A 118,090-nucleotide genomic window follows, 5' to 3' on the forward strand; every position below is an offset into this window, starting at 1 on the left:
GTTGTCATATCTAATTATTGTCCTGTTGCTGTTATGTCATTTGACAGTCAGTGACTTCATGTTTCTCTGACACAGTACTGTATGTGCAGTATGTGTCTATAGTTCAGCTTCCTGATTCTACTGCGGTGACATTTTTTTCAGTGTTGTCTTAATCGTGTTTGCATGTCTGTCAGGTGTGAAGCATGTGTCTCTGAATGTCAAACATCTCCTGGGCAGAGACGAAGGACATCTTTGTCTCTACCTGCAGGTTGATTGCCACTTCTACCAGGGTTGAGCTCAGTTGATGTGTTGCTCGATCACATAACGGTTCCTCCCAAAAGCAGAATAATCTTGTAAACCATCCAAAAACACTTGTGTGCTTGTCGTACTGTATTAGTGTCTTATTCTTCTGTCACAGCATGTGGACTGTCAAAATGCTCTTATCAGTCTGTAAACTAACACCAATTTCAACCAACTGCTTCCTTTTGGCCCTTTGGTTCCTTTTTCCACAGAAACATATTTGGCATAACAAGTTCTGTGTTAGGTTACTTCCTACTTGGTCCAGAGGTGGTGAGGACGTGTGTACAAGCTTTATTTACTGCTGAATTTCTGGTTGTATCACATGACTGGCAGTACAAGCAAGATAAAATGAAACTAAGTTGGAAGGAGGACGTGAGGATCTTCATCAACATCTCACATTTCATGTTTTCTTTGATCTTTAGATGGGTGACAGTATTTTGTTGCACACGTGCAGCAACTTTTTAAAACCAGATCTTTCGAAGTTTGAACTTTGCCTTATAGATGTAGAGGTGAAGCCCTTTGTGATATTTTTCATCTAATCTGTCTGTCACGGTCGATTTGTGCACAAGTCATGCGTGATCTGACTCCGCCTCTTTCCGGTGATACCAGGAGATGAGAAAGCAAACAAAGTATGAACGTCTCTTTGAATATCTTAACAATGTCTGCCTGGGGTGACCTACAGTAATGTGTATGCGCAATTCAATGTAAATGGATCATACATACAGTGCTGCTTCAAAACACGGTGCCTGTGATTGTGGCCAAATAATTCAATTTTGGACTCATCTGTCCAGAGAATGGACTTCTAGAAGGCCTCTGGTTTGTCTACTGTAGGTGCTCAATGGCAAAGTTTAAACGGGCAACTTTGTTCTCTCGAAAAAATAGGCTTCCTTCTAGAAACTCTCCCCTGCATGCCATGTCTGTTCATTTTTCGCTTGGTTGTGCTCTACATTTATCCCAGACGCAGCCAGAGAGGTCTGCAACTCTGGAGATGATGTTTGGGTTGATCTTTACCTGGTTTATTATTCTCCTGGTGCTTCTTGGTGAAGGATGTCCACTTTTTGTCTAGAGATCTTACAAAACCTTTACTAAGAATGTTTCATTTGATTGGTCTAGCCTACTTAATTGATCACGTGAGCATCTATTTGCACATACTCTGATTCTATGTTTCTCGCAGTCTGCTGGCTACTCACAAGTACAACAATGGACATTTCATATATAAAAACTGGCAACATTTTTTTTCAGCACTGCACATATTTTATTGTAATAGAGTATTTTCTCCTGAAAAATATGCAGGTCTGATCGATGATTCTAATTTCAATTTAGTATTTTCACCATTTAAAATCCAAACTGTGTACCAAGATTAGAATCATTTCTTATATACTGTATGCTGCTGATATATGATGAAAATTATTCTCACAGATCACCTTAGACAAGACCAAGACAAACTGATGTCAGCATGCCTACAGTGTAAAAGACAAAAGCGTGTGTTGATGAGGTGCCCTTTAACTTCCTGTAAAGTCGACTACATTGAAAAGCAAAAAATGTACTTTTCTCGCGACATGAAGCTCGATGGAGGAGTGACAATTACACCTCCAGAAATGTATAGCCAGCCTTTCAACTTGAACCTTGTATGGCTGTCCTTTGTCTTTTACGTATGTCTGTGTAGGAGGTGGACCTATAGTTGACATACATTCTTAATGACTTATGAACACACCTCAGATGCTCATCCTGTCACATGAACATCAGTCTGTCAGTATACTGCATGCTGTTGACCAGATTGTGTCTTTATAGTGCTATTCTATGAGTCCAATACAATGTCTCATCTTTTTCATTCTAATATTTTTGTTAGATCAGTTACAACTTCCTCCATTACATGTGACTTCCATGTCACAATGGTGTTACTGTGTCAACTGAGTATGTGCAGCTTTCCATTGTATCACTAACAGCCATAGTCAGTACTCAGTAGTAATCACAAACTATCCTCAAGCTTCTCATGACAGACTTTATGAAGTTAGACAGGATGTCTAATCCCTAAGGCATGTTTTGGTTTGCCTTGCGTCATGCAAGGCGAACCAGGAAGTATGTGCAAAGGTGTTATGATCAGAAGCTGGTGTGTGTCCAAAACCCATATTGGGTAGCAGATGGAAGGAGGAGATGTTGTGTTGTCCTGTTTGGTCATGTCGTCACTAATCCTGTGAAATAACGCAGGTTCAGGAAATTTCTTGATTTAAAAGCAAGAATTTGAAAATGAGTCAGACACGGGACACAAGTTTGACAACAGATATAGATCACTGAGCAAAGCACAGAGTCATGTTGCAATAGCTAGGCAATGTGCAATACATAAGTACCAGTCACACCAGAGTAAACAAAAACAATGTGGCAACATTTTTATCATCTATATATCTTTTAAAAAAAACGATATTATATAATATTGATATAATAATAACCAATAATATCAAGGGAGATTAACAGACAATGTTACTGGCATTGTTATCAGTGGATCTGGCTTACCTGACTTAAAAGTATAAAATGAACCCAAACATTTAGAGGTTAGGCTATAGGTTTAAATCTTGATCACAACTGAGCTGTTAGTAGGCTGCCATTCAAAACTATTTATTTTGTATGTATTGTATTCCATTGTATTAGTTTTGTGAGGCCACATCTGAATTATAAAATTTGAAATTTAGCAGCAGCATGGAAATTAATATGTAGTATTGACGAACAAACTTGTTCCATTGTCAACATGGACAGAACAACCGCCATGTTCAGAATTTGGCCATACTGAAACACTGCATAAGTGGGCACAGAGATGAGGAGAGAAACAAAACACTGAAACATTGTTTGACAATTACTCAACGCTGAGCTGCTGCTTGCTATACAGGCATGTCAGTTTGTCTTGTCCCAACTAGCCTCCCTGTACTTCCATCCCCCACTGTCTGGAGAACACACCCACTGTTTTTCAGAATAATAGTCCTCAAGTAAGGGTGTGTGCGCATATGAGTGCACGTATGTGTTATTGTGTGCGTGTGTGTTTTAATTTGTATGTTGCCAATCAAATCAAAACCATATTCAGCTTTTTCTACATTCATTTAACTTGTCTTTGCATATTTTATGTTTATGTGATTCCTAATTTGGCGACCTCTAGGCATGATAGGTGCCTACATATGAATCAGTGGTTCACTTAAGCATATAATTAGCACTCTCCTTGTGAAATGTGAAGTTACTACAGGGCTAATTCGTGTGAGCGTGACTGTGTATTTGACTAAGCCAGTTCAAAGATAAAGCAGAAGGGAGGAGAAGCTGATTTTATGTGTGTGTGTGTGGGGGGAAAAAAAGAAGCAGGCAGGTATTCACAGGTCTCAGTTTTCTTCCTCTTCCCCCCCGTGCCTTTAGTGGCAGATTCCCTCAGTGAAAGAGGAACTTCAGTTTCTTTTTCAAGGACCCGGAGACCTGAGCAGTGGACGAGCACAGAGGAGAAACTTAAAGTTGGTATATTTTGGGACACCACAGCTTCATTCTTCGCTTTTGTGAGTAAATCTGTTTTCGTTTTGTTGTATTTTCCTCTTTGACGCCCTCAAGCCAGTGTTGAATACAACCTTCTTGTGTTGGTGGGAAACCTGACTGACGAGATGCTTTGAGAGGCAGATTGACTTCAACACCACTGCTCTTATCAGTTAACTACTATGCTGGAGAGCTTTCTATAATGGTCAGTCTTGTCTCTTAAATCTTTGAAATGTGTTTCTTTTCCCACACATCTAAATGTAACGTACAGGCGGCTGTGATGCAACACTTGGTTTCTGAAGTCTAGTTAGTGGCTCAGAATAGAGATGACTAAAAGTATGTCAATGATAGCAAAGGAATGTATTGTCCTACTTTGTATTCTATGTAAGATCACTGTTAAATAGATAAGGCTACTGTTTCATTCAGCGATCTATCTGGGGTTAAGTCGAATCATACTGAGAGTTTGTTAGCTCATTTTATAAGGTCAATGTTTGTTTAACAGGAGCTGATGTCTAGCAGCTCTGGCTCAGGCTGAGTCAGTGATCCTGTTCACTTTCTAAAATACCCTGGAAAATTTTATAAAACAAGAAATCCATGGAGATATAAAACTACAACCTGATTTATCATGTGGAAAGAACAACTGCAAAAAAACACACATTTTAGGGCAAATTGTCTCTGACATAGTGGAACAAACCACAAATTGCCAGTAGTTTGGCAAATATTGCACTCGCAATAGCCTACCCTACAGAACAGAAAAAACATGAACAACATAAACATGAGCATTGTTTTTTTGTTGTTGTTTTGTACCCATATGAGATAAATTACAGCTCCTGCAATTTGGATATTACACTTGGCCCCATTGTTAAAATTTTATTTTAGATCAATTGTCCAGGGTTAGTCTCTTAAACTATTGTGTGCTGTTGGGCAGGTTGCCATGTTTTTTGTATTGGTTATTTGTTTGTGGTGATTTAAAAGTAAAATATATTTGAGGGCGGGCCACCGTCCAACAAGGAACCTCACAGTTCTGTTTGTGTGTGCAATGAAGTTTCCTTGTAAAAATACACCAAAGCTGCCCTGCAAAGTATAGTTTGTTTTTGTCGTTGTTTTAATAGCTTAGGAATAGAAACATAAAAACAAGACTTAGTTGTATTAAATCGTTTTTTATCATTAGTAACACAAAGCACACATTTTACATGTATCTGAACTGGATCCATTTGGATTCTAAGTGCAGAACCATTATATCCCATCAGCCTGTGAGGCATACCTACCTGCCATGTGTTTGTTCTTTCTTCATTTCTAGAAGGGGCCTGAAGGCAGCATATTGCGATGTACATTAATAAATTGATGTTGCCAAAGAGGGACGAAGAGAGTCATGGAATATGATTTATTTTGCACAGAGAAGTTATTGCTACGTAGCCAGCTTCAAACTTAAAGGAGACATATCATGCCCCTTTTCCACAAATTAAAAAATAGTTCCCTGGTGTCTTAAAGACATGTCTTTGATGTGCATTGGTCAAAATACCCCAAGGATCAAACATCACAGCTCTTTTTTCATCCTCTCAAAACAGCCCTGTTCAGAACAGCTGGTTTAAGTGCCTGTCCCTTTAAATGCAAATGACCACTGCTTGCCCCGGCCCACCCCTTCTACTGGTATCAGGTAGGAGTGGTGTTGTCCAAATTCGAAAACTATACGTAGTTACATCGTTGCCAGACAACGGAGGGAACAGCTCAAACCACATGGATTTCAACCTAAGGAGCCTGCAAATTACAGATTTTTTTTGTCAATTCTCACATTTTGGGGGCCGCAAGGCAAGACAAACACCTAAATATATGTTAAAGAGCCTTCAAAAAGTGATATTTCCATAATATGTCCCCTTTAAACTTATATACCAACAGTGGATGTCACAGGTGGAAAGCAAAATCAAGCTTAACTGTAAATCTCTCATCCTCCTCTGAGGTTAGCATGCTAACCAGCTAGCCCTGGCCTGTGTCTTTACAATAGTGGCTCATTGTTGTATCCAATGTGACCTAAAGCAATCTAGTCCAGTAAGTCAGACTAGAGTGAGAGTTCTTTGTTTTTTATCCCTTTGTATCTATTGTGCTCCAGGGTGTGTCTCATCCATCCATTCATCTCACTCCTCTCCAATTCTCCCTTCCACTACCTGAATCTACCAGTTGCTTCCTTTATTTCCTCCTTCAGGCCCACTTCCTGTGATGTCAACCCCCGGCCTTCCCCAACCGAGAGGCATCGACTACAACCTGCCGACCTGCGGGGACCTTCAGTGCAACAGCCATGGCGCCTGTGTCGTACCTATGGGAGGTGGCGGCGACCTGGTGTGCGAATGTAATCTGGGATACCGTGGCGAGTTCTGCGACGATACGGTCAACGGGGCGTTGAGTCTGCCGCTGACCCTGAGCGTGGTGGTCGTCATCATCGGGCTGCTGATCCTGGCTTTCATATTTGCCAAGTTGCGACAGAGGCAAAAGAAGAATCACAGGTAACGTTATTCACATCAGTGTCATGAACAGGACATGGCCTCCCTGTGGGACTTCCTGTTGTATTTCTGCTGGATTTGTTGGTCTTGAGGGAGTTGTTTTTAGCTTGTTTGCTTTCTTTTCAAGCTGAGACTGAAGAATGATATTAATGTAATTTCTTTGCATTAAACCCAAAAGGACACAGTTAACCTAGCTGTAAGTGTGGCTCCGTCTCTTTTTACTTTTTAAACACACACTAAAATTATGGAGCGCAAGCATGTAGTTGACGCGTGTCTTCTGCCACAAAAACTCCACAGTTCTTCTTTCTCACGAGGGTTTATTGAAACCTTTCTTCAAGTTACAACAAAAAATAAAAACTGTGTAGCAATCCAAAATCAGGCAATAATCATTAGCACAATTAGCACAACAGCACGGTCAAAAACTAGTGCGCTCTCCCCGCCTCCACAATCACAACTGAACCAAATTACGCATACATCACATTACGCACGTCTCAGCCAATAAGAAGAGAGCAGCTGTTATTAAATAATAGGCATTCTTATAACCTCAAATACGGTATATAAAGGATAAATCCAACAAATCTAAATTATGTATCACCTTATGTGTCATATACAAAATGGCTCTAACATAACCTGCCCCTAATTGTTAGGTTAACAACATATCAATTACCAAACACAAACACATAGAGCCATTGTCTAACAATAAATCCTGTCCACGTTTTCTTTTTTTTTTTTTTTACATATGATTCAAGGTCAATAAATGTCTTTATTCAAAACAAATAAATGTCCTTGTCTTATTCAGTCTCTTTTATTCTTCATGATGCCTCCTCCAAGAGACATATCTTGGTGATGGGTCTCTCTAACGTGCTTGTCTTCGTCTGAACACAGACGCTGCGGACCGTCCCCTTTGAGTCCGGCATGATCTTGACAATTTTTCCTATCAGCCAGGAATTCCGTGGCGCGGAGGAGTCCACAATGAGGACAACGTCTCCCAGGCTGAAATTCCTCCTTGTTGTGCTCCATTTTTGTCTTTCTTGTAAAAGAGGTAGGTACTCTTGTGTCCACCTGCGCCAGAATAAATCCGCCATATATTGAATTTGCCTCCAGCGGCGACGCGCATAGAGATCATCCTTGGAGAAGACACCTGGAGGAATATTTGGCTGTGTTCTCATCACCAGCAAATGATTTGGGGTCAAAGCCTCCAGATCATTGGGGTCGTTCGAGGTTGTTGTTATGGGTCTGTCGTTGATGATACTCTCCACTTCACACAAGAGTGTCTGTAGACCCTCATCATCCAACGTCTGTTGTTTCAACAGGGAACTTAGGACTTTCCTTACTGTTCTTATTTGGCGTTCCCAGACACCTCCGTGGTGGGACGCGGCAGGCGTGTTAAATATCCACTTAACTCCTCTTATCAGCATCGATTCTCGGATCTTAGGCTGGTCCAGGTCTTTTAAAGACTCCTTCAACTCTCTCTCAGCACCGACAAAATTAGTGCCGTTGTCAGACCGGAGAACAGACACTTGTCCTCTTCTGCTTAGAAAGCGACGTAGTGCATTAATACATGAGCTGGTGTCAAGGGAGTGTGCTACCTCTATGTGAACTGCTCTACTGGTTAAACATGTGAAAAGCACACCATATCTCTTCACCTTGCTGCGACCTCTACTGACCTCAAATGGGCCGAAGAAATCCACGCCGGTGTTTGTGAAGGGTGGCTTATCTGGCAACAACCGATCTTCTGGCAAATTTGCCATTTTTTGTTCACCTGCCCTAGCATGTAGTCTTCTACATGTGTTACACTCTGAAATCATTTTTTGTATCGCTGAGCAGGCCTTAGGTATCCAGAACTTCTGTCTCAGTCTGGCAAGAATGTAGTTTCTCCCTGAGTGTCCTGTCACTTCATGTATGTGACGGAGGATGAGTTTGGCGATCCAATCATCTTTGTGCAGGATAGCCGGGTGTCTGGCATCCAACGGCATCGCAGATCGGCCTAGCCGTCCTCCTACTCTTAGCACTCCATCTTTTAAATAGGGATCCAACTTAAAGATATGACTATCTTTTCTGACATGATCCTTTCCATCCAGCAGGGCTTTAAGCTCCTCTGCATATTTTCCTCTCTGACATAGGCGAATTAACTCCGTCTCCGCCGTGGCGAGATCTTCAGTGGTGAGCACTTGTTTTTCAAAACTTTGCTTGTATTTGAGCATCTCTTGCTGGAGCAAAGACTCTGCTTTAGATGTGTCGTTTTCATGTTTCCGTATTGTTTCTTGGAGCTCTTTTCTTTTCTGCTTCATGTTGTGCAGGATCTCTTTTAGGCGCATCAGCCAAGCTGTCGCTTTCTTGAGTTTATACCAGCTTGAGAAGTGATGTACAAACTGAACCATTGTATCCAATTTTTCATCTGTTTGTACCAGAGACACTTGAGCTGACCTTTTGACCTCTGCATCTTCTTCTTCTAAGTGAATAGGCTGGTCTGGGCGTTTAGGCCATTCTTCCTCAGGTCTTAGCAGGAACTCTGGCCCCTGTATCCAGTCCTTGCTCTGCAGCAGACTCTCAGCACTTAACCCTCTCGAAGCCTGATCTGCAGGGTTGTCTGCTGTGCTCACGTACTTCCACTGAGATGGCTTTGTAGCTTCTTTAATGAATGAGACTCTGTTAGCTACGAATGTTTTGTAGCGTGCAGCATCATTTTCAATATACTTAAGTACTGTCACACTGTCTGTCCAGAATCTTGACTCATTCAGCTGTAGCTGCAGCTCACACTGAAGCATCTTATCCATCTTCACAGCTATAACAGCCGCTGTCAACTCCATCCTGGGAATGGTGACCAGTTTGAGCGGTGCCACTCTTGACTTCCCGATCATGAATGAGGTGAGCTTCTGGTCCTTTTCGTTAGTCAGCAGGAGATAAGATACTGTACCATAGCCGTCGTTGCTGGCGTCAGAAAAGTGGTGCAGTTGTGCTGTTTTGATGACGCCGAATCCTGCAGGTTTGATGCACCTACTCACACAAAAAGATGACAACTTTTGTAAATCTGACAGCCACTTTTTCCATTTCTTTGTTTGTTCTTCTGACACTTCGTCGTCCCATGCTTTTTTCTCTTTGCAGAGTTCCCTCAGAAGCAGCTTGGCGGGAAGGACGAAAGGTGCCAGGAATCCCAGAGGATCGAAAGCTGAGCCCACGACTGACAAGATTCCTCTTCTAGTACATGGTTTTTGCTGTACTTCGATCTTGAACTTAAACATGTCAGAGTTTGTGCACCATTGGACGCCTAGCGCCCTCTCTGTGGGTAGCTGGTCATTATCCAGATCAAGATCTTTAATTCCTGAAGCTCTGTCTTCTTCTGGAATCGACATTAGCAGAGCTCTGGAGTTGCTTGTCCACTTGCTCAAGTGAAATCCTCCACTGAGACATAGTGTTCTCAAGTTCTTAGCGAGCGCAACAGCGTGCTCATCTGATGACACTGAGCTCAGACAATCGTCCACGTAAAAATTGTTTAAGATTGTCTCAACTGCTTCAGGCGCTGCCCATGGCTTTCCATCTTCAGCTGTCCTCCTTAGTGCATATGAGGCGCAACTGGGTGAGGATGCTGCTCCGAACAGGTGCACACACATTCTGTAATCTGCTGCCTCTGAGCTCAGGTCGCCGTCCGGCCACCATAAGAAACGCAGCAGATCTGAATCCTCCTTAGGTACCTTCACCTGGTAAAACATGGAGTCAATGTCTGCCATCATGCCCACCGTATCCTTCCTGAACCTTGTCAGAACACCTACAAGAGTGTTCGTGAGGTCAGGGCCTTGAAGGAGTTTGTTGTTCAGTGATACTCCCTGATATGATGCAGTACAATCGAAGACAATTCTTAATTTCCTCTTTTTGGGATGGTAAACTCCGTGATGAGGAATGAACCAAAGTCTCCCATCATCACGGTGTAGTTCCTCTTCTGGGACTTTGGTGGCGTATCCCTTGTTTACCAACTCTGTCATAAATCGGTTGTACTCCTCGTAGAAGTCAGGATTCCTGTGCAACTTCCTCTTGAGGCTTGTGAGGCGCTGCTCGGCTAGAGATCTGTTGTCTGGCATTTTTATTTCTTTGTCTTTCAGTGGTAATCCGATACAGTAGTGACCATCGACTAGCTGTGTGGATCCTTTGACTGAGTCGAGGAACTGATGATCTTCTTGTGACATCTCTGACTTGTCGTCATATCCTCTCTCTGGGAAGTCTGCATTGTACAGCTGAGTCAGTAGGTTTTCCACATTGGACACAGAAATGCGATTGACTGAGTGACTCACAACGTCTTGGTTAGCCGCAGCAGTGCCTCTGAGTGGGCCGTTGATAACCCATCCAAGGGATGTCCTTACCGCATAGGGCCCGTCACCTCTACTGTTTATTATCTGCCGAGGCTCCATGGCTTTATAGACATCAGTGCCAATAAGCAGGCCAACTTCTGCTTCAATGTGCAAGAGGCGAACTTCATGCAGGTAAGGCCACTGATCCACGTCTCTCTGCAGAGGAATGTTGTCTTTTTTCACTGGTATACTTGGTTGAGTGAATACCTGTGGAAGGTCTATGTAATTCTCCTCTTCCAAGCCACACACTTCCATCTCTGACAGGACATGAGTGTTTACTTTCTTCTCAGCTCCCATAGTAGTGAGTAAAAGCTCTGCTTTTCTTCCTCGGAGGTTAAGCTGCTGCATAACTTCATCAGTGCAGAAGGTTGCCGTGCTTCCTTGGTCTAAAAATGCATAGACCTGCATTACCTTGTCACTTCTTTTGGACTTTATCTTCACTGGTACTATAGGGAGAATAGCTTCTTTATTACCTGCCCCAGTATGTCCTCTGCTTTCATGCTCTGCTTCTACAAAAGCACTGGTTACCTCCCCAGTAACTTCTGTGTTCCTATTTTCATCCCTCTCTTGCAGGGCTGGAGCATCCTTTGTGACGTGCAAAATGCTTGGGTGTTTTCCTGGACATTCATTGCATTGCATCCTTTTACGACAACTCTTACTCAGGTGACCTTGTGTGAGGCAGCCAAAGCAGAGTCCTTTTGTGGCTAGGAATCTGATTCTGTCTTTAGGAGCTTGTTCTTTTATTTTCTCGCAGACCTCCAATGCGTGATTCTTTTTACAGTACATGCAAGGACCTTGAAAAGCATCGGCTGATTTGACTGGACCATGCTCCTTCTGTTGTAGCTGTTGAGCACCACTCTGTCCTCCAGCTGGAGAGACAGTTGTAGCAAAGCTGCTCTTGGGGTTACTTTTCTTAATGTTTATCTTGGGCTTCCCCTTTTCTTCTATGCTGAGGTCCAAGATGTCTCCAAACAGCGGGTCGTTGATAACCTCTGCCTGCCAGTTGATAAAATCCACTACATCAGAGAACCTGGCTCTTCTTCTTGATCTTGTTTGGATCTCATATGCTTGATTCCTCCACCGCTCTTTCAGCTTAAAGGGTAGCTTTGAGATGACAGTCTTCATATTGCTGGGGTTATCCATCTCAACCATGAACTCCACGTCACTCATTGTGTTTCTACACCCTATTAGGAACAAAGCATATGCATGTAGAGCTTTCCTGTCTTCTGTTTTTATCTGTGGCCATTGAAGAGCTTTCTTCATGAAAGCTGTGGCTATTCTCAGCTCGTCCCCGTAGTGCTGTTGGAGTAGCCTCCTTGCTTCGTTGTAACCGTCATCTGGTCTCATATGTTCACAGCTAAGAACAAGGTCACGAGGTTCTCCACTTGTAAACTGCTGCAGGTAAAGCAACCTGTCCTGTTGATTAGCAGTCTTCCTCTCTATCACTTGTTCAAACGCTCTTATGAATGAGTGATAGCCGAGCGGGTCTCCGTAGAATATTGGAACATCTCTCCTTGGAAGTTGTGACATGCGCTGATGCTTCACCAACATCTCTGTTATCTCATTTTGACGCTGCATTATTTTACAGATGCCATCAGATGTGACTGCTTGCTGCGATTGACCTATAGGTGCTGCTGAACTGGCTGCTCCATGAGTTGAAGCCCTGGCACGAACATTAGCAGTCCAGGCTGGTCTCTGTGTGGCTATAGGTGCATGTGCTGAAGCCGTATGATGAACATTAGCAGGCTGAGATGACTGGAGCGCAACCATAGGTGCAGTGTAACTCACTCGTGTACGTGTCTCCTCATCTTCATCTTTAACTTGACAAGCGTCCTTTGGTGCTGCCTTGTGCCTGCGCTCTGATTCATAATATTCATTCATTCCGTCTTGGCCATCTTCATAATCTGCATAAACCTTTATCTTTGCATTTGATGCAGCGATCTTGGCGTCTATATCCAACTGTTCCTTGCGTGCCTTTAAGCGTACCTCCTCCATCTCAATATCTTGTTTTTTATTTAAGAAGGCAGCTCGTGCTCGCAGTTCTTCACGTTCTGCTTCCAACTTTAGGCGAGCAGAACTTGTGGTGGACACCTGTGATGAGCGACTTGCCACTGAGCCATTTTTTCTCCCTTTGGATGCACGACTGATAACCTCAGAGATGCTGTCACTTGGCTGTATATCATCGTCGCTGTCATTAACATAACTGTTCTTTTCTTCTTCAGGATAATTCTCTATCCTATCGATCCAATCCTCTGTTTCTTGAACAAAGTTCTCAATTTCCACACATTTGGGCATAAACCAGTTCACCTGGTCCTCTTTCAAATCTTCATCCTCAAGAAGAGGTAATAACGCAGTATTAATCTCTTTAAATTGTCCATAGAACTTGCCAAAAATAAACAGTGCTTCTTCTTTAATGATTTCCACATTAGCTCTGTCTTTCTTTAGGACATCAATATCATTCCTTTTGCGAGTAATCTGAGACAACTTGCCTTTTCTTTCACTCTTAAGCCTGTTCAATTTTTCTTGTACAGCCTTTGCCGTGGGCTTTGGCGTCCTCTTCTGGCCGTCCGCCGCAACTTCCATTATTTACGGATGCACTCTTAATTAACTTTAATGCACACAAACTGTCCTCTTTCTTGCTTGACGACAGCTTCTCACTCTTCTACAATATTTCCGCGGAAAGGTTCCAAGAGTTTTAACTTCAAGTGTGCTCTAAGAGTTAGCCACCGCGGCTCAATTGCGTGACGGCTTCAGGCTCACCTGCCGCCGGCTCCCGTTCGGCTGCTGTACCGTGATCTCCGTTACCCACTCCGTGGCTTATCCACATCCAGAACGTGCACCTGGCTTGTTCTATCTTCTTTTTTATTCCTCTTCTTTTCCTGTAGAGGTATCCGTCCGTATGCGTCGTTATCTCAACGAGCCTAGTTTTTGACTAATGTAAGTGTGGCTCCGTCTCTTTTTACTTTTTAAACACACACTAAAATTATGGAGCGCAAGCATGTAGTTGACGCGTGTCTTCTGCCACAAAAACTCCACAGTTCTTCTTTCTCACGAGGGTTTATTGAAACCTTTCTTCAAGTTACAACAAAAAATAAAAACTGTGTAGCAATCCAAAATCAGGCAATAATCATTAGCACAATTAGCACAACAGCACGGTCAAAAACTAGTGCGCTCTCCCCGCCTCCACAATCACAACTGAACCAAATTACGCATACATCACATTACGCACGTCTCAGCCAATAAGAAGAGAGCAGCTGTTATTAAATAATAGGCATTCTTATAACCTCAAATACGGTATATAAAGGATAAATCCAACAAATCTAAATTATGTATCACCTTATGTGTCATATACAAAATGGCTCTAACACTAGCTTTGCATGATAATTGAGCAGGGTCCATGCCTATGTTCCCACAGCCCTATGTTCCCACAGTTCTAAGATTTTTCTCAAAATTAGGCCCTATGTTCCCTCAGCCCTATGTTCCCACTGGACTCTCTCTACCTATCTGGACTCTATCTATCTGGCCTGTCTAGCCTCTACCGGGTCTTTTTACTAAACTTAACCAACTCTTTTCTTCATTGCCTAAACCCAACCAATGGTGGGACCAAAGGGCTGTGGGAACATAGGGCCTAATTTTCAGTGACAACAAAAGTTAGAAATTTGGGAACATAGGGAACACAGGAATGACCCCATTGAAAAGGCAGGACCTGTACTACACACATACATGTACACCCACTACACACAAAAACAGTGTCCATGGTGTCCATGGTGTCCATGGTGCGGTGACACTTGACCCCTTAATAGTGTGGCCAAAACTCACTGGTTGCGTGACTTGCGTCATTGCCTAACCTGATGACTGACGTCTGTCAATTGCTTTCTTCCCCCTCTTTTGTTTTTTCTCTGATTGAAATGCATCCAAAACAGGTGATCTATGAGTAACTTGAAAGAGAAATAAAACACAGACAGACCACAAATAAAATTACTCACGGTTTATTTACAGATTTTGATTGACAGAGGAGGTCAGAGCCGATCAAATAGGTAGCAACCAGTTCTGATTTGCGGGTCAAATTAAGCCCTGCTCCCAGTGGGTGCTCAACCTTTTCAGTGGATGCTCGAGCAGGAACCCACTGGATCGGCGCTTGCTTATTCTTTAGGCATTAAAGTGTAATGCCTATACTATAACATTTATACTTTAGTAACAGCTCATTTAAAAGGGGCTTTTGGGTGACTCCCATGAGGAGGTTTATAATTGTATAGCTCCGAATCATAACACACATTAGCTATCTCAAGGTATCTTCACTTTAATCAGTGCTATGTGGACATAATTTAAAAAAGGGGAACTGACCATATCATGCAACTCATGTTTTTTTTTTTTTAATTGTTGTGCTACAGAACTTTAACCTAGTTTCTCTGACAGTCTTTGTACTAAGTCCTATGCTCTCATTCCAGAGCGGCACAAGAAACAGCACTGATATCAGTCCTGATATCTCACCTTTGCCTAGAAGGCAAATAAGCATGCTTTCTGAAATGTATAATGTTTAATGCTCCTTGTCTGGAAACACTTTCCTGCCCACTTGACATTGTAGGCTACTGTTGCTTTGTGTTGTCATGTGATAGTGCTCACCTGTTTTGCTTTCACCTGGTTGCACCACCACCAGTTGCATCAAAATGAGATGAGAAAGGTAATTGTGTGTTTTTGCCTGTTGTCAACAGGAGACACGAGGCAGAGAAACAGGGCTATAACATTGCTGTGTAATGAGAAGACAGCTCCATTTTCTCTGAGGTAAGAAAACGGCTGAAAATGTTCGAGTATTGTTTTACATTTGAGGAAAGAGTGCGAGAATAGATTGTTTACCTGTTTAAGTGAGATTTGCAAAATTTCTGTAATTCATTTACCATAGCTAATATTTTGGCATTTTAGTGCTGCCAACTATGAGACCAACTATGTAATAATATTTTTGTGCATAATACCAATATAGAAAATAATTATGTGTTGGACTCTCAACATGGCTTTATGGTACTAGTGGTCAAAACTTCCACCAGCTACCTTAAATCACAAAATGCATGCGTCTTTAATATGTGTGTGTCTAAATGTGATGCATGTAAAAAATGTAAAATCTGCGAAAGTTCAGAAACTGCATTAACTCACTAAAAATCTAAGAAGATAACAGTTACTTACTTTCTCATTCTCATCCAGGTCGACCATGACACCATGACTATTGAGCTTCTGTAAGCTTTTCTCTGCAGTAATCTTACAGTTTAAGTGTGAATCTTATTGAATAAGATCTATTTGTTTTTACCATACCTGACTTTGATTGACCATTGTATGAGGAATGCTGCCGTGCACCAGAAACTCTATAATACTGAAGTGACAAAATGAACTTTTATTCCACAAAGAGACTAAGCTGATCGTTCAGACTGTTCTGTCCCACTATTGACGACACCCTGATTTACACTTACTGTCCAAATACTGCACACTTGCCAGTCCATTGTGATTTACCAAAGAAGAAAAAACATTTATAATGGTGATGCAACTTCACTGCAGTATGTTTTCCATACTTAGCATTGTTGCATTTAAATACTACTGTAGCCTATAGATAAATGACATGTACGTATATGAACTACAAACGTCTCCAGAGCAGTTCACATAGACAGGTAACAGATGACTGGTGTACAGGTTTACAATCATGTGTTAACAGCAGCATTTTATTGAGGTGGATTTTGAACCTTGAACTGATGGAAAGTTATAAAAAGTAATTTTTCCTAAAAACAATTGACATCTGAAAGAAACAGTTTTGGTAAGTGGTTTTGTCACTGCCATTTGCTTATTGGAGCAATAATATGTTTTTAGATTTCCACTTTTGTATTATATGGAAAAAACAAGTTCAAAACTTCCAGTTCATTTATTTCTGTGCGTATACTTAGTGTTATTTATAGAATTGTTACTATGATTATTTACTGCTAATGTCTATGAGTAAGAATAAACAAAAAATCAACAAAAAACCTATTTTAGTGTTGTGGGCAAACACCGCCTCCTAGAAATGACGCCTCTGCCTTGTACAACGAATGTGCAAAAACAGTTATATTTTCTACAAAATGTAATTCCGATAGGATTTCATTTTCTGTCAACAAGAGAATGATTATGTCTATATTTTGAAAGTGCACAAATACATTGATACTGGACATATTGTTTAAATATTCACAGGCACCAGTAAAATATCTAATCTTGCAAAACACTATTCACATGTAACCCATGGCTACAGCATTATTTCACTTTTTATGGTTATGTTAGGTAAAGATTGCAGTCTGCTTTAATACAGAATGAAGTAATTTGTAGCCGCCTCCTACTAAACTTGTTAATTTACATTAAACCAAAGCCATCATCTTTACCTAAAAAACATCATGGTTTCTTTTTTTCCTTTTTTGCCAGAAACAAACCAGGATGCTCTTTGGTCCAGTGCTGTTTATAAATGTAGTAGGCCTACTGTATGTTACCACTTTGTATGTACCGTAGTATGTTACCACTTTTATAGATGTAGTATGTTACTACTTTCCATGATCCAGCCAGAGATTAGACTTTCTACATTCTACATTAATATGAGACTCTTTTATAATCAAAAGCAAACTCATCGGGGTCTCTTTAACATTGGTAATCTTATGCAACATCACTTACCCAGTGTTGTGCTTCTTTTTTTTTTCTTTTTTTACTGTATTGTTTCTTTTTTTGTACGCTACTGACTGAAATGCTGCTTTGTGTGCCATTTGGAACTATCTAGAACCACAGCCATTAGCAAGATGCACAAGTTGATGTTAATGAGTTATGTAAATATACCTGCTTATATTTATTTGACATAATGACAAGTAAAGTAAACACTTTAGTTAATCAAACTCCCAGTGAACAATGGAAACAATGACTTGCTGATTATCATTATGATTTGTTAGTCTTAGTCTAATCTGGCTCTGAATTCTGTAGGTGCAGCATTGCATTGACCAAGAGAAAGAGACAGTGCTATTTTAAGCTCTACCCGAAACCACTGTGTTGTGAGCACCTCCTCTGATCCTGTTTTGCTTCATTTTAAAATTCCTTTACAGACATAGATGTTCTGCACATGTCTAAAATGTAGGACAGACTGTTGTAATTACATGTCTTTCTATTTTTTTTTATCAACAGCCATTTTTACTTTTTTCGCTTTTTTCATGTGTCATACAGTAATCCTGTCAAGATGATGAGTTTTTCATTGTCAGCTATATAGCTCTTTGAGAAGCAGGAACAAGTCTGGTGAAAACTGTCGGTGACAAAATTGGCTCATTGTGCTGTTTACCGAGTCTTAAACACTTTCATTAAGTCCATTTGTGCATCTGTGCTAAATTTCTTATGCATATGATCATCATACATTTGTATTATCTCTAGCTTTCACCACAACACCACATTTGGTTGTAAATAAAGTCAGTTACTGACATAACCTTGTGCTTGATTTCTTTTAGTCTGTTTTCTGAGGTTAGATTTTCCAGGGTTTTACCAGAACAGAAAAAAAAACTTTTCTAATGTCATAAGTAATTTGGTTTAACTGTGTTTGATTTTACATGAGATGCAAGAACTATTTGATCAATATTTAGTATCAGTTCGTTTTACAGCTCAGTTCATAATTGTCTCATCAAACTGTCAATCAATTTGTTGGTGACTTCATTTGCCACAGGTTCAGCATTTTGCCTTACAAGCAAAAGTTATCATGGAGTTTAGTATCAACATTAGACACATTGATCAGAACAGTTGTTTCTTTTTTGTCAAATATATATATAATAACGATCCAAAGTAACTGTTTTGTCGCTCTCTTCTTATTAAGTTGTTAAAGCGTTCCTCCAAGCTGCTGTGAGGTGTCAAAGTGTGTGTCACCGTGAAAACAAACAACTGTAACTCTTGTGTGTATTTTTCACACAAACACAGACTGCTGCCTGTCTGCACTCTGCCTGGGATCCAGTAACAGCATGAACTTCAGTGTTTCCTAAACTCAACAGGGCATCATGCAAACTGCCCGAGCTCAACGGTGTCTGCTTGTTATATGAGAAAATATGTATCCGTTTCAACAAGGACCTGGAAGGACCTGCCATGAGGGTGATGACGCCATGTTAACACCTGCTTTAAAGAGCGGATTTTGCATGTTCAATGTTTGTTTTGCAGAAAGAGGAGCATGTCAGTGCCGTGGGGGGGTTGGTGCATGAGGTAAAGTCAGCTGATTTGTCACCTTTGTAATAAAAAGATGCTTTAAACTGCCTATGGAGCTTTGCCCATATTTGTAATTAGAAAGATTTAACGTTTCAGTTTACTTGCCAACTTTAAAACACTAGTAAGAAAATGTATCCTGGATCATCGTTAAAACACAACTGGTTGGAATGTCACACTGAAACAGTCACAATAGGATGGCAAATTGGCTGTTTCACTAAATAATCTGTTTGCTTGAAATCAGAAAGTAAAAAAAACAACAAAAACACATTTTTAGTAACACCTTTTCCTGCTGGAGCTGATCCACTCACATGTCAGTGTCAGTGCTTTGCTCCAGAGTCTGTGTCGGCCTTATTCTCACTCAGCTGTCATTAGCTACGGCATGTAACAGGTCCTGCAGGGAGAACAGCATTATGATTTCCTGGGGGGGAGAGGGTGGCAATTTAACTACGAAGCCTCACAGGGAGCCAAGCAGGGACAATAAGTTCACAACAGTGTCGCCTTGTTTGAGATGTTGAGCCAGTTTAAACAGAAGAGGAAATGCTGTTGGACCAGTAATGAGACCAGCCTATCAAACCGGTCGGTCTACATTGTCTGTTCGGTTTTAAACCGAGCAGAGTGGATGGCAAAGACGGAAAACATCCCTGTACAGTGCCGTATATTTGTAGCCTATGTGTGTTATATGAATCTATCTGGTTGTGGCAGCACAGGAGTTGTCACATAATAGATAAAATATTATATTTAGTTGGATGATAAAATATTTGCCTGCTTCTCTTAAACATGAAATGTTTAGATTCCCACACTGAAGGCAGACTTTGAACCTCTCTTTGCCCTTATGAATGATGTTTACATCAGTATTAATAAGACAGTTGATCCATTTGGAAGAAAGTCCTAAGACAGATGTAAGTCAACATGTATTTGAATTGGTGTTTTCTTGTTATTCCTGCCTTTTTCAATTATGAGATTTCTTTTTTTAATTGTATTTTCTTTACTACTTAGCCTGCTTACTTTACCCTTAAGCTACTTTTCACCTCGTCTCCACATAAAAAAAACAAATTAAAGAGTTATGTCAATGAAAAAGACTAACAGTCATCTGTTATTCAGAAAAACAGTGCACATTTAATCAAACAGCACTTAGATCACATACTGTAGCAAGAACAATGTTGATGTTGTCAGCAGGTGGCCGGCAAGGTCTGCCATAATTGTAAAGTGCATAAGGGTAGGTTACAGTATTTACAATAAAAAATCAGGGGGGGTTCATGCATTAGCCAAATGAAGCAGACATATGGAAAAGCGTCCTTAAAGACGAAGACTATTTACAAAAGGAGTTCAGCATTATCTGCAGAATTTTAAAGACAGCCATCACTTTATCTCAGGTTTACTCAGCAGTGCAGCTTCTCTCTCCATAACAACCTGTTGAACTGACACAGAGTCCTTCACTTCCCTGACTTGACACAGCTTGAGGCACGCATCTGTCATACTATCATTTTACAATTAATCATGGCCAAGCTAAGCCCATCTTGAGTCTCATCTGTGGCCACAGCCATGGCCCTGTCCTTCATTAGTCTACACATTAGATGCATGCCTTCAAGAATCCATCATAGTTTTCAATGAAGGTTTTTAAAGAGATTCTGCTATACTTAATAAAGACAATTTACACCTATTTCATAATAGAATATTTGATCGCTTGATACTGAATAATTAATTTAATTTCTCACAGTCAACTATGGGTGTATGGAATGATTTTATGGTGTTAGTTTAACAATCTATTCCAGAATTCACTGTGATCATGCAGCCTATACAGGCAGGCCTAATACATAGGCTAGTTGTAATTACCACAGTTCCCTCTCTCAGTTCCGTTTTCTAATAGACATGTCCATCCTCCAGTTGTTTTTCCTTTTGCTATGGGTGTTAGTGCGCCTCCAGATGTGGCAGATGTGCTTCTCATAGGTCAGCATCATAAGGTCTGGCGGAGACGGAGGTGTTGACCGACCGAGCGGGGCTCTTGGCCCGGGGGAAGGAGACATCATCATCCATGGAGTCCCTCGCGTACGGGACGCTGCTGGCGTTGCTCCTGGCCCGGTCCAGGGACGGCACGGTGATGGTTCTCGTCGGCTTGGGCTGGCGCTGCTGGCGTCTGAGCTCGTCCACCCGCACCTCTCCTCGGTTCTTTCCTCCACAGCAGCGGCAGATCCCGATGAACATGACGAAGCCGCCCAGGATTTCAAATATCCCGCCGATGTATCCCAGGATGATGCAGTAGCCCACCTGCACATTCACCAGCGGGGTCACCGATGGGATCTCAGTCAGGACGTGAGTGTACCAGGCGATGGGGATGATGGTCATGACGCCCGAGAGGAAGATCAGCAGCCCGCCCAGGCCTGCCACAACCCAGTTCGGCCGGTCTTTCCAGCAGCGCACCCCGGGGATGGCCACGGCCAGCCCGATGAGAGTCACGATGAGCGAGGCCACCATCAGCCCCTGAGCGGGCCGGATCACCTCGTGTGCGAAGTAGGTCGTGTCCTGGAGCTCGCAGTCCTGCCTTTGGGAGGTCGTGCTGCCCCTGCAGATTTCCCAGATGCCCTGTTGGATGAACTCGTTGGGCGGGAGGGTGGTTGGCTGCAGGGTCCTCCAGTTCGGTGCCACCGTGGCGGTCAGGTCCAGGATCCAGCCGCAGGGAGCCAGGACCATCCCGAAGATCAGGATGCCCGGGGTCCGCAGGGACAACCTGATCCACTCCTGTGTTGATCGTCTCGGCATGATTGCTGCTGCTGCTGCTGCTGCTGCTGCTGCTGCTGCTTGTTGATGCGTGCGCTCCTTAGTTGCAAACTGTGCGTAGTATTTTGGACAGTGTGTTTTGACAGCCGAAACATCTGGTCTTAAAAACAAGTCGGACTGAAACCTGCCGGTGGGCGTGGCCTCAGCCTCACCTGTCAGCCTCAGTAGGTGTGGCGCGCCATGTGCGGCCGGAGCGAGAAGCTTTCTCATCAGTTAAAGGTGGGGAGAGGGCAGTTTCGACGGGGCGACTATCATGCAAATCTGTGATGCTCCATGATAAACGACAAGAAAAAGATCAGTGGTCTACTGAAACCATGGATTGTATCGTCAGCTCTCTCCAACCCTTGTTAACTCAACCAAGTTGTTTTACTTTTGCTTTAATTATAGGCTACTATGGGCCTAACTTAGTCAAAAATATATCTGAAAATCATAAACAAGTCTATTCAAATGAAATGGATAGGCTACCACTACAGAAAGCAAAATCAAACCAACACATCCCATAGCCATTCACCCTTAGGCTATATTTATCATTAAATGTAGCTAATAGCTGTATTTAATGGCACACAACAACATATTTGGATTTCCACCCTTTTGTTTATTAAGAAAATTTCAAATTCTATGAATGACAGAGAACAGCTTGTAGAGAAAGATGGTGAGGATTGTGGCAGTTCATCTTTTCATAACACGTCTACAAAACCAGAATGACACTTGTATGGAAAAGAACATAAGCATAATGTGGGTGGATATAAATTCTATAATCCCCTACTGAAAAATATCTTGCTTGAGCCCTACAAAATGTGTAATATTCTCATAGAGATTTAATTGCTTTCCTATTTGGCTAAGTTTGTTACAACTTAGTAGTCCTGCTCTGACATTTGAGAAAAAAAAAAACTGAGGCTGTGTGGGAACAGTTTTTGATAAGAATGTAGTTCTGCAGGAACCATCAGCTCAAATACCTTTCTGTCACTTTGTCTCCCCTCCCTCATCTCTATCTGCAGATTTGTCTGGTTTTATCTTCTGTTTATTTCGCTTTTTCTGCCTCCTTCACCACAGCCCTCCCCCTCCTCCTCTCCCCGAGGTCAGATAAACCCCTGAGAGTAGACCATTCACAAATGCTAATTAAAAGTCTCTTTAGAGAGTAACCTTCACGGTGCTCAGCAGCGATGTTCAAAAACCCTACTCATGGGCAAGTCTCATGACATCATCAAGCGCACACCCCTGAAAGCAATGTCAACGAGTGAGACTCACTCAGCAGTAGAGATGTCACGTTTCTAGCTGCTGGTGACTTTCTTTAGAGATCTACTGTTTAAAATGACCTTTTCCCAGTTTCACGTGTTCATCATCTATCAACACCACATTAGATTGTTACCCCAATAAGTAGCTACTTGTATTGGGGAGAACTGGTTTTGCAATGGAAAATGATGAGTCATTGACCTTAAGCCATTTGTGTGCTGTATGGTGGAAACTATATCTGCACTTTGGTGACCAGCAACCTCATTAACCAATGAGAGCTTATATTATTATTATATTATAGTTATTATAGTGTATTTTTTGCTTGTTAAAGTTAAGGATATACAAACGATTTCTTCCGCTGACTTGTCTCAGAGTTGCTGCATCATTCATCTTGTTTTGTCTGTAAATAGTTTTCTGGCCAGTGTTGAGCTTTGACACACAAATGACAATTTGAAGAAGCATGACAGGCATGTCGACTAACCGACCTGACAGAACTTTGCGTTCTTATCCGCTGATGCCACAGCCTTGTTTTATTCCCTCTACATGCTGAGTCACTGTTGCAACAGATATACTGCCTGTAGTGTGATCAACTGTTCAGTTTATGGCCTATTTGCATAGACTTCTAGAGCACAGGATCAGCTATGAGAGTTGAACAGTTTTACATTTAATTGTAATTTTGGGTCTGATACACTGCCCAGTTCCATCACCCCATCCACAGCAGCATAGACCAGCTGCTATGCTGAGATCTACGTGCAATGGTCTCTTAGTTGTTCCTGAGGCAAAGACAAAATCATAGTCGGAGCCCAGAGACTCTGGATGGAACAAGCTGAAACAGAAGAATCAGTGACCTTTTTAAATCACTTCTTAAAATGTACTTTTATCATGCAGCTCTTCCTGATTTTACTTAATCCTGATCACCCAAGGCAATCTGTCGCTCCATATTGATATTGGGTTTGTACTTGTGAACTCTGTCTTCTTGTGGTTTTATTGATTTTTACTGATTGTCATCTTGGCGGTGACACAGTTATTCGTCCCAAATACTAAGACACTTAAAATTATTATTTATGATTTTTTGACCTACTTTCCTATTTGTCTACCTATCTGTGTATCCATCAGTCTATCATGATTACATGACACATTATCTCCAAATGATGACTAATGTTGTCAAAATGTCCTTGTGTTTCCTCGTACCTTTACTATGAAAGAAAGCGAGTCCCGCACATAACTTAGTGAAGGTTTAGATAAACTGAAAAATAACAGTTGTGGTTGGCGTGGTTGCTGCTTATGAAATGATTGTTTATTATAGTAGACTGTTTATAAAAATCAGTTTGCCCATCGTACGGTAAGTATATTGTCCGATACAGCATCTTAACAGGATATTGTTGTCTTGTTTGCACTGTTTGTATATTGTTGTATCAATGCTTTATTCTTGGTCGTGCTTGAAAAAGAAAATTCGGATCTCATTGAAACTTTACAAGTTCTTCTCAGTGATGCAGCTCACACACCAGAAACATCACTCTCAGTCCACATTCCTCACGCACATTCAAACTTCTCAGTACACTAACCACATAGCCTACCTCACAACTCAGGACATTTTGTTTATACCTTAATAACAGTCCTCAGTCACATTGATTACAGTACTTTTTTTTTTTACTTTTTCTAATGCAGGTTTTTCAGCAAAATATCAAAACATGTCGTAGTAACTGTGACACCTGAACAAGATTTTGATTGATTCAGAGACTTTGCACAGTTGATTTGGTGTTATGAGAAATGCATTGACTGTTCTGAGTTGTAAGATTGAAGTTCTGATGTGCAAATTTGAATCAAATTTGTAATTATCTGTGTTCTAGGCCTAGGGGTATTGTATTGTGTTTCACTGCACGTAATTAAATACACTGTTTGTGTAATAAGTTTGGATTTACAGAGGCATGCTCATGCTGATGGTTGTGGAAACTGCACACATTGTAATCACATTGGTTACAGTAGGGGGCACATCTCTTTCATTCAGAGACACTGGGCACTACAGGTTTTGTCAGGGTTTAATCAAGTTTGTTCAGGATGTTGTTTAAAAACTTGGACTGCTGGCCTTGCACCACACACACACACATACAGACACACATATACACACACCACACTCCTTGGCTTCCTAACTATACAGCTGACGCATGCCACTTATAAAAATAATAATAAGAAATCATTTTTAGGAAGTAATAAGATTGGTGCTGTTTTGTGAGGCTGTAAGTACCTGCCCAACTCTAAACTGTCTTACAACAGTTATTCAAAGCTCTGTACAAAGCATTTATTTTGATGTGTGTCTATCTCATTTTTGAGAAGGTCCTTGGCTCTAACCCTAGCCATCTGTATGTTGCTGTCATCATGTTTGTGTAGGTGTCGATCTGGGTGCTCAGGTTTCCCTCTAGAGTCCAAAAATGTGCAGCTCAGGTGAATCATACACTCAGACATTTGCCTGTGAATTTGAATGTGTTTATCAATCCAAAACGGGTGTTCTGTTCATACTGTAGCTATTTCTGCAATAGGTAGGTGGACAAAATACTCTGAGATATTAAGTTTCTGGATAGATAATCACAGCTTGGATTCCAACTGAAGGCAGAAAAAAAAAAGTAAACAGGATACAGCTTTAGTGGAATAATCAAGTCTGACAAAACTATAACATGCTAACTCACATGACAAAATGTCATAGACTGCGACATCTCTCAACCACTCAAACACACCATTCTTTAAACATTTACAAAGTTTAATTTAGTCTATTGTGTAAATTAAATAAAATAAAATAAATAGTAGCCTAGGCTAATGTATAGTATGGGCCTATGTTTGCTAACCATTACTGTAAAATCAGCTGAATTGACCACTGATCATTGTAAAATGTTTAACTTTAACTGCAGAAGGAGAGAATTGTTGATTTTAATTCATATCTTTTAAAAACAATATCATAATATAAGTTAAAGTAAAGTAAAATATGCCTTAATTATCCCACAGTGGGGAAATTCACAGGATAACAGCAGCAGTAGGCTACATACATACAATTACATTCACACATGCAGTGCACACTGTGGTGGACTGGTAAAAAATAAAATAAAATATAGGATAAACAAGATACAGAGAGATGCTATTAGAGGTGCATATTGTCTCTCAGTTGTACTATACTAATTGTCTGCCATACACCTGTTGTATAAGGTAGGCTATAAAATCTCTGCTACAATGCCTTTTGTCATTTGAGTAAAAAAGATGGTGTATTGTATGAATTAGCCTTCATTCCATACATTTTTGTCTATCAGTTGTCACAGTCCCTGTTTTCTGTATGAGAAGGAACTTTCGTCATTACCAGTGGTCTCCACTAGATGGCCACCTTGTTTCCATCCAGTCCTGCTGACACATCAAATAGGATTGGCTAAAATTACTCCTTTTCACATATTAATATTCATGCTCCTTTTCAGCACTTCATCCTGATTAGTCAGTTTTGATGCATTTAAATGACAACTAAAATGCTATTTAAACCTATAGCCTATGCATTTGATATAACGGCTGAAAAATGCACAGTTTATGTGCCCCATACAAAATATTATCATTTTGTACCTTACAAAATTAATCCCACTAGCATCATCAGCTCGGTAGTAGAAGTAGGCTAAAGGTAAGTTTGATAATTAGAGAGAAGCATGTTTTATTTTGTAAAGGTGAGTTACACTACAATATTTTTCACTAGCTTTGCTAGCCTACTAACTAATTAAAATAAAAAGTAAAAACACGTATATGTCAAGTAAAAATAGTGTTAAAACGAGTTTTTAGAGTAATTCTCTACATTTCTGTAATATTAGGCGTAAAGTGTATGTGACTGAATGTGTCCTGTTATCCTGTGCAGTCTTTCTGAACCCCCCGGAGATGCAATCCAGTCTGTTGTCCAACACTAATCCCTGTAAACCCGAGCGGAAGTTTGGTTTTCCCAGGCAGGAAATTGTCAGCAGTGTTTTTGTTGCTAGTAGGGACTGTTGTGTTGTGAAAATGGCGACGCCTCGTCGCTCCTCTCAGCAGCAGCAGCCGAGCAGCCTCCTGTCCTCCCCGCCCCGCGGCTCCTCTGTCCCCGCCAGCCCTCCCGGCTCTCCGCCGGCACCCACCGACGATGCCGCACCGCTTTCCCGCGGAGACGCGATGGAGGACGCTCCTGACGGCGAGGCTGCCCCGGCCTCTCCCAGCAGCAGCAGCAGCTCTCCGGCTCCGGCCCTCTCCAGCAGCACCAGCAGCAGCAGCAACAGCAGTAGCAGTAGCAGCTCCAGCAGCAGCGCTAGCTCCCCGACCACCACCGAAGGCAGCGGGACCAGCCCGGGCTCTACCCCCGACTCGGGGAGCGGTAACCCGGGCAGCAGCAGCAGCGGCGGCGGCGTCGGCGGCGGTGGTGGTGGTGGCGGTAGCGGCAGCGGTGGAGGTGGCGGTGCTAACGGGGCTTTCAGGGAGTTGTTTGAAGCCTGTCGAAACGGGGATGTCTCCAGGGTGAAGAAACTGGTGGACACGGTGAATGTGAACGCCAAAGACATGGCAGGACGAAAGTCGACACCCCTGCATTTCGCTGCAGGTAACCATCACGAAAATCACATCCTAAACAAACCACATGCCTCAGTTTCACACTGTTTGTTCAGCTGCAGCCAGGGGATGGGACTGGGAGTAACCAGAGGGAAGCTCATAAACACCGGTCACAGGCAGAGGCAGCATTAAATCAACTGAAACATATCTGAAACTAACATTTAATGTAATAGGCTATCACACTTATTCCATTCCTCATCTCTCCCAGGAACAAATCACCCGATGTGGCAAGTAAAGTAAAGTAAAGGACTGGAACTAGTTGACTTGCATTTAATTTAGTGAAAGCTTGGAAATTATCTTAAAATTTGTCATTAGCCTAGACAGTCATCATAGATGGTGGATTGATTTATAGGTGAAGTGATTGACGTAAGGTCCACAATGTAGGCTAATGTTTCATCAAACTGTACAGATATTGTTTTTAAAATAAAGCACTGCAGGAGGCCCAGTGGCATCTGAGCTCACTGTCTCTTTAATGTTTACAAGTAGAATTCAGACATTGTTAAAAAAACACACAACCGTCAGTATATTCAATGAGATGTTTTGTGTAGACACATGGCCTGTTGTGAGTGTGCAGCAGGTGAATGAACATGATCATCAGCCTGTAACAAGTTCAACTTATCCTAACATAACATATTTAAACATTGCCTTTGACATGGCTTCCATCAAAATTGAGTGCAAAAAAAAAAAAATAGAGAAAAACTCAAATCAAAGTAAAAATGATCAGGATAGTCATTAAAAGCACTTATGCTCGTTTCATCTCTTCTGTTCCAGATGTGACTGCTTTTATTTCTGTCATCAGTGCAGACAAAAAAAAAAAAAGATGAAAAAGAAAAAGCACACACAGCTGTTTCACATCTCAGGTTTTCCTAATCCTCAGCAGCTTGAGCAAGAGCAGATTCTCCGCAGTCCCACGACACATTTGTATTGAAGACATAACAAGCTTCACATTCACGTAGGACAGCACTTTCCCCAAACAGCTGCTACAAACACTTTACAAATAAACCAGAACTGTAAAAAAGAAAAACAAGCCCAAAAGAGAAATTATTTTGAACAACAAATTAATTAAGACGTAGGAGAGGAAATGACTTTTAATGACTTTTATTTTGAAGGTTAATTATTACAGCTTCTTCATCTCTCTCTGCCTTTGTCCAAGGTTTTGGCCGGAGAGACGTGGTGGACCACCTGCTTCAGATGGGTGCCAACGTGCACGCCCGGGACGACGGGGGTTTGATCCCTCTGCACAACGCCTGCTCGTTCGGTCACTCTGAGGTGAGACACTCGACATGATGTGCCGTGATTGTTTGCGGATCTGCTCGTCTTGTATGTTCAGGACGGGGGATTATTTTGTCGCTGTTAAAAAGAGATTACATTACAACTGCTGTGGTCGTCTGTCGGCCATGATGATGTTGATGATGCACAGTCAGCCTGAGAGATCACACAGAGGGGAAAAAAAAAACGGACATTTACTTGTGTCTGTGCTTTAATATCCTGCTGGTCCCTGTGTGTCTGATGATGATGATGATGATGATGATGCTCTGGATTATCTGTGACAGATGTGCTAAAGCTTTTTTGCCCCCCCCCCCCCCCTGACCATTAACCATGGTGATCAATCTAGTGTTTACAGTTTGAGATGTTTTTTTTTTTTCCAAGGCTTTTAGAGCTTTGTTGGAGAGCACTTTGCAGCATTGTCAAAAAAAGGCTGTTCTGACGCAGCTGTATAATCACAGCGATGATTAGCATTGTGATGAGAATAAAAAACACCGTCCGAGCTGAATCCAGCCTTTCAGACCGCACAGCTGAACCTCTGATAGTGGTCTCTCTGCCTTGCTTTCAGGTTTTTTTTTCTTTTTCTTTTTCCCTTTTGTTTGGTTTAAGTGCGATTTGAACACTTGAACCAAAAGCGTGGTGGGGTGGTGGTGGTGTAAAGTCAGATCTCTCAACTGCAGAAAGTCTCTGCTGCAAAATGGACGATTGAACCCTTCAAGCTGGGAATGAGCTGCTGCCTGAAGGAAAAAAAAAAAAAAAGGCATTCTGGGTAAAGATTGGTGTGAGATTGTCAGGCACATTGATGTGGTATTGGTTCAGGCACTGTGCTCTATTGTTGGCAATACTTTTTGAGTGCTCACTGAAATGTGTCCAGAGCACAGTCTATGGTCCAGAGTGTGGAATAACAAAGAGTTAAAAAAAGGAGTTTGTGCTAGTTTGACTCTTCCTCTCTAACCAAATATGTCAGCCTTTAAATGCGGAATCCGAAGGTTTTCCACCATACATGGTCAAGATGTTGTGTCACGGCAACATTAAACACTTAACATTGGTTTTGTGGGAAAAGAGAGCTTATATTTCTCAATTTAAAATGATAAAAAATATATAATTTTGGTGTCAACTGAATATTATTATTATTATTGAATATTGGCACTACGGTGGCCCTGAAATCTCAATGCTCTGCAATTTATGAAAACATCTTTATCAATTTAACACCATGTGCTGCAAAATGGCCCCATGACACATGCAGATAAACAAACACGCTGCAAATTCAGTCCTGCAACACAACAGAGGTGTTCCCAGGTGACACAAGAGTGGGAGTGGGGGGGGGGGGGGGGTTATTTTAAGTGAAGCTGTAATCCTAACTGCAGCGCCAGCAGCCTGTGTCCTCTTGTGCCATATTTTCAGGGCCGTTCATTTATTTGCAGTCTTTGCAACTCAACTCATGTGTTGTCAAAATGATGAAGATGTTTGATGTATTTGCAGCGGGTTTGTGTCTTTGTAAGTGTTTTCTTAAAGGGATAGTTCAACATTTTGGCAAATTCGACTATTGTCATAATCCCTATCGCAGGATTGCCATAATCCATAATAGGGATTATAGCAATAGGCAAATTTGCCAAAATGTTGAACTATCCCTTTAAGTGTGTTGAGCTCTCGAGGCCACCATATGGCACCGGCACCTGAACATTTCCAGTTAGCGTTATCTGAGCTTCTGGTGTCAGAACCCAAGAGGCTTCACAACAAGAGTGAAACTGTTCGTTACTTGGATTAAGGTTTAGCAGCCTGAACACACATACTGACAAAAAGAACCATGACTTTTTGATGGTTTGATGGTTAAATTTGTCAAACCCGAGTAAACACAGCGCGTTTGTCATTTTTTCAGGTGGTGTCCTTGCTGCTGTGTCAGGGGGCCGACCCCAACGCCCGAGACAACTGGAACTACACGCCGCTGCATGAAGCCGCCATCAAGGGCAAGATAGATGTCTGTATTGGTAAGTACGCAAAAGCTTGCACTACGAATATCATGTGTTTTGTATGTAGGGTTGTAAGAAAATATCGATACACTGAAATATGGCGATACTGTATCGACATTCTTTTTATTAACAACTTACTTGCAAACATTCACGGTGGTGGTTCATTTTTGTGTTGCATTTAAAAGTCTGACTGTTCATTGGCAGCGGCCATTCAGCCATTGACTCCTCCGCTCCAACGGAGCAATGAGATCTTGTGAGAGTAGAGGACAGGTCTGTGGCTCATCATGTGCTCAAGCATTAGCTAACTTAGCACTAGGGCTGGGCGATATGGCAAAAAACGTTATCACGATATGTTTTTCCATATTGATCGATTCTCGATATCGTCTCGATATGTATTTTTTGCTGACGCTGCCAGTTCAAGCAGCATCCTGACTGAATCCTGAAGAAACCAGAGAATGTGTTCAGTTTGGGAGGATGACATGAGTTCACTTTAATGTTCATTAAGGGTGGAACAGTTCAATAATCCACAGTTTGATTTGATTTACATTGTTGTTGTTGTTGTTGTTGTTTTCTGTTGTCTTTTTTCTACCATACATCAGCTCATTATGTTTCAATCATGAGGCTTTAGTCTTTCTAGTTATTTGAACAGGTTGTAGACAAATATTTAGCTATTTAGCTATTCTGACGACAGGCTTTATGCCGAGCCCCTTAAACAGGCTCTGATGAATCCAGGTGTGTCTGAGAGTCAGACACACCTGGATTCATCAGTTTGTCCAAAAATGTAAGACAGGAAGGAAAGGAGCCTGTTTGAGCTCAGGAAGTAGTGGAGCTGTGCATAAAGCCTATTTATTGATCTGACTCGGTAACCACGAGCGCAGTTCACGTCAACTCAAGTGATCTGCAGGTTGTTGTTTCACTTCACCGCTCCGACGCGACGCTCCGTGTGTGTGTGTGTGTGTGCGTGCGTGCGTGCGTGCGTGCGTGCGCGGGCGGGCGCGGCGCTGACAGAGAGAGAGGGAGGGAGGGAGAGAGACTGTCGGCGCATACTGTGAGTGGATTTGACTCCGCGCGCACTGTCCGCGGACTTTTGCGGTTTCATAGGCAGCATACAGTGTCACATTTGAAACAGATCGAGTCCGCGCGGTCATAAAAATTGAGCTTTGCGCGGAAGGGACTGGCGGACGCCCGCTTTGGGTCCTCGTCTGCCTCGAGTGCGCGCCGCGCGGATATCCGCGGAGTCAAATACACCGGAGTATGTGGGGGCCTGAGCCTCGCGCATGTTCTTCACACTGTACATGAGCAAACATGAGACATGTTACCGCAGAATAAACGTCACAAGCAGCTCCGTGTTTCCTCCACTTTGTGGCCGTGGTAGGCTATCATCAGGTCGCTCTGACTCCACACTGCCAGGCTTCTTTAGCCGGGACAGACGAACTGACGCGCCACACTTTCACCATCGCTTCAGCATCGGCTCCACCTCCACTCGTTTCCTCCCTCTTTTACAACTTTCACTTTATCACAGCTTGGGATCAATAAAGTATATCTATCTATCCATCTTATCCTTCCTCCCTTTAGATGCAGCAGCTCAAACAAACTCTGCATGCTCAGGACAGGAGGCGGAGTATCAGACGGAAGTGTGACCGGCTGCTGTCGCGCATATTTACTTTCATGTGATATCGAGGAATAGGGCCATAGCTTATTATCGAAATCGATCAAAGATTTATCGCGATCCCGTATCGAGATCGTTATATCGCCCAGCCCTACTTAGCACAGTGGAAAAAAAGGAAAAAAAATCGTGATACATCGCCTTTCCTATAGTATCGCAATGTATCGTCATACTGTATATCGTATCATTGCCCCATGTCATGGTTCACAGCTTCCTCCTGGACATTGCTGTATGTGTGTTTTAGTATCCGTGGTTGCAATGCTTTGTGACATATTCAGCTCTTAAGTCAGATGGTAAAGTCGAGTTTAGGTAACTTTGTTTTAGATGTTTACTCCTCTCAACTCCCCTCCTCAGCCGCAACCTGCAGTTCTTTATAATCACACAGTCATTTTTAGCAACTAGAACAACCACCCACCAACTCGCTGCTATTATTTTCCATTAAGCATAAAGCAGCAAATAACCTGTAAATTGCAATTACTGTCTTACTGCTTATTCCTAAACCCACACAGGGAGGGGACAGAGCAGCAATGATTTCTTTGTCTCACGATATGTATGAGCTGCCCTAATTAAAAAAAAAAAAAAAAAAAAAAAAAAAACTGAAACAACAGCAGAGGCTGAGTTGAGACAGAGCTCCGGCAGCAGCAGTTAATCTTTAAAGGTGAAGTGAAGAGTGGAGAGAGGCCGTACCACCGCTCCCCCCCGGGGGAAAGTCAAGAAGCAGACGAGATGCACCTCGGCATGAAAAGCGTCTGAGCAGTCAGTTGTGGGATAATCTTTATGATCGTAATGGAAAAGCATCGCTCTGTATGAGTGGTAATGACAAAAGACAGCGATGATGATAGCCGCCGTCACCTTGCTGCGAGCGCTGAGAGCAACAAGGACGAAAAGTTGCATCAGTGTATTGTTTTTTTTATTTTTTATTTTAATTTTGAAGTCCTGTGTTTTACCTGCTGCAGAACGTCAGGGGAACGACTGCAGAGCAGCAGGAGGCTCCGTGGCCCTCTGATGTTCACGCACCTTGGTCCCGTCGGAGCATTTATTGATTATCAGTGATAATGAACGACGCTCTAACAGCGGCATAATAACTTATCTTTGTTGTCGCGGTTGAGCGATGTGCATAAATTGATTTTTTTTGCCTTCATCTATCGACGCCTCGCTGTTGATTTTCTATCCGCTTGACATCAAAAAAGCGGCAGAGAGGGGAACACTTTAAGAAATACGATAGGAAATCTCGACGCATCACACGCTTAACTTTGTGCTCAGACGCAGCAGGACACAGAGCACACACAATACAAAGAGAGGATTTAACTGGGAATATATGATGACACGCTGCGTTACGGCCGCTCTCTGAAAACACTTCGAGGTTCATAAATTCATTCATGACGCCTGGATTTACCAGCCTGACTGCTGTGTGCCGAGCTAAACCTCCCAGTTGGTTTTGTTTTTCAGCTCCGCAACCAGCTTGTTTTAACCTCTCAGTGGATCTCGGGCAAGAACCACTTAGGCTGCTCAAAAAAAAAACTGATTGAGGAAGAATATCTGTGGCGTTCACCACCACTTCTCCCAAACGGATCAGATGTGAACTGAGCGGGACTCGCAAGTGGTTCAGACCCGTCATGTGCAGATGATGATCGTCTATTTTGCTTCACAGTGGATGAAAACAATCATTTACTTGACTTGAGAATTTTAATTTGAAGTGAACAAAAATAAACAATAGAAAAAAGGTACTGGTAGGTAAAAGAGTTCCTCCCAGAGAAAGGTGAGATTTAGGATAAGACGGGAAAAAGAAATGTTCCTGCAGGAATCCCATTGTCTTGGACTTACAAAGACCGGGCTTTAAAAAGAAGCATGGCCATGCAGGAGGATGTGTCCGCTGCCAACTTTTATCCAAACACTCCACTCCACTCCACTTTTAGTGAAGGTGTTGTGTTACAGTGAAGGTACACAGAAGATTCTCCTGTTTTGTTACGGGCTTCTCCGATTGGCCCAGGTCGTGAGGATGAGTGGATGCTGCAGAGCACGAGCACAAGCACTTCCAGAAAATATGGTTTAATAACATTTTGTGAAGCAGGAAAATGATAATAAGATGTTCCCCACTGGTTCAAAATACTATTATTTTCAGGTCGCGTTACCAAATTTGTAGGATAAACTGAAAAGCAGATGCTGTCACTCACGCCTAACCCTCAAGTCACGCTGTTGTTTGGCTTCCCTCTGGCACGAAGAGAGCCTTCAATACACTCCTCCACTTCAGGTCCTGGATGTGAACGTCCTTGACCTCAGCAACAAACACTCAGGAAGCTGACAAAATGTAGAACAGGCTTAAAGTCAGCTTTATTCCCCATTTCAAAATATGTAGTTCGAACAAGGCCTTCATGAATTAAAGGGACGGTTCATGTAGATTTAACCAGGGAACATAATCGACACAATGATTCGCCGAAGCTGAAGAAAGGCTGTGTTCTTAGGTTTGGTTTACAGTCCTGACTGCACAGATACGAGCAGAGCAGAGCAGAGCGTGTAAACAGAAGTGGGATGACCCCCGGCGGCCTGTGTGTGTTGGACAGAGTTTTGGTGGGCTGTCCTGCTGCCAGGTTGGATTAGATCTGGCAGCTGAATGAGAGTCAAATCAATGGCGATTCCACTGTAACTGCAGCTCTGCCCTCTTCCCTGGTGTTCAGACAACTTGAGTTAAAAAAAAAAAAAAAAAAAAAAAAACGAATCTCATTACCAGACCTGCTTCTCCTTCAAGCTTAAGGTCTGGAAGGAAATCTCATCAACAAACTTGGGATAAGAAGATCTTGAAAATCCTACAGCAGCTGCACGATTGGCTCCGAGTTAGAAAAAGCGCCTCCATAAATTACAGTTCGCCTCTGTCCTCGGTTCTCCTCAGTGTGATGTCACTGCTTATCAATTCGACCATAATATCCCACTGAGACGAGTCGACACCTCAAACCCTTCTCTGACATTTGTTCTTGGATTTTTTTCAGACATGAGTCAAGTTGATGAAGAGATGGAGTCAGGATTTGCTTTGATGTGTGTTATTAATCGCCCATTGTTTACCATTTGTTTTTTGATTAATCATCTGATCTACTCCATGAAATGTCAGAGGGAGAAAAAAAAATCCCTAAGCCCAAAACAAAATCTTTAAATATCTTTTTTTTGGGTACACCATAAGATATTCTGAATTATAAAAAAATAAATAATAATAAAGCAAAAACATTTGAGAAGCTTTTTTCCCTCTGTATAATCGACTTATGAATAAATGATGAACAGACAGAATAGTTTCGCTTATGAACACAGGTTTTTCTTAATCAGTTTTAGCCGTTTGATATAGCATCATGTGGTTGCAAACTGAACAAAGGCAACATGCTCTGCAGGTTTGAGCAACAGTGACAGCGCAGGAAAAGGAGTTCCTTATCTTTATTATGTAAGACGGAGGCTTGACTTTTGCCAAGCGAGCGGCCTGAAGCTGTTGCTGAAATGTTAACTTACGCAAAATGCCACCCCCCCACCCCCCCAAAAAAAAGAGAGAGAGAGAAAATGTAAATGTGGCCCACCTGTGAAGCAGCTGCAGGAAAGGTTAAGACTGCCAACGCTGCACCTGCCTGCTGTGTGACTGCTGTTGTCTGCCGCTGTCGCTCCGCAGCAGCTTTTTGTGTCACTTTTGTTCATCCCCAGTTTTATCATACACACTTAAAAACCCACAAGTCCGCAGTTCAGCGCATGCATTTTTAAAATTGTATTCAATTTTTTCTATTAAAATCGTTAACTCACTGGTCACACAGACATTTACAGACAGTCAGAAGATAAACGCCGCAAATCTGACATTGTCCTGAAAACTAATCCTGTCCAAAAAAGGGGATTTTAGGGTTTTTTTCTTTTTCAGAGAAGGCTTTTGCAGGTATTACACACAAGCTGTGTCCATTAGAGACAAAAGCCGAAATCACTAAATTAGAAGTTGACAGTTGCACATGAATCAGACGCAGGGGTTGCTACAATTTGAGCCGGTGCATGGACACAACATGCACAAGTTTGTGTAAGCATCTGTCATTTTTCTCTCTGCCTGAGTCTGGGTATATCTTTATTCTCCTGCTGTTTGGTATCACTGTCAGTGTGTGTGTGTGTGTGTGTGTGTGTGTGTATGTGGGGGGATTGGTGCAGAGCTAAATCATATTTTTGTTGAGGCGTGAGTGGGTGACTAAGGTCTGCGTCAGTGCTGGCAGAGAGACGCACGCACAACCACAAACACAACCACACACACATGCTCATACGTACTCACGCTCAGTTGTCTTCTGCTCTCTGCTGGGGTTTTCAGCAGGGTTGTTAGGAGTGTACACAAGTCAAAGGGCATGTGCACCGGGAGCTGCGCAGCAATCACAATGGAGGGAAGTGAGACGGAGAGGGAGGCAGAGAGAGAGTAGTGACATTAGTGCCCTCAGAAGAGCTCATTTACACACAAACACACAACACAGACGGTTTGTAATTCAGCTCATATCTGTGTGGTAGTCACAAGTCTCTCCTCTCCTCTCCTCTCCTCTCCTCTCCTCTCCTTCGATTTGTTACATTCATTTCATGCTCTCGTCTCTCCTCTTCTCTCCTCTATTTCTTTCCTCCCTTCTGTTTCTACTGCTCCCTGCTCTCCTCTCCTTTCCCTTCCTCTCCTCTCTTCTTCTCTATTTCTCTTTTCCCTTTTCATCTGTTTCTACTACTCTCTGCTCTCCTCTCCCCTCTTCTCCTCTATTTCTCTCCTCCCTTTTCTTCTGCTCCCTTCTCTCCTCTCCTTTCCTCTCCTCTTCTCTATCTCTCTCCTCCCCTCTCTTCTGTTTCTACTGCTCCCTGCTCTCCTCTCCTCTCTTCTCCTCTATTTCTCTCCTCCCCCCTCTTCTGTTTCTACTATTTTCTCCTCTCCTCTGTTTCTACTATTCTCTCCTCTCCTCTCTATTTCTCTCCTCCCCTCTCCTCTGTTTCTACTGCTCCCTGCTCTCCCTGCTCTCTCTCTCTTCCACACAAACACTGTTGTTTTGCTCTCCCTCCCCTCTTTTCGTCCTCTACCTCTCCCTTCCTCTCTGACTCTCACCTCCCCCCTCCCCCTCCCCCTCCACCACCATCCCGCTCTTCCCATCCCTCCTCTCCTCACTCATCTTGCTCTCCGCTGCATCGCTCAGTCAGTCGGAGAGGCGAGAGTCTCTCCACTCGCACTGCCTGCCCGCCTCGTCGCTGCTGCTGCTGCTTCTGCTCCTGCCTCCTGCCTCCTGCCTCCCGCCTCCCCGGATCTCGGCTCTAGCGCCTCGTTTTTATTTATTTCCTCGGCTCAGCCTCAGCCTCTTCCCTCCCCGCGTCCACGGAAGTGTGATGTGTTTTGTAGCCGGTCACGTATAGCCCTTCTGTAAGGTCCTCTGTTTTTCTGAGGCGGCGTGGGTCTAGCGCAGGCTGTGCCGCCGCTCTTGTTGTGACATGTCTGTTTACATCAGCAGCATGGCTCGCAGGGCAGGGGCAGCCAGGGGCAGCCGAGGGAGCAGCGCTAGCAACAGAGGAGGAGCAGCTGGAGGAGGAGGAGGAGGAGGAGGAGGAGGAGGAGGAGGAGGAGGAGAGAAATGTGAAGCAGGACTTGCAGAAGGGCTGCCAGGAGAGCCAGGAGAAAGACCCAGTGGAGGAGGAACAGGGGGGGTAGCGGAGGAGCAAGTGAGGGAGAAAGGTCCAGGAAGGGCAGTTTACGGAGCGGGATGTGGTTCAGTGGCAGCGGCAGCGGCAGGAGGAGGAGGAGCAGGAGCAGGAGCAGGAGCAGGAGCAGGAGCAGGAGCAGGAGCAGGAGCAGGAGCAGGAGCAGGAGCAGGAGCAGGAGCAGGAGCAGGAGCAGGAGCAGGACTGGGAGGAAGTGTGTGTCGGGGAGTTTGTATGTCAGTCCAGGAGCTCAGCTACTGTCTCTGTCTGCCCTGTTGTTGTACAGTGTTACTGCAGCATGGAGCCGACCCCAACATCCGCAACACCGACGGCAAGTCTGCCCTGGACCTGGCCGAACCCTCCGCCAAGGCCGTGCTCACAGGTCAGTGTCCCGACCCGTACACACACATACACACACCTCTCAGTGCGCAGTGTTTCTCTCTCTCTCTTTCACTACCTCTCACCTGCTGATTGCCTCTGTTTGTTTGTGTCTTTTCCATCCTCAGTTTTGATCTGTATGTTTTCCCTCCTCCTGTCTCTCCCTATCAGGCTGCACATCTCTTCCTTCAGCCTTTAATGATCACATTTTGTCCACAACTTTCAAACCGACATTCATTTCCTCATTTTGTCGAAGGCTGTGCGCAGTTTCACCTTTTTTTCTCTCTCTCTCTCCTCTTTCTCTGTCCATCAGCCTCTTAAATTGCAAGGCTATGCTGCTCATGTGCTCACCACGTTTGTGATTCAGTCTTCCCGTCCAAGGCTGTACACACATTGGTCACTACATCCCATTTTCCTCCGTTCCGCTCCTCTGCCTCTCTCCAAGGCTACAATCAGCGGTCAGAAGTGTTTCTGTCTCTCGCTTTCCTCTCTCTCTCTCTTTTTTTTCCCTCTCTGACTCCTCTTCTGGCTGAGGTTGCACTCATTGATCAGCTGCTCAGTAAACTAGCCCCTTCTGTGTTGGATTTTGGTTTTCTCGCCTTCATTGTCCTCCCTCGCTCTGTTTTTTTGTTTTTTTTTCTGTCACGTCCTGCCCATACATATGAGGGGGGGATAACCAAAGCAGTGACACAGCAGACCTTTACTCACCGGCGTGTTCTGTGACACGGTGCGATGCTGCCAAAATGACAAATTGAAAACATAATTAAATACAGCTTGAGACTTTAAGAGGCTCCCACCTCCCACCTCATCCATTAGGTTCAGCTGTGGCCTCGTGAGAGTCAGCGAAAGCCTTGATCATCATCATCATCATCATTATCATCGCTGTCCCACTTGGGTTTAACTGATGTGGGATTTCCAAGGCCAGTGCTGCTGGAATGAACATCGAAACCATATGGGTTGACTGAACGCATACATGTTCAGTGTTAACCTGCAATGTAATAGAAAAAAAAAATTACAAAGAAAGCACGGAAGCTACAAAAAGTCATCCTCAAACTCACAGAAGAGCTGCAGCAGCCGACATGGGACAGTAAAAGTTTGCAGTGAAAGAGACTAATTCACTGGTTCTGCAGTCGTTTAAATGCAGCAGGACTCATTACACCTTTTCAGTGGCAGAGGAACAGTCAGGACACAGTCCCAGCCTTTAAATGAGGAGCTAATTAAAAATAAATGTCCTTTTAAATAAATGATCTCTAGTATTTTATTTTATTCCTCCTTAATTAGACAGCTGAACGTACAGGCACGGAGAAACTTTTATTTTTTTTTCTTTCTTTCCAGGTTTTCGTGACTGATTTTTGTCTCATATTTTACATCTTTCTTCGTTGCAAATCAGCACTTCTCGTCTTCACACTGTGGATGAACTCGCAAAAAACTTGTGTGTGCGAGCGTGTTTGCCGGCTGATCAGCTGTGACTCCCTCACTGGTTAGATGGGAAAGGTTTAAAGAAGTGGCTCGTATTAAACCAAATTGGTCTTGTTTTTGTTTGCGGTAGTGGATGAGTAAAGAGAATTTTAAATTCAAAAAAATCCCTCCCTGTGTTCACCGTCTCCCACTCTCTCTCTCTCTCTCTCTGGGAATCGACACTGGCTCTAAATCAGTTTTCGCAGCACCACTTCTGTGTTTACACTGGGTTACATCATCAATTCCCCTTGTTTGGCCTCGGTGGTAAATGAGATAAACCTCAAGATACCACTGCGCGGAGCTGTGCCGTGTCAAAACATAAGGGGGGAATTTCACCGCGGCAAACCCCCGGTGAAAAATTATTGTCCTTGCCAGCCAGAGCTAAAATGAGGTTGTTCTGTGTCAGGATTATTGAACATATCCGCATGTGCTGCAGTTAGCCTCTTCACCCCGTCTCGGCATCAGCCACGCTACAAGTTTTACAGTGGAGTTGAAAAGTGCGATTTATGAGCAGTAAAACTAAAGGATTTAGCACAGGAGAGATTTAACTGCTAGGGAGAAATCAAATGTGATGGAAAATCAAATGTTGTACATTAAATCAAATGTGCATGTGCACATAGTATGTGATGACTCGAGGCGTCTAATATTGTGAAAAAACAAAAACAACAAACTGAGACAGCCTGGAAATGCAGTGCTGCTTACACTTTGAAGGAAACTCAGTGCAGCTTTGATGCCCAGGCGGAGGTCGTCATGGGGGTGGAGGTCGTGGACATTGAGACAAAGATGCAACATGAGCGCCAGGAATTTATAAGACTGTAGTTTTTGCACACAGGTTGTAACAAACAGCTTATGTAGGATATGAAGGGAGTGATGGGATGTTTTCTGTAACTGATGTCATTGATTCTGCAAATCGACAAGAAACTTTATCCTTTCCTTTAACTATTCATGATTAGTTTTCTCTGTGGATTGTGGAAAGAAGGTACGTCTACGTGCACACATGTTTTATTCATGTTATATATAACTGGGTTGTTAAGCAACTAGTTGGCTTCAGAGAAGATTTACTGTTTTCATTTTGATTAGGTTTTCAGGCACTCGTGCAGACTATCTTATGAACAACATTAGTGGGATTTAAGTCCATGTTGGAAATAAACAGGTTTCAGCGCATGGCTTGTTTCCATGCTTACTTTGAATAGAACATTTTACAGCGTTACAACCAGCACTGTTGTCACCTGTCTTTGTAAAACGAAGCCATGCTTTGGTCTAGAGGTGTCAGATGGCAGTGTGGACTCCGTCTTCAACTCTTTGTATCTTCAGCATAAACTGTGATGCTCATGTTGCTATAATTAGCATTTATAATCATAGTTGACTGCTACGTCCACCACTGATGTCTGAATCCAAAAGAGTTGAGGCCGAGTTGTGCTTTTTGAAATTCGAGACCCCATCGTGCACCAGCTGTGCAAAGCTCCAGACAATAAAATGAGCTGTTGTTTTGAAGAGAGGTTGTGTGAGAAGATCTGACGGTATTCATTTATTTGATTCTGATATGAAACAATGCAAAGACGGCTTCATGGCGTGGAACTGATCTTTATAGTGGTTCAAAAACACTGCTGCGGGTTGGGCCTGTCACAATTATTTACATAATTGCCTGATCGCAATCATTTGAGCTGACCACAATTATTTTTGCATAATTGTTAAAATTGTTTCCATTCATCTGTATAAAAACAGCTGGATGAAACCAACAGAAATGTCACATTCCATCTCTATTTCCATGTCGTTTTCCACTGTTTGAGGTTTGACTGGTCCTCTTTGAATGACGTTATCACCTCACACCCCCTTCTTCTGCTATGTTCTGCTCCAAACTGTTTATCTCGAGGTGCTTCATTTTGAATATTCGAAGGCCCCATTTTGATGAGCATCTATTGACATTAGCATCATGGATTTAGATACAAAGCCTAAAGCCTAAACAGAAATGTTTTTTTTAATTTGTGTCCCAATGCTTAATGCCAATAGATGGCTCTTCTTCTTCATGAGGTGTGTGTATGTGCATTATTAAACTATCTTTAGACTTATACTATAATAGTAGCCTAAAATGATCAGAAAAAGTCAATTAAATCGTTAATCGCAATTATTTGTACGACAATTAATCGTCAACTAAAATTTCATGATTGTGGCAGTGAATTACCTTGACCACCTCTAATGCAGTGGGGAATGGTAAATGCATATATATGCGTGAAACAACAGACTATTAACGTAGGCCCTTCTTTGTAGTAAAAACTGAACCATTTGTGTGGCCATGCAAGCAGAGCAAAGTCCACATCTGTCTGTGGATTAGGAGGCAGAAAGTGCCATTAGACCGGCTCCCGTGGCGTGCAGCAGAGCTGAAATGCGGTCTCATTTTTATCTTCCACAATAAAAAAAATGGCGCTAAGGAGATTGACAAGAGCCATGCTGTTTGGAAAATGTGCCATGCCAAATTCAAACACTCGGTGAACAATGAATTAAAGAGCACACAGAGCAGCAAACGGCTTCTTTTAGTATCAGAGATGTACATCCACGCAAAGAGGAACCGTTAAGAGCTAATTTGGCGTACTTTTCATGGTGCCGGTTTTCTAAACTATGAATGAATATCTGTTTTAACACAGACTACAGATGTTCACAGTTTTGTCTTAGTGGACCTTCAATGTGAAACTTTATTAACCCAGTTTTAGACTAATCACACAGTCACACAAGTGTGGCTGGTGTGTGAAAAACTATAATGACTGTAATTCAAACCAGCAACTAGTCATATACTGTAATGCGCATCCATATGTCGTTTAGTAACTGTAATATATCTAAACTAGTGGGAAGCCACTAAAATCAGTTTCAGTCTGCAGCTCACATTACAGTCAGTGATGAGACGGGGGCTTTTCCTGCACTGACCCACTGAACCATGATTTATTTTTCAAATGGAAAATAAATTTCAATCAGCAGCTCACTCTAAGAATCTCATCCCTGTTTAATAGGTGGAGGTGATTTGGTCTGGAAGTGTGTTTTAGTTTCCATAAAGCAGCCGCCGGAATAGACGCTTTCACTCGTCGCAGCGGGGTGGAAAGCACAGGTGTAAGTAAAAGGCATTCATAACGGTCCACTTCCATTTGGGGCGATCCATTAAGTCGTGTCAGCGAGCCAGCATGCAAAATGGTACTGACTGAGAATAGAGCTCCAGACACCCAAAATGTGCCTGGATACTTGTCATCTCACTTGGTTCTAAAGAAATCACGACCCAGACAGAGTGGTTACAGCGGCGTGGTTCAGTGCTTCCAGAAACCATGAGCACTCTGCAACGTGTGTGTTGTTTTTAGAGATCCTGTCGGTGTCAAAGTACATTACAGCTTTCATATTCATGTGTTCGTTTATTCTTGTGAAGAGGTTTTCCCGTGCCGTTGTGTTTTGTAACTGTATAACAGAACTGAGCATCTACAGTACGCAGCACTGACAGAACTTTTAGAGGATGCACTGTATGTTTGGCTTGTGTTGTCGGCACATTTCTATTTTTTTCCCCAGTTTCTGCTAGAATCTGAATCTACTGGTGTAAATGCCTTTTATGCTACAACGCATTTTAGATCAAGTTACAGGGAAGATGAACATTTTGACAATAAGGGGGTGGGTGTATCTAGGTAAATGGGTTAAAAAACACACACTGTGAATGTTTAACAGTAGTTGACCTGGTGCTCCTTTTTTAAGCTTAAGTTTTTTTTAATGAGAACCACCTGTCGTCTTGTAGTCTGGTAAAGAGCAGCTGATGGAGACGAGCGGCAGCAGGTGGAGAGGAGGAGCTGATACTGACCCATGTTCTTCTTTCTGTCTAAACTTCAGCCAGTATTTTGATGTCAGGGATATCTATCTATCTATCTATCTATCTATCTATCTATCTATCTATCTATCTATCTATCTATCTATCTATCTATCTATCTATCTATCTATCTATCTATCTATCTATCTATCTATCTATCTATCTATCTATCTATCTATCTATCTATCTATCAATCAACCAATCAATCGTCATTTTAGATTATGCAGAACCATGTACTGAATGGCTGAATTTATTTGTTTTACAGGATGGCAAAATACATATTTTTTGATCAAGGTCTTTTTATTCAGTTTTAACAATTTACAGTTTACAATTTAACATAGGTCCAACAAAACACCCCTTCCCAAATACCAGAGTTACAGCACCAGCAGTTTAAGACACAGAGTTCAAAATACAGAATTCACATAGCTAGACATAAAGAAGAAATGAGAGAAGAAAAAAAGAAAAGGGAAATAAATGACAGAGGTCAGCAGCAGAGATTTACAGTACTATATTATCTGCCTCCATATCTTCCACAAACATTAAGAAAGGCTGCCAAATATTATAAAAATTCCTAGTAGACCCTGATTGTGTATCTGATCTTCTCTAACTTGATGTGGTACACGATTTCCTTAATCCAATGACTGTATGTTCGAGGTGTTGGGTCTTTCCATTTCAATAATATCAGTCTCCTAGCTAGCAGAGAGCAGAAAGCCAACACAGTTCTTTCCCACATCTCAAGATGGGAGTCCAAAATACATCTATTTTGATGTAAAAACACTCAAATAATATTTTTCTCACTTTGTGGGACACATGGATAATTTACATATGGATGATCTGGATGCAGGGTTAAAGCTGATTTTTCATATCATGGGGTCTTTATTCTCGCAGATTACAAACTGTTGGGTTTTTTGATTTACACTCACAGGCATTTTACACATGTGACACAGAGTCTGTTGTCTCCTTGAAAGGTTTCGGATGTTCTATACAGTGGTAGGATGAATCAGATCTCACTCTAAATGCTCGTCAGGGTTTGTACAGATGGGTGTGTTCAGAATTTTTTTTCATACAAAAAAAATACAAGAATGTCACATTAAAAAGAATAAGACAAAATGCCCTCCTCTTTGCTCTAGGCCTCAGCTCCAGCCGATGCATTCAGGTGCATATAAGCGCTTAGCAGAGAAACTAGTTGATCCATAACACCAGCCCTCTCCAGCCTCTCCACTCCATCATCAGCTCCTTTCTCCTGCGGTGGTTGCTCTGTGCTCTGACTGTGGATCAGATCTAAAAAAAAAAAAAAAATACTGCATCTTGTTAGCAACATGAATTATGCTTTGACCGACACCAATTACCTAAACAATTTATCGCCCTGTTACATTGTCTGCTCACCTAGTGCCAGCCTAGAGTGATCCTATTGTAATTACTGTTGCCAGTGATTCACTAAATGCAGTGCTCTTTATTGATGGTTTTATTATCACCTGTAGGTTTTGTCAGAGTTTTATCAAGGCCTTTAAATTGTCTTTCTAGGAAAAAAACGCTCTAAGCATAAATGCGAGCACATTTTATTACATATATGTGTACGTTTGTGTCCTCTATACTGTTCTACAGACACACCGTGGAGCTTTTTCTTCCCTGGCCTATATGTTCTGTGTCTACGATTTAGAGGTTCTGCTCCATTCCTCATCTCTGCCGCAGGCCGGCACAGCTTCCAGCTTCAGTCTAGGATGATGGAAGTTTATATTGACCCATAAATTAGCTCCACCGCTCCCCCACATCCAACAAACTGCTCTCAGAAATGACTCTCTTCCCTGTTAGCAGGGGATGTGACAAGGAAAGATGGAAAAAATCGCCCTTTTTCAAACCTTGCTTCTGACAGCAGTCACACTGATCTCATATATGAGCTCTGGTGGTTGTTAGTCATACTGTTTGCTGTTCTCATCATGGTAATTGTATATACAGAAACAGAAATTGGACGGAGCTGTGCTGATTGGAGGTCTTTGTTCAGATTACTGTACTCACCTTACTTACATGCTTCCCAGATCCGTCTCTTGACACACACACATGCACGAACAGATTGTTTCTCTACTCTATCGCACACACGAGACACCACTATTCACACCGCACCAGGGGGCACACTTCCTTGCACAACTGTACTTCCCACGCAGTGGATGTGATGACAAAAGCCTGGGCGATATGTGCTTCTCGACACTGTTTGCAGAGGCACAATGAGCTAGTTAGGACGGATGCTATATATAGCATTATTGGTCGGGTGTGTGTTCAGAGAGATTATGCTTCGGACAGGATGACAGGCTTCGTCTCCTACGGCCCATCCAAACAGGAATGTATAGGATTACCCGTCAGAATCTGCCTTTGCGGGATCCGTCGCACAACATCCGAGCACTTACGTCTGATAGAAACGCTAATTCATCAAAAGCTGAAATAAAAACCCAGGTGGTAAAACTCTTCCCCATTGTACCTTGTGGTGTAAAAGTGTAGAGAGTTGCAGTTAATTATATTGTTCCTTATCAAGTTACAAAGGAGGCCATGGACAGATTTGCTGTGAGATTAGCCTATCACTTAATGGTCAGTCGCCCCCAGGGCTATATTTGGACGGTCTTTGGTACACAATCAGATGGCGGAGCGAGGCTGGTACGTTAAAGCCTGATTTATAGTCCTGCGTCAACGGGGTGAGGAACCGTAGACAAATTAGCATTTGTGATCAAGCAAAGTCATTTTCAGCACAGCCCGGAGGCCCTGCTCTCCATCACAAACCGAATGAGAATGTAAATTTCGGGTAGCCTGTGTGATCAATTATACACTACCAGCTCATTTTACAGGTAGTGTTTTGATGGACAGAGTGTTTCACAGGATTCCTTTTTAAAGCCAGTGAACAGGAGACTATGGCAATTAACAGGGTGATAGTGGATGTTTAAATAAGGTAGCAAAATCCATTAAGTCCTGTTAGCAGTATATATCTGAATTAAAGGGGAACTATGCAAGTCCAGTCGCTTTTCCGCTGTTTTGCTAACCCTCCTCCTGGCCATGTTGTTTTCAGTTAAGCTGGCGAGAGGGCAATCCATGGAGCGATGGAAAACATTATATATCATATAGGACATGTTACAATGTGTATATTTTCTCTCATAATTAAGAGATAACGGGTTATGTGTCGTGGTGCTGCTGAGATGAGAGCTGATCTTGCAAGGTTGGTTTTTTCGGCCAAGAGAAGCTACGTGGAAGGCATGGAGCCTCCATTCTCCCTGTAACAAGTCATTTATTCATCACAATTATTGAAGCTGTTTAATAAATCCATAAACTTGATAAAGGTTAAAATGTTGCATAGTTCCTCTTTAACTAAAGCGTACATTAGCAAGCATTTAGCTACTCTTCGTGCAAAAGTAGGACTTTAGCAGCTGGACTTGATTTCTATGAATTCAACTTTTTTAATTTTAAGAAGATTGCTATATTTCATCTGTTTAAAAAAGCTTTAAATGCAAAGTATCCTAACTGCCCTAAAAAATTTACCATCTACATTTACTTTGCCAATAAAAGTAAGAATCTGTAACAACTCAATATTGGATTTGAACCATCTCTTCATGTGCTGCGTCACACCCTAGCTTTTCCAGTCAAGTGAAAAATACATTAAAATAATGAAACAACACGCCTTTGAAATGCTGTTACCTAATTACTTAAGCTGTCTTTGCACTGGAAATCTGTGTAGCTTTCATATCAGCAAACCAGATAGGTGTTTTGATCTCGGCTGCTTTAGATCGTCTCTTGAAAGCCACTGGAAATTGCGCGGCTTATCTCTGTGTTCCTGTGTCACTGAATTACTGTCCAAAACAGAGCAAATCACACACCAACTTTAAACTGGTTTAATGGTAGGTTAAGTGATGCTATCATTATTACTGTTTTTTTTTATGTATTCTTAAATTCAACTAGTTGCAATCCAAACCAGTTCTAACCACAGTTGTGATCCTTTCAATAATCCAGATTGTCCGAACAGCCAACACAGGGTCTGTCCAATGTTCCTGCACCAACGTGCGAGTGTTACCGAAGTATCCATTTAGCAAACAGCAGATAAGTAAATGAGGGAAACAAACAGTAATGATGTGAAAAGCTCCCAGAAGAGCTAAGTTGGGGAAACAAAGGGATCAGCACAAGGATTTTCCTTTGCATCCGTCTTTGCTGTCGTTGGTGATTGATCCCCCTCCGGCTGGACAGCAGTGATTAGGACGCTTTTCATCAAGTTGTATCTGCCCTTGACGACTCTTTCTCTTTCTCTCCTCATCCCTCCATCACCTACTTTCTTTGCTCATCAATTATGGCGTTGTTTAATGAGCTTGCAAGTACAGCATGTACTCCATTCACCCCTCATCCTTACACCAGGCTCGGGGAGGGGGGGCCACATGCTTTCCCTTTTGACACGTCATCTGTACTCTTTGTCCCCTTTGTCCCCTGCTGTCTCTCACCCTGGCTCAAGTGCTAGACCAATCAGACTCATCACCGTTTCCCCCCACCGACATTTGTCATCTATTCCCTCTCTGCTCCTCGCTGGCAATGTCTCACTGTGCCTCAGTCTCTTTGAGTCTCTGACAGTAACATCACACTGTTCTGTCAGTCTGTGAGCTGCACATAGACGAGACATTAATGCATCACAGACCTCAAGTAACCATGAAAAACTGTACTTGAATTTAGCTTTGTTAGTTGATTAGAATCACTGCTATATGATCGACTAATCTCCAGCACCAAGGCTGTTTCTCCACTAATTTTCAGCTAAGTAGCTGTTACTAAGATCTTAACACCGAAATCTTACAAATAGAAACATAGGTTCTGTGTGAAGTCTCTGTTCGAGGTGATTTATGAGTTAATCTCTCTGAGGCTGTTTTAATTTTCTCTGGTTTTAAGCTCCAGTTGTTGATTTCGTCTGAATCTTTGGGGCTAAGCTTTCTCTGGTTTGTTTGTTTAATCTCAAAAAAGGAAACAAACTTCAGTGAGAGTTATATATGTGTGCGTGTATATATACTGGTATATAAAACTATCAACTTTTTTTATAAGAAAAATACCTGTGGAAGAAGGAAGAGGTTTTATCTACTTGAGCCTCAGGCTAGAGGACAGAAAGAGTGACAGTTGTGTGGGTTTGAACCATAGACTGTAAACTTTGAGCCACTGAGGGGGAGGTGGGGCGTGACTAATGGTACACTTACTGCACAAAGGTGAAATGTTACAAGTTTTTTTTTCTTCTTTTTGAGTCTGAAAGTGCTGTTCAGAATCGACAACTTTATTATAAGAAACAGACATAGCAAGAGAAGTGGAAACAGGCAACGGGAATGTGTTAGCTTTGTGAATAAGTTTTAGAATGGAAGCATAAAGCTACAGGAGTTCTAACAGCTGGCATCTACACCTGCTGATTATCAATCATTCATCTGCCTGGTGACGTCTTTAAATAGCTTTTCTTGTTGCTGTTTGACCAGTAGTTGAAAGTCAATCAAGGATGATCAATTTATTTAAAGATATGTAAAAATCTCACATCTTAGAGGCTGCACAGAGCAAATGTTTGGCATCTACGCCTGATTAATAATAAGCTATCATAAGTAAGTTGTTAATGTTCATAGTATATTCTAAGCACAAATTTGCCAGTGGAAAAAAGTGACATTTTCTTTGTTTCCTCTAAATTGGTGAGAAACAGCAGCATCTCTCTGCTGCTTTCTGTGGGTCTTATGTAGGAGTGAAGTCTGTGACAGAGGTATGGAAACCTGCTTTAATGCAGTGCAGGTATTGTGTGGCGCAGCAGGTATGATGTTGAATCTCGATGGTCTGATAATTAAAACCAATAGGAGACGGTCCTGTTGATTATTGTACCATGATGTTGTTGCCACCTTCGATGCACGTCGTATCATTTACCAACATCTACTTCAGACATTTGATATGCCTCTCTGAAAGCCTATAGCTCAGTAAAGGATGGTTATTCATTCCTGTATACATCATTGCTGCATAATTAAAAGGAGAGAGAGAAACACTGGAAGGAATAAATAGAGACAGAACGGAGACAAGAGCACAGAGAGTGAGAAACAGAGTCCATTAGCTGCTATTAATTACCTCTGATTGGTATTCACAGACTAGCTGCTTCTGAGCCTCAGAGAGATCAATTCTCTAGTCTGGACCTCGGTCAACTCACGCACTCAACACAAACACACACACGGACACACACACTTGCTTATTCCGTTGGCCTCTCTTGTTTAAACTCTTACTCACACTTCTGCACACACATTCTGGCTCTCTGGTCTATGAAAGACCTTATTTTTGTAACAGGATTGTTAACATTTGCTCCAGTGTGTTTAGGGCAGGCAATATTAAGGACCAACATCAGCTCACTGCAGCATTAGAATCACGTGTGTTGTCTGTAAACAAAACGTTGTCATTTTATATATCATGTTGCTGTTTGCTTTAGATTAAGTGCCCATCAGGCGAGTGATAGGCCTCTCTTACACTACTGATACAAGGCTGCGAATCCTCCTCCTTTAAATCGCCCTTCTGTGCTCTTGGCCTTGCCTGGGATGTGCGTGGCATTATCAAACATGGTTTATATTTTCATTCTTGTGTACGCTCCAGTGAGCTGCCACTTGGAAGAAGTGCCACTTGAAGATAATCACTGCAGTTAATTTGACAAGTGTTGTTGACTAGTGGGCACCTGGACATAGCTGCCAACGTTGTTTCTGCTTGTGCTGCTGGATAAAAAAAAGCCTGTCTTGTTTGCTCATGGTTGGCACATCAGTGAAGTTAAATTCCAACATGAGCATCAGTACGAGGCCCGTTGCACAGCAGGAGAGATCTCTCAAGATCTGATGCTCTAAATTGTTATTGACTAAACAAGACGTCATCATTTTTGCTGTTTAAATTGATCTGATCTCTGAGGGTGGGACTTGAGGCCACCTCCAGAGGCACGGTGATGACTTTTAATTTCCCAGATGCAAACACGCCCACACACATGAGCTCAGCATTGGGCAGTAAGTCCAAGGCAATATCACTGTGACCTTTTACCATGTCTGTTGGCTGTTGATGGATAGATGAGTCACAGGTCCAGGAGGTTGGAGGTTGGATGGTGCAGATCAGTGGACTGAAGTTGCAGTTGAAGTATTGTGCTCAAATCCATAGAAGCAGCCAATGAAGAGCATTTCTAAGTGGCCGGCTGTAAATAAATTGATAAATGTGAGTTAAATATACGGTACTTCTTTTTTCATCCCATTATCGTTTCTTGATGAATCCTATAAGTTTTACTAAAGCAACGACCCAGTTGCCCCACAGAAATCAATTCTCATCTCATGAATTCTGCAAAGCGCATTTGAACATTTTCAGCATTAGATGCTGATCAATTTCCTGAATGGAGTAAAGAAAATATTAGTCTTAGTTAAATGACCTGAGCTGTCACCGCTTGGCCACACAGTTGGGTTTAAAACTTGGGGCTCAGGAACTTGACTTCAGAGATTTTTATGACTGGATTTGATTGCGGCTGATGGATTATGAGACACTGGACCCTTTGGTGCAAAGCTGTTGAAGGTCCACTTTTTCTCCACTAAAGGAAGACACTCAGACAGAATGAGGTACAAAACAAACATTGCCATTTGCCTTTTTTATTACTTTAATCTTTTGCAAATAAATGTCATAGTTATGAGTCTCTACTTTGAAGTCCGGTTGAGATTGTTTTAAGATTGTTTGAGTCTGGTTGTTTTGAGTCTCTTTGAGGTTGTTATGAGTCTCTGTTAGGTTTTTATGTGGTTGTCTTTAGTCTCTTTGAGGTTGTTTTGAGTCTCTGTTATGTGGTTGTCTTTAGTCTTTTTGAAGTTGTTTTGAGTCTTTTTGAGGTTGTTATGTGGTTGTCTTTAGTCTCTTTGAGGTTGTTTTGAGTCTCTTTGAGGTTGTTATGTGGTTGTCTTTAGTCTTTTTGAAGTTGTTTTGAGTCTCTTTGAGGTTGTTATGTGGTTGTCTTTAGTCTCTTTGAGGTTGTTTTGAGTCTCTTTGAGGTTGTTATGTGGTTGTCTTTAGTCTCTTTGAGGTTGTTTTGAGTCTCTTTGAGGTTATGTGGTTGTCTTTAGTCTCTTTGAGGTTGTTTTGAGTCTCTTTGAGGTTGCTATGTGGTTGTCTTTAGTCTTTTTGAGGTTGTTTTGAGTCTCTTTGAGGTTGTTATGTGGTTGTCTTTAGTCTTTTTGAGGTTGTTTTGAGTCTCTTTGAGGTTGTTATGTGGTTGTCTTTAGTCTCTTTGAGGTTGTTTTGAGTCTCTTTGAGGTTGCTATGTGGTTGTCTTTAGTCTTTTTGAGGTTGTTTTGAGTCTCTTTGAGGTTATGTGGTTGTCTTTAGTCTCTTTGAGGTTGTTTTGAGTCTCTTTGAGGTTGTTTTAAGTCTCTTTGAGGTTGCTATGTGGTTGTCTTTAGTCTTTTTGAGGTTGTTTTAAGTCTCTTTGAGGTTGTTTTAAGTCTCTTTGAGGTTGCTATGTGGTTGTCTTTAGTCTCTTTGAGGTTGTTTTGAGTTGTCACTTGCATCCCTTTGTGATCTTCTGCATCTTCCTGTGGACATTTAGCGATTTTTGTTGTTATTTTACTTCTCATTATGGTGTTTTTGTTTCTTTGTGATCATTTGGTGTCTCTAGTCTCTGTTCTGGTCATTTTATGTCTGTTTGTCATTGTTTTAAATGACTTTTGTAGAGATTGGGCCCCTGGTGGGCCTGTTCATTAATACATCTATAACAATATGTTTCCCCCCCATGTAGTTTTCAGCTCAACCTCCAGTTTCATATTGGATCTCTGTTGTCTCCAATCTGTCCTAGAGGCAGAGTGTGAGAAGAAGCTGAGTTTAAAAAACAACTCTGTCCAAGTTTTTTTTTTTCTTGTCTGGAATCTCCCCTGTCATCTTGTCATATTTAGCTTTTCATCCTCGGGAATGAGTTACAGACAGCAATAATGGGCTGTCACACACAAAGAAACTGTGGCAGCAAGGATATGCTGATATGAGAGGGCCGGGAAAAGTGAATCCACACAGAATAAAATGCCTCTCAGTCATTTTTTGTATGGTATCCCTGTCGTCTTGTCATAACTGGAACTGTTACTAATCAGATTTCTTGCGCTGCCGGACAGGTTTTCATCCCTTGGAATCAATTAGGGCTTGTGTCCATCTGGCGCTGCTTCTCAAGGTAGCAGTGCTTAACGGAAGCTTTGGGAAGCATTTGTCCCTATCCTACATTAACTGTGTGACCACCAAAAAAAAGAAAAATGTGGTATATACACCGAAATCGTGAGCGAGTGTTTCCATTTAAAAAAAATAATGTTCCTGCCACGCTGGGTGCTGAAGACGTGCCGTCAGTGAGCACTTCCCCTCCACTGTCAATAAAGAGAAGAAGAAAGTGTTGCTTTGAAGAGAGGTCTGTGGTGGGCAGGCAGCTTTAACATGGCAGAAAATTAGCCACCGCACTCGCACAAGGGCTCGTGGAAAATGATGAGAGATTTAAGAGAGTGAGCAAAGGGGGGGCAGAGAAAGAGCCAGGGTCAGATAGAACAAGGAAGAGAAAGTGAACGAGAGTGGATAGATGTAGGAGGAGGGACACAAATACAGAGACTGAGAGTACAGAGGGAGAGAGAGAGAGAGGAAGAAAAGATGAAGATGCTCGGCGACTTTGGTGACAGTGGAACAGAGAGATGAATTGATGCGACATCAAGCGAATGCGAGAAACTGGGAGAGAGGGGGAGCTGTGATCGGTGTGTAAGTTAACAGCCTAATCATGAAGACAAAGAACTGCTGTAGCTGCTCTGAAGGCTTCATCCTACTAATGCAGCAGGAGCAGAGGCAATCCAGCACCTGTTTGCACCTTAGAGACTCTGTGTGTGCGTGTATGTGTGTGTGAGAAAGAGAGAAAGTGAATTCCCGTGGCTGCAGGGCTAAGTGTGTAACTCTCCTCCCCTTATCAGTGACACGCTCATTGATTACCATGATGACTGCTGTTCGATTGGTCCCCAGTGATGAATGACTCTGAGCCCCGTTTCCCCTCAGACACACACACACACACACACACACACACACACACACACACACACACACACACACACACACACACACACACACACACACACACACACACACACACACACACACACACACACACACACACACACACACACACACACACAATCTTCAGGATTGCTACATGATTCTGTTTTGCTGTCCTGCAATCTAAAAAAAAAAAACGAGAAAATGACCCAGCAAGAGAAACGAAACAAAGGGACTGTTTTTTTCTCCGTGTGTGTGTGTGATGCACATCCAAGGTTTCCTCACCCCCATTTGAGCCGTTTTCCTCCAGCTGAAATTGCCTAGTTTTCCACATGGCTGCGCCGGCCCACAACACTGAGAGAGTTAGTGAAGGCCAAGAGTAGACTGACAGAATTTAGCTAATAAACTTTGAAGGAAAAAAAAAAACCCTAAGAAAAAGAAGCAAAGTACTCAGTAATCTGTTTCCCATGGGCTTGTGAATCTCCTGGACTTCAACACTCAAATACTCTCAAACAAAAAACACCCTTCAAATTCGAGCAGAGCGAGTGGTGCTGCTCTAAAATGCAAAAAAAAAAAAGAGAGTTTAGTGAATATCTTCTTCGAAATCAGAGCGGCTGTAGCCCGGTTTGCCTTGCAGGAATTGTTAAATCCTTTATACTTTCACAAGTGATTCTTTATTAATCCCTGAGGAACACGAAATGACTAAATGAAGCAGCTTGTCCTAGGGAAATGACCGGTTTTACACTCAAGAAATTTCAGATGACTGATTCTTTTAGAGAAGGAGAAAAATCGCTCTAATATTCAGTAACACAAACACACAGTGAATATGCCCTGTAAAAAAAAAAAAGAATATCCAGTTTGTTACAGCATATCTGTTGAACATTGCAGTAATATGTTTTCATTATCTGTTGTGAGTCACTTTGCAAAGTGGTCTGGTGTGAAAGGAAACTGCAGTCTGTTGTGTTACTCCTCTTCTGTTTGGGCGCTCTGCTCGTCATCCGATCGTATCCGCATCCATTTGTGTGCAGCCAACTTTGCCGTTTTGTGTCGTTGCGGCTTTTCAGGCATGCTAACTCGTTCTTTGATAACATTACGAGTTTTCTTTTTCAAATTGTCATCTGGAAAATGTCCCACAGCCTTCAGCCGTAGTATAGTGTTTGTTGCTCCAGTCATTAGAGAACAAGGCTGATGGAAGGACATAGAGCACCCCAAGCCAGACATTTAACGCACAACTTTTTAGGACATTTATGAATTGAAGGTTAGTGAAGGAGCTCGTCAGAAGTCAGTTAACATCTTTTATTAACATTTTTATTTATTTATTTTCTGTTTCTAAAGTGATATGGAATCGTTGTCTTTTTTATGCGAGGCAAGGCAGCTTTATGTGGATAGCACATTTTGGGTAATTCAAAGTGCTTTACAAAACAATAAAATATAAACACCATAATAATATATAAAGTATTTATTTTGAATTTGCGGTGCTTTGCAACTTTAGAGACAACAACAGAGTGAGTAAACAGAGGTGACAAGAGCAAACCACAAACCACAGCTTATATGTACACACAGTCAAAACATGCCAGACTAACAACAAAGCTCATTACATTAATAAGGACGAGGGCTGTATAGTGTGTGTGGAGGAATTTTCTTACTCATGGAAACCACTGACACATCTATTAACAGATCATTTACAACTCACACAGAGGGGGCACCTCCGTGTTTGTATGTCCCTCGCTTTGTTCTCGCTGCTTTTTCTTGTTGGTCAACTGAAGTAAATCCACCAGTAATAGGAGGCAAACTCTGGTGGGTCGACAACACGCCAGGAGCAATTATATTTCAAAGCTTCAACGAAACATATCATCAGCGGAGGAGCTGAACGTAGCTCCATTCTTCCACCCACGGAGGTTGGTAAATGACCCAAATGATGGCAGTGAAAAACACAGCTTAAACAAAGTGATTTTTGGCTGTGGCCCACTCAAGGTCACACACACACACAGACGGATGCACAACGGATGTTGTATCACGATAAATTCAAACAGCTCGTCCTCTGGTTTTTGTAGAGAGGAGGTGCATGCTGACGGAACACATCCAGATTTCAGATTTGCCAGCGCAGTGGGAGAGGGTGGAGTGGGTGGCCAGAGGAAAAAAATAAAAAAATAAAAAAAATAACACAATTAATCCAGAGCAGTTCCCTTTGGTGCACTGTGTGAAGCAATTAATCACAAAGTGTAAGTGGTGAGTGTGTGTGAAGCAAGTGGAGCCAGCAAGCAAAAAGGACCCAAACACCCTCTTTTATAATTTCCGTTCACCTCCCATTTACCCCCCCCCCCCCAAACACACACACACACACACAACCACCACCCCCTCCTCCCCCCTCTGATTGGTCTCGCTGCGCACAGATCCACTTACAACCTCAGCAGTTGCGACCTTGCTGAGGTTATAAGTGGATCGCTCAGCTCCTGACTCAAAGCCAGTTGTTGTGTAACAGCGGATAAACTGCTTCTACCATAAATGATATTTGATTTAAACACACACCAATACACACACAAAAATGCGCGCAAGCACACACACACACACACACATACAAGCAGACAGCTGGGCACTGAGGCGACTCATGGTCCAGTCAGCATCAGTCAGCATCATCCTTGCTTGTACAACCACTTACTACACACACATACGCACAAGTATACCAGGCCCTTTGCTGCATGGTCAGGATATATATATATAGTGTTGCGACTTGTTTGACATTGACTCGCCCTCACCTGTGCAACGACCCAGGAGTCACTGTAATGTATGTGCGAGCACTCGCATGTACACACACCTGCATGCAAAGGAATAAAACATGCTCGCAAGCATACAACAATTGGAATTCAAACAGTGATCGCCGGTGTCTACTGCACTCTGCCAAGGGAGTGACACACACACACACACACACACACACACACACACACACACACACACACACACACACACACACACACACACACACACACACACACACACACACACACACACACACACACACACACAGTATCATCATTCAGGAGGCAGAGCTGGCCTGTCCCGAGCTTTAACCTGTCCTTGTCTCTTCTGTTTGGAGTCAGCAGGATTGTCAACACCACAGACACACACTCTCGCGCACACACACGCACACACACACACACACACACACACACACACACACACACACATACACGTACACACTGTCAGACTCAGATGTATTCATAAATACTTAAATACATACATCCTCCCCTGTCTTATAACACAGAGCTGGATGAAGGGTGTCGCTTCCAGTGTATAGCTTGATCCAAACACCGCTACCTGTTGCCACTATTTGAATGAATATTTCCCTGCTAACACCTAATACACATTTTAATGAATATCATTTTCCATCATTGAGCTGTCATGTTCTGCCACAGTCTGACTTATAAGAGCTATCTGTAACTTTGCTGTTGCTCAGAAGCCAGTATTACATTTTCTTGTTCTGAAGTTAGCATGCTAACTAGCCGCTCCTCTTAGCATCTGCGTCAATTTCCAATACCAAGTCGCTGCAGCGTTCAGTCTGAGGAGCAGCATTAAGAAGGCTTGTTATAACCTCTAAAACCTCAAATGGCTCCTTTTTAAAAGAAAAGGTTGGATAGACATTCAGCCTCTTTAATGAGGCAGCCACAGTCAGGCAGGCGGCTGGGCTAGGCTATATCCTAGCATCAGTCTTATGGACTTTACAATACGATCATGAGGGAGTAGGATATTACTAAAGCAGCATTTTAAAGCCACGTGCGGCTGAATGTGTTTTTGTGCTTTTTCTTGGTTTTGGTACAAAAGTTGGAGGAGCTTTGCTGAGGAGAAACCTAGAGTGTTGATCAATACTTTCGTGTGTGGTGGTCGTTTGCTAGCTGGTGTTGCTAGGCGCACGCTATGACTTCCAAAATCACTCCCTCAATCGCTCCTTCTCTGTAATTGGACATTCCATAGTTTGCCAAAATAAGCAGTAAGACATTAGCCATCAAACTTCATCTCAACTGCTTGTTCAATTATTTGGTCGTTTCAGAAACTCCTCATGTCCCACGCAGTTTTAAACTTTGCGATTCATTTTCAAAAAGTGACAATCTGATGTTCAATCCTCCATCACACTGTGATTGGCTGTCTGAAGGGACATTAAGAACAACTTCAGGAAAAAGTAAAAGGCATCATCTTTCTTGAACCTCTCTCTTGTTGTGTTACACAACTATTTTGAACGCAGCCTAAATGTTTTAGCAGGACGTACCTCAAATGCCAGGATGTTTCTGCGCCTTGTTTCTTCGGATGTTTCCAAGTGAAAGTCTGTTCGTGTTTTTACAAACTTGAAAGTGTGTGGTGACTGCTGAAGGAAGCTTGTAGCCTAAAGTAGGAGAAGATGTATGACTTCAAAGAGTGGGTGTGAGGGTTCCTCGCCACCCACTTTAATTCTCTGGGGAAAAGTGGAAAATCAGAATGATAGGAGAGTTGATCACTACAGGTGTAGTCAAGGAAGCAATGTGTGGCAGCGGATTTACAGCGAACCTGTCCTGTCCTGGATTCATGTACACATGGGTGTATGTATGTGTATGTGTATGTGTGTGTGTGTGTGTGGGGTGGGGTGGGGGGACCTAATTAAAACCACTGAGCCACAGTTGGTTTTAATCACTTTAGCTCTCAAAGCATGAATAATACTGAAAGCAAAACTGTAGCCGAGCAAAAAAGTATGTCTGGTATCGACCGCGCTTCATTTTGGTGCACCTTCATTTATACACTATGTATGACAGCCTGCTCAGAGAAACATAATGATGCAGAGTGTGTTTTCATTCAGGTGTCACTTTCTCTCGGATTTAATTAGCAGACTGAGTCACTGAGTCATTAGTCACAACTCGCAAAACGTAAATCTTTTCTCTGAGACTTCAAGTGGAGGGGGGGGGGGGCAGGAGGTGCAGCATTGTGATGTTCAATGCATGTCAGAGGGGATGTAAAAGACAGAAACCCACCACTGCACAAGAGAGGCTATAATGTCACTGATGACTTCACCCACTCCGCGACAGATATTAGAAAAGACTCTGAGCTAAAAGCTTAAAAGCTCGATTTTTAAACCAATAAAGTTCAAAGTGCGACGGCCCATTTCGAGTCGAGTGAAGTTGAAAGAGTGGCGGATTCGCGAGACTTCAACTTGGAGTGGGTCGCGCGCTTTACTCACAACTTTTTTCTCTCATTTTCTCTACTGAGGGGGAAAGCAATCTCACATTTGTATGAACTTAAGTAAAAAAAAAAAAAAAAATAGACAATGCATCTGTAGCAAAAGCAATCTGACAACTGGGTGTTTTTTATGTGCCCTATTGAAAGTGGCGTGTGATGCCCAGCAAGCATTTAAATGGTGGCAATAATGATAATAATAATGACTGTGACTGTCAGGTGTGTGGTGGGAAAATGATTCTGTCTCAGCACATAAATTGGTTCAAAACTGCAGCATCTAATTTAGTTTTCTTGATCTCTCTCGGCGCAATCCTCTCTTTTCCCTTTGTATTCATATTTTTCCATCTCTCTGCCTCACTCCGCCCCTCTCTCCGTCTCCCCCCCTTTTCTTCTTCCTCTGACTGTTCCGCCTTAGCCTCCCTAACACCAATTATACTGTGTCAAATCCATGCATGTCAGTTTCCAGATCCCTAATCATCCCTTCTCTCTTTCATCTACAAATCCTTTGTTCCTCCCTCCTCCCCCCCTTTTCCCTTCTCTGTAACCTTTCTTCTTCGCTCCTCACCCTACCCCACCCCTCCGTCTGCTCCGTGTACACACAGCTCATCCTCCTCGCCACTCTTTCCATTTATCTGTATCACATTTACCTCTCTGTCTTCCTTTGATTTTTTTTTACCATTTTTTATTTCCCATTTCAATTTTACACGTCTTGTCTTTCTCTCAGCCCCTTTCACAGATGAACTTTGTTGCGTATGTGCTGACACTCTTACATATCGGATCTTGTGTCTGAATACGCCTTCACTTTGCCGTCGCAGTCACTTTTCATTAGAAGTCACAAAGGCGAGTCCTCATAGGTCGGACCTTGTCATGCCACTCTGTGTAAAAGGCGTTGTTTGCCTTGATGACATGTTGGAGGTGCGTTGGGTCGCGCAAAGCGCAGTAAGTGTGTCCTGCAGTTTAACCTTTAACGTCTTGCTGTGGCTTCTTTTATTTTCTGTTCTTATCTAATCTTCTTTGATTCCTATTTCCTTGACTGATCTACCTAGCAGATGTCACACAACGTGTCCATATTGTGCCGCCACCTTTCAATCATGTATCGCTCTGCTTCCACTAACTGCATATGGTAACCATAGCTGCTACACAACAAAAGCGGTCCTGTGGTGTGGTTTGCCTGCGTGATGCTTCAGCTGGTTCAACAGGATTTTATACTGTGTAATTCAAATATTGAATGTAGCCTATAGTTAGATTTTGAGCATTTCTATAACAGAAACTTATGTAGCGAATCATTACTCAATTTGTTCTTTCATGTAATATCCCATTTAACCACAACATTTGTGTTTGTGTATGCATAAACAAAAAAGATATGGGCTGTATACAATTACTAACTAATAATAGTTTTCCTCAATAACAATGCAACAAAGAACCAATCAATTATTGATGTAACTACTGCCCAAGCTTAGATATATGCAAAACTAAACCAAAAACTGCCGGTCATTGAAGAAACAGAGGTATACATGTAGGTTTAAGATAGTCTGATTTTAATCATTTTGAATGTTTTACCTTTAAATTAAAGAAATACTTGATGTTTGACAAATTGTCAGGTTCATACAATGAAAAGTTTAAAAGTAACCATGAAGTTTATCAGCTTTCACTTGGAAGTAAAAATCTGAATTTAAACTTGAAAGAGAAAATTATTTCATATTTATCATGATAAATATCAATGTTGTAACATTTCAATATATACATTACAGTAACGTGTTAATTAGAAATATTCTTGGAATAGTTTAAACTAAGCTAATCTTAGTGTGTCCTTAATAACTAAAGGGAATTCAAGCTTTATCTTGACTTGGCTGTATGCATTGACTCCCACAACTTGAGAGTGAATAAAGCGCTATTCCCAAAATTGTTGAGCTGTTCCTTTAAGGTACTGACACACACAAAAAAGACAGTAGAGAGCACAGAGTTTAGGTTGTATTCAATTATATTTCAGTTTTAAATCTAATGTTGTTACCACAGGAGACTGATGGGGATTTCTGTGTGGTTCCAACTTGTCATGTGATGAAGAGCTTTGTCTGAATGGCATCACAAAGCAGATGAATTGAGCAATAACAGCGTCCAGTATGGAGGGGGCTCGTGTGTGTCTCCCCCCACCCCTGTCTGTTTCCCAGGCAGAGAAGACATATGGAAAGGTGTGTGTGTGTGTGTGTGTGTTGTGGCTGTACTGGCAGGGGGGCAGGGCTAAGAGAAGGAGAGAGCGCTGGAGAGAGAGGGAGGGAGGGAGGTAGGGGGAGGGGTTTGTTTATTTCTGTTGTGTTTTTTTTTTCCTCCTCTTCTTCTTATGGTAACTGCGCCCACAGGGGAAAAGGAAGCAGGGAGACAGAGCGAGAGAGAAAGAGAGTGGGAGAGAGAGAGAGAGAGAGATGGGGACAGAGATGATGGAGGATGAGGGGAGACGGTTAGCAACATGAGCAACCACCACCGAGAGGTGGGAGACAGACGCGGCAACGGAGCGAGGGATGCACAGACACACGGACGGATAGAGGCAGAGCGCGTGTCGGTCCGTCGCTCGTCGCCCAAACAATGAACGTGCTGTGGTCGCTGCCGGCAACACATCGTCACGGCAACCGGAGCCAGAGGGGTGCGCGCTGAGCGAGTGAGAGAGAGTGTGAGAGAGAGAGAGGACTGATAGAAAGAGAGATGGTGTCTTCCCCTCAATAGATAGATCCGTCCTCTGTGTGTGTGTGTGTGTGTTTGTGTTTGTGGGTCTTTCCATGCGTCTCTTTGCTTCATCATGTGTGTTTGTGTGTGGTCGGTGTGCGTTCGCGGCCAGTTGTCTGACACTATGATCTTCTGTCATCATCCAGGTGAATACAAGAAGGATGAGCTGCTGGAGGCGGCGAGGTGAGTACCACACTACCATGCTCTTTGTTTTCCTCTTCCTCCTTTTGCCTCGTGCTTTCTCCCACTTTGTTGCCTCCTTTCATGTTTTTGTTTACCTCCTCCATGTTTACCTGTTCACTTCTCATCTCTTGTTCCCTTGCTTATACTTTTTTGTCTCTTTCTCTCTCCTGTTTCAGCTTCCTCACACCCCACCCCCTCTTCTTGTTTCCTCTTTTCACTTATCCCATTGTCTCTGTTTAATTGCATTCTCTCTTTTTACTTTCATATTTTCTGCCTTTCTCCTTTCCTCCCCCTGTTATCTCCCGTTTCCCTATTCCCTGTCTCCTACCTCCCCTCCTTTCCTCTCCGTTGTGATCCATTTATATTTTCTGTTTCCGGTCCCTTTTTTCTTATCCTCTTTGCTCCTTTCTTGTTTTCCCGCTTCCTCTCTTCCCTCTCATCTCCTCTGGTGTGATTCATTTCCTTTTTCTCTCCTCTCTCGTATTTTCCTCTCACTTCCTCTTCCTGGTTCTTCGTCTTCTTCTCTTGTTTTCTGTCATTTTTCCTTCCTCCTCCTTGTTTCTGTTTTCCTTCATATCCTCCACTATCTCTTCTCCCTTACCTTCCTTTCTGGGTGCTCTCTTTTCCTCCTTTCCCTTCCTTTTGTCTTTACTTTTATTTCCCTCTCTTTGTCTCTCCTTTTATCTTTTTTCCCTCTGCTTTGTTAATTTTCTCTCTACTTTTGTTTGAATTCCATCATTTGCTGCCACCTTCAATTTACCTCCCAACTCTCTCCCCGTGGGTTTATCATTTGTTCTTTCTTTACCTTCATCACACCCACCCCACACACACACACACACACACACACACACACACACACACACACACACACACACACACACACACACACACACACACACACACACACATGCATACGCACACACATGCTCTCAGCTCCTACATCAGACAGGTGTTTCACATCCAGAGAGCTTGGTGCATGTGGGCCAGAGACTCTTGTACATTTTGGAGGTATTTTGTGGTTGCAGGCAGTGCATGTGGGCATGTTGCGTGTGTGTGTGTTTGTCTGTGAGTTTCCGTCTCTTGCAAACATGTGGAAACGGCAAAGCTTTCGTTTGGGATTGTGTGTTGTGTGTGGGTGGCTAAGCGCTCACTGCCTCAACAACACCCCCACTTCTCTCTCTCTCCCTCTCTCTACCAGACACACACACACACACACACACACACACACACACACACACACACACACACACACACACACACACACACACACACACACACGCTCTCACACACAAGGAAGCAGCTGGCCTAGCATCACCGTACCCCAGTGGGGTCAGTATAGGCTGTTTAAGTGTGAGCCGTGAACCCAGTGTGTCTCCCTCACAGCTGAGCCACTGACTGGTTCATCACCAATGTATTTCTTTTTCATTCTTTTAGTGTTGTTGTTCTAGTGGTCAAATCACTCCCACTCGTGGCTTATGGGATATTGTTGTTTCTCTGCTTGTGGCCCAGATCACATCACAGAGGTGTGCAGAGGTAGAGCGGAACCATAAGGAGAGCTGTTAAAATGCCTCTACCATACTCTGAGAGTGCTGCAGTGACTTTAAATGTGCCACCTCTCTGTAATTGGACTTCCTACAGGTAAAGACAGAAGTGCAGTAAGATTGTGAGCTGTAAAACCAAAAACAGTGAGCCGAAAGATGCTAAAATGCTGCTTTGCTGATAATTATTAATAGTATTCACAGAGTGACCTCTTCTCTCTGATATGGCAGGAAGCAGTTGATCCACAAAATGAATGCTAAGCACCTAGAATTCAGGTTCTGTATCTTTGTTAACGTCACACCATTAATACAGCAGCTGAAGAGATTTGAAAGGCTTCAAGATGAGAATGAATTTAATTTCTGTTCACATATTTAAACTGATAAATATTCTGGCATGGTTGTGAAGCCCTTTTTTGGGCCACTGCAGATGATTTGTGGGAGATCACACCTGTCTTGAGCGTTCAAAGGGAAAAGATGGCAAATATACATCTTTAAAATATTTGAGTGAAACAGAATTTTGTTTAACAGAATCAACATGTGATATGTGTGAAGTATATGGACTAAGCTAAGGTAAGCTAAAATAAGATGAGCTAATTGTCCCCTGAATTATTCGCCGTCCATATGTGTTGAACAGCTCCTTAAACAGACTGTGCCGGGTCCCTATGTTGAATCCTCAAGATGTTGTTTGCATCAAAACGAGGGCCCTCTTGTCTTGGGGACCACTAGTGGGACGTGGTTGGTAAAGCAGAAGAAAAGAGAAAGTACAAGGAGAACTTAAAGGAAGATGCAGAGAAAATGTGTACAGGGAGAAGCTGTGGCCAGACGGGATGGTAGCAGTGGACGAAGGGGACAAGAGACAACAGATAGGCTAATGGTGGTCAGGGTGTTGGAGGAAAACCACAAGAGGAGAGACGGAGGGTTCAAACCAGGAGAAGGAGAGGATATGAACATCCTTTTTGTACACAGGGTGAAAGATATAGTAAGAAAGAAAGAAAGAAAGAAAGAAAGAAAGAAAGAAAGAAAGAAAGAAAGAAATGTACTTTATAAATCCCGAAGGAAATTCAGATGTGGTCAACTGCTCTCACAGAACCAGTCTCACACAACACAACAATAAATACAGACTATAAATAGCTAAAAATAAATAATAACTGGTGGTAGAAGGAAGGAGAGGCCTGACACAGAAAAACAAAAGTAAAAAAAAAGGGAGATGGAGAAGTGGGGAAACAGAGAATAATAGGAGAATAATCCTTTTCTTTCCATCTGACAGCTTCTTCCTTTACAGCTGTCACGGGGATGATGGTTGGATCGGCCGCTGCCTTGGCGACACTTGTGGCCATCCAATGCCAGGGCAGCGTGCCTAAGAAGCAGGAAACACAGATCAACAACATAAACAAAACCCTAACTCGTCTGTGTGGAGGCTGCACGGTTCTCCGTCAGATTCTCTCTAGATTGTTGTTGAAAAGAAAACACGCACACGTATACACACACACGCGCGCACACACATACGTAGATCCTCCGATCCTCATTTCTTTATGTCAGTCTGTTCCTGCAGATGAAATTTCTCCGTCTTTTCCCTTCAGTCTCAAGCTTCTTATCTCGTTCTCCCTCATTTTCTCCCCCACACTCTCCTGCTGAGGAACAGCGCTAATCCTCTGTGGTGGTGGATGTTTTCTGTCTAATGTGTGTGTGTGTTTGTGTGTGTGTGTGTGTGTACGTTTACAGGAGTGGGAACGAGGAGAAGCTAATGGCTTTGCTCACTCCGCTCAACGTCAACTGCCACGCAAGCGACGGCCGCAAGGTAAGCGCTAAGACACACACACACACACACATAGGAAAAGTAAAGCAGTAACAAGCTCATCACTGGCATTTTTCTCTATGGCTGCACCTCAGGAAAGACATTAGGGTTTCAAATCCGTCCAATCGGTGCTTGAAGGTTTCATTATTTTTTTATTTTGACCAGGAAAGTGAAACGAGTGTTGTTATTGGAAGCAATGGGCCTCGATTGTGTCAAATAATCCATCCGAGCACTCTCCGGCGGGCATTAGCTGCTTTTCTTGGCTGTCAGTCATTAAAATGAATAGATGGAGACACAAAACCTTCAGCGAATAAATGATCCCTCATGCTGAACAATAACAGCGCATAACACGCAACACGCAAAACAATGTTCAAGATTCAGGGACAGCTCTTTTGTCATCCCTGAGACAAGAGATATTAATAATGAGAGTAAAAATGATGTGACATAAAGAATTTCAAATTTTTGTTTTCATCCAGGAATGTACAAAATGTGGAGTCGACTTGTTGATTGTGTGCTTTTAATGTAAATGACACAATTTATGCAGTTGCTTCATAGTAAACTCCACAATACAGAGAATTGAGAGATGCTTTTCTTTTGAAAAGAAGTGCAGGACACTAGTCGAGCGTTAGGCATTCCTGCATAACGTTAAACATCATGTTTATCAAAGTGTGGACAAACAAATTAGTTATTTTTTTAAGAGACAAAAACCTGTTGTGAACAGTGTAGGTGTGATGATGTAGCAGTAACGTAACATGGTCATTTTTTCCAGTGAAATCGTGCCCAAAGAGCACAGAGGTAAACAAAAACACTGAAAAAAAACAACTTTCATGTGAAATAGCCAAAAACTGTGGGCAGAAAATGTTCATGTGGGAGCCCATCACTCACAATAATGGGCTGCTTGAGAGAAATGTTTTCTAAATATTTTGTTTAGTTTTTATTTTTTTTTGGTCAGTGGATTGGTTTTACACAAGTGGATTATTTTGCATAACAGCCTGTTCAGTTCAAGTGATAACCTGAAAGCACCGGCACATACACAGCTACCTTACAGTAGTCCACACCCTCCAGGAGCAGCACAGGTCATGTGGCATTTTCATGACAAAAGCATCTTTAAAGGCATAAATACACCTTCCTAAGCTTTATTACTCGCTATCACGGTTTGAGGCGTTAGGTCAAATGGAAATTGAATTAACTTTGATTGGAATTAATGACCGCCTTGGAACAGTTCTCCTAGTACGTCTGTGGGAGAGCCAGGGAAAGCTTGACTGATTAAGAGCCACTCAAGTGTGGGTTCAATTCCGATGGTGCGCAAAGCCAAACAGGTTTAGTGAACTAGAATGATCACAATTTACAGCTTCCCTGCACCCTCGTGCCGGCCATGTCTATAATATGTGGAGTGTGTAACCTAATCACAATTACCTATACTATATAAACCAGCGTTGCTTGAATAATAGCAAAAATGTAGATCAGGGTTTTAACAGTCAGCTAATGTCACCGTTGCAAGTTAATTCTGGTCTCATTGGATTGCAGAGTGGAGCGAGAGACTTCAGGGCTTCAGAAAATGCTGGGCATGCTAAATGAAAAGAGCCAACAGAGAAACATGCTGTATTACATCCTGTTCACTTAATAGAAATGATTTTGTGACCCCGGCATCCCATCATGCCGTGTCGCTGCAGTTGGCTCGCGACTGATTAGTCCTTTTGGATGAGTGACTGGAAGGAAAAATCACACACTACTTTCTAGATTTGTATTTTCCATGTTTTCCCTGACGCCTTTATACCACTGTTTTCCAACCTGACAGAAGTGAAGATCGCCACTGACCCCGTTTCTCTTTGAGAGCCAAAGTGAGATTGAAGCTCCACTTTACTGTGGTCATTTTTCCAAACAGGTTTAAGGTCCCCCTTGAGTTCTTGTGAGTGTATCTCAGTGCTTTACTCTAAACTGTTATTCTTGTCAGAGTAGAAAAAACTACTGTAGCGGCATTTAAGATCATCACGTGAAATTAAAAACTCACTCAGTCCAGTTTCATCGTCACAAGACACCTAAAGAAGCAAGCTACTGTATCATGAACAGGAAGTCAAGGCTTTTTTTTTTTGTCCAGAAAGCAGTGATTGCTGTAATTTATTGGTTGCCATGACAACTTTGGGTGACAACCAGGGCACCATTTCTTTTCTTTTACTCTTTTACTGTGCTTTCAGTAACTTGGCGCTTGTATAAACGCAGTAACAGCCTTGAGGAGGCTCTTTGCTATAATTACGGGCACTTGGCTGTTGTTGATGATGCTCGGCTGCAGCTCGTATCCATCACATCACAGTCATACCCATAATTGTGAAGGAACATCCTCGGGCTATTATCCATGCAGGTGGCCTGCCGGGTGGGGATGTGATACCCCGAGGGGAAAGCCGTGTAATTTGAAGTTCCTTGGAAGATTCAGGGGACGAACACCAGAGACCGCTGAGAAGCGCTGACATGTATCGGTTCGTAATTAGACAAATACAATTAAATGTCCGGAATATAAAAACTGCGCTCAGACATTTTGTGAAACGACCTCTCCTGCACACATCTGTATTTGTAATGCTCTTTAAGTGCTCAGACTGAAAGCAGTCATGCACAGTAGATGGAATATATTTTCACGCCAGTGCAGTTTTATCCTCATTATGGTCCGAGAGTAATTTAATGGGGTGATGGGGATTTACTTTCCCTTTGCTAACAGAAATTATTGAGTGACTTCTGCTTAATAACTGTAGATTCTGGGTGAAATTGAGGGACAACAAAAAACCTTTCCACTTATCATCATTGTTATTTCTCTAAAGCATAACGTGTAAATTGCAAGTTCCGACTGTGGAATACTGATAAATGTCAATGCTTATTACATAAACACATATAGAGATGTGTACACCATTGTGTAAATCTATAATATGCTGACATCAGAGATGTGTACATAATAAAAGCTTCAAATGAATTTAAGTAGACCAATTAAAGCTAAACACAGACCCAGTATTGGATTGTTCATTATTAACAGCCATTATACTAGAAATATGAGCTCTACAAAAAGAAAAAGAGGGGGGGAAAAAAACAAAAAAAAAAGCTTTTTTCAATAAAAGAGACAAAAACTCAACTCAACTGTAGACAACAAAGAGAATGTATGGTGACTTTCAGGAAATATAACAACAGGGGGAAAAAAGCCTCTTGAACCAGTGTTTTGTTTGTCCATTCTGTGCTACTGTAGAAACATGGTGACCTCCATGGAAGAGAATCTGCTCCCTATGGACATGAATGCCTAATTTTAAGATGAGAAACAGACAGTAATTCTTAGTTTTAGGTGATACACTTCAATGAAAACACAAGTGTGGATATTATACTTCATTTCTGCTCCATTTCAACCAGACGCACCGGTCCTCTAAATTAATGCAAAGTTGCGGGTGATCAAATGCAGACACACATACATACACACCCATAAATGATTATTTGAATATTGTCTGGCTCAGTGAACGCCCCCTAGACAACACACCGACAAATTATTACCATGACACTAATATTCATCATGCACAGAACAGAGCGTGGAGGGATCCTGTTGATTAATAATAATGATGCTTTCCTTTCAACGACACAACCGTCACTTTCTGCTCTTTTAAGTCTCCCTGCCTTTTCCTCCTCTTTCATTTTAATAACACACACCCTATACATCTCTGTCACAACAAACACAAATCATCACAACCGAACCTATGTAGGTCTGGAACGGTTTTTTCCCTTGTGGCAGAAAAGGAGCTGTCAGATTCCCAAATCTTTGGAAAAGCCTCCTCAGAAGAGAGGAGGCCATTTTGAAGGAGCACGTTAATGTCATTTTGCTTTGGAACAAGATGTTCAGTACAGTATGTAAGTGCAATGTTCATAGTTTCACATACACATACACTAAATGTAGTGTATCGAGTGTATCCTCACCCTGAATCGAATATGAGCTTCTTGTTCTTTCCATACTTCTCTACAGTCACCAGCAGTATACCAGCATTGTGTGTGTGTGTGTGTGTGTGTGTGTGTCAGCATGCACTCAAATGATTGAGGGCCCGTCAGAGTGGGATATTATTAACACAGCTGAGTGGAGAGCGTTATCAAGCTGCCTCTATTGAAACCTACCGCTTACTCCTACACACACAAACACAGGCTATATGTGGACTCACATGCACATACACACTTACTCCCTGCAGACATTGCTTCCTCAGGAAAACGGCCTGTGCTTTTTGACTACCCAATACAGTACATACACACATGCATCCATCACACACAAATCATTTCCTTTCTTTTTTATTTTTAATGGTCATTTCTCCCTTGTTACAGTACGTGCCTCTGCTGGACCAACTAGCAGTTGTGCTGGAAATTCGTTTTTCTTTTCAGAGAGCGTGTTTCATGTTTTCGGACTCTGTTGAGCTCCGTCTGTTGTGAATGTGTGTTTTTGCCATCGTTTGTGCGTCTGTGTGTTTGTGAATATTCAGAATTTTGGATCTATATCTTACCAGTGAGAATCGGCGCACCCACTCACGTCCTAGCTGGCACAAACATCAAAGAGACAGACAACTGGAGAGCAAGACCATGATTCAGATTCACAGTCAGGGAGAGAGGAAAGGGAAAGAGTTTTCATTGAAGCCTTGTTTAAATGTTGATTATGGGATTGTATCCTGCTGAGAGAATCAGCCCTGACTGACAGTGTTCCATCATTCCTCTCCGCTGAAAAACATGTATTACCAAAAGTGAACTTCTCGGGAGGAGAATTTACTGCATGTCTGACATTAAGAAAACCAGTTTTGAAAGTTGTTTTTTTTCCTACACCATTTGAGTACTGTTATTTTTCATCTTGACAAGTCATTTGCAAAAATAAGATGAAGTGTTCACTGTGGTACTCTGGAACTGACAAAATGAAGTAGACGTTTATGAGACATGTCAAATATATAACTGAATACTGATATTATAAATTATATTTTTCTTTGTTAAATAATGAAAGTGTAAATGAAATAAGAAGTAAGATATGTAAAGCTATAGACTTTTTAATTCAACCCAAAGCAGTTTATTAAAAACCATTTCATTTCTCCTTTGCCACCATTCAGCACATAAAATTAATTAAAACTTTGTTTTTCCATCCTTGACATTTAGATATTCCAATAATATTAAACTAAACCAAAGGTCTCTAACATTTACTAACTATACCTCTCTGGGCTTGCCTGCCAGCTAAATGCTTCAGCTACTGGCACTGGAGTTGATACAGGTTAAATATATGAAGAAAGTTAGCATACAGTAAGCTAGGTACCTAACATTAGCGGACATGAGCTTGGTGTGTTTTCATTAAACTGTTCTGTCAATCGTAACTGACCTCAGTGCTCTCCAGTCACTTAACTACTTGGAGTTTATGCAGGCTGATGTAGAACTTTCTATGAAGAAAGTTAGCTTGATAGGTCTCTAACATTAGCTTACGAGGTTTGTTTATCTGGATGCTAGTTTTTTTTCTTTACATTACATTTACATTGCTCTCTATGTCACAAGTTGCCACTTTCTTTATGTGTAATTCAATTGTGTGCGTACAAATACGAAAAACACAGGAAATTATAGATGACATCTTCGAACTATCCAGGGTGGGCTAATGTGTTTTGATAAAAGCAAAATGTGACGAAAAGCTGTGGATTCAGCAAATTAGTCAAGACACACTCAAATACACGAACTGCTGTATTTCCAGTTTGTACTATTAAAACATTAAAACTGGAGAACCTGTGCTGCCAACACTTTATTTAACCAACTCCTCCTACAACTGTAGTGGATTAATTTGCATTTTCTTATGCAAAATTTCTTAAAATCCAAGATTTGCATTTAGATGGAGCCCACACGCACACACAACCCTGGGCCAATCATTTCTTTGGTCATTCAAGGACATGCCCATTAAATAGATGAATGATTAAGTGTATTCCATAAAGTAGGAAAATGGTTTTGAAATAAAAACATTAAATTTGCAAGGGATAGATAATGGAGAAATAGACCACTTTATATTTCTTTTTACAATCTGCAGTATTTATTTACCCAATAAAATGGTTTAGTTCTATGTACAACCATATTTCTGATTTGTCCTTCTTCAATTTGTCAGATTCCGTGGTGGTCCGCAGTGAAATAACAGTATAGTTATAGGGGAGAGTTGCAATCACTCTGTCCTGAAATGTAAGGTCGGCTATTTCCTGAGCTTTTACTGTACAATCGAATAAGGTTCTTTTCATTCCACGGCTGTCGTCCCCTTATTGAAAAATGTCCAGCTTGTCTGGAAACTCTCCACCAATATTAAGCTCTCATTTGTACGTCTCCTCTGGGATCCTGATGAGTCCGCAGATCAGAATCGAGGCCACAGTGGCTCTTGTCTTGGCAGAAGTTTGCTCATGTTTACAAATCCAGGAGAACGTGAACAAGGTCGTGAGAGTGACTGGATTCTGCCTGACAGGGGATTTTTCACAGCCGAGTCGGTGTGTTTGTAAATGTAACCTGATGCCCCGTCTGAGAGAGATTACACTCCTGCTCCTTTGAAACACAACAATGAAACCATCCAGGGGCATTTGCTAAATGTTCAGATGGCAGATGACAAATAGAGTATGGAAAAGTTTTAATAAACTTTTGTCAGTGACAAATTTAACCTCTTGCTTCCATGTAAGCCGGTGGCATGTTGCTGACGAAGATGTATGCAGTTGCAGCTTGCTGTTGCACTGGCAGTTTATCATGAAGAATCAGACGTCTCAATCTGTGGACCCACCGAAGACCGTTTATTAAACTAATGTAGATTGTCCTGTCACAGTGCTGTTTTAAATCTATAGAATATACAATACAGGCAGTTTGTTCACCATACTGTATGTATTAATATCATCAATGGTAGCTGCTAACTGTGCTTTTTATATTTGGCCATCGTGAAATGCATTGAAACAAGCTGGCCTAAGGCAATACAGATTATGAGTTATGGTATTTTAATTTAATTCGTAGTAGTAATAGTAATAGTGGTAGCATAGTATTGTTGGTTGAATGTTTTTCTACTGTATGTGTTGTTGATAAGTTCATGATTAGATAGTGAAGAGAATGAGTAAGGATGGCCATTTTAATTTTCCATTCTACTTATTAGAGTGTGTAGGTCTATATCCTGCGGATATATTGCCGATTTTTTCTGTATGCCTAGAGATAAATATAAATCGTACATGTTCATGTGAGATTGAAAGTAATGACGACACTTCATGTCGCTCAAGGAGTGTTTTCCTGAAGTTCTACTTTTTTGAGCCGCTGGGTTTTGAACTGTCCACGCAGCCTTCGGCTCCTTGGAAAGTCAGTGTTTATAGTCGGGAGGCAGAGCAGATAGACAGTTGATGGCTGAGATATCAGTGTGTGTATATGTGTGTTTATGATTCTGTGTGTCTGACTGTGTCAGTGTGCATGGAGAGCATAAGATGTGAAGACTAGCTGTAGGTTATTTATCTTCCACGCTGCTGGCTGAGCTGAGCTGTCAACGGCTTATAGCTACTGTGTGTGTGTGTGTGTGTGTGTGTGTGTGTGTATGTGAGTGTGTCAGGGAGGGAGCACATAGATTTGCTGATATGTTTATTGATCCAGCCATTTGACACTGTTCATCTTGTTGGCGCATGCACCTGCCAATGGTGCAGCGCTTACCTGAGCTATGATGTAAAAGATAGCTTTAATGTAAAAGTTGCTTTTTTTATTGTATATTGAAATGTTCTCCACTTAAATTAATCAATTAATTGATTAGGACCACGGTGATCCATTTTGTCTGTTTTGTAGGGGTGTAACGGTACACAAAAGTCACGGTTCGGTACGTACCTCGGTTCAGGGGTCACGGTTCGGTACGGTTTCGGTACAACAGACACTAATTGAATGTAAAACTAAAATCTGTCTTGTGTTATAAAAGTTAAAAGAAAAAAGAATACAAAATAAAACAAGTGCATTAGGAGTGTTATAATGCCATTCATTAATTCTAGAGGAAAAAAAAGGTGCACTTGACAACTGGCAACTATTATTCGAATTATTAAATTATTATTATTAAAAAAATATTATTAAAAAAACAAAACAATAAACTGACATCAATGTTGGTTTACACAGTTAAATTAGACTAGCAGTTACTTTGGTGATGGTTCTGGTCCTGCCTGTGTTCATAAAACATATTAGGCAGCTACACGCACATCCCCCAAAAAACTGAAGACTAGGTGCTGGACCACCAAGAAAGACACAGGTAAGGAAAAAAGGAGACCGCACACTAGTTAAAAGCTCCCGTGACAGTTTAATGTCACTCACACGTTTCGGGCGTCAGCCCTTCATCAGACAATGTGTCTGATTATATATAGTGTGCGGTCTCCTTTTCTCCTCACCTGTCTGTGTTCATGTCAAGAGGCTTAAAAGCAGCGGGATAAGTTGTTGCACACAACTTGTCTTTTTACTTGCACCAGTGATTGACATATCGGGTTGAACATGCGCTACGTGTTTGATGCGTTTCTAGCGACGCACCGCGCATCCGTGAAACATCGCCGACGGACTTTGTCCGGTGGACCAGTCGCGAGCATGGATGTATTATGGTCGCGAGCCGCCGCCGCCGTTTGTTTCATTGAGAAGCCACAGTGACATGAATGAAGCAGACAGCTCTCCTCCTCTAACTTCACTCTCTCATCACTTCTCTTCTTCGTCTGCTATGACGGCTGCAGGCAGCTTCGAGGCTCATTACCGCCACCTGGATTCGAGTGAGGACTCAACTTTTTTTTTTTTTTTTTTTTTTATTAATATTCATTCAGACGTATTCGTCGTGTGACTGTGTGCTCCGAACCGTGACCCCCGTACCGTGACGGCACGGGACGAATACATATACCGTTACACCCCTACTGTTTTGTGTTTATATGGGTTAGGTTAGGGTTATATATATATAAATATAGTATTTCAAGACAGTCTGACGTTAAATGATATTCGGCCTGTTTTATTTGCAGTGCCATATGTGTTGCTACTCGTGAGTTCACATATTTATCCTGATAAGTGGGAGTGTAGCAGGTCTGAACCCTGCAGGCTGAAGTTAAGGAATAATATCAGAGCTTCACAACACGCACACACACACGGACACACACACGGACACACACACGGACACACACATCCATGCAAACGACACCAAACAAAATGGTCCAAATGTTGCCGTTCACCCTCCCAGATAGATCATGTCTCATTGCTATGGCAACTGCTGACAGCTAGCAGTCACCGTTGTCATGGGAACAACTTGACAGGCTCGTAAAGAGAAGAGGAAGTCTGAGAGAGAGAGAGAGAGGGAGGGAGGAAAGAGAGAGAGAGAGAAGAGCAGGATGTAAAGGAGGTTTAAGAAAAATGAAACAAAGAAGGGACTAACACAGCAGCCGATAACACACCCCATTTGTTTTTAAATGGTGTGTTAAATCAAGTGTGTGATTTATATTTTTGACAGTCCAACTTTGAGATGTAATCTTTGCTGTTAGATGACCAAAATAAGCAAAATAAGCAATATCCAATACATTTTGAATTTTGCAGCTACCATTCAGACGCATAGTGTTTCTATTCAGGTAGAAGGGATAAAAAAAAAAAAGATAAATGCTACCAGGGGAGGGAAGATTAATATTTTCTATCGAAGCTTGAACATGGCCCCTGCATCTCTCCTCGCTCGCTGCTTCATTCATTTTCCTCCCATATTTCCCTCTTTCATCTTCTTCCCCTCCTCCACTCCTGACTCCCCTCCACCTCACAAAAAGGCTTTTAGATGATTAAAACATAACAGTGTTTTTTTTATTGGTATTGTTCACTTTCAGTCTGCATCGGTAAGTGGCAACTGCATCCATTTGAAATACAGTCTACTAGGTTTCACTCCCGGGCAGCATATTTCATCAAGTCTTCGACCACTTTAAGAACAGAAAAGACAAAAAGACAGTTGAAGGACACAGACACTGCATCTAGCTAATAACTTGGTTCCACTAATCAACAGTTGCTCAAAAAATAAAATAAATGGCAATGGCATTACAAAACTGTAGCTGGGAAAAGAAAGAATGGAAAATCCCAGTCAGGCGTTAGAAATTAAAAATCCCGTCCGACTGTGTACGACTGTCTCTAAAAGACAGTCATACAATCCTACACTCTTAGTTATTCATCATTTTGTGAAATATTCACATTTGATTTCTTGCCAAGAGTTAAATGAGAAGATCGATGCTGTGTTTGTGTTTGCAGTAAATATCAAACTATAGCCAGGACCTACTGGGTAGCTTATATTAGCATTAAGACTGTGAGCACTTAGCGTGGCTCTTTCTTAATTAAAGTGTTATTTGCATGGATTAATAAAATGTTAATTATAACCTTTAAACAGAGATGGTTGTGTTTACCCCTGTTCTCAGTCAGAAAGCTGACTGGCTCCAACTTCATATTTCACACACAGAAATGAAAGTAATCACTCAAACAAGGATAATGCACCTTTGTCCTATAAGAGGAAATAATGTGAGATAACTTTTGTTTTATTTACAGTATTTATTTGCCTACTATAGAAATAGACAAACAAAGCTCAGTCAACAGTCATGCTAGCACAGTGGTTCCCAACCTATTTTGGCTTGTGACCCCATTTTGACATCACAAATTTCTGGCGACCCCAGAAATTTGTGACGGCCGTCAATCAAGATGCACCAGCTCAGATATTTTTATGCTGCATTTTATTTGAACTCAACTTGTATTTGAGAAAGTGAAAGTATAGAATACAATTGTTTAAGATTGTGTGTGGTGTTTTAGATCATAATTTAAAAAAGAATAATAATTAGTTAATAAAAAATATATATATATCAGTAATATTTTTTTTTATCAATGACTAGACATTTCAGACAACCCCATTTGAATTCCAGTCGACCCCACGTGGGGTCCCAACCCCAAGGTTGAAAAACACTGTGCTAGCAGCTCTGTGAGGCTGTAATTAGGCACAGAGATGCTTGAAACTAATGCTAACATCAGCTTTGTGCGTGACGCTGCTAGCATGAATATGCTAGCATGATGATTAAACAGCAGATGTGTTTACAGTGGTTACAATTTTAAATTTAGCAAATGTGCATGCTAGCATTTGCTGACTAGCACTAAACACAAAATACACCTGAGGCTGATTGGAAGATTATTGGTTTTGACAGACGACAGAACAATGCAGTCATCCAGGCAGCTATGCCGCTAGCTTGAAACAGCTAAAAACAAACTAAGTCTTAAGAGTTAAGTCCTTAAAGGACTTTGAGTACTCCCCTGTAACGTCTCTATGACTCACATGCAAAATGATGTTGGCCTATTTCTAAGAAGCATAATTTATCTTGAAAATAATATGGGATAGGCCTATACTGTAGCTAAAGTGACAGTTCCAAAGTAGTGAAACAAGAGCCCAAGAAGTGTTTTATACTTAACACTCTCATCACTGCATCTCCCTCTGCACTTAAGGCACTTCACTTGCTGAGAGCCGTTATACACTGGAGAATTAACATTTCAGAAAATTGGGTAAACAGCCTAATTTGACCTTCACTCACTGAAAGAGAGTACGTATACAGGGACTTTCAAAACTCTTCATTTTTGTTCACTGCAATGCCACTGCAACATTGTGTTTATTTAAAGAGCACTCATTAAAAAGGTGAAAAAAACCTTATTATAAGGCCGAGCTTGTAGTAAATAAATAAACAGGGTCTTTGCTTCATAAAATGGCAGTGTAGAGAACTAGAAATAGAACGGGCCGCAGTGGAGAGTAGTTGATGTTGACAGAGGATGTGGGATGGGTCAGATAGATGATAAATGGGTGATGATTTTGATACTTAGCATTACAGGCGTGTGGCTCCTGAGGTCAGTGGATCATAACAAAAGTTTCAGCTGGAGTTTTTTTTTTGTAACTGTGGCTCCAACTGCTATGGTGCGGAGAAACCAGTGCAAGACCTTCTGAGGCAGAGATTGTGTTGATGTGTGACAGCGCGCTGTTTCTCCCTCACACACGGAGGCACACACACACACACACAAATATCACAAATATGCATGTACCCGTTCCTCACACGGGGTTGACAGATTGAGGAGGCGGAGCTTAGACAACCCAGTCTGACCCTGGCAGTGACATCTCGGTGATGCAACACTACATGCACATGTATGCGTGTGTGTGTGAGAGAGAGTGTGAGGCATAAGTGATGATTCAGTGGTAGCTAGAGGTTTAAGTTGTACTGATTAATGCTTTACACATTTGTGTCTTTCTGTTTGTTTATATTTGCAACAATTTGCAATAACAAGTACAGAGGCGCAGACGGACACATGCACGTACACACACACTCACACTCACACACACACACACAACACTGCATAATATAAAATGTGGATGATGACTAATAGCCATGTACTGCTCCTTGCAAATGCTGCTGTCACATCCTGTAAATACGAGTGAACCATCTGTCCACCCGGCTCTGCCTCTCTGTCTCGCCGCTGCTCCTCAGCTGAGCTTCTGAGGGAGCAGCAGAGATTACAAAAGATGGGCTGTTTTTATTTTTTAGATCTCTAAACGAAGCAAAGTAATGCTGCAGTCACTTTTTAAAGCAACATTTTCCACAGATAAGTAACCTGACTATGACCTTGTAATGGGCTAAAGCTTTTGACATCCCCAAAAATGCTGCTGAATACTTTCTTTTACTGATGCTTTTTTGTAAAAAAAAAAAAAAAAAAAAAAAAGTGTGTGCCACTCTGCACCACCTGAACGTCTGAATCCTGCTGACAGGAGTCACAACACCTGCTTGTCTTCTCTAAGCACCTTGCCTTCATTGTCCCATGGACATTATTGCCCAGCTGCTATCCCACAGTCATTATTTGCCATTCTTCTTACAGTGCATAATGTGGCTGTCAGTAGAATCACCTGCATTACTGCAGTACAACATGACCATATGCTGGATGGGGAGGAACACTACATCACCAGGATGTGATGACACTGAGGAACAAGTTATTTATTGACAATATGTCTGCCAATCTAAATGTCAATTTCTTATCTTTTTGTCCTCACTGTGGCCTTAATGGTCAGTAGTTTGAATATTTTCCATGTCCTCACCTAATGGGACCTCAAGTGTTATGTGCATGAAGTAGATTTGCAACATCCACAAGTCCTCATGCTTATACAATATATCCATTTACTAGATATCCAAGCATTTGGTTTGCCAAAGTCAGCTGTGTCTGTGCTTAGAGGAAAACTAGAAAATGGCAAACAAGCTGTTTCACTGGAAAACAAATTGTATGGAGGACTGGAAATGCTAGGCAAGAATGCTCTCCAGGATGTTGGTGTTGATGATTCCTTTATGACCATAACCTCAGTGCATTCACCACAAAATGAAAGAGAGGGGGAGGTGACAAAATTGCATGCTCTGAAAAAGAAAATCAACCTCTGTGAAAGGGGAAGAAAAAGTATGGCTGCCAATGGAACTGGCACACTCTGGTGTTTATTAATGATGATGATGATGATTTTACTGTGGGTGGAAGCAACATGGTGAATACAGAAGATGTGTTTATCCTAGTGCATCAAACTCATTGGACGATATTTCAGCAGGACAATGACCCTAAAGATACAACCAAAGAACATCTTTGTCCGATCGAGTTGGACTCGGTGGCTGTAGTGAAGTTTCAGAAAAACATCACCAGGCACATGGCGTTTGCCGATGTCTATACGTCAAGGACCACAGTTTCGACAGAATATTAAATCATATTGATATCAGTCTATTTACTTTGCCAAGTCAAATCAAATTTTTATTTGTAGAACACATTCAAAATGACCAAAGTCGTCAAAGTGCTATACAGGTAGAAAGTTAAAACAATATAGAACAATATAGACAACACACTTATACAAACATGCGTGCATACATTCATATGCATGCATGCACATTGGGACATAACAAAAGCAAGAAGCAAGAAGGGCTCTGCCTCAACCTGAGTTGAATGCCATGGTCTTCAGAGAGGACTTAAACACCTCTAGGGTCTGGGCTGATCTTATGTGACACCTAAACCTTGGGCACCATGTGATAAAGCGGCTTTATCTCCCACACAGATCTCTCTTTATTATATAGAGAGAGTAGAGTTACTCAAATCAAATCTGAGACCTGGCAGTTTGATTTGTGTCCAGTTATTTGCTGAAACACAGACCTTGTCCAACACAAGCTGTCCAAATATTGAACGTGCACATGAATCTGTGAAAAGAACTCTTACATTTCAGGTATTTGATCAATGGAACTACCCAACAATGAGCAGCACAGTGTGAACCGTCAGATTTTTTTTTTTTTTGTCCATATCTGCCTGCTGCATGTTGCAGCTTTAATCCCAGCCCTATTCACAGTTTGATCTCTGCCTATTGATCAAGTTCAATATGACTGAATAATGGGAACATTCTCGCCACCGTTACATTTCTGCCCCAGTCAGGGTGTCACTTCCAGCTTTGGAGGAAGAATGGCCTTTGCTGAGAGCGTATAGAGGCAACGCTGCTGCATGGAGAGCTGAAGCCACCTCATCTCAGCCACATCTTAAAGCATTCAGAACTGCAGCTATTCATCAGTTTTATGGGCGAAATGTAGTCAGGCTTTGTCACCTGAGACTGATTCAGGAGTGGAAAAGCCCATTGCTTCCTGGAAATTCTTACCTTTGGAAATGTCTGTATAGCTAAAACCCCCCAACGTGTACTTCCTCAACACACTCTTTGTATACAGAACAGATGATGATGAAATTATGATGGTAGGTTGTCAAGCTGCCGAGGGAACAGAAACACATGGGCTAACATTTACTTTATTTTACTGTCTTTTATTCCCATATCCACTCATGTGCATCATTTGTCTTACTCTTATTACGTCCCTCTGTCTCTGCAGTCCACCCCACTCCACCTGGCAGCAGGATACAACAGGGTGAGGATAGTTCAGCTGTTACTACAGCATGGAGCAGATGTTCACGCCAAGGACAAAGGGTACGTACAAGTTAATAATGATAAAAGAAAATAGATTTTATGAAAGATTGAAATTAAGATATTGAATTGACCAGAATTTGGAGACGTCTCCAACATATCAGTCCAAAATTTGTAACTTTTTCATCCAGTGATTGACATTTGAGGATTTGAGTTATTGGATGTCTTGTTCTGAATTTGATACATAACACAATCTGCCAGTGTTGCACAGCCATATTAGTCGAAATGGAGACATAGAGTAGATCTAAAGAACATTTGTTTTCAGTCTTTAAAATGATATGTATTGTTAATTGAAGTGTTTGGCTCTTCCAGTGGTTTGGTGCCTCTACATAATGCCTGCTCCTATGGACACTATGAAGTTACTGAGCTTCTGCTAAAGGTATACAGACACACACACACACACATACACACACACCCACACAAGCTCAGTATTTACTTAAGCAGTGGAACCTGATCCTTAATTAAAATGATTATATTTTTTGCTAATAACAAAAATGGAAATCCCAAAAGAATCAAGTTGTACTGTTTTGTTCTTTGTGTTGTTTAATTAAAAACAAAGCAGATATGTATCAGCCAGTCTTGGAAGACTGTTTTTAGTGTGCGTTTGCCTAATTCCCCTCACACTTACTCAAAGCAGGGATAAAGCTACTTGCTTAGTTTCTTTCCTTTTGTCTTTCAGCATGGAGCGTGTGTCAATGCCATGGATCTGTGGCAGTTCACCCCGCTCCACGAAGCGGCGTCTAAAAACCGAGTGGAGGTCTGCTCTCTGCTGCTGAGCCACGGGGCCGACCCGACCCTGCTCAACTGCCACAGCAAGAGCTCTGTGGACATGGCACCCACTCCTGAGCTGAAGGAGAGACTTACGTGTGAGTGTGGCACTTACATAAACCACAGCTGCAGCGCACAGCAGCTTCTAAATGTGTCATGGCGCTGAATTAATGAATAGGTTGTTTTAAGAGGGGGTGTTTACACCAGGCATGTTTGGAGCAGTTGATTTGAATTCGTGTGAGCGTTGAGACGGTTAAAAATGGAAATCTCAGTCCTCTGAAAAGAGAGCAGTTGTTTTCTGGAGCAGAAAACAAGGAATCATTGGTGTGAAGTGAGACAGACACCAGAGTCTGGTGACCAGAAGATCTATATGCTTGGATAGCTGAGAAGAGGAAAATGGAGCCTCGACTGAGGCTCACATTTATCATTTAGCTCTAACAGACAGTCCACAAACAAACTCTCTAACATAGCAACATGCAAGGAGGCTACTGCCCATATGAAAGAGATGTATAAATACTTTTGTGGTTATGTGAATCAGACTTCATCAACTTTTTCTTTTTTTTACTTTTTGTGGTTGTGTTAATACTCTCTGACGTTGGTAATACATAACGTCTAGGCCCTCAAATACAACAACTATTTCTTCAAATACCATTTTCAGTCTATACAAATATATAAACAGGTGCATCTCAATAGATTAGAATATCATGGAAAAGTATATTTATGTCAGTAATTCAATTCAAGAAGTGAAACTAATACTATTATATATACTATACTATTACATTATAGATCCATTACACACAGAATGAAACATTTCATGTCTTTATTTATTTCATTTATTTTAATTGTAATGATTATGGCTTACATTTAATGAAGACCTAAAACTAAGTATCTCAAGAAATGTGTTTATTACCAAAAACTATTTAAAAAAGCATTTTAGAATGTAAATGTTGGCCTTCTGAAAAGTATATCAATCCATATGCACCCAATACTTGGTTGGTGCTGTTTGACTTGAACTCCTGGAAATGGACTTTCCCATGGTATTCTAATTTATTGAGATGCACCTATAGTCGTATAATCTGGCCAATTTAGTACAACAGTCATTATCAAGTAGTTGCAGCTGGTAAAAGAGATCCTGCTCAGGTGATGTGAGAAATTCAAAAACAGGGAAGCACAAGTGGGGAAGATAAGTACTTGATCCCCTGCTAATTTTGTAAGTCTGCTCCCCCACAATGAAATGGACAGTCTATAGTTTTTATGGTAAGTTTATTTTAACAGAAAGAGGCAGAATATCAACAAAACATCCAAAAATAATATCATCAATCAATAGCCTAAACTTTAAAGGCTATAAAATAATTTACATCTGATCAAATGAAATAAGGGCAAAATCAGCACGGGGCCAAATACTTATTTTCCCCACTGTAACTATGAAATTATCAACGATATGTTAAAGTACATTAGACATAATAAACTAGAATAAACCCACACCTACATGTACGTAATTTCTAGCATATTTGAAGGGTTTCTGGCTGCAATCAATCAGGGAATCTAAATCCATTATTTTCACACTCCACTACACATTAGTCACATTTATAGCTCCTGTCTACGAGTTTCATTTGTACTTTGGCTCTTTCATAGACGCACTGCATCTACACTTCAGGATGCAAGGATCAAGCTTTTCAAAGCTTTTCACCTGATGTGTTCTTGAACAACTGCGCTCCTTGCTCTGTTTTGATTTCAAGTGGGTTCAGAGTCGCACACAGTGTTTTTTTCATCCCACAATCAATCTGCTCTATTGATGTGCTCTTCTCTAGTGTTGCATTTTGTTAAGATTAATGAAGCACAGACAAAAACTGCACATCTACATGCATGTTTTATTTGAATTGGGCATTTGGGGGGATGTATGATATGGTAATTGAACAGAACAAATGTTAATTAAACAGAAAGAGCTGTATAATTAAGTTCATTTTCTCAGAACAGCCATATTTTCTTTATGAGTGCAGCCACCACAGTGTCAAAAGCAGACAAGTTAAGTCTTTGTCTCTGCCAGGAAGCGCTGTGCAACTCTTTGGAAGTTAATTAGTGAGTCAGCTCTGTCTCCCTGCACTTTATCTTTTGCTGGACAAAATTGTTAACTGACTGTTACAGACTGAAAAACACTTACCTTCCATTACGCCTCCTATTGACTTGAATACCACGGTGGAAAACAAGTTGGATTTTTTGTCGTTTATCGTAGAAAATTGATTTATAAAAAAATATATCAGTCTAGTCTTGTTTGCACAGATGGCTTGAACAAAACTGAAAGAAGTTTAAGGTAACTGCCTGGCTTGGAGTTAGAGTGAGTCAAGTACGGTTGCTTTTTAAAGGAATCTTGTGACATTTTAGCAAATACAGTTGATCGCTCTCTTGCTGTGAGGTTGCCAGGCAACCAGGTCCAAGGCCAGGAAGTGCCTGCTTACAAATAGTCCAGTATGAAACTCTCTGTATAAAACACTTTATGTTTGTAAATTTTCTATTTATTATAACAGTATTTAACAGTGATACAGTTAAAATGGGGGAAAAACCTGAAATGTTCTGCAATGCCTTTACCTTAGCACAGAGCCATGCATCTTCATAATAAGTGTTTTTCCTAAATATTCCTTTGAAAGGTCTGTTTTTTTGTGTTGTTTTTTACTCAGCACAAAGAAGCACTTCAAAATCGCTGAGTTAACAGCCCCTAAAATAAAAGCACAATTGAAGTTGACTATTTTATTGATCCAACAGGTTGTCGTTCTGACACTGATCGTCAGGCCTCAAATGCCGTTTTGTCATTAAATGCAACAACAGGGCGATCTTTTAGAGATTCTGTTTGACAGCGCAATGTGTCAAGTGTTTCTGAAATGACTGGAATTCAGCTCTCTTAAAAATGAATTTAACTCTGTTTCTGTTGAACTGAATTCTGTCATTTTCTTCACTCAAACTATTTATTTTTTCTTCCAAAGAACTTGAGTTCTCTCACCCTTGCTGGCCTCCAAAACGTCCTTTGAATCAAACAAACCCTTTGAATAGCACACGTGTTTATACTAACGCTTTAACCCTAGGCCTTTCTTCATTCAAAGGGGTCACAAACCCAAATATTCTGGAGCGAAAAAACCAAGCAGAAAACGAAGCAGAAAAACAACTTTTTTGTAGAGTTAACTGCAGAGGCTGCTCCTCTTTCCCACTTATCAGCTTTTTCTTTATGCCATTGATTCTGACTCTTCTCTCTCTCTCTTTCTCTCTCCTCTCTCTCAGGACTACGTTTTCCAGACAATATGACATCTGCGGTGCTCTTACCATTTGTCTAAATGTCTGATTAGAAATGCATGAATGCTGTTACTCTGTCAGTGGATAGACTATGAACAGACTCCCTTTTTATGCTGCCGAAAATGCTTCTGAAGCAAAATAGTTTGTTGTTTGTAATTTCCAGCCCTTGGAGGATAATCACTTGTTTCCGCTCCAACTCCAGCACACAGACTGTTGCATCATGTGTTATTAGCTTGCTGGTAAAAAAGAAAAAACAACTTTGAAGTAATCTCGATGAAGCGCTGGTATGCCGTGGGGTCATTGCGAGTGAATGAATACATTGTTAGAGTTTGAGAGAGAGCCGTGTAACTCCCGTTTGGGTCCAGCTATTCATTCCTTTAAAGAACCAGATGTTCTGTTGTGGGTTTAGATGTTTTTGCAACTTTTGGTTTTGTAGAATAACTCAAAAGAGTTTACGTGTGTGTGTGTGTGTGTGTGTGTGTGTGTGTGTGTGTGTGTGTGTGTGTGTGTTTTTTCAGATGAGTTTAAGGGCCACTCGCTGCTTCAAGCCGCTCGAGAAGCCGACATGGCCAAGGCGAAGAAGACCCTGGCACTGGAGATCATCAACTTCAAACACCCTCACACACATGAGACAGCACTGGTGAGAAACACGCAGACTTGGCAGATTGTACCTGACACACACACACACAAACACACACATACATGCACACACAGATACTTATATGATGTTTATGTGTGTGTTAGCACTGTGCAGTAGCGTCGCCTCACCCCAAAAGGAAACAGGTGACGGAGCTGCTGTTGAGAAAAGGCGCCAACGTCAACGAGAAGAATAAAGAGTGAGTATCCATATTTAGAGTTGTATACTGTACAACAGAACACTGTCACAGGTGATTACAGACTGATATTGATAAAATAAAGAAGAAAAACTAAGTGATATAAAATAAGATGAGCATTTTGATTTGTTTAAAGGGATAGTTCAACATTTTGGCAAACTGGCCCATTGCCATAATCCCTATAATCCCTATAGTCTTGCAAGCTATTTTTAGAACGGCGGAGCAGAGCCATGAGCTGCTCAGAGCTACGCTACGGAGGCTAATGGGATTTCTTGGTTTCCCTCATCAAACTCATCAAATAAATACACAATCCAACAACTCCAAAACACTCTCGTGGACAAGTTGGGACCTGCATTCATTCAGTTGTTTTCGAGGCAAATGCAGAGACTGTTTGCCGAAAAACCGCCCCCGACGGGAACGCGCCTCAGCGGTTTTGCGTGAATTTACCTCAATAACATTTGTGTATTTGATGAGTTTGATGAGGGAAACCAAGGAATTCCATTAGCCTCAGTCGCGTAGCTCTGAGCAGCTCGTGGCTCTGCTCCACCGTTCCAAAAATAGCTTGCACCGACAATGGTAATGAACCTACTCCTAAAACTATAGACCGTTTCAGAGAGTATAAACAAATACAGGTGTTACCAAGGATACTAATTAAGGCTCCATTCAATTTAGTGTACCAGAGCGTTTTCTAATGAGCCACACCTGTCTTTGTTTATACTCTCTGAAAGGGTCTATAGGGATTATGGCAATGGACCAATTTGCCAAAATGTTGAACTATCCCTTTAAAGCATGTACATTGAAAATAAAACAAACAAACCAGTGTTTCTCTCCTCTCCCTCCCTCTGTGTAGTTTCATGACTCCTCTCCATGTGGCAGCAGAGCGGGCTCACAATGACATTATGGAGGTGCTACAGAAACATGGTGCCAAGGTAAAACACAGTCAGGTCTATCAGCTGTCATTTCCTTCATTTTTTAAAAAAATCTGTCAATTTATTTCTGTTTTTCTTTTTACTCCACTTTAATCATCCCTTGAGGAAATGTAAATTTTTCTTTTTATATCCATCCATAAACCTTTCTGTTTGTACAGCAATCCACCTCTCCACATGTATAGAAATCAATATCGCAGATGTTTGTGTTTTGTAATTACAGCCCTCTCGTACTCATTTAATGTAATTGCTGTAAATGTTTCTGCAATTTGAAACCTCTGCATTGAACATTAGGGTTTTTTTTTTTTTTTGCGTCAGACCCTCGGCTTTAAAGAGCGAGGGTTTATTTTTAGAGCGGCCATGTTGGTCTGATATTCAACAGTAGCTCACAGCAGAAGGAGCACTGATTGTTTCACAGTAGCATAAAGTAGACCAGGATGCAGCGCAGCAACAACAACCCTGAGTTTACAATGAAAGTAGTGACTCATCCAATTCTCATTACTGGGAGAATGTTACCTTCTGTTGTTATTGTGCAGCCACTATTGATACTGGTGCATTTAAGTGTACTCATATATAACGCTGTAATTGCACCACATTAAACCCATTGTAATCTACACCTACAGTATGTAATCTGACAATTTCATAACATATACCTATTTCTACTTCAGTATAAATAAAGAAACACACAACCCGTTATTTTACTCATAACTAGTTTCTCAGTTGTTTAATAAATCTATACGATTTATAAAACCACTTTTATGATGTTGTGCATAAATATGACTTATTTCAAATAACAAGCAAATGTAATGTAATCATTGGAAATGTCTATATTAATTTGTACTGAGGCTGCCATAAAGCATTCTGGGAATAAAAAGGTCTTTTGTTAGGTAAGAAACAAAATGTATGCACTGCAGTATTCTAATCCATACATGTTATTTATATATTTAATTATCTTATGACAGGGTTTTAAAAGAAAAAAAGAAGAAATATCAGAGTTGAACGTTGAAAGAATTGACAGTATAAGAAAGACTGCAGCGTTTTCTATGATGATCAGTGACTCAGATCAGAGCGCCATCCACACGGAAAAACTTATAATTACACGATGACAAAATGAATGTCTCACCTGAAGCAGACGCACTGCAGATGAGGCTATTTAAGGGAAATTGGCTTCACCTGAAAAGTAAATTACAACATTTCAATCAATAATAACTCATCACAGCCTAATGTGACAGATAATAACAGTTCATAAAGTTTACACTGGGTTTCTAAGAAGTGAGGAAGTTTAGGGAGCGACTGTAGCGACTGAAAGTCCTTTGAGAATTATTTCACAGGGTTTTTTTTTTTGTGTTTACAGGTGAACGCACTGGACACGCTGGGTCAGACGGCGCTACACCGGGCTGCGATGGCAGGCCATCTTCAGACCTGCAGGCTGTTGCTAGGATACGGGGCAGACGCCTCGCTGGTGTCACTGCAGGGCTTCACTGCTGCTCAAATGGGAAATGAAGCCGTACAGCAAATACTCAACGGTATACCACCCTTTGTGTGTCTGTGTGTGTGATTGAGTGGGTGGGTGGCTGGCTGTGCACATGTGTAGGTGTGTTTTAGTTGCTATGCACTAGCTGGCAACAGCCAGATTAACTGTGATTGTTTTGTAAAGGTCAATATTGATATTTTCAGACTGGAGGTGCAGATAGGTAAATAGTTTTAGAAGACAGAGTGTGGCGTTCACTGGTAAAGGGAACACCACAGTGGTGCTGCTGCTGCTGCTGCTGCTGCTGCACCAGTTTAAAGGTGGCCTGTGGAGTTTTATTGAAAACAAACAAAAGATCTGTTTGCGTTCTGTATTTCTCACACGCGAAGCGTATGCCTGTATCCTGGAGGTCTAAATGTGGTGTCCTTCCACATAAATCATTTTCTGAACAAGATTTTTCTGACATTTCAAAAACCTGCATTATTTATCCTCCATTGTTTACATAGCTACACAGACTGCAGTTCAACACACTGGCTGGGGTTGCAAGACATGCAAAAAAAAACATATTGCAGTTATATGGCCACACATTGAGTTTTGACATCAGACATCAGGATTGCAATTTCAGTTATTATTGGTCATTTTCACTTTTCTTCTTCAATTCAGAAAATATAACATTCATGGGCTTATTGTATTGATGTGCTTTTTTTAAGTATATTTTTGGGGCTTTTCAGGCATTTAATGGATAGGAAAGTAGAGAGACGGGAAATGGGGAAACAAAAATTGCAGCTCCTGACATTTGGATTTTGCACTTGGTAATTTTTTGACAATAACAGTCACATATAATAATTAAAATAATAATAATAATTAAAAATGCAGACCTCAAAAGTGAGTGAACAAGATACAAGGTCACACATGCAGTAAGTAATTATTGTGTACTGTTATCTTGATCGCTATTGAGGCAAATTAATAGATATTGTGTTCACCAGCCCTGTGATATTGTAATAAAGCAAAGCACTCATAACTGAAGAACCAATTTAAAATAAAATGCAACTTAGATGACATGAAGATGAACAAATATGTAACCACACACGACTTTCAAGTCTTACATCTGTGCAGGAATTCACTCTGCTGCCCCAAAGGAAATCTGTCTAATGTCGTCTTTTCCCTTCAACTCTTCGTCTCTGTGGAGAACAAATTCACTTTCACAATCACATGTAACTGTTACCAAGTATTTCTAATCCACATGTTGTGCTCCTGTAGAGAACGTCCCCGTGAGAAACTCAGACGTGGACTACAGACTTCTCGAAGCTGCGAAAGCCGGGGACTTGGACACCGTCAAGGTAATTTACTTGCGTTTGACATATTGTCATTGACAGTGAATGCACATTGTCCATTGTTTTTTTGCTCACAAGGAAGTAATGTGTGTCATTGTGGTAAAGATAATCCAGATAAACTGCACGTCAGAGTGTACAACTGAAACATTAGACAGGATGGATTGTGTCTCCCCACCGGCCTGTCCGCCCAGTAATGTAATAAATCCTCATGTCACAAATGAATACGCGCATTGCTGTAGAGGAGTCGGTGTTACAGGGGTTAAATGTGAGGAAACGGACTCCTTACTCTCCTGACAATCAATATGTTCCTAATTTGAAAACTGGAAATGGATGTGAAAAAAAAAAAAAAAAAAAGAGCGCACCCTCAGTGGCCTCGGCGTGTGTATTGACACCGATCCCTGGGAAGTAATTTGCTCTCAGGGTACGGAAATCTTTTTAATTGCCTCATTAGGAATGGGCTTGGTGTGGGTTCCTGTTTAGAAAAAATGTATATAAAACCAGTTGCATTACTGAAAATAAGGCTGAAGCCTAATATATGTTAGTATGTTTTGTTCTTAAATCTGAGAAAACGTGTGTATTTCCTTTGCACTCATGGGGGTTTGTTTGTGAAGAGGTGAGTCAGAGAATGATGAGCTAAAGATGGTATTATAAAGATGAGCTTATTTCTAATCTCACTCTGTGTGGTGATGTCACAGAGTGTTTGTTTTAAAATTAAAATGGAACAAAATGTTCTGACCTTTCTGACTGTTCTGCTCCTGGTTATAGTGTTTTTTTTTCTTCTTTTTTTTTTTTGTTAAATGCCAGACAGATACTCGTTGCTGGGAATCAAATGTCTTGTGTTTATGTCTTAGAATGGTTGTCCACATTGATTTCGGTAACAACTGCAAATCTCTATTACTGTTAAAGGCCACAATTCCCCATCTGACAAGATTTCCTCCCCGTAACCCTGTAATCACGGTCGTCTCCCTCTCCTCGCGGCTCTCCGCCTCGGTTAGTTTTGATTCGGCCTGATGGCGGTTTTGATTCGCGCCGGGCCCACACATGTTAAGAACGCAGCCGCTCATGATGTAACAGCATCAGTAATATGTCACAGATGAAGCCGCCCACTAAATGTCAGCAACCTGGTAACATTCGGTAAAGTGTTTGACAGAGGTGTTGGCTGTTCAAGTAAACTCTGCGCGTGTTTCTTTACCCTGCGAGACAGTTATGGGGTTATCCAGATGAAGAGGCTCTGTCAGAGTGACGTGTGATGCTTTGGCAGGTTGGCAGGGGATCCTGGCAGAACAATGATCTCTGGTCTGGCTCTCTGTCAGTCTTTTTTTTTTTAACCTGAGCCACACACACACACACATATACAGTATATGCGCTGATTGATAGTTTTAAGAAATAACATCCTTTCCACCATGTCTGCTTTGATCTCTATCATCAGTTTAAATGGTGAGCAGGTTCAGACGGTGGCTCTTCTAAAGATGGTCATTCCAGGTGACGGGTCAGTGACAGAAAACACTGTTGGAAATGTTGTGATGATGGAAGATAACATTCAGACATTCCCTGACTTGATTGTTGTGTTGCGGATTTCATTTTAAACGGTTAGACTCTATCTATCCTCGATAATGGAAAAATATGTGTAAGAAATGTTTGCAAATTTACCTGGAATAAGACGCTGTCATTTCTCATTTGCAAACGTGTTCCAGCCCTTCCTTCCTTCCTTCGGTACGCTGTAGAAGCCCCTTTGGCAGCAATTAGATTCTTCTTTTCTTTGGTAAGTCTCGACAACCTTTGAACACCGGGATTTGGGCCGTTTATCCCATTCTTCTTGGCATTTCCCGTCGAGCTCCATCAGGTCAGATGCCGTCCTCGGGTCTCTCCACAGATGTTCTGTGGGCTTTAAATCTGGGCTTTGGCCGGGACACTCAAGGACATTCAGAGATTTTCCCGCTAAGCCACTCACTCCGTTGTCTTGGCTGTTTGCTGCGGGTCGTTTGTCGTGCTGCAAGGCGGCGAGCGGTCGCCCCCCCAGTTTCAGGTGGTGTGCGCACTCAGGAGCAGGTTTTTCTTCAAGATCCTCTACGTATTTGGTTGCATTCATCAGTCCCTCAACCCAAATCAGTCTCCTTGTAACCACCCAGCAGTTGTGTATCATTTTTATTCCTGTTATTTTGATGTGGAGTCTCCTCAGGACTTCATAAGTTACCAGTGTTTTCAAGGCATTTGCCACTGTCTCTGAAGATGTCAGAAACAAAGAATACATAGGTGATAACCTCCCACAGCCTGAGCTCGTGTCTTCAAACGTCTGGTTTTGTCCGACCAACACTCCAAAGCCGAGAGATATTCAGTTTTATTAGCGTGTACAACAAAGACAACCATCAAATCCTCACTTCTGAGAGGCTGGAACCAGCAAGTGTTTCCACATCCGCCAACTCACGCTGGCACAGACTGCAGTTTTTAAACGCTTTCATGGATCTGAGCTGAAGTGAGAGATAATGGCTTCAGATTGACGAAGTCTGCCAGGAGGATGTTTCATTTCACTTCCAGTAGAACGGGATCCTAGAGAGTTGTAGAAGGGAACTTTGAAATAAATTCCCCTCTCTTCCCTCGCAGTGCTGAACTATGGTGTAATTGGGTTTGAAATAACAAAAAAGTAACGCTGCTGTTTTCTGTGAACGGCAGGGCAGCAGGTGTCGGCCTCACTTCGGCAGATGCATGTTTTTTTTTTTTTTTTGTTATTAGTTCCAATATTGTTGCTGTTGTTCCCTAAACCCCCCTTTTCTTACATCTTGTCTTTCACAGACATGTTTTTTCATCCTAAATCCATACAGGTGGTTATAGTTTGTCTGTTTGTCACGTTTGGTGTTGTTAATGATTTAAACAGATGTGCATCAGTTAAAGCAGATTTAAATATGCATACATATCTTTTTCAAAAAAGTAAAAGTCATGGTTCATATGTGTAAGTCATAGATTACATATGACTCCATCCATCCATCTTCAGTATGAAAATGGTTTTTGTGCAACAATAGAAATCAAAACTTTCCTCAGAAGAGAATTCTTCTTAGAGCTGCTGTATGTGATGTACAAACATACTGTTTATCTTGATTACAACAGCTACGTGACATGTTAGTACATATTTGATCCACCAGTTCAAGTTGTGAACATGTTTTCACCTCTCCCTCTCCCTCTTTTCTCTCTCTCTCCTCAGTCTCTGTGTACGGCTCAGAATGTGAATTGCAGAGATCTGGAGGGACGACACTCCACTCCTCTTCACTTTGCTGCCGGCTACAACAGAGTGTCAGTGGTGGAGTACCTCCTGCACCACGGGGCCGACGTGCACGCCAAGGACAAAGGGTGCGACACTTACCATGTGGTTGAAATTGGTGGTGGGGCAATTAAATATGAGAAAAACAAACCCAGACTGATTTTGAACAATTCAAATTTGAAAAAGCCACAGAAAAGTTCTGGAGGGTAAACCACTTACCATTTTTAATTTCTGAAAACTACTTCTGTGTGTGTGACCGCACTTTTTCTCTCTGCAGCGGTCTGGTCCCCCTACATAACGCCTGTTCGTACGGTCACTACGAGGTGGCCGAGCTGCTGGTCAGACACGGAGCCTCGGTCAACGTGGCCGACCTGTGGAAGTTCACGCCGCTGCATGAAGCTGCTGCCAAGGGCAAATACGAGATCTGCAAACTGCTGCTCAAGGTTAGACCTGCGGGTTCCCCAATTCATTATGACTGACTTCCAACATGAACACAGATCACTTGATGAATCACAAATTATGTTAAATGGTTTAATCACAGTGAACAAAACACCTGATGAACAGCCAGTATTAGTGGTCATGTGGGAGGTTGCAGGAACAATTAAGGTGAAAATTAAAACTTGACCTCACTGCACACCGAGATGATTTTGTCTTCTACATGTTCACTCAGTGAAGTTCACTAACTTCTTTAAGACCAGTGTCAAATATTAGCATTTCCTTTGTCTTATACTAATCAAAGATGTACTATGCAAGATTTGCACCTCCATTAAACAGCATTAGAGTAATTGTGATTTTAATAGGGAGAATAAAGGCTCTCTGCCTTCCACCTAGGGTCTTTCGGCCAAGACCAACCTTGCAAGAACAACGCCGTGTCCCAAATCTCGTTTTGTGAGAAACATGGACTACTCACTACTGTCACTATGACACAAACATGCCCAATAATCCGTAATCTCTTGTTAATATTACCCACCATGGTAGAAATTGCTCCGCAGATTGCCTTCTTGCTGTCTTCTTTGAAGACAAATGCACATGGCCAGGGAGAGGGAGGATTAGTGGTGAGTTTTTACGAGAATGAAAATGTGCAAACTGTAGGGGTAGCTCTGAGGAGAGAGAAAGGGCCAGACTTGCATATACCGTAGTTCCCCTTTGAATAAATTACTTTGAGTTTTAGACTGTTATTTGGACAAAAACTGGTTTTCTGAAGAATTTAACTGGAGAAACTTGGTATTCTTCACTGTTTTCTGGTATTTTAGGGGATAAAGTTTAGTTAGTTAAAGCAGATATCAGCTTCACGGCCGTTTCGGCTAATGCTGCGTTCAAGGCAGGCTTTTGAAACCGTAAGTTACAGCTTCAAGTCACAACTACGACTTGGTAGCGTTCCAGGTAACCCGTAGCTCGTGTTTTTACCATCCTGTTGTCTGTGAAAGTTCCCTATAACGGCCACTCGTAACTTCCGACCCGTGAACTCGTACCAGATCGAACTGGTATGACTTCACAGGAAGGAAAAACACAAAGTACGAGTTTCTTTGAACGCACCATGAGTTAGCAGCCCCCGCCCTTGTCAGGCATCAATTGGTCCTCGTGCTACGTCACCACATTCACGCGCATCCCTTGGCTGCACACACAGCCCTTCATGCCGTTCTCTCTCCTCATTGGATAACACTTGTATCCCACAAGGAAAATTTTCTCCTCGGGTTACAGCAGAGCAGAGTGACGGAGAGACTCGTGTTTAGGCTGAAATACTTCATGTAAGTGATTGCTGACGGAAAATAGGACTATTTAGGACTTATATTAACAAAAACATTCCACTGATATCTGCTTTAATTGGCAGATGAATCAGTAATGAGTGTCATCTGAAAGCGTAGCCTTAGAGATGCATTTGTGTTTTCGCGTGGATCTCAGGGATCAGTGGGATCAACTCTTGCTCAGATGCAGTTTGTAAAATCTGCGCCACAAACACGAGCAAAGCTGCCTGCAGCCACATTTTCATGACATCATTCGGTCTACCAGATACAAACATTTAAATTTCACGACTTAGTGCAGCTTTATTGCCTTCTGTATACACACACTTTATCATCCCCTACACACAGTTTCCGAGGACAGAAATCTGTCCTGTCTTTTAATAAAAAAAATCTGCCATCACGGTGTTGTTGTTACTAAGCAATAACTGACATCTGGCTCCTTGTTTGTGCTGTAAATGAGGGAAATTTAATGTGAACAAGTCAACAAAATGTACCAGAGTTGTCGCCTGGGTAGTTATGATGTGAAACACTGGCATTTTCTCTGATGTAAAAAAAAACATTAAAAAAAAATTTCACCAGCCAATCAGAAGAGAGCATTCAGTCGCAGGTATGACTTGTCGTGCTCCCCCACGACAAGTCATAGTTTCCAGCTCCGTCTGGGATAAACTCCGACCAATCAGATGACGAGGCTGAAAATATCTGTTGTGTAATACCTGTTCGTCACATCTCTTTGAGTCTAAATGAGTCCTGTGAAATGTTGCAGTTTCACAGCTGAATGTGTTTTTGTTTTTCCAATCATAAACACCTCCAGACAAGGTTACATCACCACTGTGTTGTTGCCATATGGGGCTGCATAAATTAATATTAGATCGACACTGCTGAATTCACACAGGGCACAAACGCACACGCACACACACACACAAACAAACGCACACAGCTCACAGCCATCCAAACAAGCACAACTAGAAAATAATAAAACTTACAAAATCAAAATATAACAAAAAGAAAAAAGTGATTTGTGCAAGGGGCAGAGGGAAGGGTGAAGGTTATGGCTTCCTGTCAGTTATATTTTTCAATTAATAGTGCTGAATGTGCCGCCATATGAGTAGGAATGGAAACAAAGGGGACAAAAACGCCAGTGCAGCCTGTGTAGGACTGACAAGGTCAAGAGTGTCAAGGTGGTGAAAGACGGCTCTGCAGGCAACAGTTCACAGCCGTTATCACTTTGGGACTGACTGTAACTACGCAGCGCTGGCAATAAACAAAGTAAACAGCGATAATGCAGTGGTTGGGTTGTGTGGATGTGGTGAATGGTGCAGTCAGCGGAGGGGCTTGGATGACAGGGAGTGGGCAGTGTGGAGATAGGTGACAGCTCTGGGGGGGCTGTTTCTCTGTCTGACTGGTTTCTGTATCAGTCCACACAGACAGCCGGGGAACAAACACACTCGGGCCACTACTGTGTGGCATGAGTGATTTCCCCACAGGCGGCGAGTTTTTGCTGTAAATAATGTTGTAATGCTGGAAGTACCAGTGATGTAGTGCTGAATAAACTGACAACTCAAATAACGGTTAATTGTTCCAGGCATTTATCAAGCATAAAATGCCAAACATTTGCTGGTTCCTGCTTCGCAAAATGTGAGATTTCCTTGCTCCTCTGATGTATTGCCGTTAATTAAACATCCTGGGATTTTTGGTCCCACAAAATAAAGCAATTAAAGAATGTCATTTCTGGCTCAGGGAAAAAAAAGAAAGAAAAAAAAAACACAACATTTTTGGGACAATGCGACTAGTTAACGGAAAAACAACTTGTGCCCCACGGTGCTTTGATGTTGTTACAAGTTGTAGAAGAGAAGGTGAAGGAGTGGTCACAGCAGAGATGTGAAGCCCAGAATATGGAGACTGTCTCTCTAAGGATATGAGGTAAAATCTATTATTTAACACTCTATTACACAGTATGTATGAAAGGCAGGTGAAATGCAGCCACCCATGGAGCTGACCTCCCCATAGGCAAACTGATATTGATTGATTCAGAGTCTGAGAAGGAGGGGGAGGGGGGGCAGGAGCGTGAGCCACATGGCAACAGTTGTTCAGGGTATTGGCAGTTGACGGTTTTGGCAACAGATGTGTGTTACAAGTGAAGGAATAAAGGACAGGAAAGGATGAATTAGTGGAGAGGAAGAAGGAAGTGTTGATATTCCAATATATTGATATATATCATATCATCATCACACCTTCCTTAGGGATATGGATTTTATTGCCCGATTCTTGCCAATACAAAGCCATTAAGTCCAAATGCAACAGACAGAAGAACTCGCTGCTGTGTCGGTGTGTGAGCCGCGTGTAGCTTCATGTGCGCTCTCAGAAACAGTCCTGGAGTTCAGAGATACAGCGGCTCCCTGAGGCCACACTCACTGATCTGATGGCCGGTCTGGCTTTTGCAATAAGAGGACTGGAGGCGAAGGTCAGAAACACAGACAGATGATCGATTGTCCGGGGTGGACTTTCTGTTTTTTTGTTTTTTTTTGTCTTTTTTTGTTTTTTTCTTCTCAATCTGGTCGGTTGAAAATTCTCTTACTGGCACATTTCACTTGGATTTGATTGTGATTCTTCTCTACACATGGCAGCGCCTTCATTTCCCCTTTAACACACACACACTCACACACACATACACAAATACACAAATACACGCATGCATGCAAGTAACAGAGTGTTCCCACACATTGGTGTTAATCTGCCATGGCCTCGGGATGTAACTGTTCTCTATTTTTGAATAATCTACTCCAGAGTTCAGCGGTAGGTTTTCCTTTGTCTTCTCTGTTTGTTGTCAACTTCCTATTGTCCCCCGTTTTTTGTGTTTGGTTTGTGCTCGAGATAAAACTCTGCTGCATGTGCTCGCGCTATAGGGATACTGTAGTGAGACATACAAAATGCACATTAGCATTTTCTTTTCGTTAGGGGACCAGAGCCAGCACATAATGAATTCGAATTTCTCCTCAATTAAAGGAGAATCCGTCTTATTAGCACTTGGCATTAAATGTCTGAACTCAAAATGACTTCAGATCTCGACTTGAGGTCTGGGACCGATGTGATGACCAACTGTCAATCAAGAGGAGAGACAATCTTCTTGTCTCTGTTTCTGTGTAGTGTCAGTGTTGTGGATAAGCACCCAGCTCCTCTCATGTTCCACTACTACAAATCTTTTAAGAAGTGGAACATAGGCTGAATTCAATGAAGGAGTAACAAAACTGACATTTATTTATATGTAAATGTCCCCCAATTATTTCTATTCAAATTTGTTCCTAGATAGTGAATAAATTACAGGGAGAGTGTGATTACAGCAGCAGCGTGGGGATAATAGAAATGGAGAAGTAGGACGGGAAAATTTAAAACACATAGGTAAAGAAACAAAACAAGAAAGAAACTATCCATATAGCCATGGGAGACGTATAACGGACATTTCCAGGCCAGTAGTGGATGCCCGGGGGAGTGGTCCCACAACATCAAATTTTAATGAGCGGATTTCAAAACTTACAATGAAATGACAAGTTAAACCGTAGCCTAGGAGACAGTTGAGCGATGAAAATGTCTGCTTCCCTCTCCGGTCTCCTGGGTGTGTGGTGTTTTCTACTTCACTGGATGTCCTGTCCTCACCTCTCTACCTTCGTCTCTCTTCTCCCTCTCTTCCTCTCTCTGGTGAATTACCTTCATCCTCCTCTCACTTGAAGCTCCTCCACCGGCTTCTGGACCATGAGGGATTTTGAGCACCGATAGTTTTTAGATTTGACGATAGTTAATGTTTCCTACTGACAGTCGGCGTCCCTAAAATCTTTAGCTTCTGGCTTTTGGCATTTCACCAAAAAAAAAAAAAAAAAGAACTTTTAAGATGGATTAACCTTAAATGTGAGTGTGCATATCTGCTTGTTGTGATTCTCTCTGCATCTTTTCACTAACCTCCCTCTTTCTCTCCTCCTCTCTGCAGCACGGAGCAGACCCCACCAAGAAGAACCGCGACGGGAACACGCCTCTGGACCTGGTGAAGGACGGGGACACGGACATCCAGGACCTGCTGAGAGGAGACGCCGCGCTGCTGGACGCCGCTAAGAAAGGCTGTCTGGCTCGAGTGCAGAAGCTCTGCAGCCCGGACAACATCAACTGTCGGGACACGCAGGGACGCAACTCCACCCCGCTGCACCTGGCTGGTAAATATGAAGACACAAAAGCAGCGCACGCAGACACACATCACACACAAAGCTCACCTTTATCTCCCTGAATATGTAAAGCTCACTTTGCAAAGAAGTCCAGAAGTTTTTACTTGCTGTTTGGCTGAAGTTTGCAGGATTTAAGTGACTTTGGACATGGTGAATTTGCTGGTGCCAATCACGGCTTGAGTATCTCAAGGAAAAAAAAAAAAAAAAAAGCCGACCTCTTGGGATTTTAGCTTAGAGCAGTGCCAAGAATGAGGCAATTAACACCAGACAGCCAGTGAAGTCTTCAGGGCAAAAACACAGTTCAGAGACGGGCAGGTCTGGGCAACAGCAATTTATCAATAATCACATGCAGAGGGATTAGCACTTAGATCACTTATCAGAAGACTCAGGTGGCCGAGCCGACATCACACTTAGTGCACAGGTGCAGCGCCGCGCTTAAGATTTAATATCATTGTGGAACACAGACTTCCTTATGTGACCACCAGGCCAAGTTTATGGCCGATTGTTGACACAGTAACGCTTTTTGCTTCACGGTAATAAGAGCAAAGTGAATCAGAGACACAGTATTGGAATAACGAGGTAACAAGGCAGAGGGATGAAAGCAGTAAAATAAAGATGAGTCACTTCAAATGAAAACTAAAAGCGTGCCGTGGAGCTGAACAGACGAGGGTCCAGATGAATACACCCTTGGTAATAAAGTTTGTAGCGGGAGCAGCCAGGAGACCCCGACCTCAGCATCTCAGTGTTTGTTATGGCTCACAGGGGATCAATAAGTCTGAAATATAACTGGGGCGTCACACTGCAGTGCCTTAAAAGTTATCAGCACCATCTAAAAATCAATTCTTTAAAGCATATGGAGGCTGTGAAGAAACGCAAACACAAGGGTAATAAGTGCTGAGCAGGGCTCTGAAAACTGGGAAAAGCTCCGACTGACCTTTATTGTGAATGATAGATGACTCGGTTTTGACGTGGGGCCGTAACGCGGAAAGATGTTTGGTCAAATTCTAGATTTAGATTAATTTGGTTGTTTAACGATTAATAATTCTCGAAGGGAAATGTCAACATTCAGGGAAATTTCACATATCCGCCTCCTTCCTGAGAGTCAGATGAGGAAATTGATCTATGAATATGTCATCATTTACCAAATTAATAGACTGCCACTGTCAACACTGCACTATATTGCCGTTAAACTCACCTTGGATCTCTCACAAACTTCAAGCAGTTTTTAAACACTGATGGCAAAGATAATTCAGGTCCTCAGAGGTACACACACACAAACACACACACACACACACACACGCTCATGTTTTTATTCCGTATCTGTGACCACGATAACATCAGCCTCAGAGATAACAAGAGAAACATCATGCTGCTGCTGCGGCGGCGGCTCACAGTCATAAACACACACACAAACACAAACACACACTAATCCATATTGAGATTCACAAATACTGAGCTGATACAATCGCTGATAAAAATGAAAAATAAATAAATAAATAAATAAATAAATACACAACACACATCATCTCTCTGTCCAAAGCACAGACGGGGCTGTAAACACAAAGCACAAAAGGGAACAAATACAAAAAAAATAGAAAGTGAGGCAACATTTATTATCACAGTCGCACAACACAACACAATCACTTGTATATCTTCACATCATATAGACAGAAGGAGCAGAGAATGGTCGATATTATAACTTTGTGCTTTTGTTGTATTTTCTGTCAGGATTCTATGAAAGTGTTGTGACTATCGCTGGCATAAATTGTGAAGATTACATTTGTGCACCACAGAGAGATTGTGTGACAGCAGCAGTGTGAAGGGTTCACACCAGTTTCCCTTTAACTTCACACAGACAATTCGCTGGAGGTTGAAGTCGAGTGTTTTCTTTCACTTTTACCAGTTTTCCTCCATCGCCGCCGCCTCCGTCCATCTCTGGTGGCAAAACTGACTTGCCTGTTTATTTATTTAATTTCTACACTTTATTTAAAGATAATATATCGGTAATAGTACTGTATACTGTATATATGTTGATAGATGTGGCCACTTAGACACACGCCCACTCACCCTCTGCGTGAATGTACTTTCTTATAAAAGGAGAAGATGATGATGATATGCTGCTGTGCCGCATCTCACATGTCTGTTTCTCTCCCTCCTTCCTTCCTTCCTTCTCATCACTGGGCTACATTTTCTCTACCTCTCCTCCACGTATCTCTACCTCTGTCCATTGTCTTGTTCTTTTCTGTCCTGCTGTGTTTTCCATACAACTCAACCCACCCACCACCCCCCATGCCTCTTTCCAGCTGGCTACAACAATTTGGAGGTAGCTGAGTATCTGCTGGAACATGGAGCCGATGTGAATGCACAGGACAAAGGAGGGCTTATACCTTTACACAATGCTGCTTCATACGGAGTAAGACACACACACACACACACACACACACACACACACACACACATACACACACCCCTGAGTTCAGTTCAGTTCACAGATGCTGCTCTTATTATATTTAATATCTATCTGCAACTTATATCCAATAAAAGTATCAATTATAGTGTAACACTGAAATCAATAGTCACTCACTCACAATTAATCAGTAGACAGATATTGCACTGCTTTATTTTCCACATTCTGAGTGTTTGCTGCTTTTCTCTGAGTTCTAAATTGAATTTGAGAGTCTGTAGTTGTAGCTACATTGTCGGGCAAATTCCTCTGGGTTATGTTGGACAAAACAATTTGAAGATGTCACATTGGGCATTTGGGGATACTTCCCTGTCCTAGCTGACTGGATTGAATGTCATGAAGTTCTCCGTCTGTTAAGTCCATATCACGTGTGGTTTGTATAAGACAGAGTGACAGAATATTATTATGGAGCTTACATCCACATATTCAGGTTGGGGCTTTGAGTAACTGCGATGCTGTGCAGCTCTTTTGTTTGTGCAGCTCACAGAGCAGTAAATACCTGCAGCTATCTGATAAGGCTCAATAAGAACCTCACTTATTTCCACTCTGTTCCCCCCCGTGAAATGATCACTGTTATCAATAGTGTTTCACGTCTCTGAAGCGGAGCATGCATGCAATTTTGTGGCTCATCTGTTGTCCTCTGTTGTCTCAGAGTCACACAGACAGCGTTCTGCTACTGACAGAGTCAAACACATGTTTGAATGAAAACTTGATGAGCTCTGTATTTATGGGACACACACACACACACACACACACACACACACACACACCCCGTGGCATCTCCCACAGTTTCCCAGAAACAAGTTCCATTGTGTTTGGAGCTGGAGACGATGAGGAGAAAGAACAGTGAAGGAAAGAAAGGAAAGGACCAGGGGGAAAACAAGAATCACGATGGAGTTAATAATTCACACCATTTCTGTTCCAGAGATTCTAACATATTACATTTTTTTTCTGATCACAATTTTTACAACACTCATCCACCACAGTTCACACATTTGCTCTCATTAAATCCTTTTACTTCTCATTAAACTCTAATACTGTTGTCTTTTTGTTCTTGTTGTTCTTCTCTCTGTTGTCACCTCCTCTCCTGTGCCCAGCACGTGGACATAGCCGCCCTGCTGATCAAGTACAACACATGTGTCAACGCCACAGACAAGTGGGCGTTTACCCCCCTCCACGAAGCGGCCCAGAAGGGACGGACTCAGCTCTGCGCCCTGTTATTGGCCCATGGAGCCGATCCCACTATGAAGAACCAGGAAGGACAAACACCGCTGGACTTGGCAACGGTGCGCAACGCTTTCACAGGAATCAGTTGGCCCTTAGTCACATGGGATATCATTAGATTCAACAGCTGTCGGGTTGGTAATGGTTTACTATGCAGACAAAGGAGCAGCGTGAGGGAAAGGTGATGCAGGTAGCTTCCTAACTCCTGGCAACGTAATGATGCTTCCTAATTGGTTTTCGTGCACCATAGTTGAAAAGTCCTCCCCAGGAAACAACACGCTTCTGCAGCCGATGGGCACAGCATGTGAAGAACAGCTTATGATTCTAACATTTGTGAGAAAAAAAAAACATAATAATAGTCTGTTTATTTGTGCATCGTGGATTTTGTAGAAACATGAGATGCTTCGCTTTTAGTGCTTTGATTGAATTGGCTCATGGTCAGAGAGCGTGCTCATTAGCAGGGATTAAGATGGGGAGAAAAAAAGAGCAAAGACGCTGTGTTTCCATTCAGTTGTTTTTGTCTAAATGAGTTATTATCAAATGTGTTAGGTGACTTTCAGCATTATCTAAATCTACCATTCATTTCAAACCCTAATTTTATACGCATAGAAATACTGTATGAAAAAGTACGAGGACATAACTGAGTTGTGTAATCAAGGAGTGTCTGTTTGTTTCTTTTATCCGTCGCAGGCTGATGACATCAGAGCTTTGCTGATTGACGCCATGCCGCCAGATGCGCTGCCAAGCTGTCTGAAGCCACAGGCCACTGTGGTAAAGTATCCTGACTCTTAAATACAAGTACAGCACAGACAGAGAGCGTTCAGCTGGAACGTGTCCTGTGGAGGCCAGACGTTGTGTTTTCTACTAGAAGAAACATGACACAATTCATTTAGCGTGAGAGTATTTAGTTTAATCTGGAGCAATTAGGTGTTAAAGCTTAAAGTGATACGCCAACATTTTTTTTTCGTGTCTTGCCTCACTCCCGAGTCCATGACAAGCAGATAGACACCATCCTTTCAACTGTGCGTACAGTAACAAGGGAGATAGAGCCGTATCGCCTGTAATTAGCTTAGCTCAAACGCTGGAAGTGTATAGGTAGTGTTAGCCTGCCTCCTACCCGAGCTGAAATCAGCAGTCAGAAGCTGATTTCATTTTAGCTCTAAACTCTGTAAATATATCACTTCATCAACATTTCAAACATTTTTAGGCGAGAAAGTAGTCGTTTAGATCAGCAGTGTGTCGTTAATTTGTCTAAATACCAACTGTTTACAATTTTGTTCGGACGAATTCGGCGCTACTCAAGCTAGCCGTTGTGACCAACGCACTTCCGGTTACCTGATGCCCTTTACATACAGAAGTGCTTTTACTTTGAAATAGGAAGCTAACCTACCCTCGATGTAGCTAGCTTGAACCAAAATAAACCGTCTTTGCTTGAACCCTCCGTTTTGACCGATCTCGTCCCGTTACCGGCATGAAAACGCTCAAGATGCCTTACCGGAGAGTTTTTCAGCTCTGAGACAAAGATCGGTCCGTTTAGAGTTGCTGAAGAGTTTCTCTGATGACTTTAGGTGGAGGCAGGCTAACACTACCCATACACTTCCAGTGTTTGAGCTAAGCTAATTACAGGCGACATGGGCTCTCCCTCGTTACTGCACGCACAGTCGAAAGGATGGTGTCTATCTGCTTGTCATGGACTCGGGAGTGAGGCAAGACACGAAAAAAAAAAATGTTGGCGTATCCCTTTAAAGGTGCAGAAAACTGTTTATATTTGACCTTTGAAAGCTAAAATAAGCAAACAAAAAAATTTGACTTTCTGGCCCTTTAAAACAAATCTTATCCCTCCCACCAGGTGAGTGCCAGTGTGGTCAGTGGAGGTGCAGCAGGGGGCGTGGTCATCTCGCCATCTCCATCCCCCTCCTGCTTGTCTGCAGCCAGCAGCATAGACAACCTGACCACACCCCTCGGTGACATCACAGTGGCCGGAGCCACTGGAATTGCAGACGGAGCATCGGGCTCCGACAGAAAGGAAGGAGAAAGTACGTTTACACACACACACACACACAGTCCTAGACCAGAGCCCGTTGTTTTGTTATGGGTGTAGTGAATGTAAACTGAGGCTGACATTACTGTGTCCCTGCAGCTCTGCTCGACATGACTATCAACCAGTTCTTAAAGAGCCTGGGGCTTGAACACCTCCGAGACATCTTCCAGCGGGAACAGGTACACACACACACACGCATACACTTCATCTGTCTGTGAATGGTGTGAGGAAATGAAGGGGTAGTAGACACACAAAACCTGAAAATGATCTTCAAATGGCAACTAAATAAAATAAGTTTTTTTAAATGGCCTTGTTGTAAACTAATTTGTTTTATCATCTTCCCTCCTTTTGCTTTTACTCCATTGTCAGTTTTGTTTTCGTGATGGTTAATTTTAGAAAAACGGAACAAAATAGAGCGATACAGAGGATTAGTTGGAGTGGGTTGCGCTGCAGACAGAGGAAGGTCAGAGAGAGAGAACAAACGGGAACAACCAGAGAGAGGGAGAGAGATGCTTGAGGAGAAAGATGGAGAAAATAGAAAGACGGAGTCATGGAGACAGATGGGGTGACAGAAAGAGGAGAAAACAGACAGAGAGAGAAAGAGACGGTGATAGAAATAGAAACTGAAAGGTGACAGCTGGCAAAAGGCTAAGCAAAGAGGGGTGTGTTTCTGTGTTTGTGTGTGCATGTGTGTGTGCACATGGGTTTGTGTGTGTGTGTGTCATGTTAACATCACTGTAGGAATCAAGTCTTCATTAATACTCAGATCAAGAGCGAGAGGGAAGCGAGAGAGAAGCGATCGTCAGCGGGGTGTTAACAGAAAAGCATATTTATTTCAAAACTGGAATGGAAATCACAAAACTGTGTTAAAAAATAAAGAAACATTTTATCTATTCTCACTGTTTTAATTAATAACGCTCAGCTTACTGCTGTTTGAATCCAAGCAGAAATCTCTTGGGCTCAAAAATAAATCCAACACATGAGCGCTAAAAAGTGCAGTTCTTTGAATGACCACTAGTGTCTGGCTCCGACTGTTGAGTCTCTCGTGTTAAAATGTTCAACTTTACAGCAGAAATGAAAGAGTTTACAGCCTGATACAGCCAATTCCCTCCTTGATCATAAACTGAACCATGATGATACTTGGCTTTTCCTCCTTTATGCCCATATTTGGAGTAGCTGCCAAGATGGCGATGGTTCAGCATCCCGCTCTGAGCTTTAAAGGGATAGTTCAACATTTTGGCAAATTGGCCCTTTGCCATAATCCCTGTAGTTTTAGGAGTAGGTTTGTTACCTTTACCTTTACCTTTTGCTCAGAGCTACGCTACGAAGGCTCATGGAATTTCTTGGTTTCCTTATCAAACTCATCAAATACACAATCCAACAACTCCAAAACGCTCTGGTGGACAAGTTGTGACCTGCACATTCACCACGCTATGAGATAATAACAGAATGTTACCAGACAGAGTTGTTTTAGAGGTAAATTCATGCAAAACAGTTGATGCGCGTTCCCGTCAGGGGCAGTTTTTCGGCAAGCAGTTTCTGCATTTGCCTCGAAAACAACTCTGTCTCGTAACGTTCTGTTATTATCTATATAATAGCGTGGTGAATGTGCAGGTCACAACTTGTCCACCAGAGCGTTTTGGAGTTGTTGGATTGTGTATTTGATGAGTTTGATGAGGGAAACCAAGAAATTCCATTAATCTCCATAGCGTAGCTCTGAGCTCTGCTCCGCTGTTCTAAAAATAGCTTGCACCGAAAATTAAAGGTAACAAACCTACTGCTATGACTATAGGGAGTATGGCAAAGGGCCAATTTGCCAAAATGTTGAACTATCCCTTTAAAACCACTCTTTATAAATCAATAGGGGACATCACAGAGGCTGCGCCCATCTTTATTTACAGCCTAAGTGTGAATCCTCTTCCTCTTCACTCTGACTTTGTAGTTGTGGGTGGAGATTGGTACAGTAGAAAGGTTTAACCATGAGTTTTTCAACAGTTAATGCAACATATGAGGTTAATTTAGCTCCATTTAATGTTATTGTTACTCAGTCATGAGTACCTAAAGTCTTGGAAGAACAAGTAGACGTCATACAGATGGAAGTTCGAGTCAAACACTATTCACAGAGACAACTGCTTTGTTCCTGCTTTTTACAGCTCTTTAAAAAAGAAACCGAGGTGTCGACGTGAAACATCAGCCGGGCTGATGTGTGACTTTTATTAGGTGTTTGAGGTGATTGCATCACGTTGGCGTGTGACACAAACTGGTAGGGAGACAGAAACAGGCTTCTGCAGAGGTGATGAGATGAACTTTTCATCTCTTTGCTGCGATTTAATACGTACTTTTGGTTTCAGGAAAAAAAAAAAGTGTTTGCTGTTGTTTCCTCAGCAGACTTATTGAGGCTGCGATGATTTACACCTGTAACAGTAATCACAGCAGCACAGAGGGAAGTAGGTAAAGGTTACCGTCTGAAAAGTGGAGTAATCTGGGCTTCCAGCATGAATCTCATCTTTGTTCTTCCTGAACAAACTCACCATCATCAATTTGCATTTCAATAGCTTGATTATTGTCAACTATTCATTGACCTTTTCTTCAGGCAGCTTATGTCTTTCTCTCATGAATATTTGCCAGACTACCTGTCTTTGCAGTATGTCTTAGATCATTGAACTCATTATTATTGATTATTGGCAGTTTGCAGTTACAGAGAGAGACCATGTCATGTTTCCATTGACTCCTACAGTTAAATTAAATCAGTATATAATTAAAAATATGGATCGTGTGGTTGGTGCACAATATTTGACATTATTACAATGTGTTATTTTGACAGCAGGAAGAAACATGAGCGAGATTGACATGGCTTCTTGGTTGTTGTTGTTGTTGATTTTGGGGCAGATTTCACTGGATGTGTTGGCAGACATGGGTCACGAGGAGCTGAAAGAGATCGGCATCAACGCTTACGGTCACAGACACAAACTCATCAAGGGCATCGAGAGGCTGCTGGGAGGCCAGCAAGGTCAGGACACGCGCACACACTCATAAATAACCACGAAAGGACCATGAGAAACTTTGGAAACTAGTTAACAGAAATGTCAGCACATTTGTACATTTGAGCTTTAATTAGCTTTTACAAGCTGAAGGCTGGAGGCAAATAGAGAGAGATCGAGATTGTGTTGTAGTGAAATAATAATGCTTTTTAGCAGCTTAACACTTGAACTGTAATTTTAATATTGATATATATATATATTCATTCAGAAATTTTATTTAATAGGATTAACCCCTTGAGAGGAATCCTCTCGTTTTCGAGGGGGTCCTAAAATACATTACAAACAAAAATAAAGGGACAAAACACAATCAACAATCTACAGACATACAACAACAAAGACAACAGACATCAACACAAACATAAAGAAATGAGTAAAAGAAGAGGCACAACCTCTCGATGGCCGCAAATGGCCATAGCAGTAGCCTAGTAGAACTAAAAAAAGTATAATAATGACATAATGTTGCAAATTGAAATTACAGTGTGTTACAAATAATATTGATATAACATCATCTGAAACATGTGCAATTTAACTCAAAATAAGAAGACAAAGAAGATTTAAACCTATGAAAAGAAGTCAATGAGCGTATGTTTAACGGAAGATTATTCCAGTCTGATGACGCTTTAAACATAAATGCTCTTTTACCGATTGTTTTGTTCACTGTAGGAATATATCTATATCTAATATCTAATCTCTTAGTTATGTAGATGAATATACCTTTAATTTATGGCAAAATTAGCCGATTAGGTCATAAGCATGAAGTGTTAATTGGGCTACGTGACGTGACTGCTGAACAAGAAAAAATGTGTGTTTGTAGGTGCAAACCCGTACCTGACGTTCCACTGCTCCAGTCAAGGCACCGTGCTGATCGACCTTGCACCGGACGACAAGGAATTCCAGTCGGTGGAGGAGGAAGTATGCAAACACATGCATCCTTAATTTACACAAAAAAAACCCAGACATGCACACTGATACAAACAGACTTTCAGGTAGTAGAATTTGTGCATCATTTGTATTTTCAACCATCTGGCTGAGGACGCACCACAGTGTGTCTCTCTACAGCAGCACAACACAAAGCAGCTCCATATTAACTGCTGTGCTGACTGGATTGCTCTTGTAAATGAAAGCAGTAACTCAAAGAGACAGCAGATATCAGAGTGAATGAGTATGAAATTAATGAGGACCGTCAGATGTTAACAGGAATTTAACAGGTAATTTAAACTGTAGTTTGTTAGTTTTTTACGTGAGCTCTTGGAAGATGATTGGCGTGAGCTCCCCGTGGACTGTGCTGAAATGTTGGCAAACTGCTTTTTTTCGCATATGCACACCAGAATTTAATTTTAATAGATGTCAATAATTTCGGTCATTAGCAAGATAAATAGTTTTCACAACCGCACAGGAACATCGCCGTGAAATGCGTTGAAACGGCTCCATCACGTCGTAAATCCGAATGCAGCAGTTTCCGTCTTTATCGCTGCTGACGCCGCACATTTGCAGCGGCCGCATTGTTTCTAAATTTCCCACAGGCATCGTCGAGGTATCCGCTCCGATTGAGTGAGCTGCCGCTTCACTTTATCACTGACAAAATGGCTCTTGTGATCCATATTTTCTAAGCCAGTAGTCGGCAACAGACAAAACACCAGATAATGAGCCTTCGCGGGATCGAGGAGATGAATTTTGTACTTTGAGCCGGTCGCTGGGCATCGCTCGTAGAGGCTTGTCTGAGGTGTGAGCTATGAAAATGACTTATCAGTGAGGCCGCTAATGCTGTCCAGAGAGCTGTAATGAATCACACATTATGATCAACACACATGGAAGCAGCCTCACATTAGGAGTTTTTTTTATACCCCACACATTTATTCTTTTAACTTTTAAAAAATATCATCTGACTGTTGATTTCCTCCTCAGCTACAGAGCACTATCAGAGAACACCGCGACGGAGGCAACGCAGGCGGAGTCTTCAGCCGGTACAACATCATCAAGGTGTGGACTCCTATCTAGTTAAAATTCATTTTTATTCTTAATTCACAGCAGAAGTCACACGTACTACTTGTTCTCTCTGATCGCAGATTCAGAAGGTGGTGAATAAGAAGCTTCGGGAGAGATACGCCCACAGACAGAAGGAGATCGCAGACGAGAATCACAACCACCACAACGAGCGCATGCTCTTTCATGGTAAAAAAAAATATATATGTGACAGCCTCACCATCATGGGCACACAACATTTTTTGTGGGTTATATATTTCATCAATCGATCGATCGATCGATCCATTGGCTACAGAGTTTATCCGTGCAGGTCATGGGGGCGTAGAGCCACTCCCAGCTGACATACAGTAGGGCGAGGATGTGGTACAACCCGTGACCCCGGACAGGTCACCAGGTTATCACAGGGTCAACAACATAGAGGGACGATAATGCAGGCAGGCTTACACTCACATGAACGGGCAAGTTAGAGATGCCTATTAAGTTAATGTGCAGGTCTCTGGACTGTGGGAGGAAGCTGGAGAACACAAACAAAGACACAGGGAGAACATGTAAACTCCACCCAGAAAGGCCCCAGGCTTGGGAATCGAACCCAGAACCTACTTGCTAAGCCGCACCAGCACTAATGACAGCATCACAATTCTGCCCTGTAAATTTTGTTTCCTTTTTTTTGGTACGGGCATCCAAGTCTGTGTATTTGCTGGTCGGCTGCTGTAAAACACACAAACACTGCTGTCATGTGACATTTTTTGTCAGCTGTGTATCCAATTTGCTAACCACGTGAGTGTTTGATTTGGCTCATTGGCCTGGTAAAAAGAAAAAACAGACCAGAAAATCCACGGAGGTTGGAGATGCACTTGACAGTTCGTCCCACCTAGTGACAGTTTTTTTCTCTTGATTTAACTTTTGATCACATCTGCCCTGCAGCCTCAGTCACTTCCTCTTAGTCGACACAAGTAAAGCGCAGACTCAACCATTCGTTTGCTCTCAGATGAACTCTGCTTTGCTCTGCAATGTTTTCCTTCTCGCAGCCTGACTGTAAGCTTGAACGAATCGCATTAATCTTCCATGTCCCCTTTCAACCACAAGGCTCATTCAAGACAAAACCCTCAGGACTGCGGCCGACTTCTGCGTCTTTCTGCTTTAAACACTGTAGATTAGCAATTTACAGCATGTTTCCATGATGTCTCATATTGTGCATATGGCACCATATTATATGTATACTAAGTCCTTCAGACCATATGTCTCCCAGGATGAGGAATTGAGCTGTTTGGACTGTTTTCTAAAAAGGGAGGGAGGTTTAGCAGTCGCAGGGGACGGTGAATGGAGACATCACGTCATCAGAGACTCTGTGTTTTTATGCTAATTTTCTCCACAGGACACTCAGACAGTGAAATTTGTTCAGGAGCCAGAACAAAAACAGATGTGACTCTTCTGCATGTTTCTGCATGAGTGAAATGTAAAATAGATATTTGCCTTCTCACTCTTTTTTTTAAAATTCAATTCCTCCCGACAGGTTCTCCCTTCATCAACGCCATCATCCACAAGGGCTTTGACGAGCGCCACGCCTACATTGGCGGCATGTTCGGCGCCGGCATCTATTTCGCTGAGAACTCCTCCAAAAGCAATCAGTATGTGTACGGGATCGGCGGAGGCACGGGGTGTCCCACGCACAAAGACCGCTCCTGCTACGTGTGCCATAGGTGAGAGGTTTTCTTTGTTCTGCTAAAAACGTATTATCTCTACCAGTGTGGCCAGTTCTTTTCCAAACAACTTTCATAGCTTAGCATAACTTTCAACACTAAGTCTTACAGACCTTTTCCACTTTTACAACCCTGGCTCATGGGAAGCAACACAATGAGTACAGGGAAGCCCAAACTGAATATGCAGTAAGTATATTTATTAAACCAAAAAAGGCAGGAGAAAGAGAACAAAAGAGGATGAGCAGCCTGGTCTGCTTCAGGCCAACCTGCAGCCAGGTGTGTGTGTGAGAGAGCGAGCAGGAGGTGTGGCCTGGTCATGTGACCCCACGAAGCTTCAGAAGAAACACAAAGTGCCTGGAAGAGAACAGGAGATACCAACACAGCAAACAATACCGACGGCACTTTGGCAAGGCCTGCACACCACAGCTAAACACTTCTGAGTTGTCATAGCAGAAAAAGCTCAGCCACACTGTTTCAAACACCAGCCACATGGATAGCTCTGTTAAATGCAATACAATCTATTTTAATGTTATTATCAGTAACATTTGTGCCCAAAAGGTTCTGCTGTAACCAGGATTTAAGCCAGTAACTCCACCACACGCCAAAATCGTCCGCAGTTAACTCAGATGTTGTCACATAAAGCTGATTTATACTTTATATGATTTTAAATATCCTCATGATGGACTCTGTTCACCAAGCAGCCGCAGCACAAAGGAAGAGCTGGAGCAACTGGCTGCCTCAACAAAATGAAACATATTGTGAATGACAGCATACTGTAGCATTAAGTCTGTTCACTTGATTGGCAGGGTTATTCCAAAGTTGACATCCATCTGTGCTTATATCACTCTCCTTTTAATACAAAACAGTACAGCACATAGATTTATTACATACTGTAACAATTGCACAAAGGGTTAATTATGAAAAAAGTAATATACTATTTTATCCATCCATACCACTTATCCTTGCAAGGTCGGGGGGGGGGGGGGGGTGTATGTAGTATGATAATGAGACTTGTATGTATATAACATAATACTAGTATTTTCTGTTAAATGACTGTGAATATTTTGGATGAACTAGAATGGCACTCAGGGGATCACATAGCATTGCTAAGGTGAAACAGTCCTACACAGCCTGATAGATCCAAATTATCTAGGTCTTTTTTTTATGATACAGTAAATACTGTATCATTTCCTGAGAAATTGACGTTGTTGAAAAATATCTTATCTTGAAATAAAGTCATACAAATCTTGGATCCAGCCCTTTAACAGATCAGCACTGAAATGTAATGGGTTCCTCCAGCCCATGCCCCCCAAGTGTTCGCAAACCAACAAACAGGCGAAGTGAAAACATGACCTTAAACAAACATACTGTGTGTGTGTGACCTCAGATAAGATACATTTCTGTGACCTTACAGTTGACAGAAACCGTGTGTGTGTGTGTGTGTGTGTGTGTGTGTGTGTGTGTGTGTGTGTGTGTGTGTGTGTGTGTGTGTGTGTGTGTGTGTGTGTGTGTGTGTGTGTGTGTGTGTGTGTGTGTGTGTGTGTGTGTGTGTGTGTGTGTGTGTGTGTGTGTGTGTGTACAGGCAGATGCTGTTCTGCAGAGTGACACTGGGTAAGTCCTTCCTTCAGTTCAGCGCCATGAAGATGGCCCACGCCCCCCCTGGCCATCACTCGGTTATAGGTCGACCCAGTGTCAACGGCTTAGCGTACGCAGAGTACGTCATCTACAGAGGGGAGCAGGTCAGTACACACACACACACACACACACACACATGCACACACATTTCTCAACTAGAAACTGTCTGTTCATGTCCATACTGCAGCTTTTGTTTCATTGTTGTGTGAATTAAGTACCGTTACAACTGGATATTCATTCCAATATATCTGATTAACAGTCTTTAAAAAAACTTGGCCTTAAACCATTAATCAATCTTTAAAATTGTTAATTTTCTGTTGCGCTATTAATCAACTCTCTTGTTTTCCAGGCTTACCCAGAGTACTTAATCACCTACCAGATCGTGAAGCCGGAGAGCCCGGCCACGCCCGCCGCCACGGCCGAGCAGAAGTCGTAAAAAGTGCAATCACAGCTGGATCCAGAGGTGGCCGCGCTGCAGTGGACCAAACCCACACTAAAACTGAACTAGGAGGCGTTTCAGACCTCAGACCAGATATTAAAGTCTTCAGAGCCGGACTTGAGGTGGGAGAGTGTGGTTGGGATTGTCGGCCGGGGGCGGGTGGCGGTCGATCCTCGGGAACACAAGACGCGCACGTTTCTAAAGAGAAGGAACAGAGGATGATGAGGTGGTGTTTGTGCTATGATACACGCTGAGTCCGGCACAGCAGACAGCAAAAAATCCATCGGGCCCTGTAATTAATTGGATCTAATTTTCCAGGGAGAAAATGCAAATGGTTTGATCGATGCATCTGGAAGGATACCACTAAGCCAATTTTTAAATTTGCAGGCCTGTGGCTTGATCCTAAAAGCAATTAAGAGAGCAATTACAACAGGACACAGTCCAAAGCAAAACAAACATCATTGATTTTGCACCTTTTGCTCCACTCATGTGTTCCACCCTGAGTTTTAAATGTTGCTGTTTTGATATTGCGTCCTCTTTTTGGCTTTGTGCATTATCCACAGCAACAACAACAACAAAAAAACAACACCCTTAGGTCACTTCCATAAACGACGATTGTCATGCTGAGGGAAGACAAAAATCGCAGCACTTTTTTTTACCATTTGGGACGCAGTTCTCCGCGTTTGCTCGCATCCTTCCTGCTGTAAACAAAAGACGAGACGATGAATGTTCGTGAGCACGGAGAAGTAAAAGAGATTAACTGTGGACAAATACCCAGAAGTCAATAAGCTGAAAACAAACAGGAGACCACAATCCACTGCTGCTGCACACTTTCCGCTCTCTTCATACCACAACCAAGCCACTTCATATCCATACACTGAAGAGAAATGTGCTGTTAATAGTTTCAGAGGTTTGGGGGTTAACCTGCTGTGAAAATCAACATTTTTGGTGAAGCTGAGCTGGGACGAGTGAGCAGCAACCACAGTAGTTTAATGTGATTGGCTGAGACACCTGCCTAAACACACCATTGTAATTGCTGGCCTTTGGAGGGTTAAGAAAGACATGGTGGTGGCTGCTTGTTTCAGCCCAGCTCTGACTGAACCGGTCCACAGTTTGTCACCAGAACCAGGAGGACGGACCACAAGGGACCAGACTGTTACATGTACATGAATTAACTCACACCCACCGAATGCAAATTTTATGAATACACCCACAGATCCCCTCTTCAAAGATGCAATTTGATGCTTCAATACACACAGCAAACCCACATCTCTTACAGTATATCAAAAAGGATCCAAACAGCATCACTCACACCAGCCTCCTCTGCGTGTGGGGTGTTTTTTTTGGGGGGGGTCAAAGGTCGCTGGATTCACACCTGTGTGCCGCTGCATCTGTGTGTCCCTCACACACACAAACACACGCACACACACTCTCAACTGAACACATTTCTCCATCTTGTGTTTTCATGTCCATCAGAAGGGTCCACATTCTCCCTGTGTTGTTGTTTACATGAACCTGCTGCCTTCGGGCCCCTTTTCCTCTCTACCTGTACCAGAGGGAGCCCCTAGTGGTGGGACAGAGGAACTGCTGGCTTGTAGTATTAAAAGTTGAAGAGTACACACACAGTATGTACAGTATCAGGAAGGTGTTTATGTAGGGTTTAATTTCTACACGTTACTATTTATTTGTGTACTTCTTTTCTGAGACATATTCCATTTTCTTTTTCTCTCACAATGTGTTTTCACTTTTTTGTTTTTGTTTTGTTTTTAATTCTGTTGGAGTTTACACTTTTACACACATTAAGAAAATGTGAAGTGAGCCTTGTCACTGTATCTTTGCGAGCTGTTCCCAGGTCTGCTTACAGGCTGAAAGACGTATAGACATGACCAGAGATCAGCAGGTTGACTGAAGATGAGGATAATAGATCTGTTGAACATAAAGAGGAGCTTTCACATTTCCACGTTAACATGTACAACAGACGACCACAAGATTAACACTCCTCACAACGTACTGTAAGCTTGTTTTAACAACACTGACCATGTTTTTTTTCTGTTGATAGTTTGTTATTTATGTGTTTTTTTTTTATAATGACACTGTACACTCCACGGGGCCCACGTGTAAGTTTAAGTTGCTTTCATGTTGATCATGACAAATCAAGTCAATGGAGGGTGCTGAGGGTCTTAGAGATTGTCCTTGAAACGACGCGGAATGGGAAGAAAAATGGCCTTAAAAGTCTTTGAACGTAGAAACATTGCCTTGTAACCATTTTGGAAGCTCGTGGCGGAGTTTACCGAAATCACGCAGTAGCATAATGTAGAGAGAGCTGGTTCATGTCTTGCTTGTCGAAAGAGTAATAGACATTAGATAGAGGACCTGTTTTAGTATGAACTCAAGTGAAATATGGGACTGTAGACTGACAAAGCTGCTCTGACGTTTGATTTACTTCTGTTCATCCTCCCTGGTTCTGCCACGCAAACTCATATTTCAACAAAATTTGCACTTTCCAGGGAAGGTAACGATGACGATGGTCTGAACCAAGTCCAAACAAACATCAAATCCTCGTTAGAGTGTGAACTGAGCCGAAAATGAAAGCTGGGGCACACGATGGCCCCTCAGACGAATAAATTAAACCTTTTAGTGAGAGTGTTTTCATGCTGTGACATTTTCACATCAGCGGTTTTTTTTTCTCCCTCGGTTTCGCAGCCCAAATCTGATACCAATATTTCAGCCCAATAGCAGCGAATGATAACAAATTATTTGTGCAGCTTCGCATTTCAACAAATCACAGCCATTCATTGTCTGAGAAATGAAAAGAAAATTAATTGAAACTGAAAAGTTAAATGAATAAGTAGACAGAATAACAACCGATGATTAAAGCAGAATGGAGAGAAAGTAATAAGATTGAAATTAGATTGTGACGCAAACAAACTCTCAGAGGGAAAATTCACTGCATCTGAATTAAAGAAGCTCAGATTCTTTAACTTTCCACCAACAGCTTTGTCAGTCAAAGTCAGTTCTTCAGTGACCAACTACTACTACATACACTACATTTTCCTGCTTTAACACCTTTTGCATCATCGATGATCAGTCTCTGCATTAAGACAGAGGTTTCAGATGAGGTGGCAGCATCTTATCAGCACTAACAGAGCAGGTGGGCTTCATGTTGTTGACCTCTACAGGTCAGCAACACTGTGACTTAATAGCAGAGAGCCATGGGCTTTGTTTTAAACCAGACTGTAAATAAACTAACTCCAGATGGGCCTTTTAATTGGTCTTTTATGGATGATTTTCAGTTTATTTTTCTTGTTTTTTTTTCTCCCTTTGAAAGACTTTTCAAAGACTTTTTTTATGTGATAACTATTTGAATTGTGTTTTAGCTGGTCTCTCTACTTAACCTGTACCACGAGCCAGTCGCTCATCTTCTTGTAAATAGTGTGAAGAGTGTGTGCGTGTGCAGGTGTGTGTCCAATCAATCCACATCATCTCACATTGTGACCCGCCTTCTACCAAAAGCCACAAGTTTCATGAACTCACCTTCCCATCAGTTACAGTTAACATCCTGTTGTACAGACAGTTGTACAGAGCTGCTGACCAGCTAATGTGGAACAGAGGAACTCCTCCTTACTCTTGTACAGAAGAAAATCCTTAATAAAACAACTTAACAAAACGTCTTTTTGGTTTTTCTTCAGCTGAACGTCTCTGGCACCACGCGGTTACAACACAATGTAATTCTCAATTAATCTTTCCTCCGTGTTCATTAGTTTCATTAATTTATCTCCACTGAAGCAGGCAAGTCAATTTTGCCAATCCATAATTTTCAGATTAAACAGCTGTTCATTCACACACAAGTCGACAGGATGTTTTCATCTATTATTGCCCTCACTGCAAGATATTAAAAACACAATGACAAAAAAAAAACCCTCATGAAAGCAGCAGCTACTGCAGGGCTGTTGCACGAAAGAGTGTTTTACTGTCAAACTACCACTGGCTTTAATTTTTTAACAAAAACATTTCTGAACTGAACAACTTGCATACAAGCAGTAGGTTTTAGTGTTTATTTTCTTGTCTGACATTAGGGAGGCACTCAACTGTCTTAAAACTCAAATTCACTCTTTCCTGTAGCAGTGAATTGATTTCCTGTTTGTGCTTGGAGATAAATGACCATGAGGGTGAAATAATTGGGCAGTTGAGTCAGTTTAAGAGCAGAAAAGCACCACAATTCATCAACGCAAACACACATCAGGATGGCAAATCAAGATAGTAAGGAAAAGGCAGAATCATCAAAATTGTCACAGGTAAAGAGCTTATCAGAGTTTTCTTTTATATCCATCTGACCATTGCTGGTTCAGGCATGTTGATTTTAGAGTGGTCAGAGAATGTGCTAACTTAAGCAGCAATGAGGTTTACCAAATATGTGTGAGGAAAGCTTGACAGATTATCAAAATACAAAAGTGCAAAATGGGATACTGTATAGTGACCAACAATGAACATAATCTGTTTGGAAGCTTTGTGGTTAAAGTACTCTGGAAGCCAATATTACAAAATAAAAAGAACTAAAAATTTCCATTGGTGTAATTAAAATGTGTGATGATATATAATTAAAATAATGTCATTTTAATTTTCAAATTTACAAATCAATATTCAAAATAACAAATGTATACAGAGGCTGTGGTGTAATAGCTGTGCTGATGGCTTGCACATGTCAAGTCAACTGAAATAGGCTGAATGAGGACATGTACATCACCTCACCACTGGATGGTACTGCAGGCTCACATATATACACGGCATATATATAATGGCATGCCGTGTATATATATATATATATGTATATTCAAGTTCAACTTTTAACTCAAACTTTTATTTTGTCATTCATAATACACCCACACTTGGAAAATGTAATTTCCTATATTGATTGAATAATTTCATTTCTCTATGGCCTTTCCTTAGCTCCTGAACTAGAATATCAGCTACTAAACTAGAACCAAATTTCATCACTGATATCCTTAATATTTTTACCACAACACATGTTAACACCCTCTAGATGACAGATTAGTGACATACACCAAAAACCACTATGCAGAATGTTGTGCCAGTAACACATTTGTGTGTTTGTTTGGCATTGAGCTCTCAGGGCCAACATACGTTACTTAATATTAACATTTTTAATAATTGATATTTTGCTCTGATAGCCAATAACTGATCACCTACTGATGTCCAAAGTATTGGATAACCAAGTCAGAGAGATCTCCAATAGCAAGGCCAGGTTATGAATCTAACCGGTGCAGAGATTGGACAGCAGGTGTGAAAGAAGTGCAGTCCAATCTATGAATACATGCCATATGTTTTATACATAATCCTGTGACATCAATAAACCTGCTACTGAAGATATTTATGATGCAGCAAACAGTCATTGGTGGGTTTAAGGCTGGTGGGGGCCACAGGCAAAGCAGCAAACAAGTAATTTGGATGATAATTAAGTTGTGGGGACAGGGAGGTATGAGGGCAGGATCGGAGCTGTCAGTCACTGAGGATGTGGTATAATCTGCTGCTGTGCTGATGGCTTGCACATGTTTGTTTTTTTAAATAGGCTGAATGAGGACATGTCCATCATCTCACCACTGGGTGGTGCTG

At 41.9% G+C, this 118,090-nt stretch overlaps 2 protein-coding genes across 2 annotated transcripts; one reads left to right on the plus strand and one right to left on the minus strand.

Annotated features, from left to right (window-relative positions):
- Positions 1 to 20,782: 20,782 nt before the first annotated feature.
- On the minus strand, positions 20,783 to 21,598 carry LOC310994634 (claudin-23-like; the record flags this gene model as incomplete). Its single annotated transcript, XM_083983383.1, has 1 exon — positions 20,783 to 21,598. One exon carries the CDS (start codon positions 21,596 to 21,598, stop codon positions 20,783 to 20,785), a length of 816 nt encoding a protein of 271 aa, XP_083839509.1.
- A 5,244-nt stretch (positions 21,599 to 26,842) lies between these two features.
- On the plus strand, positions 26,843 to 116,015 carry LOC310994625 (poly [ADP-ribose] polymerase tankyrase-1-like). Its single transcript, XM_083983369.1, has 29 exons — positions 26,843 to 27,434; positions 28,596 to 28,711; positions 30,588 to 30,696; positions 38,289 to 38,384; positions 61,760 to 61,796; positions 65,057 to 65,132; positions 80,024 to 80,118; positions 80,428 to 80,494; positions 80,795 to 80,981; positions 84,684 to 84,805; positions 84,910 to 85,001; positions 85,849 to 85,927; positions 87,279 to 87,450; positions 88,656 to 88,735; positions 91,926 to 92,071; positions 92,260 to 92,425; positions 97,704 to 97,923; positions 100,236 to 100,345; positions 101,494 to 101,682; positions 102,311 to 102,391; positions 103,470 to 103,656; positions 103,761 to 103,840; positions 106,551 to 106,671; positions 107,517 to 107,614; positions 108,608 to 108,682; positions 108,769 to 108,874; positions 110,199 to 110,385; positions 111,968 to 112,124; positions 112,370 to 116,015. The coding sequence occupies exons 1-29, from the start codon at positions 26,867 to 26,869 to the stop codon at positions 112,454 to 112,456; spliced, it is 3,906 nt and encodes a 1,301-aa protein (XP_083839495.1). The 5' UTR covers positions 26,843 to 26,866; the 3' UTR covers positions 112,457 to 116,015.
- Positions 116,016 to 118,090: the final 2,075 nt, after the last annotated feature.

Source organism: Trachurus trachurus, assembly GCF_905171665.1.
Source record: "Trachurus trachurus genome assembly, chromosome: 12".
NCBI lineage: Eukaryota > Metazoa > Chordata > Actinopteri > Carangiformes > Carangidae > Trachurus > Trachurus trachurus.

What these genes read in the sequence shown, in the direction of transcription:
- LOC310994625 (XM_083983369.1), top strand. Translation starts at nt 26,867, where the DNA reads ATGGCGACGCCTCGTCGCTCCTCTCAGCAGCAGCAGCCGAGCAGCCTC. An exon ending in GAGCTGCTGGAGGCGGCGAG is followed by an intron (nt 61,797 to 65,056) that starts GTGAGTACCACA and finishes GTACGTTTACAG; the next exon opens with GAGTGGGAACGAGGAGAAGC. An exon ending in TGAAGCCACAGGCCACTGTG is followed by an intron (nt 102,392 to 103,469) that starts GTAAAGTATCCT and finishes CCCTCCCACCAG; the next exon opens with GTGAGTGCCAGTGTGGTCAG.